Here is a 136,764-nt window from a genome sequence, read left to right on the forward strand (position 1 = left end):
TTGTAGCACTTCCTGGTGTCACACACGGAAGGCCACACCAGGCATGGCTGGTGAACCACCCCAGACACTCAGGTCTTGTTTGAGCTGCAGGGTGACTGTGCTTGTATTTGCTGTGGGGGCAACAGTGCACAAGCCAAGAACCAGGGACTGCCTGCTGCTGACCTATGAAAGAGGACCTGGAGCTGTGGCTAGATTTCCCTGGCCATTGATAGGCATTAGAAGATGCTGTCTTCTTTCCTGATCTCTTCATTAATATCTTTTAAACGAACCTGTGCAGCTCCTGAGGGAACAAGAAGTGTTTCTTGGGTTACATATACTGAGCAGTTGGACTCTGGTTAAAACTTACTCTTTATATTTCACCTTACTGTAGGATAATGAGTGCTTGTGTGCCTGCTTACTTTATCAGTGCATGGCCTTTAGGCATAAAAGAATAATAACTTATAAACATGGATATGCAAAGAAGCTATAATAAGAAATAAATTGTTTCGTTCATGTCAGAATTATAAGATCAAGTTGGAGTTCTTGTTTTATGTGTGTCTGCTGCTGCCTCACTGGAAACATTCTTGGTCTCTGAAGTTCAGACTAGTCTTGGTCACTGCGGTTCAGTGAGACAGATATTATTTTACCTCTACACACTTCTTCTCTAGCCCTTTGATTAATATTTCCAGTGTGTTTCTTAATTAGCACATTCTTGAGTTCAGTCTGTACATCTCTGGTAGTCTTTTGATATTCTTCTTTCAAAGTCCTATGTGGCAAATGATATCCGTGTGCGTTGTGAATTATTACATGTTCCTCACATGCATTTTGTTGGGTTTTTCTTCTTTCAGTTTTCTGTGAAGATCAGTGCTGCTGTTACAGAAATCTGAGAATATTGAGAAGTTTCTCACATAGTTTTGTTGTTGGCCTGATTCATGTTACAGTCAGACCCAGCTGAGTGGGAAGGGCCCCATCGTAGGACAGAAGGCTGGAACTGTATGGCAGGACTGGAGTTATCAGCAGTGATATCAGTCCTCTGTGGGGATTGGGTCCTGACAGCCCTTGAGCTTAAACCAGACCACCTGCCAAGGTTCAGAGCATCACTTCTTCCTTTGAGATACAAACCCTGTCTGCAGGCAGTGTCAGATCAACGTAATTCCTGTGGACATCATGAGACTAATCCATGGGATCCATGAGCTGTCTGTGTGAGAGGAAGGAATATGCAGGACCACTGTCTGCAAGGAGCTCCAGGCCACTGGGATTTGAGGATCCCAACCCTTATGGTGCTGCGGGCATTAACTCTTTGTGAGGCACAGTGGGGTCACAAAGTAAAATGCATTTGGTAGGAACCAGCTTTCCCATTGAGCCAGAAGATGGTCACTGAGGTTCCAGTAACAGAAGCTGGTGAAGGGTCTGGAGAGTCATTCCTGCGAGGAGCAGCTGAGGGAGCTGGGGTTGTTTAATCTGGAGAAAAGTAGGCTCAGAGGGAACTTTCTCACTCTCTACAGCTCCTTGACAGGAGGGTGCAGCCAGGAGGGTTCAGGCTCTGCTCCAGCGACAGGATGAGAGGAAATGGCCTCAAACTGCACAAGGGGAAGTTTAGGTTGGACATCAGCAGGAATTTCTTCATCGAAAGCATTGTCAGGCATTGGAAAGGGCAGTCCAGGGCAGTGGTGGAGTCTCTGGAGGTGTCCAAGGCCACCCTGGCTGTGACACTCAATGCTCTGGGCCGGGTGACCAGGTGGGGATTGAGCACAGCTTAGACTCGATGGCCTTGGAGTTCTTTTCCAACATTAATGATTCTGGGATTCTGTGGAATCTTCAGCCCTCCCCAAGAGGGGAAAGATAAGAAGCTTCATCTTGCCCTTGATGCGCCAACATTTCTTAAATGTTGCATTTGCTATAAAGTGAATATGATCCTAGGTCCTGTGCCACCACCCAAATACAGCCATGAACAGGGTAACTACATGTCAAACACTCAGTGTTTGGGTGCTGCAGGTGCTCAGGTGCCAGCTAGGAAGTTTTGTCAATGCCATACTCTTTGTTTACATGGAAAAAGAAAATAAATAAAGAAATATTTGCTTAATTTTCAAACTGAACTTCTGAAACAATTAAGTGGAGCTGAGCAAATTCATAAAACAAAGACTAATGACATGTCCCCCACACTGCTTGGCTGTGTGCCCCCATTGATTGACTTGCAGAAAGTTACAGGCGTTAAGTTGGTATTTTTCATTACTTGCGATGAAATATGAGCATTTCTTACCATTCCCTCTGCCTTATTCTTGTAACTAAAGCCACCCATTCATTACAAGAAATCATTATTTATTTGTGTGCAGGAAAGTATCCAGGCTACTTCACAAATTCTAGTGCTCCCATAGTAGCCTGATTCCTGTTACTGCTCACCTTTTCTGTGTGTATCCCTGAAGTTCGTCTTAACCAAGCAGGAAAGGCCAATCATGCAACAATGCAAGAGGAGGCAAGAGGAAAATACCGGCTTTGTTTGCAACAAGTGTTTCATGAATTCCTTCTCACCGTTTTTCTCCCCTGTGTGAACCAGCTGGGAATTGTGTTCATGCACCAGTTGGGTTTTAGCAAACCCTGTTCTAGTGTCCACCTTAAATTTTATTCAGAATAACATGAAACGATGTTGTGGGTATAACCCCGAAGGCAACTACATGTGAAGTCATTTATCACCAAAAAAAATGTGAGGAATGTTGAAAATAAAGTTAACGTTCATAGTCATATTTTCATTTTTTTAACCTGTAGTGCTAAAGGCACTTCTCTTTGTTCTTTAAGCATTTTCCTTTCTTTTTAGTCTTTATTTGTTTGATGCAAAACCTGATAATATATCAAAAAGCAACTTGAAACTATTCCTCTAAATGTGAGAAATGTGTAAACTGAAGAAAATAAAGAACCATCCATCTTCCTGTTTTCCCCTCACCTTCCCCCAGCCAGAGGTTTTGTTCCTGCCTTGTGCTACATCAAAAATAAGCTCCTGTGCCAAGGTCTAAATTGCCAGAGCCACTCTGCTTTACTTGCCATGGCATAAATGCACTTGATGTAGTCAAAAGCAGGGGTATGATGGGACAGTGGTGCAACTTCTGTTAGAATACCAGGATGGCAGCCTGGCACCCACAGCTGGCAGACAGCTCAGGAGTCTGGAGGGGTTCTTGTAGTTGTATTATTATTATTATTATTAACACCAATGATGGCAGAATCCCTGCAGGGCAAGGAGGGGTTTGGGGTGGTTTTTTCACGTGATCTTGCTCACAGGATTGCTGCTGTAAGAGGCTAATTGTTGGTGTGAGCTGTGTTCTCCAAGTGTGTGCATGTCTGGTGGTACATCCTCGCTTACTAATGCAGTAATTCTCTTCCTTCAGCCTCCCAAACCCTCTGAGCTGACTGGAGAAGAACTACCTTTGAGTGTTCTGTGTAGAGCTGCCAAGCATATTCTCAACTGTGTGTGCAGAGGTAGCAGGGATGCAATAAAATCCACACTGGGAGGTGGTGTGGGATCAAGCTGAGTGCAGCATGAAAGAGAAGGAGGGGGGAAAACCTGTGAAGCTGCAGTGAATTGGTGTGGAATAAGTGTGAGGAAGGCACAGAGCTGCTCTCCAGAAGCCATGGCTCTCCCAGCCAGGCATATGGTTTTAAAGTGAAGCTGCTGTCATGTGCAGCCCGGTGTGGAAAGATCCCACAGCCTGGGGCTGTGGCGGCGGCTGAAGAACAGAAAATTGGTTGTGCAGCCGTGAAGTTGGAATTACAAATCAGAAAGCCTCAGGATTAAGATTCCAAAGGAGTAGAGTTTAATTACAACAAGCTCTCTCAAGCATTACTACACCACTTGCAGCAATGTACACAATACTAATATATGCTAACAGCCTGCTCTACAAGTTGTTCTGCCATTTGGCAATTTGGGTTTGGAAATGTGTTCTGCTGCCTGAGCTGGGTCTTGAAGAGCCTGCAGAGACCCAGCTCTGGGCAGCCCTGAGGACCCAGCCTGTGGAGGGGGCTCAGCTTTTAATCATTATGGTAATGGAGCTCTCGAGCAGGAGACGCTGCAAAAGCGTTGGATTGTTTCTGCCCAGGATTACTCGGTGTGTCTGAAGTGTGCAAAAGCAGTAGCTGGAAAGCTGGTGGCTTAGAGAGAGCTTCAGCTGACTGTGTTCCAAGTCAAACACAATAAGCTGTAAACCCAATGGAATGTGAAAGAAATTCATACCTTAGTGAACCGTAAACAGAATCACGGATGATAAAATTTAATCAAAATGTAACATTGCCTTCGGGATTCAGATCCAGTGTCTTTTGATGATTAGCAGGATTATCAAATGTAGATGCTCTGTTGAATACCATAATGTTGTAATGTTGCACTCTATGGAACATCAATGCCAAAAATAATTTAACACCTGCACATAAATCATTTTGCAATTATCTTTTGGGAATTATTTTATCTTAATCTTTTTATTTTGTTCCAAATAAAATTAGAGAGGAACACTGAAAGATGACACTAGGTGAAACAGAGGAAGGATAGGAGCACTGTCAGGTTATATAAACTAAGCTAAATGTCTGTTTTCCATTATTCAGTTTTTAGATTGACATGCAGCTTTGGCTAAGGACCGTAAAACAGAATTGGTTTGTGTGTATGTACATATAGTTAATTAAATGCAACTTTAACACAGCAAGATTGAAAATATATGTACTGTGCTCTTTAGCTTTAACAACAGGGATATTAAGGCTGGAAAACCTTGAGCCTGTTGATCCTCCTTTCCCTAAAGCAAAACAGCCACCTAAGTTTGGGACTTATAAGATTATCAGTCAGAAGCTACAAAAACTATTCTCTGATCAGGGAACAGAAAAGAGACAAAGTTAATTCTTCCTCACCTTGGGAGGAGCTGGGGGTGCAAACCCCTGTGCAGTCAGAGAGGAAAACTGCCCCGGGTAACCTTCCAAAGTGGTGCTGGGTGAGTCACTGGTCTTAATGGAAACTGTGACTAAATCCCCATCAAGTCCTTTGAAAGCCTAACCCCCACTTTGGAAGGATGTAATGATGGGCTGTATCTGCAGAACAAAATAAGATAGAAATGAATTATTACATTTGGGTGCACTTCGTTTGTGTTTCAGTATCTGACCAGCTTTGTCTCAGCAGTGTTTTGAAAGGGAATTCTTGAAACCCTATTGCAAACAACTTTGCTTTCTGCTCTGAATCATCACTGGGTAGTAAAATCTACCAGTGTGTAATAGTCACAGTAATGATAAGCAAGCAAAGTGTAAAAGCAACAATGTAGATGTCACTTTATATTAGGCCAAAAGAATGACAAAATGCCTCCCTCACAAAGTGTCAATAACCAGTGGGCCAAGCTATGCCCCAACAGATTTTCACGTGAGCTCCTGCAAACACATTAAATACCAGCAACTGGCTTTTATTTTTATACAAATCCTTGTAATTTTCTGTACCTGTTTGTCATAGGAAAGTTTTCCCCGGGTGCAGGAGGGGCTGTAAGCAGGCTCTGCACAGGGAAGGGGACCAGCTCACCTTCCTATTTGCATATGGGAGCTAAAAACTGAGCCTTGGGGATTCTTTTTAAAAAGAAAATGAAAAAGTTCAATGGCATATTTACTAATTTTCAAATAGCGGAAGGGTGAAGTTAAACAAGTAACTTCAGAAGTACTCTGAGCTCTTTGCATGAGAGTTCCCTGTGGAGGTGACAAGGAATAGCCCTCAATGAATAGCACAGCCTTTATCCTCAGAATTATTAGTCAAATTTTGACCAAACCTAGAAATTCTTAAAGTGGAAATAGCTTTGCCATTGTAGTGTGATTCAAGGATTTATGATATTATTTTTTCTTCCTTGCGTATTTCAATACTTGTGTCCCAGCTCAAGGTATGCTATGATTCTATGATTCACGCAAATGCCTCAGTCTTGTCTAGGAAGAATTGAATATTTCTGCTCATGAGAAAATCTTAAATTGGGACATTTCAGTTGGTCTGAGCTTGGAAGAAGAGATTCTTGGAATTGAAAGGGAAGGAGACTTTTGGTGTAAACATTTGCCAGGCTGGACAATGTTGTGTTTAGGAAACATGCACTTTCCTTTCTCTAATGGGTTTGTACAGAAAGCTCTAGCAAAGAGACACACTAGGCAATAAAATTTTCAAAAATGCAGAATTCTCTGTTGTCGCTGTTGAGCAGCTAGCAGAGTAATGAAAGCACCAGTTCTCAGTGGCAAGAAGGAATGCCCTTTATGGTTTTGATTTCATCACATATATAGAGTTCTCAAAAGTCACCCAGATTGGTCAGTCCGAAGTCTTCCCCCAGGCCTGATTGGCCAGGCCTGCACTGCCCAAGTTCTGGGACACTGCTCCAATAACATCCAAACTTTATCTTTATTTATAAAACACAAGAAGAATTCTCGTGGGAAAAACCTGTGCTAGCCACACTCTGTTAAATGAAGATAAGCAATGCAATGGACTAAACAAAAAAGGTTTTGGCGCTTTGGTTTGGCTTCTTGGGTTTTTATGAATATTTCTTTTTTGTTAAAGTTGCAATTATACATGTGCACAGGAATGCTGTTATGAATTTTGGCATCCTTTATGTTAATTTCTGATTAATTTTCTAATCAATTAATTTTCTAATTAAGTAATATTCCCTTTATCAAAGTCTTTCAGCAATTGTTATGGAGTTTTCTCACAGTATTGAGCAGGTTTGAGCTGCTTGCCTTTGCAGAAATCACTTTCAACTTCTATTATTTCTACAAACATTGATGCTTCTACATCCTCAAATCTGGAGAAGGCTTTCTGTGCTTTACACCAGCTGAAAAAGTAAGTTTTAACAAAAATCCTTGTACCCCTTGTGTTCCTTGTTCTCTCCAATACGTGGTCCATGAATTATTGATGAAGGCTGGGAGAGCTGGGGGTGTTCATCTGGAGAAGAGAAGGCTCCAGGGAGACCTCAGACTCTCCCAGTGCCTAAAGGGGCTCCAGGAGAGCTGGAGAGGGACTTGGGGCAAGGGATGGAGGGACAGGAAACAGGGAATGGCTTCTCAGTGCCAGAGGGCAGCAAGAGAGATGGGTTATGGGGAAAGAATTGTTCCCTGTGAGGGTGGGGAGGCCCTGGCACAGGGTGCCCAGAGAAGCTGTGGCTGCCCCTGGATCCCTAGCAGTGTCCAAGGCCAGGCTGGACAGGGCTTGGAGCAGCCTGGGACAGTGGAAGATCTCCCTGCCCATGGCAGGGGTGGCATTGGATGAGCTTTAAGGTCCTTTCCAGTCCAAACCATTCTGGGATTCTGTGGTTATGTAATGAAACCTAAAAATTCAACCAAAATAGTCAAAAGCACAAAAAGAAAATTCTGGTGCCTTAAAGACCCTAGAAATGAAACAACACACTTCCGAGATAATGTTAGTATAGGAGGTAATATAAAAGCTGGTCTTTATTGGAGGCTTCCAGGGGCAAATATGGAAAAATGTCTGCCAAAGCCCACCCCCCACAGGGTGAACACAGTTTTGTAAGTTTAGCATATTAGCATATCTGACAAAAATGGCCAGTTAGAAGCACAGGTGATAATGTAATTCCCTCTTCTGCTTCAACCCTTTCCTGGAGCCCCACCTTGGTACTGGCTGAACTTTGTTTATAAAGATGTGTCTCCAAGAGCTGCTCTCAACCTTGGTAGCCAGGGAGAGCCAAGACAAGATAGGGGCCCCTGGAATGTGTTTGGTCTTTCTGCCTGGAGAAAGGGTTTGGAAAACTACTGGGACTAGCTACTAATATAAGAATAGGCTACAGGGCTACAAATATATGTGTAAAGAGTACAAAGAATACATAAAATATAAAAGGCAAAAATCAATCTTTTGATTGAGTATCTATCATCTTTAAAAAAAAAAAAAAAAGTAGGTTTTGTTTTGTTTTGGATTTCTTTGTAGTTTTTAGTGACGCGATAAAGATGTTGTAAAAGCCAGAGCAGACTGAACAAGTGATGCTCAGCCCATCCATTCCTTGGCCCCCTGGAAGCCTTTCCACACCCTTCACAGGAAGGGGAAGCTGTTGGTTGAGGCATCTCCTGAGCACTTTTCCTGAACTCTGGACAATTTCAAGGGTTGGATCCCTCACAGAAATATTGTACCACTGAGAAATAATAAAGATAGGGTGATTTTACATAGAAAATTGAATGTATCCCTTGTTTCCTTTAAAGTTTTTTGCCTTCACTGTATAACGCAATGTATGGGGCAGTAAAATTCAATGTAAAAAGGGGGTAGAGTGTTTTACTAAGGCTCACCATAGTGATTCTCTCTGATCAATTATAGATTTTAAGATAAAGAATGTAACATGAACCCAACTACTATTAACATAAGTTATGCAAACCTATGATCAGGGATGGAATCATTATGCCACACTCACTATAAAGTAAGAGCAGAGAAAAGCCTTTTTAATTTGAAATGGAAATTAAACCAAGAGGAAGATGCTCTATACCCATAGGATTTCTTCACAGCATTAGTGCATGAATTAAGAGGTTGCTTCAGTTTTTTCTTTGTTCCACTAGGACTTTGACAATGTCTCAGTATACTACCAAAATGCCTAAAATGAACTTATAGCATGGTCTTCACTGTCAAAATTTGGTTTCCCCACCATCATTTATATTCCCACTAAATTCTAGAAGAACTAAATTCTAATAGTATGGTAGTTAAATTCTAGTAGTTAAATTCTAGTAGTGTGGAAAAATGGTTGTGGAAGTTTGAAGGATCTGACTGGCTGCTGAAACATCTCTGAACAGTCCTTCAGGAAGGCAGGGAAGGGACTTAAGAATAGAACTGAAATTCCCTGAATTCCTCTCATTTGCCACTTTCTCAGGTCAGTCACCTTCAATGTACATTTTCCCCAAGTGTTTTCAGGACATCAGTTTTTGGTGCAGGATTTGGGGCTCTGGCAGAGGGGTTATGGTAATTCTTGCATTGCAACATGAGGCAATACCATCCCCAGAAATAAACAGAAGAGAAATCCCTCTTTGAAGCAAAGTGAGATCTTAAATTTAGAGCCAATTCTTAAAGTGTTGATGCTTGTTTAAAAGATGATCATAACACACAATTGATTCCTGAGACATTCTGTGTCTCCCAGGTAGCCATTGTATGAGTTTTTGGGGTTTTTTATTATCTTAGGATTTTTTCCTTTGGTCCGTTATTAGTACAAAATAAATTACCCAGAAAAATCATGTAAAATTTGGGCTATCCTGTTTCTGCTTTTATACAGTTCTTGAAAGAAGTTCTAGTCCAAAAATGTTTAAGTTAGTTGCCAGAACTCAGGACAAATTAGTAATTTTCCCTGTTTTGGGCTATTATGTGCCAGTTTTATTGCTTAATTATTTTCCAGTTAAATAGCAGACAAACTCATACTGAAATAATATCCTGAAACAATGCAGAAAGGTTTCAGCTGGTTAAGCTTGCAAGGTGTCAGCACCAGATAGACTCTGTTATCAGCTTAAGAGTGTCTGGATCAGAATCACAGGTCAGCTGTGGTAGCAACTTCTGAAAGTGTTCTGGGAAGTTTCAGGTGTTTTGAGGTTTGTTGGAAATTATAAGAAGTCACTCTAAAGCTTTCCATGGAGATGATGTTCCTGTAGCTGGTGGTCTTTTATTGAAATCAGCAGATAGAGATGCTGTGGGGCTGTTATTTGTGAGGCTGTTATTCAAGGATGGATACTGCAGTGTGTTTATAACTGCAGCGACACTTCTGACACACAAATCAATGTTCAGAGTTGGGGGAAGTTTCTCAGCACTTGTTTACACTTCATTGACTTTAACATGCCAATTATACTTATTTAATAGATGGAAATGGAGACCTAGGAAGATTACTGAGTATCATTCTTGGAAGCTGCTCTTGCTGAACTGGAAGGATCCTAGGAGAAGTCCCTATGAAATGAAAAGCAGAGCTCCCTGTGGCTGTGTTCAGGTGTGTGTGGCTGCTCCTGTGAGGCACTGGGGAGCAGTAGCTGTTGTGCTTCCAGCTCCTGTGTCCATGGAACACAACAGTTTGTTCTCCTGCAACATGCCAAAGGCAGCAGGGCTGCTCTTGAAATACCAGCCCTTCCAGAGATGTGCCTGGGCAGCCCTGGAGTGTGTTTGTACTGATTTAGCAACTATGTGAGGCAGCAGTGGAGAGCTCTACAGAGCTGAAGTGTTGTACAGAGAGGAGATGGGTGACCTGAACTTCACAGGTCACCTGTGCACCATCTTGAATGCAGAGTTGTCTTTTGAGACTTCCTAGAAAACCCATTGGGGCCCACCTGATGGGAGGGACATGTTCTGTAGCTGGTACTCTGCCCGCCTGGACAGCTGCCCAAATTCTTCCCTACTTTATTAAAAGACAGTGTCTTTTGTCAATTCATCCCACATCCTCCAGCCCAAGAATTTTGGTGGAAATATAGAAGGGAGAAGGGAAAAGATAATGTAAAACAATCACTGCATGAATTGAAAGCTTTAAAACTAATAATGATCCTGTCCCTGTGATATCTGGTACCTAAACAAGGTTCTGTCAGAGTGCACACAGGCCAGGAAGGGGAGCTATAAAATATCTCTCTCTGGGCTTTGGGTTTTCACGTGTGTTTGGTTTGAGGCAAGTGGGTACATGAGAAGAACCACAGAAAGTTGTAGTTAGTAGTCAGGATACGTTTGGTTCTTGAATCATTAACACTAAAGACATTTTGAAGTGTTAGCTTCCAACTTAAGGAAAGGTTTAAGTAAATTGCATGTAAAATATTCCCATGTTTATTCTACAGTGAAGTGTTGCCTCACTTGACTGTAAAAATGCACTTCCTGAAACAGAAAACTAAACTGAGCTGGTCTCATTTATCATATCTGTGAAAGTCAATGGCATTTCTTTCTCCCATTCTCTTTTCCTGGGAGAAAGCAGAAGGAAAAGCCTTGATTGCAGGTTAAATAGTGTGTATCCTCTAACTGCTGCACCAAATTGTTTCTCATGTGCTTAATGCATTTACTTTGAATCCAAAGCCTGGAGGTTTAACTCTGTGTGCCTTGAAATGAAAGTACACTTTGGTGATGAAGAAGGCATTTGCCTTCAGGTTGGGAAAAATTGAAGCTCACGTCATCTCGGCATGATTAGAGCTGGTGTGTACTGCTGACCTGGGGGCGTGCAGCAACAGGCAGGAGGCACAGAGACAATCAATTCATTCTCTGCCTTTGGAGAATGCGGCTGTAACAAGGTGAAAATCCCTCCAACAAGAATAATAAAGATTATAATTATTAAGAAACCAAAGGATAAAAATATTTGGGAGTGTCATTACAGTACTTACAGTGCTCAGAGTATGGAGTGTGTGCAATGGCACACAAATAAATTATTTTAAATCAATATAAAATTAAAGGTCAGTTGTAGGAGTGAGGCTCAGTTTAAGGGAATTATACCATGCTTATAGGCTTACAGAGTTTGCACTTCAATTAACCAGTGTAAGTCTGAAGAATCACGCTTTTAAACTGCAGAAACACCATCCTAGTACCATTTACTAAAGTCAGTCAGCAGTGTTAACACCTTGGCCTTCTACCTGGCTTGGCTAATTAACAAAGTGATAACACTGTGATATTTCCACAGTAAAACGGAATCCTTGCAATAATTTCTATATTCCATATTGATGTACTACTCATTCTTTTTCTGTTCCCTCCCCTTTCGTTCCTTCACAGTAGTTTCTAGAAGGACTCCCCATCCCTGGAATTGTTCAAGGCTAGGTTGGATGGGGCTTGGAGCAACCTGGTCTACTGGAAGGTGTCCCTGCTTATGGCAGGGATGGGAATGGGTGAGTTTTAAGGTGCTTTCCAACCCAAACCATTCTGGAATTCTGTGATTAGAGTCACAGAACAGAACCACAGAATCATTAAGATTGGAAAAGACCTCTAAGATCATCAAGTGCAACCATTAACCCAGCACTAAGCCACATCCATTAGAACAGCTGCAGGTGAATGAAAGCATCTCTTTCCTTTGTCCGGGTGAAGGCAATTCTTAAACCTTTCAGATATTGACTTTACCAGCTACACAGACTCTTGAGCTCCCACAGAAATCCTGCCCTTCAGAGTGAGCTTGGTCTGGTTTCCATGCCAGGTTTCTGTAGGTGTGTGTTGGGGTATTCCCATGTGTACAGGGTGTGTAGATCTGCTGTGAAAGCTGCAGTGAAATGCCATTGTGCACTCAGAGAAGCTCCTGGAGAGTGTCCCTGGCACAGGAGTGGCCTTTGGGGCTCAGAGGGGTGGAGTGAAGAGAGGAGCTGGTGCAGTCCAGGCTCCTGCAGACGCTGGGCTCTGCTCAGAGCCATCACAGAGCGTGAACAGCCCACAGCAGTGCTGAGCTCCCTCTGCCCTGGGGCTGCTGGCAGGTGGCAGTGGGGGCAGCAGGACCCTTTGTCTTTGTGACAAAGGCTGCTCTTGCTCTCCTGAGCTCAGTAGTCTCAGGCACCACGACTGCAGGGCCTGGGCTGTCTCTCCTGGCAGCGATGTCACCCATGTGGCTGGAAGGTGCTCCACCTCTCCTGCTGAGCTCCTCTCACCAGGGACTGTGGGACTCAGCCCCAGCAAACCGTGTGGGATCTCTTCAGGTGCTTTTAAAGGACACAGTGTGATACAAAGCCCTTAAGTCATTATATCAAACACTTTTAGAGTATGTTTTGGGATTGAGAAGTGCTATTCAGAAAGAATGTAATTCTCACAGTTGCAGCTAAGGAATGACTCCATGATTCCAGGTATGAAGACATTAAAAGATATGTATAGTGCCCTCAAGGCATGTAAGTTTTTATGCTCAGTAATTAGGAATTGGGCTTTTACTTTTGGGTGCCTCTATACATGCAAACATACGGTTTATAACTTCTAAATCTACCTCAAACTCAATTTAAAAATGTTTTATCAATACCTTTGCAGTTAAGAAAGCACATCACTTATTTTATCTACTCTTTAAAAACTCACAGGCTGGCCTTTCTACCCAAAGAATAATGAGGATACGTTATTTTCGTCAGAAATATGAGGAGACGTGGAGGTCATTTGGCTTGTTCAGCCTGGAGAAGAGGAATTTGGTGGGAGACCTCCTCGGGGTCTGCAGCTTCCTCGTGAGGGGAAGAGGAAGGGCAGGCACTGATCTCTTTCTATGGTGAGCAGTGAGAGGACCCAGGGAACAGCTGGAGCTGTGCTAGGGGAGGGTCAGGCTGGATGTCAGGGATGGGTTCATCCCCCAGAGGGTGCTGGGCACTGCCCAGGCTCCCCAGGGAATGGGCACAGCCCTGAGACTGCCAGAGCTCCAGGAGCATTTGTACAATGCTCTTGGGAACATGGAGGGATTGTTGGGTGTCTGTGCAGGGCCAGAAGCTGGACTGGATGACCCTTGTGGGTCCCTTCCAGCTCAGGAAGTTCCATGACTCTGTGAAGTCCATGCAATGGTATACATCCAGAGCCTTCAGCAAATTGGAATAGGTCAGCCTTCAAGTACGTTTGTGCAAAGCCAGCAAGATGATAGTTTAATGCTTTTTGTTGTAAAATAAATGCTTCCATAGTTTGTTCTTTGTGTGGGGAAAACTGACATTGGAACAATGACATTGGGAGCCTGGAGAGTGAAGGAATGGTGACTCAGCAGAAGGCTTCGCAAGATGCAACAAATGAGAACAATAATGCTGATCCTTTCTAATCCCGACTTAAAATTTCCATAAGAAGTGAACATTTGAGGCTTGAAAACCTTTTTAAACTATTGTACTTTTGCCCTAGTAATGTTGCCCTACTGAATGTTCAGTGAAAACATCTTGATGTACTTCCCTGTTGAGAGCCAAAGGGGCAGCTGGCCATCTGTCTATTCCTTCCTCAGCAGGCTCCTCATCCCCTGGCTCCAGAGGTGTGTTAGAACAGGGAGCAGAGGCATCTCAGCTCACAGAAACCACCCACAGGCCCCTGTGCCAAACACCGTGATGTGCTTTGCTGTGCTGGGCCAGTCCATGGGCCTGAGCATCTCCAGGGACCTCACACAGCTCCATGGCAGAGCCAGGGACAGAAATATCAGACACTCGAGAAATCCTGAGATGCTTCAAAAGCAGCGACGGCAGGTCAAGGAAGGGGATTCTCCTGCTCTGTTCCACTCTCCTGAGACTCCACTCTGGGGGCTCAGCATCAGAGGGATGTGGAGCTGCTGGAGCGAGTCCAGAGGAGACCATGAAGATACTCCAAAGACTGGAACCCCTCTGCTTTGGAGCCAGGCTGGAAGAGGTGGGGGTGTCCAGCCTGGAGAAGAGAAGGCTCCTGGAAGATCTTATTGGAGTCTTTCAGTACCTGAGGGTGGCTACAAAAAATCTGCAGAGGAATTGTTTACAAAGGCATGGAGTGACATGAAAAGGAGGAATAGCTTCCCACTGCCAGAGGGAAGGGTTAGATGGGATATGGGGAAGAAATCCTTCCCTGTGAGGGTAGTGAGGCCCTGGCACAGGGTGCCCAGAGAAGCTGTGGCTGCCCCTGGATCCCTGGAAGTGTCCAAGGCCAGGTTGGACAGGGCTTGGAGCAGCCTGGGACAGTGGAAGTTGTCCCTTCCCGCGGTGGGGGGGGCACTGGATGAGCTTTCAGGACTCTTCCAACCCAACCCACTCTGGAATTCCATAAATATTTGCACTTGTGGATTTCCTAGTTAGTATTTGCAAAGGCACAAGAGAACTGAGGTTAATTAGTAGCAATTTAGCATAAGCCTGAACTCAATCATAGTAATACATTTGAAGAGATGAAAAGGAAGGAATGAATCTTCTGTGGGGAATAATATCACAAACAAGGAGGATCATGAAGTTTGAGACTTAAAAAATTCCCTGTAGATGGAATCTTCATGGTAGCAAATTAGGCTTTATTTAGAGAAAAATGCAAGATTAGCTCTGTAGTGCCCTAGTAGTAACTGGGGGGGGGGCACCTAAATGGAGGTTTTGGGGTTCATTTCCATGGAAAATGCATTTATATATCACACTGTGGACTATTTTGTCATTAAAATCTGTCTCATCTGTCTTTGTCTTGTTTTCCAGTAGGCCTGCCAGTATGGTGTGTGGAGCTCCATTCTGCTGAGTGCTCCAGAGGAAAGTGTTGGGATTACACCTTTGGATCAGTGCTGGATGCAGCGAGCTGTGAGGGCATCTGCCAAGCTACAGAACTCCTCAGATGTCAGCTGGCTTCTTATCTGGCTGGGCTTCAGGCACTCATGCTTCCAGGGTGTATTAATTTATCAAGTCAGATTTTTGCCCTCTGTTTTGAGGTTCTATGCTTTAGAATTCTTGAACTCTTTCCAAAAATGTCAACCCCGCCCCAGACAGACCTATCTTTTAGGTGGGTCTGCCCGTTCTCCACAGAGGGTTGTGAAGCCCTGTTGTAATCCAGGAGTGGATTTTGTTTCCCCTGCATGTTGCTGTGAGGCTGTGAGGTTGTGGGGCTGCACTGTTGATATCCAGCTCTGTCAAGGCAGGGCTTTCCTGGGCTTTCTCACCAGCACAGTCAGAGCTGTTGTCACTGCAGGGACCTCATTTTGCAGAGACAGAAGACACTCATTGTTTTGCAGATGAAGTAGATTGTCTAAGTTTATATTAAATACTGTCTTTTAAAGATGCCTGACCTCTTCATTGTTAATAAGCCAGTGTATCTCCCCCAAATCCTGACCCTTCCTGGTGCTCAGCTCTCTGATGCTGACCCCACTGACCAGGGGTGCTGTGTCTGTTCTCTGGGTTTGTTTCAGTAGGATGTGCTCAGCTCTTGCTCTTACCAGCTGCAGGAAACCTTTGAGGAGAGCTGTGTACAATTAACTTTGGTTAGACATGTAAAAATAAAAAAGTGCTTCTGTTTTGCCTTCACTGGGACTGTACAATGAGTGATGTACATCAAAGGAACAGACCAGTACTTTTATTATGCTCCAATAAAGATATAAAATTAATGTTTTCTTCTGCTAATAAATACCTGATGCAGAGATTTCTTTTTCAGGCATTTCTTGCTTTTATAACTTATCCAAAAGTCTTAAAATGCTCCGTATTATTTTTTCTTCAGTTCAGCCTCACAGAGCTCCTTCACCCAGTAATTGTTCCTGGTCCTATGGGATGCAGCAACATCCTGTGGCCCAAACTCCCCTGCCGAAGGGCCACAGCTCTTGGTGCACATTTCCACTAGCACAGGGCATGGAAATAATGACAGCTGTCTGTAAAATTTGCATTGAAAATAAGTCCCATAAATGTGGAAGTTTTCTATTATCTTTGACTAGTAAAAGTACATCAGGAGGAACCTGAGGTATAAACCCTGTTTCTATAAAATAGTCTTGTGTATTTCTACAGAGTTTTTGTGCACTGTAAAGGTTAATGGTGTATCTCTGTCTGCTGGGTTAGAAACCATAACTAAAGAAGAAGAAGTTAGAAACCATAACTGAGCTGAAGAAATAAAGAGCAGTGGTGGTGAAAAGGTGGGTTTTGGTGGCCTCTCCCTGGTTCCACACAGATAACCCAATGTGCTCATGGGACTTGCAATGATTACTCTGCCAGCCTTTGACATAATAAGTGCTTTTTGTCGTGGAGAAAATGATGCTCTCCCCTCATTTTAGACAAATACAAAAAATTGCCAGCAGGTGGCATGCAAAGGGTACAATTTCCATGGGCTTTTTGTGTTGGTGGGTTTTTCCTTAAAAGTAAAATAAAATCGAAACAGGAATTTTAAAGATGGTGCAGTGAGAGACGCCGTGTTGTCTCAAAGGCTGGTGGTTGCTGCGGCACTGCGAAGAAGAGCCTTCCTTCCTGCTCCCTCCAGAAGGTTGTTACATGGGTGCTGGGGTTTGGGAAGGGATGGCTCTGGAGCCCGTGCTGCCCATGGCAGGATCAGAGCAGCTCCAGGCCCTGCCAGCTCTGGGCTCCAGTACCGACAGCACCTGGATCCCGTGTGGCACGGCGGGAATGACGGGCACGGGAAGGCACTTCCCTTTGTGGTGCCATTCCACATTCTCCTGTGACAACAGGTCAACGGGCTGGCCTAGTGCCATTGCGAACCTATGTGGGGATGAAAGAAATACTATTTTTTGTTTGTGGCCTTATTACAAATGTCTGGGTTTAAGAAACTCCTGCTTCTCCCACATTAGCGCTCTAGACAAATCTTGAGCCACCTTTGTGGCGAGGCCTAACAAACGCTGTCACTTTGACCTAATCCACTTTTCTGCACAGCTGTGCTAAAGTCACCTTTAGTTTTATCACATTTTAATGCAAACAAGGCCGGAAGGGTGCTTGTTTGGATTGAAGAAGCTGTGACAATTCATCTGAATGGGAACTTCAGTAACTGGGAAGAAAAATGTGACAGGGAGCTTTATCACGGCATTGTACACAACAATCTGAAAATTATTGCTTCTTTAGGGGCCTATTCTCTTCTTGAGGCCTAGCACAGTCTATGCTAAGCAGCCAGACAGCTCTGAATGGTTTGCCAGTCCTAAAGACAGATTTTAATTCTATTGTTTGTGGGTATCCCTGACTTTCCTAAGAGGATTCAAAGACAGGCTGCAGAACAAGGCAGCTGACACAAGACTTTGGCCAATCTTTAAAATTCAAATAGCAAAGGAGGTTTTCCCTGGTCCTCTTAAATTAGTCAACCTCCAGTGATGTTTGCTTTCAAAATTTGTCTAGTTCATTCAAAACTAAACGAACTTGCAAAACGTGCTTTGTTAAGCCTTTTTAAAAAAGTTTGCTTAACCACTAATTTCCTGTAACAGTGTGAATAAAGCAGGGAGGAAAGATCCTTTTTTTTCTTTTTAAAACCTGGAAATTGCCTTAGTAAGAGGCGCTTTTCAGAAATTACACATATAAACATTTACCAAATATGGGCAAATATTTATATAGGCACAGGTCATGTTTATACTGATTGCTTTTTAATACTTCAAGTAAATTCCAAGTGAAACTGAACAAGTACTGAAATGCTGAAAAGCTTTATCACAGCCTTTGATAAAACTACTGCAAACTGAATATTCAAAGTATTTGCAGGACAGCATTGAACGAATCCTTCTCGAGGCTGCAGAGTGAGGTACCCGGAAAATAGGGGATTCAATCTCCTAGGAAACAGCAAAGTGGGCTCAGTGTGAACAGGGGAGCTGGAGCTGCTTGCCTGCTGCCTCTGCTATCCCATAGCTGGGAGCTGAACTGGCAAAGTGAGGATCCTACTGCAGCAGCAAAAAGGACCTCTCCCAGAACTCCCAAACCTGTCTATCCTGCTGGAAAACATTACAGTGAATCTGTCCAGGAACTGCAAAACTTCAGCTCGTTGTGTGAAATGTTTTATAAAGATAATAAAATGCCATTCTGGTACAAATAGATGCGAGATAATTGTACTTACCTTGTACTGACTTCTCACAGATAGAAACACACTTTGGAGGTGCTTTGTAATAGTGGGCAGAAATACCAAGAGTGGAGTTGTACCTTCCTCCTAAGTGCAAGCACAGGCAGGGAGACAGGATGGCAAGGAGCAAAAAGCATAATCTCCCCATGACAGCTGGGCACTTGGTGTGATAAAACGATGGAATTATCCAATTTTTCAGTCTCTTCCCTCCTCCCTCCCACCTCCGGTTGCTGAGATTGCAAATCTTGGTGAACAGTGGTGGTACCAAAACCCAAAAGTAATTTGGGAAATTATGCTGTCAAACTGAAAAGGTGGCATCTGCCCAAGCTGGCTTTGGTGGCCACATCTGCTTGAAAACAAATACCCGTCAGATTCTGCCACTTTTCTTTAAAGAGAATCTTCAGATTATGTAGTGGCTGGCAAATATTTCACCTCGAAAAGGTGATTTTTTCATTTATTTTTAAGGGAAGATGTATTTTCAACTTTTATAGTCTTTAATAACAGAACAGTTGGCAGCAGTGTGATTATCCTGGTTGTTTCTGGAGCCACTTGGGGATGCTCAAGAAGCAGACCTTGGAGGGCAGCTACAGTTCTCACTGGGAGCTACCTAGTGAAACCCAGCAGTTCTTTTCTAATGCAACCTGTGGGGATTGTCATGGGGGCATGGGAAGCACGGGGGTGTTGCTGGAACAGGACCTTAGCCCTCAACTGCTGCCCTGGACAGCTCCTCTCCAGGCTCTGGCCATGTCTAACCTCCCAAAACTGCCCTGTGCACAAAGGCAGAGCCTCTCCTGCAGCAAGTGCTGCCTGTGGAGGGACCAGGACCCCTGAAGTGCCACCCTTGGTGTCAGTGTCACCCTGGCTGGAGTGTGGCAGATCAGGAGCACCAAGAGCACTGCGGCAGCACAGCTCTGCGTTAGGACTGTGCCCTTTCTGCCTGGGGCTGCTGAGTTTTGCCCAGGTGAACTTTGCTTAGGTTTTTGCCAAAGGAACCTAACACCCTGCAGGGAATTGCATGCATTTCAACCCCGCTTAATATGCATGTTGAACTGCAAGGCTGTTTTCAATATATTTGAAATGCAATTAGGATTCTCTCTAATTGTTATGACTTCTGTGCCAAGACTTGTCTGCAGTGTTGCAATTGCTGCTTCCAAAATACCTTTTAGCTCTTTCCATTGTATTCTTTGCATCTTCTGACCACTTTCCCTATTATTTGCTCATTGCCTTTCTGACACAACACATCCTTAACTTTCCACCTCTTGCAGAAAAGATTCTTGCTTAAATTGTTCACTAATTACTTGCAGGTTTGCTCAGGTATTTATTAAGTCACAAACATGAAGGAGAAATTGAAGACTGGGAACCTACAGAACCCTTTCTCCTTATACAGGAATTTCAGGTTGTTCACACCTTAGCGCTGCCATCCATTTATAACCAGGCACTTTGCAGGGAAGGCAAAAAAAATCCTTTTCTTCCTCCTTCCATACCTGCCTGTCTCATGCTGGCAGCAATTATGTCGAGTGAGTTGGTAAATTCTTCAGCTTGGGTCTGCTCCTGTCCTCAGTGAGGCTCTAATGGATCTGGTTGTGCCCACAAGAGCTCTACACTCCAACCACTGTCATGGACTCCGTGCAAGATAATTAACCACAAAGTGAGTTATATGTCCCAGGCTGAAAACGTAATGAAAATCAAGGTCAGATACCCTGTTGTAGGAGACTAGGAGGAGTCTTCTGTGTGGGAGTCCATATTAGGCTTCCCACTCTCTTTAAGACTGCAGTTTTTAGTGTTTAATACAATTATATCTTGGAAAAGAATGTTTAAAATTTGTTATCATGAAGTAATGAGTGGGCTTCATGCTAACTTTTAATCCACTAGTTTTTAAAAATTACTTTGAGCCCACCAAAGTAAGACTGCAGATAATGAAAGAAGAAAATCCTTCTAATTCCTTTTTCAACAGTTTTCCAGAAATTGGGACTTATTCACAGAATTCTAGGGATGTAGAGGGAATTTCTGGCAAATCTCATCATTTATGGCAATTGGCCTTGAGTTAGATCTTTGGGCAGTGCCAGAGCTGCTGTTCTAGAAGATCTTTATTTGATTCCTTGTAAGTAAGGCTGTGGGTTTTGGCCAAAAGCAGGATAATAAAAGTCATGTCCAATGATATTTGAGATTTGGGGTAGATCAGATAAGAGAAGTATCTGTATATGTTGTATCAACAAAAAAAAAATCCATTTAATTAGAGATCATAATCTTTTTTTTTTTTTTTTCCCCTAGGGATTATGTTTTAGATTTCCTTGATTTAATATTATCAAGGGGCAAAAAGTAGTCACTGTCTACAGAATTACAATCTAGTATATACAAATACATTTTTCAAATTGTTGGTCCTGTCTATAAGTCAAGTCATTATATTCATAAAGACAAGTGACAGGATCTAAAAGTCCCACTGGAATACCAGGAGCAATTATCTGGGCAAAATTAATTTTTTGTTTAGAGGCTGAAATACTCTCTTAGTGGAATCCCCTGTATAATTACAAATCCATGTCCCAGAAATAATTCTTCTGAGGGTGGAAGAAGACTGTGATTAGGTCCTGTTAGAAAAGACTGTGTCATTCATTTCTATTTTCACAGAAAAAAGTCCAAAAGTGGAAAATGGATGGGTTGGAAGACTTGAAGGACTGTGGCATCTTGAAACACCTCTGCAGTGCTGCCAACAAATTACCTCTCGGGACTGAGGTGTGTATTAGCTTCATTGGCCATGGCTGGAGAGGAGCACAAAACAAAATCTGTAATTTTTGGCCACCTCTCTCCAGAAGTTCTAAGGGAGTCCTCTCAGAAGAATTGCTGAGTTCTGTGCTGTTTGGGACCAGTCACCATCCCAAGAGACTTTTACCTGAAACACATGATTTAGAGCAGTTATTTCTTGCAGGAGTCCCTAAACCCCATGGTGACAGCCGTGTTTACTGGAGCTGCCTCGGTGAACACAGCCTCACTCCTAGTTCCCGATCCTTCCTGGGTCTGTCCATCACTCCTGCTGAGGAGCTCTGCCCCAGCTGTGCTCCTGCTGCTCCACTCTTCCCATCCTCTGCCCCTGTGTGAATGGAGGCAAAACCTGGATCTCCTGTCCAAGCCTGCAGAGCAATTTAGTTACTAAGTACAAGCCGGAAATAAAATCCCACTTGCTTTCTTCATTTTATGAGCTGCCTGCAGGGAAGTGCAGGGTTTTCAGTAAATGAGATGTGAGGTTTCTGTGCACTGGAATGTGTTGCTTTTCAATATAAACCTTGGTGTCTGCTATCATTTTCTCTGCTTACCTGTAGGTCCTTGAAGCTCTTGAAATCATTGGTGGAAACTGCTCTAGAGTGGAGATGGAGTATGTGTGAGTGGTGACAAAGCACCCAAAGTAACAGGCAGGACATGAAAAGGAATGAACATCCCTGGGGTTGTTCATCCTAGTGCCTACACTGGGAGAGCACTGTGGTGAGTGGCATCCATCACCTGAGGTAATACGTGCAGTCAGGATCTCTCATGTCACAGGTCTTGTATGCTTGCACCACTCTTAAAAATACCATGGAAAAAGTGAACATGATAAAGCAAGCTGAGGAATATAATAGAATTGTAAATTAGGGCAGGATAAGAGGGAAAGAAAAAGTTTAGTTTGTATTGCAGACCTCACTACTATGCCCATTACTTCATTTTCAATTTTCTTCCTTCCCAGACAATGGGGAAGGCAGGCAATGTCTTGGCTCATGGTTGTACTTCTCTTCCTGTTATGGAATTGTTCTGCTCTGGGTTCTATACCCTTGTCTTTTCCTCTCTCACAGCCTCTGTCACTGATCCTGCTTGATCTCCAGCATCTCCCTCCCTCACTGCTGCACTCACAAGGAGCGAGCAATGTGCTTTCCTCATTGCTTCTTTTCCTCTGTCCAAGGTAGGCAGGTTATCTTCCTCCTTCAACTTTCCCACTTGTCTGCTGAGACAGTCCCAGAATATTCTGACTGGGAAGGGAGCCACAGGGATCACTGAGTCCAGCTGTTAATGGCCCATGTGGGGGTTGAACCTGTGCTCTTGGTGTTACAACATGCTCTGACCACCTCAGCAAACACCAGGGTCCCAGCCCAGCCCTTCAGATCCCCTCCCTCACTCCCAAACCATTCTTACTTATTTTCCCCCACCAGGATCCCATATTACAACCTTTCTGGCTTACCTGTTAGCCCTCACTTTATACTGGCTGCACTTCCTTGACCATTTCATATTCTCTGTAACTCCAAATGTATCAGCTGATTCTGTCTCTTCCTGCCCACTCTTGCACTGTTTGTATTTTACATTTCCCCTGCTGCCTCCCTCCTTGTCACAGCAGGAATACACACTTTGCTCAGTCAGTGATCTACCTTTGGCTTCCTCTTGCTGTGAACAGCTTTCTCCAGTGCTTCATTTCAAGCTAGTCGTGAAAGAACTGAAGTGGTCAACAAAACTTTTCCTGGTGAAGCATCACTGTTGATTTCCAGCCACAGCCTGACAGTTTCTTCAGTAAGGCCCTGTGCACCTGCCTGCCCTTGATTTGGGGAACACATTCCATGCACAAGCAGCACACCTGGTCTTCTTCTGGGACCCCCTTTGAGGAATAAAATGCCAATTGGAGCTCAGTTGGTAAGGACATTGACACTGTTAATCATAAATGTGTCATAAACCAGTCTCTAGCTATTCAATTCACTCCTTCTGTGCACTTACACCCACTGTGAGGTTTTAAACTGTCCTGAGAGAAAACTATGACCATGTGTGATTAGAAAAATGGGGCTGATTCTAAAATACATAAAAGCCTGTTGGTTTATGCTGTGGAGTTTTATTGTGTGAAATATTTCACAGCATAGAAGCTGGCAGGATTAGATGCTTTAGTGCACTTTACCTTTAGCTTTAGTTCAGTTTGGGGCCACTGTGCAAGTTGTCAGCTGTAGGATCACTTACTAAATGAAACATTCTCTACATGTGCAATAATTGTGCCCAGAGAGTAATGAAATAAACCCAGTAGTTGTTGAACTGTGACATGTTCTTTGCTCATCTCCCACCTAACTGCAAAGTTCAGGGAAACAAGGGAATGAAACTGTGACTGTGCACAGTGCCTTTATACCACGCTGGGCTTCCAGATGAAAGTAGGAAGCTGGGGTGATCTGGATATTATTAGTGACAAATATTGCACTGGGACCAGTCCTGGCAGGTGTTAAATGTCAATCAAAGAGTATTTTGGAACTGTCTTTGCAAAAGTATTCGAGAAACTAAACATAAACTTTTTACTAAATTGGTCAGGGGTCCTTGTGCAAAACTTTCTTTTAATAATCTCTATTGTCTGTTGTTATTGTAGATCTCTGACACTTACATACTCACTTGCTTCTCCTCAGTCTGTTTGTGTTGGAAATAAGTAGCATGCTTTTCCCACAGGTTGGAAATTTAGGTTCATCTAGTACTCCTTACCCTCACATAATGGATTCTCGGCCTGGAATCCATGAGCAAAAAATTTTCCATTCAATAAATTAGGTAATTTAGTTATCACCAAAATAATATGTCAGTCACAAAAGATTGGCTCCCAGTCAGATGTGAAGCCTTTTGAGGAAAACTGAGGTGCAAGTTACAGAGAGATAAATGCAAACATTGACACTGTTTTGGGGGTTGGGGGGGGTGTTGGTTGTTGGTTTTGGGGTTTTTTGGTTTTTGGGGGGTTTTGGGGGTGTTTTTGTTTGTTTTGTGTCTGGTTTTTTGTTTGTTTGTTTGTTTATTTTTGTGGGGTTTTTTTTATATTTTTGGTGGTGATATTGATTCTGTTTTGTTTTGGTTGGTTTGGTTTCATTTCATTTGGTTTTGTTTCGTTTAGTTTTGGGCTATTTTGTTTTTTTCACTTGCTTAATACTTTTTGGCATGGTTAAACCTTCTCACCTTTGAGACCAGGCTGGACAGGGCTTGGAGTAACCTGGTCCAGTGGAAGGTATCCCTGCCCAGAGCAGGGGGTGGAACAAGATGGGCTTGAAGGTCCCTCAAACCCAAACTATTCTGGGATTTGGGATTCTGCCATTAGCTGGTCATAATTAAACCGTAGGTACCATGACCTCTCACACAGTGTGCTGACAGGGTTAGCTTTAAAACCCTGTGTTCACTGGTTTAACAGAAGTTTTAATAGACATACAGCAGTCCAGTCTTGGAACATTCCTATCTGTTCTTCAATTATCTATTAATGTTTTAGAGTACAGTTCCAACACATAGGCTTAATCTAACTTTTAAAAGATAAAGAATAGCATTCCTGTTACTTTTCTGAAGAAAAAATGATGGTTTGTGACCATTAAAATTATTTTAAAATTTCAGATAAATTCAGATGTTTCACTGTTTACATAGTTTCATTAAATATTTTCTCCATGAAAATATTTAATGAAATATTTCTTCATTTCTTAGAATTTCCAATTCTGAGAAATTGGAAGCAGTTTTGTTCAAGATGTTCTGTCTTAATAGGAGCTGTATTGTACCTGTCATATCCATTACAACAAGCAGTTAGATTTGCATTTCAAATGGAAGATTATTTTAGAATTATTTTTTCTATATCAAATACAGAAAACAAATGGAAAATGAGCCCGATAATGTCTAGCAAATGGGGCATGGAGAATGGGACAATGAGCCTCGTGGGGCTGAAATGTTTTAGCTCACTCTCCATGCCAAGAGAGCGAGTGGACCTTGCTGTATTCACCTGTTCTTGCTTTGGCTTGCTCTTTTTATCTGGGGCTTGGAGAGGCTGAGGGCAGAGCAGGAGCCGGGGATGGCTGCCCCGGGGCTGCTGGGGCTGCTGGGCTGTGTCCCTGGGGCTGTGTCCCTGGGGCTGCTGGGCTGTGTCCCCGGGGCTGTGTCCCTGGGGCTGCTGGGCTGTGTCCCTGGGGCTGTGGTGTCCCCGGGGCTGTGTCCCTGGGGCTGTGGTGTCCCCGGGGCTGTGTCCCCGGGGCTGCTGGGCTGTGTCCCCGGGGCTGTGTCCCTGGGGCTGTGGTGTCCCCGGGGCTGTGTCCCCGGGGCTGCTGGGCTGTGTCCCCGGGGCTGTGTCCCTGGGGCTGCTGGGCTGTGTCCCTGGGGCTGTTGGGCTGTGTCCCCGGGGCTGTGTCCCTGGGGCTGTGGTGTCCCCGGGGCTGTGTCCCTGGGGCTGTGGTGTCCCCGGGGCTGTGTCCCCGGGGCTGCTGGGCTGTGTCCCTGGGGCCCCGCGGTCCCTGCGCTGCTCGCTGGGGTAACCAGAGCTGCGCGGCGCGGAGCCCCCGCGCTGGGATCGCCGCGCTCGCACAAGTATCAGCTGACGCTCCCGTGTCACGTTTTATTTCAAAGAAGTAGCGGTAACAATGGCTCACAGTAATAACAGTGCTGCCGCTTCCCCCGGGGGAAGGCACAGAATGCTATCTCGCCACATGATCTCATTTCTTTTAAGCTCTGCACTAACCGCTGACATATCGCATAAATGCCTCCTTTATTACCTGCCAGTGATTGTCTTCTGTGCTGGGAATGGCCTCCGGAACCCACGTCCTCATGCCAGCCAAGTGCTTCGCTTACTGCCTGTGAATTTGTCTCTGTCTGGCGCTCCGGGAGGCCCCAGCATCCACCTGAGCATCCCGGCGCGCTCGGCAGCCTGGGTTACAGCGCTCTGAGACGCCTTTGTTCAGGTGCCTCGCCGGGGCTGGGCCGGGAGCTGGCACCGGCCGGGGCTCTGTTGCTCCATTTGCCAAGTCGGTAATTTGCCATTTTAGTCAGGGGTGGGTTTTTTAAGTGGTGTCCAGCGGGTAATGTAGCCTGGCCACACATCCCTGCAAGGATTCTGGTTCTTATCTTTGCGGCTGCTTTCAGACAAAAGCAACATTCAGTCACATCACTTCCCTTATCAACTTGCTAGCAGATAAAATAGTTATTTTTCAAATTGCCTCTCTCTTTCCAGTTTTAAGTAGGCCTGTATAGATACTTTTCAGTCATTTCAATCTGCAGATATTCATTTCACATAAACAAGAATACACATTCTGTTTTGTATGACCGTTCATTCAAACCCCATTTCCATTTGGACAAAGCATGTTCTCTTTATTTCACTATATTATGTTTTAATCTGTTCTGGCCAGCCCTGTTTAAATTAAATAAAGGACAGAAAGTAGCATACAAGTCAGAGTGACCATTTTTCCCCAGCAGTGAATTACAGTCTCCTACACACACATCTACTCAGGCTGGTGTTGAATTAATAAATGGTACCTTTTCCCTGCAAGTTTTTTCCTTTATTTTTCTGCAATGTCCTGTTTTGAAAAGGCTGGTAATTATTAGGTACTCAGAGTACAGCAAAGGACTGAGCTCTTCAATAAATCTGTGCTTTGCAGATAAATATTTTGATCGATGGTAATAAATGAAGCAACAGTAATGTAACAGCAAACTGCTGTGTCTGTGAGCTGTACTTGGGTGCTGAACCTCTCCAGCTTCCTCCCTAAGCCCATTCCTCCAGCTCTTTAAAGATCATTGAATCCCAGAATCCCAGAATAATTTGGGGTGGAAGGGACTTACAGCCCATCCATTCCCATCCCCTGCCATGGCAGGGACACTTTCCACTATCCCAGGTTGCTCCAAGCCCTGTCCAGCCTGGCCTTGGACACTGCCAGGGATCCAGGGGCAGCCACAGCTTCTCTGGGCACCTTGTGCCAGGGCCTGACCACCCTCACAGGGAACAATTTCTTCCCAATATCCAATCCAACCCAAGAAGTGTAAAACCTTTCCCCCTTGCCCTGGCACTAATCTGCCCATGTAAAAGGCCCCTCTTCCTCCTTTTTATAAGCCCCCCCTTGTCCCCCCACATTCCCCCTGGAATGCTGCAGAGAAATCTCCCCCAAGCTTTCTCTCCTCCACACTGAACAGTCCCAGCTCTACAGGTCGTTCTCCCAGTTCCTGCTCTTCCAGCCAAGCCTGGACTCAGTTTTGCCAGAGCCATAAGCTCAGCTTTCTAAACCCCTATAAGAAAAGTTGATCATTTACCACAGGGTCTTATTTTTTAACTCCTGGGAGTTCCTTCCAGCTTTGTCTCTGGCTTGTGTTCCACCTGGGAGGGACCACACTGATCCCTGCTGGAGGCTGGGTCCCAAGTCCCAGCGCTGTCCCTCAGGGCTGTGGATCATGCACAGACTCATTGCCTTGCCAAGAGCCCACACATTTCCAAATGTACCTATTTGCTCCTCCCATGCACACACACACTTCGCACGTATACTTTGTCATTAACAAATAGGCCCTTGGCAAGGTGGTTGCAAAATACTCTGTCAGCAGGGCTGGAGCTCCACTGTCTCTTCTCCAGGCTGCAGTTTTGTGGGAGTTGTTTGGGCTCCAGAGAGCAAACCATGCAACATGAACAGTGAGATACCACTAAGAGAACTCTCTCTTCAAATGCTACTTTTTAACATTTTGGGACAAAGCTTTCAAGGACTTATTTTCCTTCAACTTTATATCCGTCTTAACTCTCTCTCTCTCCATATAATCTCTTCCTGCTGAAATTAGGACCAAAGATGCACTTGTATGCTATAGTTTCAACTGCATAAATACCAACTGCACTTCTGTAGCCACTGCTCAAGCTGTCTAAACAACGGCTGTGAAGGATGGTAACAACTAACATGGAATAGCCCTGGGAAAGTATAATAATGCAAACTTGGAATGGGGGCGAGGGAAATTGTCTTATTTTCTTTTCTTCAGAAACATGAACTTACTTCCCACTTTTGTTTGCTTTAGTTTGCTGATTTGCCAGGTGCACGGATCCAGTAGGCCAGGGCGCACCCAAGACATTTGCTGGGATGGTTTTATTTCCTTTTACATTGCTCTTCAGATCCTGTTGCATAAATTAACACGTCATGTTCCCACATTTGGTCGTAGAGGGTTTGTGGTTCAACATGGATTCGTTCTCTCTTGCTCTTGTGTTGAATCAGCAGCAAATCTCAAGTAGGATGAGCTTCATCAGAGAGTAGCTGTGTCTTCAGGTTGTTGTGTGTGAAACCATCTCTGTGTCTTACCCTTTGCTTACAAATCTGATGGCAGAGAGTTCAAAAATCTGCAGTTTATACTCTTGTTTGATAGCTTCATAAACTTTTAAATAAACTGCTTTTGTAGTCTTAGGAAATCTCAGTTTTGCACTGAAAAACTAAAAGTTTTTATTTGCTCCAAGCTGTATGAAGAGTAAATACCACAAATTATCCCCACATTACAGGAATTTTTCTGTCCTTCAGTCTGTGCAGAAATAGAGGTGAGTATGAACCATTAAGAAAGGCATCCCCAAAACGAGCATTAGCAGGGCCAGTCTTAGCATGGAAGTTTTGGTTCAGTGATTAAAGAGAGGAGTCAAAAGTCAGGAGTTTGGACTGGTGCACTAAACCACAGTTTTATTTTTGGCAAAGAGACTGCAGCTCTCTTTGGTTTATCTAAAATTCTGTGGATTTACCCTCTGAAGTGCACATAAGGGGTAGCTGATTTTTATACAGCTGGCTTTAATTGTTTCAGTCCTTATTGGGACTTTGCATTTGTAAACACTGTTGAGTGATACAAGTACTGTCAGCAGAACCATTTAAAAGAAGGCAAAGCACCCCTCCCTTAGTTGAGGAACTCACTCCTTCCCTGAGCACTGCAAGTGCCTTTGGCTGGCTGGCAGTGGAGGATGAAGAGCTGTAAGATTAAGAGTGTCCCTTTTGCTTTCAAAATGAATTTTCATTCAGTAGTGGCTAAAGCTGGTGGACAGATGGCTTCAAAAAGCCCTTTAACTAATACGTTTTGCCAGCCCTACATCCCCTCTTCTGTTAAACATTTCATTCATTATGCAGTTTCAAGAAATGGTGAGAGCCAACTCTTTCTGCCAGTGTCACCCCTGCACGTAACTCCCCCTTCTTTCCAAAGAGCTGTCAAGAGGCATTTTTCTTCGAAAGGGGTAGAATCTAAGTCTTGCTACAATCAGTTTCTGAAGAGGAAGGGCCTTGCATTCACCCAAAGCTCTGGTGATTGCTGAGATGGAATTAAAAAGGAGAAGAAATAAGAGGAGGGAAAATCTCAAAGGGTGTCAGGGGGCTATTTGCCTCAAACAGCCTCGTAGGATGGAGTGTGGTGTACAGACTTTGTTTTACAGCTCCAGCTCAGTGTGTACAAAGACAGTGTCTTGGATGCTGTGTGGGTTTCCAACAAGGGAAAAGTGGAATGAAAATAACACTGCAGCTTTTCCATTCTACAAGAGCTTCTTAATGACTCTGAGTAATTAGAGACTGCAGAGCAAAAGTGGCTATTTTTCATTACAAGCCCCATTTTAATTCAGTCTAAAGTCACCTGTTAGTACAAGAGGAAAAACAACCAAGCATTGGTTCTGGTTCTGTGAAGTGTTGGAATTGTTTCCCTTAAAAATGCAAGGAATGAGAGCTCCTCTGGACACGGCAATCCTGGCCCCAGCAAGGAGCTCCCACTGGGAGCAAGGGCACTGCTGTGCCTGGGCAGAGCAAGCTGTGCTCCAGCTCCTGCTGGGCTGGGAGGCATTCTGGGTGCTCCAAAAACTCAGATATACCTGTGGGTTATGTGACTTGATAGAAAAGTATTCGAGAAACTGATTTGAACAGAAGTGCCAGAAGATTTTGTGGTCTATTTTCCTCTGAATGACCATGTGGTCAGGAAAAGAGAGGGCCAGGGGAAGGACCAGATCCATGGGAGACTCCATGTGTACACCAAAGCTGGCTCCTGTCACACTTAGGAAAGGGAAAATCCTCCCAGAACGAATGAGAACTGTGTTTCCTCTCATCTGTTCCTTCTCCTTTCCCATACACACACCTGTGAGGTTGGTGGGGTTTGGACTCAGTTCATTCCACAGTGACCCCATTTCTGCCATAATTGGCACAGAGGCAGCTCTGGGGAGGGCAGAAATAAATATACTCTGAGCTCTGAAATTTTTGTGTTTGTTCTGTTTGCTGTTCATTTTTCTGCTAAATATAAAACAGTTTTAGAGTAACTTCAGCCACCCACAGTAAATGGAAATTGGGGTAGGAAGAGGTAATACATTTGTCATTTCAAAGAACATCTCAAACTCCTTTAAATTGAAGGAATTTAAAACATCCTTGTTTTCTGACAGTCTTGCATGAGGAGAAAGGATAGGAATTTTCTCCAAACATAAGATTTCCTTAAGTTGCAAGAGTTTTTTCAAGTGTTTACAAATCCAAGTCAGTTAACAACTGCTCACATGAAGAGCTCTGAACAGTTTTCATATCACTGGTGCACAGATTGGGAATACATGTGAAAAGTGGCTCAGCAGATTAATTTTGACTCCAGACATGACTTGCAATTAACACCAACAAAATTTTGACATGTGGGGCTCTATAGACAGCACGAATGTATTTTCTGTAGGACTTTTGCTTTGCCTGGTGTGAATATTTCCCTTCTTCTAGTACATCAGCATTTCATCCTCAAGTGCTAAATTAATATTTCTGTAGGTGTCAGGAAAAGTAGAACTTAAAGCTAAGGCTTCCTACATCCCTCACTAGAGGAGATGTAGATATATATATATAGATATAGATATAGATATAGATATAGATATATATTCACTGACAAAATTAATTTATCCATCTTACATGGATGTTTTAATGGACATATACAAAATATGACCAACCAAACCCTTGTCCCAGACAGAATGAATTAGTGCTTCTATGCTCAACAAAATAAAACAGTCCAATTGTTCCAACAACCTGTTCATAGTGGAGAAACACAAGCCTGGTCAGAAGCGCTCTGATCAAGCACCTCTGAACTCCAATGACAGCATCAGCAAATTAACATACAGCAGTGTGAGTGGGTCAGTGTCCAAAGAGGTTTTGTCTGCCCAGTTCTCCAAGTAGAGAATTTGGGGAAGACTCTGCAGGCCAGAGATGCCAGAAGAGGAAGTTCAGAGGGAAGCCAAAAAGGAAGGAGAACCTGAGACACCCTGAAGTGACCCCAACATCTCAGCCTGTGATTTGGTGTGATCTTTCCAGCACTAGGAGAAGAGGGACAACTTGAGGTGACCCACAGCCCTGAATTGGGGATACTGTTACCACTTACTGACCTGGCTGATCCTTTTCCTGAACCCCATTTCCTCTCCCATGGGAAAAAGAAGAAGGATAATTCATAAAATTGTACATATTTGTGACTGGAGAGTTTTGGTATCCAAATCCATTTAGTCCTAAACAGTGACAAGACACAGCGACAAGCCAACAGAGTGATTCCGTGGAGAGTATAAGTAGCACCTTAGATATTCCTCAGCTGCTGTTTTGATTCCTGGTTAAAGATTTCAGCAAAAACCAGTGTGGATATGTTGGGGGAAATTGGGACACAACTAAGGAATTCAGACAAAAAAGTAACAACCTGTACAACCCATGAAATTTAGGAAAGACTGTTCTGTTTTGTCACAAACCCTACTTTTTTTTCTGTCTGCTGTAACTCAAAATTGTCAGTGTGATCTGTGAAGCTGGACTTTGTCCATTCCTCCTGAATCTTCCCAACACTCTTCTGAACTGCAAGCCAGCTCAAGCCTGGGTGTGGAATGGAATATGAGGAACAAGGAGAAGGAGGTCCCTGTTATTGACATGCCTGAGGCCACTGATATCAAAAGACGTTTTTAATGGGTTCACAAAGTGACAGAGTGAATGGGGACAGATGTGGCAAAGAAGCCATCAGAAGGGGCAGCTCCAAAGGACCCAGTCTTCCCCTGTTCCTGGATTAAATCACAGCAAAGGAAAGACAATGATATCCAAGAAAAGACTGAAAGTTGAAGTGTTGGAAGATAATCTGTTCTGAGCCAAATCCTGCATTTCAAAACACCCTGAATTTACTTTAGTTCACAACAGCATTAGTCAAGGACTTTATCTGTGTTTCAAAGCACAGCCTCAGAACTGGTGCTTAATGGCTCAAAAACTTCAGTTTCAGGACAAATGATGGCTGTGATCTGTGCCAATTGGGTTTGCAAAAATTGCGTTGGAAAATTCAAAGAGCTTCTTACATTTGAATATTTTGGCTGCTATACCCAAACTCACAAGCACAGAAGGGAGAGTTAATGACATTTTTTAGGTTTCAGTGTGGGGCAATCTCTAACACACGAGTGTACATCCGCCCAGAGCAGAGCTCAGATCACTATCCATTAACTAGGAAATGAGGCTGTGGCACATCTGTGGGACAGGACATCCCAGAATCAGGGGCTCTAGTACCAGTCTCTCACCAGTAATTACTAAGCCACGTTTAGTTGAACTCGAGGGTTTTCCAGAATCAAAGTCCCGCACGTGGTTCTGATGTAGCCAACGTTCTCTGCTGCTCTCCAGGCATCACCTCAGCCACTATGGAGAATATGAATAATTTTCCCATGCAGTCTTACATCAGAGCTCCATTTCACTGAGGAGCGTATTTTTGTTTGTTTTCAGGGACTTTCTACTAAAGAATTCTGCAGCCTGAAGAAGAAATTTGGTAGGAGTCAGCTGGTCATGGTTACACTGTACTTGCCACCTCTCTTTCCCTGTTTTTCATTTTACTTGCCACAGAGCAAAGTTTTCATTTGAAAACTCAAACATCCACCCGGCAAATCTTATTTGTAGCTCTTCATGTCTTGGTGAAGGAGACAACATATTCTAAAAATGAAATAATAGCCCCCCCCGCAAAATGCAAATTTAAGTAATAATATAATTATCATGTAATGAAATTTGGCTGTGTGAATTCAGCTGTCCTGAATAATACATGCCTTGAAATCTCATATTGTAATGTAATGTTTCACACCATGTGTTTTGTAGGGATTTGGAGTCTGGGGACTTATTTATTTGTTTGTTTTCCCTTTGTTGCATCATTAAATGTAGCAGAGCATCACTTGATCAAAGTTGTTCAAACTTGTGTGATTTCAATCCACTTAGCTGGGTTGAACTGCCAACTGCTTTAATAACCAGTTGTAAGAATGAACTACAGAGTTATCCCAAATAACCCACAGAAGAAAAGAATAAATGTTTTTTCTCTCTTCTGCTGATATGAATTCTATGCTTGAAGGAAGAAAATTATCTCATTACATTAAAATCTAATAGGAGGGAGTGCTCGATGTAATACATTAATGCACATTATAATAGTTTCTCTTGAGAGCTGAGGAATAATTTAAAGTACAACATACTTGTAAATATTCAGTCATTCAGTAAACCTACCAATCTTTGACTTTGTTAGTTAATGCTTTTTAATTACCAAAGCAATAACCGAGGAAGGAGAGCACCAATCTAATGCAATTACTTCAAAATACTGTGCTGTGAATATCAATCTAAGCAGGTAGCATTCCTGCTGAGACCATGGGAAGGAAATGGAGTTAGTCAGGAAGAGTTCAAGGTGCTTTGGTGGAGAAGGTGGAGAAGGGAAGCAATGTGTGCACAGTAAAGGAGCTGTTGGGATGTGCCAGGAATTCTGAATGCCAAGCAAGGGGCTGTGGCTCAAGGATTGCTTCAGAGCAGCAGCAGCTCTAACACTGCTTGGGGTTGGTGACATCACTCCATCAGAACTGAGCAGGGACATTGAGTGGGTCTGGCACTGTGTGGAATTCCTGGGAGCCAGCAGATATCCCTGTGTGCTGTAGGCTAGAAATGCAGCACTTGGCACTGAGCACTTGGGAAGACCCTCTGATTTTCTATTAACTGTAGGTTTTAAGACTTCCCTATCTCACTGATATCCTGCTCATCACCTTTAGCAACTGGGAGAAGAGGGAAAGTGAGTTGGAGAACTCATTCCCAGTGCATGGTCCCTGCATTCCTAAACTGCCTCAGTTCCACACTTGCCCTGTCCTGTGGCTGAGGAACAAAGACAGACTTTGCCTCTTCTGGGTCTCACTGGCCCCAAGTACCACCCCCCTTTACTGGAAGCATAACCTGACCCAGCAGGTTTAAAAGCAGGATCCTTTCCTTAACTATATTGAGTTGATGATAAATATTTCCAGGAACTACAAAAAGGAGAAAAATAATTTCTGGAAGGATCGCTTGTCTAAGAGTGCACATACTGCAGTTGTAGGTGCATTGCTGGGTGAGTTTAAGTGTTCTAGATGTGTCAGGTCCTGGCATCTCCATCATATGCTACTGCCTCATTTTAGTAATAAGGAGAAGATGATCATAAATCTCACTGAATGCTTTAAAAGATATTTGGATGCTCAGACATATTGTGACATAGTGAAGTTGTAGTATTTCCTTACCTGAGATGCATAGGAATAATTACACATGTTGTAGAACTTAATTAATTGTCTCATTTCATGCAGTATGAAATGCTAATATGTGAAATGACTCAGTCCTCATTCATCATTTCATACCATATAAATCCAGTTTATGATGTTCAACAAGATGCAAGTCAGACAACGGGACAGAATTCCAGTAGTCTTGTCCCTGGCAAACCAAAGGCAAATCTTGGTAAATAAAGCCAGCTTGTTAATAATAAGCTACTATTAATTAGCATTCTTGAACCAGCTATTGAGGAGTTAGATGAATGAGCAGATCTGGAGCCAAGTCAATAATGACTTTCTGTTTCTGTAACTACATCAGCTTTTAGAAGGTCTGAGACAGTTCTGGCACATAATTGGCCCAGCAGTGATAGATTGGCAGTAAGGAGCAGATCTGCCTTCCTGGATCGAATTGACCTGGTTCTGTATAATGAAGCATTAGACTCCTCTGTATGTCTTTACACAAAGGGAACAATCTAGAACCTGTTTATCTTGAGCAGCTGTTGGCACCTTCCTTCCTTCTGGAGGCAGCACCAGGGTGAAGAGCAGCTTTAATGTGGCATGTTGATTAAGCTGCACAAGAAAAACCTTAAAAAACTTGTTCAAGTGTGGAACTCCCTAGTTTTTCCAGTTCTAGACTCCTGTCACCACCACTTCATGCTCAAACAGGTTGGTGATATCCTGAAACATTGCTATAGCCTGATAGCTGTTTATGTGCATTTGATGGAAACTTTGTCACTGCACACTGCAGGTCCTGCTGGGCTGTTTCACAGAAAAGCAATAACTTCCTGAGATCCAGAGCCATGGATTCATCTCTGATGTGGAATAGGCTTCTGTGATGAAGATGATGCCATTCTTAATGTACAAGATAAAGGGTGTACAATAGAAAGGGCTAAATTTATGATGGCTGCATGCTCATAATAAGACAAAAATTGCATTTTCTGCTGAAACCCTGTGTAGATTTTTACATAGCTACAGGTAAAAGTAGCTTTAAATATGGTACAGCCATATGAAGTAAAATATAGGAGGTAATGAGTATTTTGTTCAAGTATTGGATGTTTTTCTGAGAAGCAGAAAAATCTGTATAACTATTTTGACTTTTTTTTTTTGTTGAAACCAGCCCTCCTCCAGAGATTACTAAAAGCCCATGCAATATAAAGCTCTGGTCAGTGGTTGCTACCAGTTTTGCTCTTGACAGTATCATTTTTGAGCAAATATCCATACAAAGAATTGACTGAAGTGTCAATGACAGCAGGAACTCACATGGCTTAACCCCTCCACCCAGATTCATATCAAACAGAAGCAGAAGCAGGACGTGACTCTGGTTACATGCCTTGCTCCATTAGTGAAAGTCACTGTGCTGTGGCTGGGAAGGAGAGGAGATAAAGAAATTATTACTTGTTTTTCCTTGAGAAAACAGTGTATTATAGACCTGCTTGGAATAATGGGAAATAGGCTTTTGGAAATAGTACTGAAGAATGGTGTGTTCTGTGTTTTTACATGGAAAACACTGCAAGTTTTGGGTTAGTCATCCATGTGTCCAATATCCAGAAGAAAGTGTGGTATGTTTGGTTCTGTAGCTTATTAAAATATACCAACAGAGCAGGGCTTTCTTTCTGGTAAGCCAAACTCTGCAGCCTCGTTGCTTTCTCATTATTTGATTAGAATAATATAAAAAGGTCAGGTTTAAATCAATAAGAAAGAAAATTACATTCCTCAGTGGAAGGAAGTTGGCTTTAAGAGTGAAAGAGCTACCAAAGGACCCTGTCCAACTGTTTCCAGAAAGGTTGGGAGTTTTACCTCCCTGTTGGCTGCACTGCTGCTTCTACACTCTGGAGCAGTTTGCAGCTTTGCCCAGGAGCTGAAATGCTGAGTGTCCCCTTGTGACAGTCTCAGGGAGGCTTTGCATGACTTGGCAGTCATTGTCCCCTTCAACCAGCACAGAAGTGATGCACACAGAACGAGCCTCCTGCCCCATAAGCAGTTCCTGCTCCAAGAGATGTTCCTGGGGTGTTATCCCACAGAGCTGCATGCTCTGCCACAGCAGCTCGGAGCAGCCAGCCTGTTTCTGCCAAAGATTTGGAGCAATCTGTTCTCAAGGGCTGTGGCAGAAGTTTCTTGGTGCCAGAATGCACCCAATGTTTCAATTTGCGTATCTGTGTGTGAGAAGATTGGACTCTGGCTATGAAATGCCACATGACTCAACTCCTCCAAAATATATGAGCAAGTGGAGGTGGGTTTCAGACCTTTCTTAGCGTGGGAGCTGTGACTCACATTCTTGAAGACAAAAATCATGCCCCCCAGTCCCATTTTGTTGGTAGTGCTCTTTATTCAATCAGCAGTGTCACCGGATGTGGTGAGCCAGGCGAGATTTTATGTGGTGATTCTGTCCCACAAGTCCTTTTGGAGGATTTGGAAATTATAACAGCAATAACAGTTAACACAGAGCACACGTTGTTTGGAAAGAGTTTTGCCACAACACCTGTCCTAATGCAGTGTCAGTGTCTTCATTGCTGCTGGTGTTTCAGAGCATTTGTAATGCACAGCCTGCCTAAAGCTGGAGCTCAGTGCAGAAAACTGCTCACAAGAAAGGGCTTGTTGGCCAGATTTCCCTGCGAGAAACTCCAAGGTGCCTTTGTAATGTAACCCTTTATTAATGACAGAAATGGAGTCAAAAGAACGTATTGCAAGCCACTGAGGTTAACCAATATGCCACTTAAATATAACTGTAGTTTGTGTTATCTGTTACTGAAGAAGGTCATGGGATCTATCGTTTGCAGTGGGAACTTGCAGTGCCAACAAATTAGCATCCAAAGCCCTGGCTCAGCATACAGAGCAGCTTCTGAGAACTGCCCAGGAGCTGCAAGTGAGAGGAACAGGCTCCCTCCAGCTTCTGGTCCTACTGTCATTTATTCAAACAGTCTCGCTCTTGTTGCCAGCCTTAATGTGCTTGAGAAAGTGTCAGTGGAGCCTGAGACAGGGAACAGGAGGGGTGGCAGTGCCAAGGGGCTGAGGCAGCCGAGCCCAGGGAAGGGACTGTGGTGCTGTGCTTGTGGGGCTGAGCAGATATCTCACCTCTTTCTGCTTCAAGGAAGGCAATGACAGGGTAAGCCTGAGAGAAAAAACTCTTCTGAGTGGGTAGAAAAGAAAACCAATTTACTTTGAGAGCAATGAATTTAAGTGCTTTTGCCCTTTCTTAGCAAGACTGGCTAAGAAGGAGAAAAAAGGGAGAAAGCAAAGTCTTCTTCTTTCCTCCTCCCCCTTGCAAAATCCTACATGCCCTTTTGGCAGAGATCCATCATTCACTTAATGTGTCCTGCTGAAATCAATTCATGTGTCAGGATTTGGAGAGCTAGAACAAAATTTGTTTGCTGATCCCATCCACAGATCACTCAAGAGGATTCATAAAGGTTAGCAAAAATACCCACAAACCCACATTCAATTTGCTGTGTAAAGTAATGCATTAGGGAATGACAGATTCCAGCAGGGAGGGGAAAAGCCTGATTGTACAAACCAGTTGGTCAAAGTCCACAAGCACCTTGAAGCGCATGCAATTACATGAAAGGGGATTTGCCTCCTTTGGCAATGGAAAAAAATGGCCTTTATATGAAAAGCGTGCCCTGCTGAGTGAGGAAGTGAGGGTATGAAGAGGTGCTTTGTGGCTTGGGCTGTGTGACACCAGAGCGTGGGATGTGTCACATGTGGGATGGGTCACACAGCTCAGGAGGGCAGCAGGTCCCTTGGCCACTGTTGCTCTGAGCCAAAGCCAGTGCTGTGTCCCTGCTGCCCATGGGGTTTGGTGGCACTCTGACCTCCACATTTAATCTGGGGCATGTGGGGAGCAACTTTGCCACTACATAACCCCTCCAGGCCACGTGGAGAATTTTCTCTTCCAACTCCTACTTTTCACAGACCTATGAGGTCACTCCTGGTTTGGGATTCCCTGGTCTGTCTGCACTGACATGGAATCATAGAATCAGGACCATCCTGAGTTGGAAGGGAGCCCCCAGGATCACTGAGCCCAACTCCTGTAATACACATCTTCAAAGTTCCTGTTCAACTCACCCAGCATAGAACTCAGCAATAAAGTGTCCAAATATCTGTAAGCACTGAGGAGGAGTTCTCAGGGCACAGCCTTGGCCACAGCCTGCTCTTCTGTCTGTGGGTGTACTGAGAGCATCACTTCATGCTCTTGCAATAGACCAAGTAGGACCTTGCCTTTTGAAATTATTCTTAATTAAAATGCAATTAACTGCATTAAGAAGAAAGCGGCTTTCTCTAATCTCACATTTGAACCGAAAGGATGGCTATGAATGTTGGTCAGCACTGCTCAGATGCTCACCTAACAACACCCTTCTTGCTTTCCTGGGCTCACAGAGTGCAGCTTCATATAGAACATGAGACTGGGAGGGCAGAATTACCCTGATTGTAGCTGAAGCTGGCACCAACTGCATTAACCTGCCCACAGACTGATGTGCAGTTCTACAGCCTCACTGTGTGTAGTTCCTCTGGTAAATAGTGTGGGGCATGATGTCACTCTTGCTTAAAGCAATTTCTTGAGTTGTAAATACCACTAATCAATTCCTGTGACTGAATCCTGTGACCTTGGGTGTAATCCATGACAATGCTGACTTTAATGTATTTTCTAGTCTTAGCAAAACTACTTTTAGCTGCCCTTTCCCATTAATTTCCCATCTCACTAATAAAATACTAAGAGAATCATATTCACCACTTCTGCCAATTTTAACCGGAAATAATTCTGACTAAGGAATATTAAATGTTGCACATTGACAAATCTGATCTCTGCTCATCGTTGCTGGGGTCAGCAGCCTCCTCCTCAGCCTTTTCTCAAACCCAGGCATACTTTGCAGTCCAGGGTCACTTGACCAGTTTCAAACTCAAATTTAAAGGGCTTTTTATTTATGCCCAAAGCAGGAGAGGGTAAGCAATCGCTGTCTGTGTGAGAGGTTTTGTTGTGATACTCCTCCAACTTGAAAACTTCCTTCTTTGAGCCCAGTGTCTCCTTCCTGCCTCTCCTTCCCTTGGCCAAACTTGCATGCAGACACTTTTGAAAATGATTGCTATTTGTTTCCACTTGGTTGTCTCCTACAGCAGGAAAATTACTGTACAGACTGGGAGGTTCTTAATAGGTTTTGGAAGGGTGGTTTGGGGAGGATGATTGAGGACAAGACACACAAACTGTCTGACAGGAAGGATATTTGCACTCAGAGGATTTTTTCCCTGACATCTGAGATGATTCCAGTGATACACATGCTATGAACTGAATTGCTGTCACACAGGTTAGGGGAGAAAGCTCTGTGGCAGCAGCTAACCTGGGCAGGTTTCTCTGTTTCAGGGCTTCTGATCTCTGACGCCACTGCAATGCCACAAATGAGCACCCTGTGTTTGAAGTGAGGGAGAGAGCTCAGAGGCTGAATGTGGTCTGCCAAAATCTCTCTTGCTCTCCTTCTGTGATGACATGAGGAATCTCTGCGTATTTGGCTTTTCTTCTAGACTTGTGACAGGAGCATAGGCACAGTCAGCAGCAGATGCAGCCTTGTGGGGCTCTAAATCTCTGTAGCCCCCGTGGAGATTTTACACTTGTAATTCTCAGCTCTGGCTTTAACAGTTTTGCTGGCTACAGCAGAAATCCTCATTGTTTCAACATATCAGGGTGACAACTTGGTGTTGCAAAGTTGTCTTTCATCTTTGCCTGTACTGCTACACCACTTCAGCATCTCCAGGCCCCCCAGCCATTTCATCTCGAGTGCCTTGGCACTGCAGGGCTCAGCAGATGCACCAGGCTGGTTCCTGTGTCGTGAATGTGGTGAGCAGAGCTGCAGCTGAGTGACGTGGGTTCGTGGGTGGCAAGGACCTGCAAGGCTGACAACACTGTTGGAAAGTTTGTTCCCTAGAATCTGAACTTCAGATAAATAGTACATGCTGGCTGTAATTTAAATTCGATCAATATTCAGTTAAAAAATAAATAGAAAGCTTTTTAGATCGGTGATGTAAGGGAATGTTGGTTCAAGGAAGTAATTACATATTATGTAGAAAAAGTCAATTTAAGTCCTCAATAATTTACTTAAGTGATTTACTTGACTGATGTGTTTTCTTGACCCAATAGGGCAGAGTAACAGACACTCAGTTATGGCAGAGTTCCAGCAAAACCAGCCGTTGTTACCGTCCGACATAAATCATTAGCTACTGTCTTGTTCCAGGTGTACACAGGTGCTATTTAAAACAAAAAAAAGTGATAAATTTTATGTTTGTAAACATAACTCTGCCAAAGGTAATCCTGTTTCTGGCAGATGAAGATGTTATCCATACCTCTTGCTAAGGCAATATCCATTTTCAGGAAATAAAGTTCCTAGTATGTAATTAGCTCAAATTGGCCGACATTAGGGCAGTAGGGATACGTGGTGGGTTTTAGCTGGATAGCTGTGAGAGAAGCTGCCCTCTGCCAGTGCCTGCTGCACAGACTTGTGGGGACAGCTGACAGGATGGCTGCTCGGGTGGCTGCTGCTGGCCTGCTGAGGCTCCTGGGCTCCAGGACCACATCCACCTCTCATTCTGGGCTGCCATCACATGGTAGTGGCTTTTTAAGGATTCTCTTTGGACTCTTCCCAGATTACATACCATACATGTGGAAGATAGAGATTGCAATTTGTAGCCATGACAATGATGCTGGCAAATGCTGCTGCTCTCTCCTTGCTGTACCTGTGATACAAGGGTCCTTTTAAAAATTACCTCTTGTGCCGTGCTCTTCCTTTAAAGTTGAGAGGAAACTTTGGCCCCTGACAGGATGAAACCGTGGCTGCATGGGGTGGGTGTGTGAGCTCTGAGCTTGGTCTTGAGCTGCACCAAGTCTCAAAGAACAGCACCGAGTCCCATATGCTTGTTCCAGATAGATCTGAGACCAACCGAAATCAGAGTTTAAGATTACACATAAATGGCTGCAGATATTCCTGGGTAAAGTTGTATGATCCAACATATTTAAAAACTTCAAGCAACCCATTAGTCCCCTGTTACACACCTGTTTCCCTGTTCCTTACTGCCTTGAGTGCTTGTAGCAGCAGTGCCAGAGGTTACGTTGCCTCTTTGCCTTCCAAGTGCCTTCCCTAGGCCATTGGGACAGGCTCTGCTTGTATGTGCCTCATGTGAACATAGAATCCCTGCATGGCCTCAAGACCCTAAAGGTCACCTCGTTCTACCCCCACTTCATGTGCACATGTGATGTTGTGTGCATCAGGTATGTCTTCCTGCAGCCATCGCTTTCTGAACACAGTTTTCCACTGGCAGTTCTGAAGCCCTGGTGGTACCATGAGCTACAACAAAGCAAAAAAAAAACCCTACTAAAAATGAAAAAAATCCCCCCATAACCACTCCTTATCTGTACTCCCTTGAAAATTATTGGAATATAATTCAACTACTGCTACTTCAGCATTAACTCTAGTATGTGTGACATCCCTTTAATTCCCATGCACTGAAGATCACCAGCTCTAGGAAGCATCTCTGGAAGATGCAAGAAGCTCAAGAGCAAGTGGGAAAACCAGACTTATGGTAGTTGGGCAGGATGATGGTGAGCAGCAAAATGGAGCTGAATTCTTCATAAAACTTATGTGGCTTTGCAATTATAACATGAAACTGGGGCAGACAGAACCCAATAAACCACTGTGGGGAAGGGATTCTAACACATGTTTAGAATGGAGCAAAAATGGCTACTGACAATTTTTCACATATATTCTTCTAGTAATAAGTAGCTTAACAATTCTTGAGCTTGGTTATGAAACGAGATCATTAGATCAGCATTTGAGACCTATTTACTGTGACAGGAAAACAATACACCTATGATCTATTGTGGGCTGGGCTGAAATATCCAACTTCAACAGTAAAAATGGCTGATAAATTAAATCAACATAATATCCCTGAAATAGTACCAGTAGTTTGTGTATTACAGCTACAACCAGGTGTTGAATTTTGTTCTCAAAGAATTAACCTGACCTTCAGCCCTCTCAGGTCTTCATTCTCTTCATAAAGCCTATAAATACCACAGACAAGGCTTATGTCATTAGCCTCTTAATGTTATAAACATTTAATGAAGTTAAATTTGAAGTACAACACATTGTAAAATCGATCTGATCTTGTTGGGGAGACAAAGGGAAGAAAATTGTTGGTGTCATTTGGAAAACAAATTAAGAATTACATTCACTTAACTTTGAAGTGGATGAAAAATTATGGCCAAGACGGATAGAGCCATTGTATTTCAAAGTTAAAGAGGGCTGGGAGCAGGGAAGCCTCTTGGTGCTGGATGCTGTCTGACATAGATTACCAGCACCCTCAGTGGCAGGCAGCCCCCCATGAATCACTTGGGGCATGACAGGCAGCACTTTCCTAGAAATTGGAGGAATTTCACTCTAAATATTGCAGCTCAGATGCCTCTCCCCCAAAGCAGCCCCTTTAGCAGCTGGAGATTGCTGTGCTTTTGGCCACGTCTGCACGGTTCCCCCCCAGGCACCTTGCTGGGGGATGCTCATTTGCTCCTGTCCCCCAGTACAGCCTTACTCTGCTCTCTGACACGGGGCTGTCTTATCTGGTTGTAGGACAAAGCCATTCCTCCTGCAAATGCTTCCCTGTAATAGGCTTTCTAAGGAATGTGTCGGAGCATGAGGTCTCTCACCTTATACTGCAGTGGGAGCACAGAGCTTTGAAGGCAGCCAGCTCAGTTTCCTGGTTTACCAGCACTCAGTGTCTCCTCCAAGTGCTAAGTGGGAAGAAAAGAAAGACATAAAAATAAATAAACCCCTATTAGTGAAGGTTTACTGTGTAGAAATCAGAGACAATGAACAGGAAAAAGTGAAGCGCAACGGACGTGTTAAAATGCTGCAGACAACAACCTGCTCAGAGGAAAGTGTATTTGTTCTTTCTTTTTAAAACTCATTATTTATTTTCTCTCTTCTTCAGACCTAATGTCTCACTAATGAATTCCAGGGGGATTTTTGAATCATGGTGATATCATGGGTTAAACCCCTTCTCTACTTTTTGAATGTAAATTCTTTTTGACATTCTTAGTTATTGCAGAGCATTGACTTCTTTCCTACAACAAAACCAAACGCTCTTTGGTTTTGCATAGTTAACATTTTGCTAATGGGTAGCCAAGATTCTCTCAGCAGCTCAACAACATTTTCTAAAGCACACTGGCGTTGTTGTAGCAACTGGTGGCTGATCTGTGAATAAAGCAGATGTCATTGTGGCAGGATAAAGGGAGAATAATCTATCACCCGGCCACTGCCACTCCTGCCCAAACAAGTCATCAAAATGACAACTTTGGTGTGCAGCCATTAATTCAGGTCTATGTATCCCCTTATCTCATCTCAATATTATATCAACCAAGTGTATGTTATAAACACCAAGAGTTTCCCAGCCCCTCTCTGTTGTCTCTCTGGAGGAAGTGCAGCCTAGATGTGCTGAGGCACTGACAGTTTGCCAGCTTCCTTTTAGGCTCTGATTGATTTTGCACTGTTGTCCAAGCTGTTCTGGCCTAAATAAACACAATATATATTCTGGGGTGCTTTTTTTCTTTACTGTTTAATCTGAATTCAGCTCATGTGGCTCGTAAGTAAAGATGGGCAAGCATCAAAATATTCTGACAGGTGCCTGAGCTGAGCACAAAAGGAGAGATAGAAGCAGATAAATTGCCTTTCTAACTTCTCAGAAAGGCTCTAATCCATTTATTATTGTTTTAGTTCTAATTCTCACAATTTGTACTTGGTACAGTTCACTGACCCCAGTGAGTCACCTCACATCCCCCTCTTTTGGTGGCAGCAAAAGTGGTTTAACAGTGTCCTGTTAAATGCTTTCCATTAGAATATTCCCTAACTTTTTTCTATGCTTCCAGGGCTGAGGCATCACAGCAATTTGCCCCTGCTTTGAGGAGACTCTGAGCTGAGTTTCAGCTTGCCAGAGGTTGGTTGTTCCCTCTGCTGTCCACATCCCCTCACTTTAAAAGCTTGCTCTGCTATCTTCTTTGCCTCACAGCTTTGCTAATCACTTGACTTAAGGAGACAAAACATGAGACCAGGTTTCTACCATTTCCCTGGTGCATGACTCATACTTAATGTGGAGGTTATATTAATTACTGTGTGCTCAGCATTTAATGAGCCTGGGAAGGAGACTCCTCTCTTCAGCTATACAGAACATGCAGGGAAATTACTGCATGCAGTGAATACATTTCCCAAACTCTCAAATCTGGATATGCCTTTTATAGAAGGAGGCAAATCAGTCATTGCTTGAGTTCCTTGACACAAGATGGCAGAAGCTGAGAAATCTGGGCCATAGTCCTAATTCTCTCACAGGCTGCCTTTGTGCCCACTGGCCAGCCCTCCTGGGCTCTGTGTCTCCTGATTTCCTGTCTGTTTGTAGGGATAATAGTGGCTGGCTGAGACCAGGCTCAGTGCAGAACATTTGTACAACTTGACATCACAGCATTAGAGAAGGCTGAGAGGAATTATCCTGATTTTTTTTATATGTGAAAAATACATTTTTTTTTCCTTTTTTTCCCCCTTTTAAAATAAATGACATACCTTCCAGTCCTGTGTGATGGCATTATGGTGTAACAGTACTGCCTGTACTGGATCTTCTCTGTCTTTCTACATGGACTTCTTTCTCAACGTGATGGGTATTTAACATCAACTGTAGGATTTAAATAGTTTCAAAAATATGCTGTATGTGATGTCCATCACATATATTTCTATGAGCCCACGTGCAAAAGAAAAGTTGCTAGGTAATCATTAAGTGTGAGAAACAGCTCACAAAACAGGTTTCTTGCTGATTCAAGGGAATAGATGCTTGGTTTGGCTTGATCCAAATGAAATTGCTCTATGGGCTGTGTAGCAATGGGGCAAGCTTAGCCTTGGCTAAAATCTGTCCATTTTGCCAAGCCCTTTCTGTTCCCTGGTGGGCTCAGTGGTGTGCCTTCCATCCATTGAGTTGTTCAGAGGTTTTCCTTCTTATGCTCTGTACTCCAAAGCATTTCTGGGTTGCACCCTGTCTGTTATTAGCCTTCAGTTTCTTTATCTTTCAAATTTCTGTATCAGTCTCCTACTTAGAATCTTGGAACATCCTGAATGGGAAGGAACCCACCATGATCATCCAGTCCATCTCCTGACCCTGCACAGACACCCCAACAATCCCACCTGTGCATCCCTGGCAGTGCTGTCCAAACACTCCTGGAGCTCTGGCAGCCTTGGGGCAGGGACCATTCCTGAGGAGCCTGGGCAGTGCCAGCACCCTCTGGGGGAAGAACCTTTCCTGATGTCCAGCCTAACCTGCCCTGGCACAGCTCCAACCCTTGCCTGTGTCCTGTCCCTGTCACAGGGAGCAGAGAACAGAGCTGTGCCTTGGGAGGAGCTGCAGCCCCCAGAAAGGTCTGACCTCAGTCTCCTGCTCTCCAGCAGAGCAAACCAAGTGCCCTCAGCCACTCCTCTTATGGCTCCTCCAGACCCTTCACCATCCTTGTGTCCCTCCTTTGGACACTCTCCAACAACTTTAGAGCTTTCTTATATAGCAGTGGCCACAACTACAAACAGTAGTTAAGGTGAGGCTGCCCCAGTGTAGATCAGAGCAGGACAATGCCATCCCTGGCCCAACAGGCCATGCTGGGCCTGGTATTCCCCAAGACACAGATGTTCCCCCCTGGCTGCCAGGGCAGTGCTGACTCATATCCAACTTTCCATCCTTGGGGATTCCCAGGTCCCTTTGCACAGTGCTGCTCTACAGCACCTCTTTCCCCAGCTTGTTCATACATCCAGGGTTGCTCCATCCAAGGTGCAGAATCGGGCAATTGCGCTTGTAGAATTTCATACAGTTGGTGATTGTCCAATCGTCCAATTTGTCGAGGTCTAGTCCAATGAACTGTTTTTCCCTGCCCACACTAAAATGGAGTCTGATGGAGTTGGGTAGAAATTATTTTTCTTTCAGACACTATTACCATCACTTGGAGAATCTCTGTGGTCCACAGCTGAGAATGAGTCAGAGTGTGTGAAAGTAAAATATAACCCTTGGGACAATACCAGAAACCTGACTAATGGATGTTGATTTCATCTACTTTGCTCTACCCGTGCTCTATGGGACCAAAAAATAAGTTGCTGGGTTTTTTCAACCAGAATGCTAAGAGTGTTATGGTATTTATTGCCTCTTATGGTGTAAATAATAAAAGGATTTCAGGATAAAAGGACAAATGGCACAAAGGATCCAGGAGGGAATCTGCCAAACTAATTTTAAAATATTAATAGTTAGAGCAGTGTTTGCTGACATCATGTGAGTGAAGAAAGCTCAACAGCATTGAGAGAATGAGAAAAAATAGCAACAGGAAAAGGGTTGTGGACAATAAGTAAATGTGATTAAGTGATAATCATAGAATTCCTGAATAGTTTAGGGTGAAAGGAATCTTAAAGCCCATCTATTCCAGGTTGCTCAGAGTTCTGCCCAACCTGGCCTTGGACACTCCCAGGGATCCAGGGGCTGCCACAGCTTCTCTGGGCACCCTGTGCCAGGGCCTCCTCACCCTCACAGCCAAGAATTTTTTCCATGAGTAAAAACTTTCTTCCAGTAATATTAAGCATGATCTGTGCTACCTGTAGGCCTGTCTATGGTATCTACGCTTCATAGGAAGTCGCATCTAAATTGATGAAGAACAAAACTCAGCACTGCCTCTTTACAGGCTTTTGCTACAATTTCCTTTGCAAGTTTATCTGAGTAGAGAACATCTCTTCCAGCCCAGTCTCTTCAACTTTGTTTTAAAAAACCACCAGTGCAGCTTTCTCAATAATGTTGGAAAGGTGAGTTCGGAGCATGTGGTGTATTAGGTGATGGAGTAATTCCATATTTCTTGTGTTGGTCTGAAAAATTAAAGGTACAGTGAGAGGACGAGTATTTATTCATGTTGAATGTCCTTCTTCTCTATTGTATCATAGCCCCTCTTGCAGACCAAAAGTCAAAACACACAAGCCCTCAGTGACTGGGAATGCATCAGAGAGCTTACAAATGCTCTAAAGAGAACTGAAATCCAGGAGCTTGGAGAAAATAGAGCAAGAAGCACATGGGAACTGCAGGCTGGTGACAAGGGGAGGCATCTTTCCTAACACCAGGAATGAATGCATAGTGCTACACTTCCAAGTGAGAGTTCTCTGGGACTTGTTTCAGAGCTCCCAGTTGCACATTACACATGTGCTATTGATGAATCTAACAACAACAAACTAGAAAATCAGCAATTTCATAAAAGACTGAAAAGATGCCTTTGGGGTTTTACAGCATCATCTCTGGACAGGAGAACTGCAAAGTTCTGTTATCCCACTTCAAACACCTGGAGTCCTTTTGATCGACATACATCTCCTCAGCATTTTGACTAAATCATATGTTGTTTCCAGAGGAAGAATTTCCTTAATTTTTGTTCAATACTAATCACTCACCTTTGAGAAATTATTGGTATGATTTTGAGCAGAAAAGAACATGAACAGGGTCAAAAAGTTAGGTGACTTGTCACAGTGACCACTTAGATAACTATGAATTAAGGGAGAATGCTTTAGAATCGATATGAGCCTCATCATCTAAAGTCCTGCTGAGTGGTGAAATGTCCATACTTTTATTTTTGGACAGTTTTTGAATATTCAAGCCTGACTCAGACGGTACGACTGCTGGCTGGCAGCAACAGCATGTGCCAGGTTTGGGCAGCCCTGACTGGATGTATCAGGGGCTGAGTCTGCAGTTCAGACTTGGAGACCTTCTTGCTCTATCGACTTCTTTGGGTTACAAGCTGGGGACAGGGGACTGTATTGGTTAATGTGCACATTTGGGACATTCACAGACCATATTTCCTCATGTCTGTGATAATGACAGATGTGAAAATACTGTCAGAAATACTTAGGCAGATCTTAATTTGCATTTGTGACCCCTGACTACAGCCTGCGACATTTCTCTGTTTAACAAATGAATTTTAAAGTATGGTCAGTTAAAAACAGTTTTGTAATCCACAGAAGAGTTCATTAAGAGCCTTGTGCAATATGGTGTGTAGCCATTATTTTCCCTTTCTAAGTTACTTTGTCCCCTTTCAATAACTTTACCAAATGAGCCACTTAAAGGTACATTTTGAGGATGTTTTCAGTTTAATTATCACTGTTGAAAGACATATCTCCATTAGCTTTGTGCATACATGGCAAAGAAAACTTAATCATTGACTGACTCATGTTTTATGTAAGTGCTTTTAGTATCAAGCTGATTGAATTTAGGCTAGTTGTCCTTTTAGAAAGGCTGAGAGGTAAAACTTTAAAACTTATTTAGGAATCCTGAGGCATAACAAATTGATTTCCATAAATTGAGGTTCCACCATGGGATGAGGAAGGGAGATTTCATCTTTAAGAGCTTCCCAACTTGCAGCCAGGCTTTTTCCCTTCTGCTTCCCACTCCTCTCTGCCCCTGTTCCTTGGCTGTGTTTCCCTTCCAGCCCCATCCAGGTTATCCCTGTGCCCAGCAGCTCAGTGCTTCCCTCTCAGCACAGATGAAAAGATGTATTTTCTTTTGAGGGCTGCATTGTTCTGCAGTTGTGTGCATTTCAGTGCCATTGTGTGGTTCTTCCCCAAGTCAAAACAGAGCTCTTCTATCCCCGAGCACAAAGACCAAACTGTTGTCGGGGGGAGGAATATCTACAAACCCGTAAATCTTCTCCTTTCTCCTGTTTATTCTTCGTGCTCTTCTAGCCCATTTAGTGAATGACCACTTAACTCCAGACTCATGGCACATTCTGATGGGCCAGATTTCTCCTATCTAAGATGACACAGCCAAATTTCCAAATACTTTCTAGTCAAATGCAGCATTTGGTTTTTCTTGCTTTTTAATTCATAGTTCCCAAACTGTTTTTCCAATTATTAAACAAATTGACATTTTTTAATTTTTTTCTCTCCATTTTCTCATCAGAAATATTGTAAAATATAGGGAGAATGTGTACCAAATTAAATTCATTGTGCATCCAGTTTTTTATTATTGTGAGTAAAACTGTTTGAAGATATTTGTCCTTCAATAATTAATCTGCTAGCTGTACATGGCACATCACCGCATACGGAAATTTACAGGAAGCAGGAGTTTTACACATTATTTTTCTATGGTAAAAACATGCTGCAAAAGTAATAGTTTGAAAAGTAACTCTAATCATTGAGGAAAACACAGTTTTAACTATGATATTATATCCACTAAATCGAAACCCAATACAAACCGGGGGGGGGGAGATTCCAATATTAAACATCAGATCTGAATTATTTAACCATAATACTGTGTTGTAATGAACATCCCGTACTGTATGTGGTTGCATTTTATACCTTGTGTGGAGTTTAGAAGGACTAAGAGCAGTGACCAACACAAATTTGCTTTTATATTGACAAGTCATAAGTTTGAAAGTAAATTATGTTAATAACTTTATTTTGATACCCCATTATGGTGTCTGAATTGAATAAAAGTTCTATTTTGAGTTAAGTGGCAGGTCCGCAAAGAAACTGTGTATTAACCCTTACTATACATTGCTAGGATTAGGTACTGCATGGGCTTGTGTTCTTAAATAATATATATACAAGGAGTGAGTTAAAACCCGAGTCCTAAAAGGTAGGTTGTCAAACTTTGCAGCATCTTTTGGGATGCTTCTGCTTCCCTTCTCAAAAATTCTCTGTTTTAGCAGTCTTAGATGGGAGTTTTGCCGGAGAAGGATCAGTGCACACAAGACAGACTTGTCTCATCTACTCCTTGTAGCACTTACTGCTATCCAGGAAGTCAGTGACACATTCCCTTTACTAATTCCTCATTGACTGGGGAGATCCTGCAGTCTGGAAGGAGGAAAGAATCTGATCTGTCCCAGACAATGTGCAATATCATCAGTAACATTGGGCCATGTTTCTTACTCAGTGAAAAACAACATCAGAATTAGGTTTTTTTTTTTTTAATCAGTCACAAATGAGTTAAGCAGAAGGAACAGAATGATTCTAAATGCAAAGAAATATTTACCACTCGAGTGTCTAAAGATATTAGCAGTGATGAAAAGGAAATACCACAAAGAGAATGCAAAATGGCTTAGTTGGGCTCTGAAAAACAAGTCAGTAGTCTTTAAATTTGCCTCTTTAAACCTGTCTGAATGCTTTTGTGGATTTTTGAGCTCTGGCATTTTGGGGGGAAAGAATAATGTAAATGCCAAAAAGAGTTGGACAAAAAGTAAGCTTTGTATCCTATCTATGAGAATCAGATGATGTGTGTCATGCTAGTTATTACAGTCACAGTCTACAGTCTTCCAGTGATGGAAACCAAATTTGACAGTAGCACAATGCAGAGGTTTAACTGACAGCACACACAGCACATTTGCGAGTCATAACGCCACAGTTTAATGACTGACGCATGTGGGAAGCTAATTCGGAATTTTTTTTCTTGAATGGGATAAATGAGCATCCAGTTAATACCAATCATGAATTCAAGCCGTGTGACAAAATTGATGCTACATACCCTGTTCTTGTTTTGCATATTCTGCAAATTGAGCCGCAGGAAAAGAGCCAGTTTGTACACACATCCGGAGAGAAAGTTCATTCTGCTTTCTGACACATCCACCAATTGCAGCTGAATGCATCCAGCTTGTTGCTGTTGTGTTCACAAACTAATTACCCTTTCTCTGTTAAATAGCCTAAGAATTACAAATTGTATGCCTGTTTTGAGAAAAAGTACAGGTTGAACAAGCAGACATAGTATAAATAAAATATTTATATAAAAATAGTCTCTTACAAAATATACTCTCTTATCCTATGGTTGATTTTTCCAAAAGATGGAATTTTGTCTGGATTTTCTTATTTTTAGACATATTCCAAACAGGATTTTATTAATGCTTCTTTCTTTAATCAAAGAAAAAAAAAAGAAACCACAAAAACTGGTAAAGATTTGTAACCCCTACCACTCGACTTTTGTTCCAGACAACTAGCAGCAAACAGGAGGAAACAAACAAAAACCCCAAAATACAGTGTGTTTGTGTATGTACATATATATAAAGATGCCAGCTTTTGTCCTTAAACATCCAGTACTGTAGAACATATCCTGCAAGTCGAACTAATAGAAATATCATAGTCAAGAATAATATATACAGCTCCAGTTTTTTCTTGCTGATCCTACAAAATTATTCCACAAAGAAAGCCAGCTATCTACATTAATTGCAGAATAGTTCTAAAAAGGTTGGTAAAGTTCTTTTTTAATTAAATAAATTAATATTAGTTTTATCTGAATAAATTGTTAAATATTGCTATTATTATGCCCAAGTGTCCCAAATCCCTGTGCTAAAATCTGCAGCACACACACACACACGAGAAAGGCAGATAAAGCAGTGTCTACAGAAACCTTCCACAGTTCTTCTTGCTGCAGCAAGTGCTGTGACGTGGAAAGCTGGGCAAGACCAGCAGAAGCTTTTCATGAGTGTAGAAGCCTAAATCTGTGTCATCCACACACTCACACGGGCGATGCATGGGGAGGCTCTGTCCATCCCATCCTGTGCAAAGCCCAATTTTAGGGATTCCTCCCATACCCCTTCCTGCTCCTTTTACATAGAAGTGTTTGACCATCTCTTTGCCAAACCAAGAGTTAGTTGCCACACCCAGAGATTTCCCCCTGACTGGTGTCTCTCCACAAGGCAGTCAATGCTTCTTGCTTTCGAGGCGCAGGTTCACTGAGATGATCCTTTTCTCTCTCTTTTGTGTGTCTGGTGGCCCGGGGTGGGGTTTGTTTGTTTTTGTTTCTTGGCTGACTTTATAAGAGTCTGAAATGTGTATCCACATAAGCAATGAAACGTGAGAAGAAAAGAGAGAGCTCCATTCATCAGCTTTTCTTCGGGGAGAGCAGGACTTCCTACAGTTCTGCTCAGGTACGTCGAGTGCATGTGCAAATGTATCCCATCGGGGAGGAGCCCCGGGCAGGTGCTTACTTACAGGTGTACACCTCTGTCCTCTCGCTGCACGTGTTGCACTTCACGTAACAGCACCAGTGGAACTTGCAGTTGCACTGCCACACCCTGGAGTACTGGTGGGTGTTGTAGCCGCGGCCGCAGCACATCAGGTCACAGCCGTTGGACTGCTGCGCTGTCTTGTTGCACATCCTGCCCTGCGTTCCCACGCTGCCCGTCACTGGGTCCTCTTCGCAGTAGTTGGGAGATTTCTCTATGTACACCAAGTCTGTATCCATGGGTTTGCGATAGGAAAGGGGCTTCTTGATTTTGAGGAAGGTTGGGCGCTTGTTGCGGCTGGCCCTGACAGGCTCCACTTGCACCGCCTCGTTGTACTTGTCCTTGAGGATGTAGCCCAGCTCCCGGAACTTGGGCAGCGTTGTCCAGCAGGTTTTAGTGGTGCAGGATCCCGACACCCCGTGGCACTTGCACTCTAACTTCATGTTTTCCTCCAGGATCTGTGGTTAGAAGAACAAAGAAGGATGCATTAACACAAGCAAGATTCTCCTCAAAATAGCAGGGCTGTTTGGTGGGCAGTGGGTGACACTCAGGGATGGGGTTGTTCTCCAGAAGGAGCTGCCACCAGACACAGGTCATGCTGTTGTCCCAGGCAGCAAATGCTCAGCAGAATGAACCAGTTCTGCCTGTGAAGCTGATTCCCCTTCTGCACAACGACTGCACAACAGTGAAGATAACTTTGCCTAACTTCACAGCCGAGGGACCAAAGGTAAAATTGGACCCTCCTCAGCCACAGCTTTTCTTCAACATGGTTGCCCAGTGCTTCGTATTTGTCTGGTCTTGCAATGTTTGGCACAGGGCAGTGAAATTAGGAACTGGCAGAGAATCACACCTTCACATTAAGTGGCCCATTCAGAATGGTTGCAGAGTTCAACAACAGGGGCCACAACTCTACTTTTGTAAACAGAAGTTCAAAGGTAAACTGCATCTCAGTCCTAACACCTGAAAATTACATGAGCTGGAGCAAGAGAGGAACAAGCAGATAAACTTTATCAATGGTTATCCCCCTGTAATCTCACATTAATCAGCAGCACAGAACATAGGATTATTTAGTCATACAGGCATCACCTGTTCTAAATGTTCCAAGTCAATGCTCCAGTTTGGAGATCTAAGCATTATTTTTGATATACCACAATCAAACACACTTCTGGAAGGCTTGAAGTAATTTGCCTCCTGTCACATGGAGCATACAAACACCATAGCTCCTTTGCAAAAAAAAAAAAACCTGGTCTGTCTTAGAGCATAAAGGATGAAAGAAAAGATAAGGAATCAGTTTCATGTTTTGTCATCAATCCTTGTTAAAAATTTTCTATCTCTTTAATACTATAAAGCATCTCAAACACCTCAACATCATGGCTTGCTCCAACCTGTCTTGTGTTCTCTTCTTTGTAGGGGTCTCATGCCTGAGTTGTCACTACTTTCCTTTTGAAGAGAACAAGCTTCACCTTCCCTTCCACCTTCACATCCCTTGGAACTCTGTCCCTGTATCTTCTTCTGCTGTTTACCAGGCCAGTCTTTGCCAAATAAAACTGGGGACCAGCTTAGTCCCTGCTCTGTGTCCTGAGCCCTACAACTGACCCCACTCAGCAGTGACATTGGGATAACGCAAGCAAACACACCTAATTCCAGCAATTAATTTCCCACTGGCCTTTACTTGAAAGAGACCATAATAATCTTGATGATGAAATTCTGCCTAACCTGGCAGAGACCAGCAGTGGAAAGCCCAGCCAGAGGGATTATCAGGGTTCAGGGAGTGGCCACATAATTTTTCCCCTGAGAAAACCCAGCTGATCCATGCAGCTCCAAACCTGGGCAGCTGGGAAGGCTGGAGGGAGGTCAGTGATATGGAAATTGGAATTAACCCTTTGTTACAGCCTCTCCCTAAGTTTTGGGTGTTTGGAAACAGCAGACACTCTCACTGGCCATTTTCAACACAAAACAGCAGCCTGCACTGAAGGAGCCAAGTCCAGCTCCAAGGCTGGACATATGTGTGGGAACCTCAAGCCTAAAACCTCACTGGGGTGGAAAGGAAAGAGCACATCTCAAGCCATGAGCAGGGCACTGGCACTGCCACATTCAGCTCCAGCCCTGCTTGGTGGCCTTAAACCCAGAAATTCAGAGACTCCACGGAGTAGCTGATTATTTGCACACCTCTTGGTCTTGAGGCTTTTCCACATCACCTTGGCACTGTAACTGCTATTGCCTGGCCTTAGGACAGTTTGGAGCTGCCTCTTTGCTCCTTGTCCTTCCTCTGCCTATTTTCCATGAAGACAGGGATTTCAAAGCATTAAAATGACAGGCTGGAAGAGCTGGGGCTGTTCAGTCTAGAGACGAGAAGGCTCCAGGGAGATCTCAAAGCAGCCTTCTAATACCCAAAAGGAGCCTAAAAGAAAGCTGGGAAGAGAATATTTATAGGGGCATGTCACTTAGGACAAAGAGGAATGGTTTTAAACTGAAAGAGAGTAGGTTTAGGTTCGATATTAGGAAGAAATCCTTCCCTGTGAGGGTGGGGAGGCCCTGGCACAGGGTGCCCAGAGAAGCTGTGGCTGCCCCTGGATCCCTGGAAGTGTCCAAGGCCAGGCTGGAAAGTGCAGGTCCAACACTTTGACACAAGTGAACTCAGCATGTTCTAGGTCACGTTTCGTGCTATCACCTTTAAATCAGTTTCTCATGCAAACTATTATGACTGCCCTAAAACTCAGATGTGAGAAACTTCCATATTCAGATCTACATCTTAACTTCTGCTCAAGCTTTGGCTTTATCTCGTTATCTTGAGTTTCTCTCTCAGCCACTACATACTTCTTTTATTGCTCACTCATTCATAAGGCAGGACACTTTGAAGATAGATGAGGAGATGGAAAAGGAGTTATAGCACAGAAACCGGAAAAATAACATAAATTCCTTTAGCCTCATTTGTACCTTTTAAAAAGCTCCCTCTTTTTAAATTGAAACTAGCCAGAGATACATTTCTCAGCCCTAATTCAATCACTGCTCTCGTAGAAGTGGCTGGCCCTACATCCTGGTACCATGTTCAAACTTGCAACAAAATATTTCCAACTCACCTGCCATGGGGATCCGCCAAATTGGCTTGAAACATTAACACGAAACACATCATGTGTCATCAATCCAGGCAGGGTTTTTTCCTGAAGTGTAGTTAAGTAGCCTAAATTACCTTTTGGTTTATTTCATTACCATCCCATTTACAGCCAGCAATCTCTGGAGATGAGCAGCTCCTTGGGAAGGAGCTGAGCCAGCGGCTGAGGTGGCGTGGTGTCATGGGCTGGGCTCCTGCTCGGGGCACACAGAGCCAAACACAACCAGCCCCTGCCTTGCAGGTCTCAGCTAAGGCTGGCCTGGGGCACTCAGGACACAAATGTCTGGTTTTGCCTGAACAGAAGTTTGAGCAATACCAGCTGAGTCCCAGTCCCAGTGGTCTTTCCTAGAGGTCCAAAAACACTTGGAGGAGGACAGGAAGGAGCAGCAGGATGAGAAAGTGCTACATTATTGCTCTGTTTGCCATTTATTGGTTTTGTATTTTCCTAAGATTTACTGGCTACCTCTCCTTTTCTCTCTGCACTTGTCAGAGGTCCCAGAGATTCCAATACTCTGTGCTGGAATCTCTCTGACACATCTGCCTTGTTCAGGTCCCCTGCACTCTGCAACTGAGCTTTCCCCTCCAGATCTGCCTCCTCTAACCCAGCCTCTCCACCTGTAGCTCACAACCCCTTTTTGTTGGTTCTGCTCCTGCACACATATCCAGTCCTCCTCACTGGGCTTTCAGGGCTGTGTTCTGCAAGTTCAGCAAGAGATAGAATTGACTGCACAGCCTTTGGAAAATAGGCTACGTGGAACTTGAACCGTCTGTCCTCAGCAAAAGCAAAAGCCTGCAATGGTGATTTGATAGTTCTATTGTACTCTGACAGCAGGTGCTTGGACTACTTGTTTTACATTAAAATATGTGGATGGTGGTATTTTAATCTATTATTCCAGTAGCCACTGATGAATCAGTGCCTGTATAAATTCAAGATGAATCTTGCAAAGAGAAGAAGAAAATAAAATAGGGGATTCTTTCAGTGGGGACAGTAGGCCACAGTCTTTTCCTTGATTGCCATAAGCCAAAAGCAGCACCCTCCCCTTAAAAACTTGCTCCGTTTTAAAAACAGAAAGTGTTTCTCACCTTTTATATCAGGATTTGTTTCTTTGAAGGAAATATCCAGCAGCTCAGACTTTTAACATTAGATTAAAACTTTAGGTATGTTACAGACTGATTTTTCCTATAATGTAAAAGCCTGAAGGGCACAAAATTTAAATGCCAGGTCCCGTTTCTTACCAAATGACCATATCCAGCTCCATCAACTATGGGAAGTAAATCTGTATGCACCAGTGAATGCTCTGAACTGGATTAAATGCAAACAAAGAGCTGGAGTTCGTTTAGCTTTGTCCATTTTTTCTTTGAGCTCCTACAGTACACTGTCAGTACTTGTTTCTCTCTCTCTCTCCCTCTCCACTTGCCTCTAGGAAATAGTTTGTGTGGAGAGAGCTCTCGCTGGCTCTCTCTGCTGATGTTATCTTCAGATGCAGCACCTTTGGGCACTGCCATTAGGAACAGAACGTGTTTTCTCTCCCGGTTTGGTTTTGCAGGGAATGTGTAGGGTTGGCCATGTGAGGGTGGCAGCTGCAGCTCTGCTAGCCCAGGAGCTGTGGGGTCTGGTTCCAGATCTGTGGTCCTGGAGCCTGCAACCTGGCTGGGGCTCAGACAGGGCTCCTGCCTTCAGCAGGAAGTGCTGGTGGCACTGGAGTGGCTTTGGCTCACAAGGGACACTACTGCTGCTCTGCAGCTGTGTGGCAATTGTGTCCTGCAGGAGGTGGGATGAGTGTCCTGCTCTCCTGGGGGAGTCTGACACACAGAGAGCTGGATCTGTGCCTGCAGTGCTCAGGAACCCTGCTGAACCCATGCAGGGATTTCCTCAGTTCAGTCTCTGTCACCTGAGTCACACGAGTGGTGTGTCTTGGGGTTCCAGCACCCAAAGCAGTTCCCAAAGGACCCCTGGTCCCTCTGTGGCACCAGGGACTGCCCAGCCCTGTTTCAGTCTCCAAAACTCTGCAGTCCTCAATGCCAAAGCCGTGCTGAAGGACCTACATCTCAAATCTGGAAATCATCCCACCTCCAACAGGATTCCCATGGAAACGGAATCAATCCACAGCCACCACCACAGTGCCTGAGGCCAGGGACCCTCCTGCTGCAGCCACAATAACTGCAGCTGCAGTCTGTACATGCAGCCCAGGGAATTAGTGAGACAACAGACACTGTCTCCTGTCCCACCAAGACCATGATCTTGCCTAATTTTGTCTGATATCTGATCACCTGGGTCAGGAAATTCCTGTCACCTGCAAATGTCTGCACACACACCTTTACTAAAGGTCAAGGAAAGCACAATTATTGGCAAAACGAGTGAGATTTTCACTCCACACTCCATTTGTGATCTGGGGAGGTCAGTGGACAGATGCCCCTTTCAGCTGGTGGAAGCTGAGGATTTGTGATTAATATTATTACAGAGACAATTGTAGCTCCTTAAATAAGAAAAAGCTCCTCAAACTTTGGAAATAATGTTGAGATACATTGGTCTTTTCTGCTGAAAAGGATTCATTGAATAAAAATAATGTTTTAAGATAATAGAATAAAGCCATGTCTTATTTAGTCTTTCAGCAAAATAACTTGAGAACGAAATCATATGTAGAGCAACTGGCAGTGAGGTGTAGAGTGAGACCAGGCATTGACAAGGGCACTGGGGGATGTGTATACTGACTGGACAGACAGCAAAAGGACTATGTCTCTTAAAGTTACTAGGAAATGTCTCTGCCACTTGTTTTATCCAAGTGTGAGATTAATCTCAAAAGGATGCTACTGTTTGAACAACTTGCAGGACAGTTCTAACACCAAACCTCTTAAATTTAAGGGCAGTACAAGTAATAGTTGGTGCTTCTTGATTGGAAAAAAAAAAACAGGAGAGAGCACAAAAAAAGGAAAGTCTGCTGTCAGAGGCAAATCCTGTGAAGGCTTTAAGAAATGTGAGAAACAGCATTATAAAAAACATTGAAATGCAAGTTTAAAATTAGCAAAGGCGCACTTAAACAAAAAAAGATGGAAAATATTCCCATCAGTGGATGGCCACTAACTATATTCACAGAGCTGCAGTCAAATGTGTTCTGTGGAAGCACATTTTGCACGGATATCCTCTGGCAAACTGACTGGGATGAGCTTGGAAAAGATTGTGTCCCACACAGTGACTCATTCCAGACAGTCTTTGATACCTCACTTGAACATATTATGAAGATCTTATTAAGCACAGCCAAAAGATTTTTTTCTCATGTTTATGATAAGTAAATCTGTGCAAAAGGATATCTGAAGTCAGTATCAAACAACTTTGCTACTGAACACCATGAGCTGTGACTATCCCAGAAATCCTGCTACCCCAGGCAGGCTGAACTATTTTTCTCATTTCAAGAATTTTTGTGTTTTAAATAAAAACTGAGTGGGAAATCACCACAGCATGTGACCCACATCAATCAAACCACCTTTGCACTTTCCTTGGAATAGGTGTCTCAGGAAAATCAGGCAACATGCTGCTCTGAGGACTGATAATGAAGAGAGCCAAGGGCATTCTGATAAATGACACCCTTCTGCAAACACCTCAGCTGCGTGGCATTTCCCAACACCACTGTCTACCTTCACTAAGGGATATCCTGCTTTAAAGAGCAGAAAAACTTTTTCCAGATATGAAGTCATGATAGCCTTAGAAGTGAAGACTTCAGAAATTTTATACTCTCATAAGTTCAATCTTTTGTGTCCTATTTCTGACCTTTCTCTAGGCCACCAAAAGCATGAGGTTCCTTTAATTTCTTATATGCCCTTTAGAGAGTTTCATATTTATTTTGTGCTTTCTGCCTAGAACATTAGTTGCCCTTTACTTCATCTTTGTAGAAAAATGATCATATGGAGCAATTATTTTTGAAATGCAACTTCTATTTCCACAGTATATATCAAACAAGAAAAAAAAATATTACTTAGACTTTCTGCATGGTCACAGTGCTCATGCACTGCTGCCAGTACATGCAAACAGAATGAGATGTTCTCCTCTTTCCCTGAGTAAGTTGTGTTGTTTAAATCACAGACCTGGTACCCTTCATTCACTGACTAACACTGTGCAGAATAGCAAATGAATGAGAGCAAGGCTAGTAAATGCTGAGAGGAATGCAGCAAAAAATATTTTCTCCTGCATATTTTTCTTATGCTTCTGATAACCCCCATGACTTGCCATATACTAAATCAATTTATCACCACTTCTGGGTCCAAAAGCAAAAGAGCAGTAGAAAATAAATTTCACAGAATGCTTTTATAATAGTTATTTTTGAAGAAGAGCTGAACTTAGGACAAAATGGACATAACTGGTTTCAAAAGGTGTGATTTAATGACACAGATTCTCACACAACCCAATTAATGCTCTTCTCAAACCATAAGGCATAGCCCTTGCCTTTTTTCAAGCACTGTGAAATAAAACAAGGTGTCATAATACCTCAGAACCACAGAAATATCTGGTTTGGAAAAGCCCTCCCAGACCATTGAGGCCAAGCTGTGCCTGATCCCCACCTTGTCTCCAGCTCAGAGCACTGAGTGCCACATCCAGGGGGTCCTTGGACACCTCCAGGGATGGGGACTGCAAATCTCCCTGGGCAGCCCCTGCCAGTGTTTAACAATCCCCTCCATAAAGGAATTCTTCCTGAGAATTCTAATTCTTCCTCAACTTTCTGTCACTGAGGGGTCTTTCTAGGAGAACACCTTATCTGCCACTGTAGCTGCTCTTGGGATAAACTTCTGCCCAAACTGTTTTAGTTTCACAAAAGCAACTGTGAAAGTGGATCCCATGCATGTGGCTCAGGCTCTGAGCTTGCCCAGTCCTCAACAGTTCTCTCTGATTGCTCTGCAAATCTAACCACACTTTATGAAAGTCAAATGAGGCTCTGAAGTTTTTATTTATCTCCATCAGGTTCCTGTTCGCAGAGATAGTGGGCATGATGTGGCAGCTCCTGCGGATGCTGTTGTTTGAGAGCAGTGACACCCCCGAAATGCCCTCTGCCCCATGGGGTCAGGAACACCTGCCACAGGTCCCTCCAGGTGTTCTCTCCTCTGCTCCCTCACCCTCTCCCTTTCCCACCACATCTGGTAGCAGCTGCAGGACCCTGGGGTTCCGTGCCTTCTTATCTCTCTCCTGAACACATTTCAGTTTTCCCCAGACAGAAAGGATCTGCACTCTTGTCTCTCCTCGGCCATCAAAATGCAAATTGAAACCATTAATTCCTGAGCTGGAGCTGCAGCCTCAGGTTGAGTTTCCCATACTTTAAAGGGATGTGGGTGTGACAAAGTTTCCTGTGACATATTCAGTGCAAAATCTCGTTACCCACCCTTTCACAGAAGTGATGTTAGAGAAGCTTTTCTCAACTACAAATTTCCAAACTAATGCTTAGGTAATTTTTACATCAGGAAAGAGACTGAGAGCAGCATTTTCCCGCTCTCTGTTGCAAGTAGCAGGGAAATGGAGTATCCTGGTGTGGGACTTCTTGTTTTCTCGGTTGCTGATGACAAAAGCTCACTATTTGAAAGGTGGCTTGGCAGTTTATTGAGGGGCTTACTGCTGTGATAGCATCTGGATACAGCTGCCTGCAACACTACTTGCCTTTTGGTTCTGTGGGTTTTTCTATTTAAAAGCAACGCAAATATTTTCGTGAAAAAAAATGGAAATAATTTGAAAACATAACTGTCAATGGGTTTGATAAACTACTTGTTTTTGAAAAATAACTCTTGTGAGACACATTATCACCTAGATTAGACTGGATCAATGCATTGCCAAGTAAGTGTCATCATGTAGGAAGTTTAAAGATCAGTCATAAAAAGGAACTTGGAAAAAATAGGTCTGAAAAAAATTCAGTTTCTTTTAATGTGCTTTCATTTGTTATTATTAGAATATGGCTGACCTGTCTTAAAGACATTCAACCTGTGACTTGGTATTCTATATTTAAATGAAAATGTGATTTCCTAGCCCCTTACTGAAATGCGATTGTGAGATTAAGGGAAAATTTATCTAGGATCGTTATTTGCTGCTGTCCAAGCAAAACTGACACTGTGGACATGATGGATTTTAGCTTATGAAATACTGAACAGTCTTGTTGTCTGGCCTACCTGGGCACTTTGTAGGATGAAGCTAAAATAGGCTGGGAATGGGGGTGGTGGTACAGAATTACAGATAGAGTTGTTGGTTATATTATCTAGCTTACCTTCCTATCACTACTTAAGTTTTCCACAGTACATATCTTCCTTTCCAAAAAGATACTGGATAGACTGTTCATGCCAGAAGTGAATAAAAGATGATGATGGAGGAGTTTTGGAAATGAAGAAACAGCATGGTGTTCACTGACACTAAGACAGTTTAGAAAGAAAATGAGACAGCAATTTTTCTGTCTTTTGACATGTTACCCACATAGCATTTCTTCTTAGATTATGTCTATCTTCCTTACATTCTGGTCACCAGTCAAAAATCACTCTAAAATACTGATACTTCCAATCAGGACTCTCTAAAATAGTGATCTGTGTTGTATTTTGCTACGTATTAAAAATGTCATGAATATCCACTGTTAAAAACATAATTTTCCCTAATCTCTGCCTCAACCTACAAGCTCATCCCTGCAATGTATGGATTAGAATAATGAAGTCAATGAAATCTAAACTGAGCAATGTCTGCTGGCCTTGACCTCTTCAAAATCAGTACAATTCTTCCAGCATCCTACGTCCAGAGTGTCTGGTTTAAGTTTAGATCTTGGGAGAGTGATCTTCATCCATTCTCTGGGCTTCTAAACGAAGATGTCATTAAAAAGATAATTGTGCTTATAGTTTTTATTTTAGCATGATATTTCTGAACAAACTGGAAACACTCCCAGATAAGAGGAACTGAATTTAATTATGCTCCTCAGATTTGGAACACAATGAGTTAAAATCTAGGGGTTATTCAGGCAGGGATGTCATTGCTGCCCCTCATTTTGGGCTTTGTCATGGAGCCTGAGTCATTCCTCGCATAAAAAAAAGATGCAGGGTAAACAAGAAATGACACAACTGGAATTTGTCCTCGTCACAGCGGATGCACACAGAGAGGAATGATCCAGGCCTGACTCATTCCCACTGAACTTCACCTTCCGTGTGACTTTCCCCACTGGTAGGGAAGTCCTCCAGTGAAGTGGTGCTGGCAGTAAAGAATTGTGTAGTAAAGAACAGAGAGCCACCAGGTAGAGCATTTTGACAAATGGTCAAGCTGTCGAGAGAAAAGTTTCCAGAGAGTGATGGAAAGCAAGAGAGCAGCCCCACTTGTTCCAGACAACTAATCAGGAAACACCTCTTGTGCTAAACTAATAAAGCCAGGTACTGGCAGGAGTATGAGCTGCAAAATATTATCTCTTCATATTGCTTCCAAACATTTCCAACCAATAGCCACACACAGTTAATTATAGGCTCATTTATTTGCATACCAAACTGTGAAAGTTAACCCTTAGGTACTCAGCAGATAATACTACACAGGACATTATTTCTGATGGTGAAAAGTGTCTATAAATTTTAGTTCTCCATGCCAGTAGCTTTAGTAAACAGAGGATGTTTTTCCTTTCTATCAAGCTTTTCAGGTAATTTCAAACTAATTCTACATCAATTTTCCAGTACTGCTTTTATAAAAACACAATATTTCTTAGCTTATCTTCTTCATTAACACCCATGGTCTAGAAAGAAGAATGAGGTATGTTCACATTTGATTCATAGAGAGACAAATACCTTCAGTCCTAACACTGGCCATAAGCAGCAAATGTCCTGGGAGAGGCACCCATGGCCTGTTTTGCCTACCTACCATTTTTTGAGCTGGCAAGAGTACCTGAGCTATCTCACACACACTCCCACTCCCTCCCCACTCCCAGTCCCATTATTTTCCAGGAATAACATGACATGAGCTGTGGCAGAGGCTCCAAGCCCATTGCTAAGGGTGGTTGTACCCTGGGTGGGATCTCACCAGGTTGGCACATCAAGCAACAGCTGCTCAGGGAAGTGAGAGCTATTCTTGCCAGTTTAAGAGAAATTTCTCATTACTCCTCCAGTTAATCACCATGCAATTATGTTAGTTATTGTAAGGCAGAAGCTGGATCACAATGACAGAGAGTGTATTGTGAACAGACTTCCACACATTTTGTGTTTACAATTCAAAATACTCATGTTATCATAAAGTAACATGATTTTGGTGTTAATTGTAATATTCTGGTGAGAATAATTACTCCACAAAGATGACTTCCCAATTAAGTTTAATACATAAGTGTTTTCCCCACCTCCAGTCGCAGCTGGGACAATAGGTCCACACTTGCATGTTTTCAAATAGCTCCCATTTATCAGAGATAAGATCCTACCAGCAGAGCCTCTCTCTGCAGCCCTGCAGCTGCCAAGAGCAGCATGCCCGGACTCAGGCCAAGAATTTTAACAAGGATCTTCTGGCCTGTTCTCAATGAAAATTTGCTCCTATGCAGAAGAAAGTGGAATTTCCTAAATTTGTGTAATGCCTAGTGCAGTCTAAGCACAGGGTGCCCAGAGAAGCCGTGGCTGCCCCTGGATCCCTGGAATCATTCAAGGCCAGGCTGGACAGGGCTTGGAGCAACCTGTGATGGTGGGAGGTGTCCCTGCCCATGGCAGGGGGTGGGAGAGGATGAGCTTTAAGGTCCCTTCCAACCTAAACCATTCTGTGATTCCGTGGTTCTGTAATTTTAGGCAATAGGTGAAGCTTTTATCTTACAAAGCAGTCACATATTAACAGAATTCACTTTTGAGGTTTACTGTGTTGCTGGATGTGGTTCCCCTGGGTCAGCTCACCCTCACACCACACAGTGCTCTTGCTTTTTCGTTACAGATCTACCTGTTCACTGCTTATACACAAGTTCAGCAACAGCAGCCAGCAATGCCATTCGTAGTTCTTCTTTATAAGCCATGCATAAGTGAGTCTTCATATCGACAAGGATGTTTTTAACAAAGGGTTAACCAATTGCTCCAGGTCTTCAGTTCAGAAGGCCACAGGATGCCTCTAACAGATCTAAACACCAGTTTCACCAGCACCTGAAACCATCAAATAAAGAAACCATGCATGGCTCTAGTGCACCTTTGGTGTATTAATCTGATGTCAATTTTATAAATCTCTCAATAAGGGGTACCTTAATATAAAGCAGAAGTCTGTTGGATCAAATTAAACAAATATCTTAATGCTAAGGTTTTGCCTAGCATAGTTATTTAAATCTACAATTTTCTAGAAAATATTTTAGGACTTTCACTACACCTTTCAGTCTAAACTTGCTCTAAGTATAGCAAGGCAGACTTCTCAGGTTGATTCCCTGGGAAAGCAAAATCTAAGCTTGATGTCTGGCTCCCTTCTGCCTTCTCATTTCCCACTGGAAATTTCAAAGTAATTTCAACTAAATATGACAAAGTGTAGACATTTTGAAGAACCTTCTGTGAAGTCTTAATCCGAGTTTTTTGGAGACATATTCTTGACTTGGTTTTGAGCTTCTTTCTTTACAGGCTATTGTGCCCTCTCAATAGTTAATTGTTCTTCGACTGCAGGATTTATGCACCCAAAGATAAGAGCATGTGCTGTGACTCAATTAACATCTCCTGTGGGAGCAGCCTTGCCAGAGGATGCGTGGCTGTCCCCCTAATTGTGTGTGGTCTCATATTTGGGACCAGATCTGGAATGCTTTAGGCAAGGCTCATTCCCTCAGTGCAGGCCACCAGCCCACTCCCAAGGGAAGCTGGGCTGGAGCACCAGGATGGATGTTGGCTCAGATCTGGGTTGGAATGCATGCCATGACATTCCTGCTGCCTGGCCCAGGGGACACCCATTAGGTGCAGCTCACTTTTAAGTACCAGAAGGCTCAGGCTGATTTCAATAACCAGTACTAATTCAAATTAATCCCAGTGCCTTCTGGTACTAATTGAGCATGAGAGCCAAGCATCCTCTCTGCAATTCCCTGAAAACTTTCTAGCCTTTCATAGCTCAGTCCTGCATCCTTCCAGTACCAACAGGCCTTGTCTGTGTCCTTGGACTAAAGGTTGCTCTTCATCCATTGATTTTTTAATTGTTTACTTCAAAATACCTGGAAACTCCTTCCATTAAAGCAAAAGTCTGCTCCATATGTACAGCACATGCCAGCAATTATTGCTCTTGGTGAGTGTTCAGGGCTTCATGACTTCAGAGTTTTCTGCCATCATGTGTTAATGAAGTGTTTGAACCAAACCTTGCTTTAACTTCCAACTTTACCAAAACCTCTGTTATGTTACAGGCTTAGCTCAGGTAACTGAGTTCATGTTTCTGACTCATCATTGCACAGCTTTTGGAAATGTTCCTGGAGATGCTTTCAGCTCAGGCTCAAGAGGTTTGGGCTGTAACTGCAGAAGATTCCAGTTTCTGCCCCTGTTGACACAGTATGGATCAGAGATTCTGCCCCACATCTGAGACTTAAGTTTAATTTGTCAGAGATGTAATGAATGAGGCTGCACAGTGCAAGGTCTCCACCATAATTTGGTGTAAACTTTATGTATAAACATGGCCTTTTTCTGCATTTAAGAAGTTCCCAGTGAACAGGCCTAACCATTAGTTTCCTGCTAACTTGGCCAATACCAGTCTTCTGTTGAGTTTTGCGAAAGAGTGGATATGGAAGTATCTAGTCATAGGAAGGGAATCAGTCTTGAGTTTGGAAACCTAAATTTGTAGTGGGACAAATGTCACCTGAAGAAGCAGAACAGTTCTCAACAGCTATTTCTGAAAATTTTTCAACAACTTAGGCCAAAATTTAGGTATGAAGCTCAAAAATCTTGGATTCTGATTAAATTTCTCAACAAATCATCAAAAAGCACAGGTTAACAAAAACAATACAAGGCAAGACAGCCAAGCTCATAGGTCACAGTTAAGGTTAACAGGTGCTGTGTTTTCTTTCTTGCAACTTTTCAGAGAGTCACAGAATGGTTGGAAGACACCCTAAAGTTCATCTCATTCCAACCCCTCAGGTTTCTTTTTTCCCATGACCAGGATAAATTTTATGACACCCATTCACAGCATGAATCTGCTGGGGGGTGATTGTGCTCTGTGAAAGCTGCAGTTGCTTCAAATCAGTTTAATAACTTTGTTCTGCAACAGGAGAGACACCAAAGATTCTTCCAAGGCTCCAAAGGTGCTGAAAACCCTGAAAGAGCTGAATAATCTACACAGCACCTATTTTTGTCCTGCTGATGCTCCCCTCTGAGCACTGAATGACAAGTGTGTGCCGACAGGAAGCGTTGCTAACTGTCCGAAGAGAAAGGCCAAATTAAACCAGAAATTGTCCAGAAACCTGTGACCCAGCCAGTGGCTTTGCTGAGCAAATTAATCATCAGAGCAAGCATCTGATTATTGCAGTTATAAAAGGTGCACAATATTAAATTTTGAATTTGAGATCTTTGTTATTTATGAAGAGAGCCTGGCCCTCAGTCTCAGCTATCTCTGTCAGCAGCATGACAGACTGTCAGCTCCAGTAATCACATACATGAAATGCATGTTTTGCTCATAGTGCCAGAATCCTCTAGAACTGCGACTGCAGGTAAGTGATAGCATTTATCATTCCCTAATCTCCAGCGTAAATCAGGAATTCAGTTTTCAACCACATGAGATATAGAAAGGAGTTGAAAGCCAAAATACAAGTAGGACCATGTATCACCATTTCTGATTAGCTGAAAGTGGAGGACAAGTGGAATGAAAATTCATTCTTGTGGATTACAGTTCCTGTGCAGTCCAATTCCCTCTCATAACTTAGACCAACATTAATGCTCCCTTTATCTTTACTGTGGGCTTTTGAGAAGATGCAGAGCTTGTCTGTCAAGCTTGGACTTGTTTTAAGACTATTATCTAAAAAAGTAGGAAAGCCATAAATAGTACTTTGATCCTTTCAAACACAAACAAAATGCTGCAAGAGTGAAAGGGATGTGAATTTCTTTTCACACCTAGGAAATTGCCCAGCAAAGTATTGGTTGTGTTCCTCAAACATGGAGTTGGATGGGATTTTTGGAAGCACTCATCTGTGTCCCATGGTCCCACCAGCCTCAATGGGAGCTTTCCCATTCAGTGAACTGGATTTACTCCAAACTCAGTGTTTGTCCTTTCTGGGAATCCTGCTCACCCCCAGCCAACGTAGTGATGGAGTTGCCAGGAAAGACTTTGTGGCATTTGAGGCTCCTTTTCTAATTGCCCTGAAGTACAGCTGGGGTGCCAAGCCTTGGCGCTGGAGTGCTCGGAGAGAAGGCAGGGGCTCAGCACTGGGTTTACCTTGGATAATTGTAACTGGATCCAGGTCTTTGGGTGGACACTCCTCTTTGCCTCTACAGCCACATCAGAGAGATTTGCCAGAAGGTACTTACACAGATTCTGTCTGTCTGTCAGGCAGGCACAAGCCCTGTGTGTAAACGTTCTCCTAAACTTTCTCTGCCTGCCTGGTTTTAGTCCAGGCAAAATATTGTACCAGGACAGCTCTTAGGACACTCTACATAGGCAGATCTCCTGCACCTAACACCAAATTTTCTAGGTGTTGTGTGGCATTTTAGCAGCTGAGCCAATCTTTTATCTATTAAAACCACTGCTCTGTGAGTGGAAGTGCTGTGCATTGTTTTGGCTGGGGGTGGTTTGCAGGATGTTTTGGGCATGGTTGTCTCCATCCCAGTGGTGCCACTACCAGGCTGCAGGTCAAGATCTCCCAACCTCACTTGTCAGAGCTCTGACAGTGACAGTGGGGTCTGTCAGAATTGTTACTGCCACTGTTGACAAGGGGCACCCAGCTGCCCTCAGACTGAGCCCCCATCTTCCCACAGGAATGGGCACAGAGGAGGCCTTTTCCTGGTCCCTTACCAGCTGGGTAAGAGACCTGGGCAAGGGCTCAGCCAGCTATGTTCCACAGGTGCCTGGTGCTCCTACACACTCAGCACATCTGTTGGGCATGGAGGCCCAGGGGAGGGAGAGAAAAGGGGAGTTGGATGTAAAATGAACAAGCTCTTGAGCAAGTGGGCATCACAACTAATCCTGTGCATGTTGATCACCTCAGGAACTTGTTGGAAAGCTCCTGAAAAAAGCTTTCCAACTTCTAGCTGCTCTAAATCAGGGATGTACCAGAGTTGTGTTCATTTCACATGAGGTTGTATCTACCAGTGAAGAGGGAAACCATTCATCAGCTGAGCATTTAAGGAGCATCCCTAACATTAAGAAGTTTCTAAATGGGAAAATCAGGAAGATATCTGTTTCCATGCCAGAAAAACCAAGCCAAACCAAATCAAATTAAAAAACAAAACAAAACTATTAAATCTCCAGAATTTCAGGCCTATATTCAGCAAATATAAATGTTATGCTTTTTGGCAGCCTCTTTTATGAGCCCTGGCTCTTTTCTAACATGATACTCACAACTTTTTAAGTGGGTCATGTGCAAGAGGTTGTGCTCTGTGCTGCTGTTGGTAGTCAGTGAATAGAGTAGTTAAAGGAAAAGGTATTTTGAGAGAGGTAGAAAGAGCTGTCTCCTCTAGAGATAGTTAATTCTTGCCATGGTGATTGCACACTATGCAAGAAGAGGAAGATGTTCAGGAAAGTCTTGTGGCAGCAATGTCCTCCTGAGGACAGAGCAGGAAAGAGTGCCACAAGTGTGGACTTTCCAGGATCTGAGCTTTCCAAACGCCAGTGTGTCACTTTAGCATTGTTGCAGATTTTTACAGGATAAAGCACTAAACACGTCAGTCTGTTATGCTCACTGCATGATCCATTTCAGAAACATCTCCTGGTACTCACAGCTTTGCTTGCTGTTTGCAGCAGCTCTGTCAGGCATGTCCTGCACATCCCCTGGGAGTTTCAGAGCTGAAGGCGAAATCTGAAATGCTACTGATTCAGAGGATGGAGAGACTTTGCAAAGTTAGTGCACCTACATATGCCTCTAAAGAGAAATGCTGAATAAAAATCCACCTTGATGTGCTCTTGAATTGCAAAAGCCTTCTAATGCAGGCTGTGCCCATGATTTATAACAATGACTCATAATATTGCATTATACTTAATATGATGTAACGCTGATGCAAGATGCCATTCGTGGAATTTCAATGTCACAGGAAAAAAGAGAGAGCAGTCTGGTCATGTACCTTGCCATGCGGTCAGAATGAAATGTCTACAGCCAAAATGTGTAGAGCCTTTCAGTATCTACTTTGCTATTTTTTAGCAGGATAACCTGGAGAATATAATTTTTATTTCCTGGAGCATAAATACATCTCAGACATACATTATTGTGTTACTTACAGTAATTTGATCAACTTTATATTTGAGAAGAAAAATTTGCTAACAGACAATTCAGCCTTGCAATTATACCCCCTCACATGGAAGTTTGCAGGGCAAATAAGGATTATGCCTTTAAATTAATTGAAGCTTTATCTCTCTTTTCTGCCCCAGCTGTTATGAATTCTCCTCCTGTTCTCACTGTACTGCTTGCTCCTTCCTGCAGTGAATCAGCATTTCAGGAAATACTAATTCAAAGAGGAAAGACACTCTAAACTCTGCTTCTGAAGGTCAGAAATCACTGCTGTCCAGTAGGTTTGACAAATGAGGTGAGGCTTCTTGACTCAGGCTGCTTGGGGCCAGTTTCATAGGGTGTATGTGACCCCTGCTCGGAACTCTGCCCCTTCCCTTCCAAGCAGCCTGAGGACTTGCAAGTTGTACTGCAGAAGTGAGTGCTGCTGCTTTGTCACTCAGACAGAGAGAGAAAGCATCAGAGCCCTGTCCTTTGTTGGTGAGGAAAGCTGCCTCTGTCTGCAGGACCCACTGGCACTCCTGGCTGGATTTGTGGTGTGGGAGCAGCTGGGAATGAGTTGTGTCCCCCATGCTGCTCTCAGGGGCTGCTGCTCACTGCATCCTGGGCATGCACACGAGTGTTTGTCAAGCACTGCACTACCAGAGATGTTAGAGAAAGGAACATGGATGTTCTCCACCTATGACCTTTGAAATCCTCCACATTTGACACTGGCAGTTGTCTCTTTTCCAGAAAGAGCTGACAGATTATAGAATCACAGAATATCCTGAGTTGGAAGGGACCCACAAGGATCATCCAATCCAACCCCTGGCCCTGCACAGACCCCCAACAATCCCACCCTGTGCCTGAGAGCCTCCAAAGGCTCCTGGAGCTCTGACAGCCTCAGGATCATGACCATTCCCTGGATAATTGTACCACTGCTCTGACAGAATTGCGTGTTCAGGATGTTCCGAGGCTGTTGCTGGCACCACAGGGAGCAAAGAGAGATTGGATAAAACAAAATTATGAGAGGGTGGAAAGTCTTGAACTGAGATCTCCAGAAATCCTAGATCAGGCTTTTCCTGGTGGTTCTCTGCTGGTTCATACCATGCAGTCCTCCGCATGCCAGCTTTCCCAGTAAGCCAAGCAGACCATTCTCACCCACCAAGATGGAATGGAAGGATCAGTGGTTCTTAAGAAGACAACTCGATAATGATGGATCTGTGCTTTTCTAGAGTGCATCCTGGACCACCTGGAGTGGGTGTTACTCTGAAGAAGGACCTTTTCACAAGTGAGCCCCAGGTGAGTGGCACAGCAGAGTTTCACATTGCCAGACCAAAGAAGTAGAGGGGACTGACTTTTGAACAAGTGTAGCAATGCCTACAGGTGATGGTAAGAAATCAATAAGAATTGAGTTATTTTTGGGAGCCTGGTAGGTGCCAGTCTGTCTCCTAAGTGCATACATATCATCAAAATCTAGCCATGGGCAAGTAAAACAAGACAAGAATTTGTAGCCCAGAGGAAAGCCACCATGAATAGATTGTGTGGAGGCTGATAAGATCCATACTGCTCCAAAATGGAGAGTTCCACCTCACAACAAGACTGTCTTTGTTGTGGAAGAGTCAGGTTGTGAGAGACCTGGCTTGCCAAATACCTGTAATGGCCTCCCCTGCCAATTGTCTTTAAATACTGTGATCTCTCACAGAGGAGCAAAGCCTGAAAGAAAAATCTCTAGCAAAAACATCATTTATTCATTCTCTACAGGACAGTGCAGTAACAAGCCTCTCCTCAGTCCTGTTACTCTTTCTCTCCCCTGAAGATTTCAAACAGAGATTTGTTCGAACAAAGATCAGTAATTTTGCTCTGTAAGGGATGCAGGAAGAAGCACAGAAATATCTCTAGATCAGAACAGTTCCTGAGCCTGCTGGAGAAATGGCAGATGTCCAGAGATAGCACAAACCGCTGCTCTCCCAGATAACAATGTGGAGAGCTGAACCTTCCAGGCACAAGCTTCCAGGACAGCAAATTGTGCAGGGAAAGGTGAGAAACACCAGGAGCCTCGCGGGGAGGCTGCCGAATGCTGGGAGGCTCCTGGGGCTGGTCTTCCCACAGCCAGCTCCAGTGCTAAATGGCCCTCCTCTACCCAAGGTCCACACCTGGGTGATAATGGAGACAAAAATTGGAACTTTTCTATTTGTCTGTATTTTTGAGCTTTGCATTGGGGAAGAATTTCTAGCCAGTAGGCAGCTCCATCTATGCTTGCAGTCTGGTGTAGGCTGGTGTGTAATTTCTTGGGAATCTTTTACTGCCAGCACCCATCAAATACAAGCAGACATTTCAAGGAAGTAGCTTTCCCACAAAGGTGAAACTCCTCTGCTATTTTCTGTTTCACTGGATCTGTGCTTGTATAGCAGAGCAGGCTGTGGGTGTTGGAGTTTTACCAGGCTTTGCAGTATGTGCCTTCATGCTACCAGAGGCTGAGTAATAAAGATCTCAGATCATTTGCAAATGATCATTAGCAAATGTTAATGCTCAGTCCTTGGGTTATTCTCAGAATTCCCGGGATTAACTCCAGGGTTAGTTTTGCTAGTGTTGAAGCACAAGTTTTTGCACCAGAGAGCCAGACAAAGGCATTTGGGATACTACATAGAGTAAAACCCATAATCTCACCTATAAAACTTCTACAGTAGCATTACATTAAAGAAGGGTTAGGCATTTGGGGTGGAAATCGCTTTTCTTCAATACAATCTGCCTGGCTCCAGCATAACTGGAGATGTCTCAGAGCCTACAGGTAATTACCACAAAAAAAAGTGTCCACAAATTAACTGCTCTTCCCAACTTCCCTCTCCCATCTGCTTCTAAGTCACACTCACATCATGCTGAAATCAGGACTATTGCACAGGAGGCCAGACGGGAGGGAGTGGGATGGAGAGCTTAGGAAGCCGGGGATTGACATTCCTTCTGTGAGATGGGATCAGCAGAACAGGAGAGCAGAGAGAGCTCTGCTGGACTGTGCCTGGCTGGATGGGGAGCACACAGACATGCCCTGGCTATTCCCAGCTTCTGGAAATCAGTGCTACAGCACCACTGGGATGGCCCTGGGAGCTCCTGACCTGCAGGGATCTGAGCAGCACAGGTCAGACCAGACTGGGTCTTGGCCCAGCAGCAGCTGCCATTGGTGACTGGAAACAGGGCCAATGCAGCAAATCCGGGCCATTCAGTGCCTGGGATCCCCAGGAAATCTGTGTGTGTAAGCTGCTGGATTCCTGCCTTCCCCAGAGCTGGTTCTGCAGCAGCTGCTCTCAGTCCCAAAGGATGGGATGAGGGCAGGAATCCTGCTGTGCTAAACCCAAATCCATGTCATGGTGTAACAGTGACTCAGCCCGAGGTCTTTCTGCTGAAGCCTTTTCCTCCTTGCAGGGGTAGCTCTCACACAAAGACTGAGGTCTGAACAGTGGGGTTGAAAATGATCCCTTTTCAACTGAGTGAGACGTTCATGTCTGAACCTGACAAGACTCCCGCTCACCCACACAGGAGCAGGCGGCTTTTTACCAGAAGCACCATTTGACTTCCCAGATAAAATGTTTGTTTGATTTTTTTTCTTTTTACAGCTGCAAAGAGTAACATTTAGACAAATATTTGACGAGCAGATGGTCCAACAACCCGCAGAGGTTCCTATTTTTCTACTGTGGATGATGTCAGCATGGAAGCCCCGTGGTTGTCCCGCCCTGCACAGGGCACCAAATTCCCCATCCCGGGATGGACACGGGGATGGCAGGGACACTCACCTTCCGCCCGGCCTCGTTGTTGTGCAGGTTCATGAGCGTCCTGGCGTTCTGCTTGATCTCCCGGGCGTCCACGAAGACCTTGGCAAAGCCGATGCCGTAGCGGATGTCGGCGGAGCAACCTCCCCATTTCCAGCCCTCCTCCTTGTGGTACTGGCCCTGCTTCTCCTTGTCGCAGCCGCAGTCGCTCAGGTTGCCCTGCGTGCAGGCGGCAGTGATGGCATGGGCAACCCCAGCAGCGATGATGGCATAGGTGAACGCTGCCTCCCTGCTCCCTGCAAGGCAAAACAAGCCATGAACACACAGCACACACACAGGGTGACACAGAAACACACAATTCCTGGGGGGCACACTGTGCCAGCTATTCTTAGAAGTGCGGTAAATCTGCGGCATAAGCAGTTCTCTGCTCTTCTGAGTATTGATTTGGGTGGATGTTCGTCTCTAAAGTCATAGCTCTCTTCGAGGTAGCAGGAGATAAAGCGTTGTTCTGGCAACTTCATGTCTGTATTTCCAGATGGTATTTATAGCAAAAGGGTGGCAAATGCTCGAGCTCAAAAAAAAAAAAGAAAAAAAAAAAAAAAGAGGAAAACAAAATAGGTGGGCTAGGGGGTTAAATTTTTGAAACAACCAGATTCAACTTTTTAAAAAATCAGCTCAGAAATAGGACTTTTTTTAGAAATTTCACTCAACACTGAAAGGTATTTTTACAAGATGACCACTTCTGTTGGACTCTTGTTCTGAAAACATTTTAACTGAACTGGGACTTTTTTTTCACTTTGTAGGTGTCAAAAAGTTTTGAAGACTGACGTCTTGTGCTGACTCAATGAAATATGTCTTGGGTTTAATTTCAAAATTTCTCACAGAATGAAGAAAATTTGTTGTAGACACCATGACCAGAGCAAGGTGAAGTAACAGCTTCACCAGAGGGCTGAGAGGCAGAGGTTAGGCCAATATTACTTTGTGCAATAAGGCCATAATGACAGGCTTCTGCTTCTTGAGGGAGGGTTTCTCACGTTAAATCTAAGATTTAGTTTCTCTCTTTGGAGTTTTGTTGCATTCTGGTGTGTAGATTTCCCATGCATGGACCCTATGGGATCTGTGAGACTTTTGGGACCAGCTCAGCTGAGAGAGGGCCCTTCAAAACCTAAGGAGGTTTGCAAAGGTTGCCCAGGTGTGTCAAACACCCCTTTAAAAAATTTTGAATCTCCCAGGCTAAGAACTTGCCCCTTCTCTTATTTCTCCAATGACCAAATGCACCCTTGCATCAAGAGGATCAGAATCAGGCTCTTAATTAGGAGAGTGCAGATGGGAAGATTCGCTTCCCTTCTCCAAATACCCACCAGTTGAGTCCTGGCAGACCTCACCTGCTGGCAAGTGGTTGTTATCCATGAAACAAGCCCATTTCTGCTGTTTATTGGATTTCACAAAAAAATAATCACTTGGGAAAGAAACCTCATAACTTCAGCCTTGGCTACATCCTTTTCACGTATTATGATCTGGATTCCTCTACTTGTCACTTTCAATGAAAAATCTTCACTTCCTTATGTCGAGGAAGTAAAATGGAAAGCAAGATGACATTATCACAATCTGTTAATAGTCACCTTTATGCCCTTTACTAGCATAGGCAATATTCCCTAATGCTGCTGAGTACTGCTTTTATTAAGGAACTTAGTAAATTATCAGACTTCTTCAAAGGATTCCTTGTTTCTCCTTATTTAAACAAAAGAAAAATCATAAAATGTTCAGTTGTTTTGACTGTGGAAATTGCAGTTGAAGCTTTCTATAACTCTTGGCTTTTTATGAAAAGCTGAATGTGGAAGGGAAATTCCAAGCTTTAGGTGTATTTGGAGTTGAGCTCTTGGAGCCTCTGCGGCCACGTGGGGAGACCAGAGAAGGCAGGGGAAGGTGAGGTCCCAGCCCAGGACCAACCACAGCAACTTTCTAATGCCTCCTCCAGTTTACACTCTTCAATACCCTCACTATTTTAAGCGCAACAGTATGAAAAATGCACTGACAAACACTGCACAATAAGAAGTCCCAGTTTCTTCTCTCAGGGGGGAGCAATGCATCACACCAGGTTTCTCTTACATGAAGCAGCAAATGGGACATTGTCAAAAAAGTTTTGAGTTGAATTTACATCTGGGTGTTTTTTTGGTTGGGGTTTTTTTGTTGTTGTTGTTTGTTTGTTTTGGGTTGGGGTTTTTTGTTTGGTTTTGGTTTGTTGGGTTTGTTTGGTTTTTTTTGTTTGGGGTTTTTTTGGTTTGTTGGTTTTGGTTTTTTGTTTTTTTTTTTGTTTGATTTTGATTGGATTATTTTTGTTCCAGCACAAATAGTTTTCAAGATCTAGAATAAAAACCATTGGGAGATCACTTTAATCTGACACACTCAATAATGTAAAGGCTGAGCAGCTCTTTTGCTTTTTGGACAGGAGAAAAATGCAGTGTAGAAAATATAAAACTAGTTAGTACAAGCAGAGTCAGAAGCCAGTGTCAAGTTTGATCATAAATTACATTACACAAATTATTTTCTACATTTACCTTATTTGAGGGAAAATCTTAGCTGCTTTTAAAAAACTAAAATTTAGGACATTACAAGGTAAACAAAGCAACTGCCTTGAAGAATTGACGCAGGTAGGAAGTGCCTTGGCACTTGTGCAGTGTCAATGAAGTGACACGGTTTTGTCACATCTGCATCAAACTGTTCCTGTTTTCCATAAGTGATTCACTTTCTCAAGTCTCATTACCTTGGTCTGGCTCACAGAAATGTCAGCCTGGGAGGGAAGCTCAGACCAGTTTGAGTCTCATCTGTGACAGTTCTTTAGGCCCCAGGGGTTTGTGACCAAACAGGATAACCTGAGCACAGGTGTGCTCCTGCCACACTTAAAAGGAAATACTACTCCTTTACTTCAAATTTCAGCAGAGAGTGAAATTCCTGGAGGATTTCAGGAGGAAACACAGCTTTACCAAGGTATGGCCAGGCAGCTGATCCTTGCAAGCAATGGTTTGTTTCCTCTGAGCTTCTCCTGATGCTCCAGAGGCTGCCCAAGGAGGAATTGCTCCACAGTCAGTCTAATTGCAAAACATGGGCATGTTGAAAAGCACAGCCTCATTGCTTTTGGATCCCCAAAATGAGCCATCTGGCAAATGACCTGATACAGTCTTGTTTTATTTTCTTTCTTGATTTATATTCCAGTGCATCTGATAGCCAACTGAGATATGTGCTTTACTTTCCTTCTGAAAATTTAGTAGCAAAAATTTAAGGATCTTAGTGTTAGAAGCAGATAAGACTTTGATACCAAAACCATACTGAAAGCCTCTAATATGAAGCTGTAGATGATGGTGAATGTAGCATCACAAAATACTTAATTGGTGGGTACAGCACTTCTGCCTCAGGGGGGATAAAAAGCTTCAGCAAAGCAGGAGATGTAGTACCAAACAGAGGATAAAGAAAGAACAAAAGTGGCAGCACTTCATGTGAGACACAGGGCCCATTCTGGCTAGCAAAGACAGTGAAACATGGATGGTTTTGCTCTTCTGGATAACTGAAAGAGAGGAAAAACCCCAATCTGCAGTCACTGCCTCCCCTGGATGGCTAGAAATAAACAGCTGGAAGAGTAAACTGTGTTTTAAGCACTGGGTTTAGAAAATTAAATTAAAAGCGTTAATTAAAAGGTACTAGTTGTCCCTAGTTACTTAAACTGCCTCTTGAACAATTTTCTGACCATTTGCTAGGTGTGTTGGGTGAAAACCCAGGACTTAAATCTTCTTGCAGGCAATTCCCACTGAATCCATCCCTGAAATGCAAAGTGCAATCTATGGTTTTTTAAAGTAAAAATTTAATTTGTAAATGCACATAATGAACAAATCAGTTGATCTTTATGGGAGGATTGGTGCAAATCATGATCATGAGCTGAGCAAACTTCAGAGCTTTTTGTGGAGGCTTTTCCAGGCAGTGATTGTGAAGGTGCACATAAAGATGATTGTGAAGAGTAAACTGGCACAGGAAGGAATGACAGCTACCTGAGACCTACAGAAGTTAGAGAAAGGTGGAGAGTCACCTGTCATAGAATCATGGAATCCAAAATGGTTTGGGTTGGAAGAGAGCTTAGAGCTCCTCTTGTTCCCCGCTCTGCCATGGGCAGGGACACTTCCACTACACCAGGGTGCTCTGAGCCCTGTCCAACCAGCCTGGAAGTGTACAAGAATTGCAAGCCATCCTTTCAGCTCCCAAATCATACATTCTTCTCCTTATCTCAAATAAACACTGGTTAACACACTCCAGAGCTCAACTCCAAGCACTGGAAACTCCAGAGAAGGATCTGGCAGCGGTCAGAGGTTGCTCTGGCCATTCACCAGGCTGGTGACCTGACGGGTTTCCAGCCAGGGCAGCAGCTCCAGGGCAATGCTGTGGCAGCACGGAGGATGTCCAGGCTCAGAGCAGCTATGCTGGGGCTGGAGGGCAGCAGGAGGCACCCCCTGAGCCCAGCCAGTGGCACCCACCAGCACTGGGCCTGCCAGAGGGCTGTGGGCACTGCCATCGGCCTGGCTCTGCTCCCTCAGCCACACCTGGGGCTCTCCCCAGCCTCAGCAAGTGCTTCAGTGCTGGGTGACCACGGGGGCTTCTCTTCAGGTGTGGGACAGAAACATCCTCCTGCTTTTCCTGTGTCCTTCTGCACTTCAGTAAGACGTGCAGCGCATTGCAGCTGCATTTGCTCTGATGGCAGAGAGCTTGGCATTGATGGCTCCCAAAATTTCTGCAGCTCCATCTGCTGATGCAAATCCTCCTCCAAAGCACTGGGTCCTGTGTGCAGACCCTGCACTGGGCAGTGCATCTTCCCAAGCTGGCTGTAACTTTGTCTCTGAGCTCTGCACAGTCAGCCATCACCACGGAGTGACAGATGTCACAAGGGGAGGCACTGAGAGTATCACAGGGGAGTGCAAACACAGATATTAGCAGGTCAGCTGCTCTCCTAACACTGAGCTTAATTATACACAACCCATGTACACCTTGGAGCCTTAATTCTGCAAACACTCATATGCATGCCTCTGATTTTAGATGTGAATGTTTACTACACTGGATTTTGGCTGATCAGCCTATCTATCAGCTGCACAAGTGGTCTGCATTCTGGTTTTAACTTAGCTTACCTAATTTGTTTTTAAGTTTAATCTTAAAATTTGAAAACTTTGTAAAAACTTCATTCACACAGATTAGAAATGGGAACTTAGTTTCTAAAAGATGTTGCTTGGGAAACAAAACCTAAGCCTGCAAAATACAGAGTGGATTTACTTGCAGGAAGTCAGTAGGTGCTCAGCAGTTTGGGATCTAAGGGTGTTTCTAAACAGCCTGGCCTGCCCTATCAAGTCCCCCTCATAAATTGACTAAGCTGTGAAATAAAAAAAGACAAATTTCTGTTTATCTCACTGGAAAACATGGGTTGTATTTTCTGCTATTTAAAGGCAAAGGGTCAGAGAGGGAGTTATCTGCAGTGACATGAGCTGAAATATGATTGGGAAAATAGAAAGATGGAAAACACAGCATATCTTGCCAATTATGTGCCACAGCAAACATTACTTCTCATCTCTCTATAGAGGCCATAACTCACAGCCTGAAAAAATGCAGACCAGAACTCATCCCCTGCCTGCTTTGTGCTTTGCCTCCTCCTTCTTTGGTAGACTATGTATGGTCTAACAGGTTTTTGTTATTTTCATCTTTCTTTTACCTAGCATGAATTATTAATAAAAGCAAATAGAAAAAAATCATTGAAGTATCATCTTCCTAATGTTTTCTTCCCCTTCTGTTGAAAGTTCGGGGGGTTGGTGCCTTAAAATATTGTATTCAGTTGAAATTAAAATTATGGTTTCCTATAAGTCAACAGTGTGGCTTTACAAAGATTATTACCAATAAATAAAATATAGATTGGCTTTAAGAGGCATTCAAGACTCTGGGAGGTTTATTCTCTGCCCATTTTCATGGGCTAAAGTTTCTTTCATCGTCACATTAAAGTCTTGCAGAGGAAACACTCCAAAACTGCGTGTTGAAAAGCGATGATTTCTGAAAATACACTTTAAATTTATAAAGTTACTACTCAAGGCATGTGCACTACAAAAATCAGAGCCATTATTTTGGAGTTCAAATAAGTCTCCCCTTTTCAGAGGGCTCTGAGCCCCCCATGCCCCAGCCTTGCTTGGGGAACGCCCTGCACTGCCCTTGCCATGGGAGATCTCCCACCTTCCTGATGAGACGCAATCTTTCTCTTTCTCTGGAACATGTACTCACAAGACACCTCTGAAGGCAGGTATGAAAACCTTGTGATGGGAATTCCAACTGCAGTGACCTTGGGGCAATGTTTTATCTTACAGTGACAGTCCCTGCTGAGAAAGATTGACTTTTTGGCATAAAGCAGCTTTGGATGATCAGGCCATATTTCAGCCTGGCCTCTGTTTTGCCTGCAAACAACTGTTCTCCTGCAAGACATTGACAGTAAAAAGTGGTCGTAAGGGCTGGAAACCTAGCACAGAAATTCATACTCTGACCTTACTTGACTAGATAGCAAGACTCCTGTTAATGACTTTTTTTTTTTCTGTGTATCTTGGGGGGTTCATAACAGCATTAGTTCAGAAAACAGAGTATTTATCAATCTTTCCTCTAAATATTGACCAAACCAAATGGTGCAGCAGTACTCAGAACCTAGTTTCCCCCAGACCTGTGCAGGTAATCTTCCATGCAATACAAAACAACAAGGATTTTCCTGCCAGAGCTCCAGAAGCATTTGGACAATGCTCTCAGGCACAGCAAGGGGTTGTTGGGGTGTCTGTGCAGGGCCAGGGTTTGGACTCCATGACACCTGAGGGTCTCTTCCAGCTCAGGAGATTCTGTGATTCTATGATTCCACCAGTGGCTGTTCACTTGGTCTGTTATTGTGAAGTTCAAAGAATCAGACTTTAAAACCTGACATAAGAGACCACAGCAGTGTTTAAAACCAAAATGCTCCATTAAATGATTGAAGATTAAATCTGTTCTTCAACACACCTGTACTGGAATGTTTTCAGAACTGTTTGTCTATAACAGAGTGACAATATGAAAATTTACTCAGAACTTTCCTGTTAATTTTTCTGTTAGATCTACCAGAGAGGAAAATGTCCTAGATCTTCTCTTTTCCCTACCAGCAGGAGAGCTATTCCTGACAGCTACTGAACAAGTTAGTTAAGGGTTTGTCTTGTAAGACAGTTGCCATTTGTTTCAATAGGCAGGAGTGTGAACATCCCTTTTCCTTTATGCTGTTTGAAGCCATAGAAGAAAAGTTGATTTTTATACTTGGAAAACAAATCATTGCTCAGTTTGGTCCAGTGTAGAGCCAACAGTGACGTGAATAAAGGAAAGCCAACAGCATCTCCTGGTTTAATGTGTGCATCAGGGCACACCTGGGATGATCCCTGAGCCAAAGGCATTGGGCACAAAGTACAGAGGTGCTGAGCTGGCCTGATGTGCTCAACAGCTTTGGGACCAGTTTGTCCATGTGGATTCTTGTTTTGGTTTCAGCTTTTCTTGTTCCCATGAGTAATGTCAGGTGGATGAAGGTATCAATGTGATTGTACTGAAGCATTTTCCAGGGTAGAAGAGAGCAAATAATTAATGCATTTTAGTAAGACCAAGATGAAGATTTGGCTGAAACCAGTTTTGCTGTCATGTTCTTTGCAGACCACCATTCAGAGCCCTCAGGACTCCCTCCATCCTCCCCCACACAGGGTCCTTTAGGCCTCTGCAGGGCTGTTGTGCCTCTCTTCTCTCAGATGTCACCAGAGGAGAGTCTCCACTTTGCTGTGTCCCTCTGCAGAAGTGCAGTCAAAGAGTTTGTACCATTTCACTGTCTCATTTAGCAGTGGCCATGCTGATCACTTGTGGCAAAAGGAGATGGGTTTTTATTTTCCTCTGTGATGCCAGTGTGCTGCTGTCCTCTAGACTCCATGAGATGTGGGCATATCCCAAGGCAGCTCTTTGAGATGACAGCAAAATTACTGTTGAACACCTGCCCACAAGGTTGCACCCTGCAAAAAGGGCCACTGAGGCACCTGATGAAAAGCCTTTGCCACAGCTCTCGCTCTTCCTGTGATCCAGGAGAGCCCAAATCTGATTTTCAGTTTCTATCAAAGGCACTTCTGATTGTTCAGATCCTTAGGCTTGAATCACATTTCACCTGAAGACAGATGAGCAGGGAGGTTTTGGCCTATCCTGCTTTAAAACCCTTGGTTTTGATTGTGGCCATCTTCAGGAACAGAACTGCTGACCACCATAGCAAATATATTTGTTTTTAAGTGTGTCCATAATTGCAGCGTTGCGTCATCTCCATGGTTATTTTAAAAATTCTCTCTGTGACTTTACATTATTAATAAGGTGTCTATGGAATCGTCTAGAAAAAACATCCTTGTGTTGATCCGGTTGTGACTTCATCACTCCCTGCCACAACCAGACCAGGTCCTCAGTGGGAGCAAACTGATGGCACTCTGTCCTTTCTCTTCATGCTGTTGGCACTCTCGTCACCAGCTGTCACGGCACGATATCCTCAGGGTGGCAGGAGGGCAGGGCCTCCCTTTGGAAGGACAAACCAGATAAAATGACCCAGGAAATGGAGACTATGTGCTGGGCACTGGTAGGAAACTCACTGTGATGAGCAGGAAGTTCAAGCCTGTGATCACAAATATGCTCTAGGATGAATTTAAATGTTTGCTTCCTCTAGCTCTACAATAAACTATCACTTCACTGGAAGATGGATTATATGTGAATTTTAAAAAATACACGCTACAGATTAGAACAGGAAAATGTTGTTTGATGCTTCCTTCTAGAGAGTTCCAAGTGTTTGAATAAGGTTAATATCCCTGCTGCCATTTTAAAGATAGGAAAAGAGAAACACAGAAGAGAGTGCCACGATCCCTAAGCAACACAACAGCAGGGCCAGGAGGAGAATCACCCTTAGCAGCAATAAGAGAATTCAAATAATTACAGTACATTTGCATAACATTCATAAAGTAGATTACCCAGCAAGGATAAAAGGAAAGAAACCTGGATTGGAAGAGATTTGGTTTGGTGTGCCATCCAAACTGTGGGTTGGGAAATAGATCACAAGAATCTCTGGTAACCAAGGGAACTTATTTGTATGGACTAACACACACAAACCCTATTTCCATAAGAGTTACTCAGGCACATCCTCCCAGATTGATATGAGCCTCTGCTGGCTGCACACACCCGGCAGGGCCATGGCCAGGACAGCCACATTAGTGTCACTCTGAAGTCATATCCTAATCACAGAGCCAGCCCATCAGTGCCACTCCAAAGGCAGAGTGAAGTCTTGCTCCGAGACAGGGGGATGAGGTCATGTGTGGCTCACTGACTTTATTGCAAGTGGCAAGACAAAGGTGCCCCTCACACTCCCCAGACAATGACTTTAAGGATGAAATTGCCTGAAAAATACAATCAGTTGTTAAATGCTAGAGAAGGGACTAGTGTATTAGTTGTTGTTGGAATGGTATTTTGTAACACACCATGCCAAAGGCTAATTAAAAAAGCAACAAGGGTACATTATCTTCACCTAATGGTAACCTGGACTGTTCTTGTGCTCTGTCACCTTGAAAAACTTCTTATGGGGGTATATGGTCCCTCACATCACACATCTCTCTCTTTGCTGTTTAAGGCAAGACCCTCAGGCTTGATGTCCTGTTTGTGGGCACCAAATCTGACTTACAGCTTTATGGCACGTAGGTTGCACCCTTTTTAAACAAAGCAAAATATTATTTCTCTGGATGGTAACCTGGAGCACACCCTGACAGAGATCCTTGGGAAAGAGCAAGAGATGCTTTTCCCTTTTAGCCACAGAAAGATGAGCTGTGTCAGATATTCAAGGTTGCTACACCTGCTGATAGGGAAGAAGCAGAAGAACAAGGAGACCACCTGAGCAGGAACAGTTACATTAAAATATTTCATGATGTTTGAGAGCCTGAGTGGTTTTATCCTTGAGACTGCAGGAACGTCTGTGCAAGAGAAAAATTCGCCATTGGATTTCAACCCTCTGTGATTTTTTTCAAAGTTTAGTTTAAAATTAAAATATATAACCTGTTTAAATTTGAAGGTTTTTTAATTCTTTAAATGAGTTTTATGGAGTTTTGTAATTTGGATGCCATTCAACTCTTGGCTGTGTTCTGAAACCAACAAAGAATTTGTCCTATCCATCTTTGCCTTGTAATGGATAGATAGAATATATTAAGAGTTATCACCTCAAAGACAGATCAAAGTCTACTTCCTTTAATATTGACTTTTTTTAAAAGGACCTAAATATAACCTGCTAGCTAAATAATTCAATTTTCAGAGGGAGGGAAGGAACTGAGAGCATGTTTGCACAACAGACCACAACAACTCCGCAATTTTCTGATTTCTTGGAGAAGTAAAAATCCTTCTCACATTTTCTGTTTAAGGAAATGTTGGTCTTAGGCTAAATGAGCCCAGATCTGTCAGCCATCCAAATGGACTCTTCACTGACATAAGTGGCAAACACTTGCATGCATCACTGACAGGAAGAGGTCAGCTCAAGGAAGAGAAACAATGAGCTAATCTGAAAAAATGGTCCATTTTCAGATGGTTTCCACTGTTGTGCAGGGGGCTTTTTACCTTCTCTACTTGAGCCACTCTGATTATCAAAGGTGTTGAAAGATGGGGCTTTCAAACAGAGTCATGTTGTTCTTTTCCTATTCTTTCCCTAAATATCTAAGTTTTGGAAAACACATATCAGAGTGCACATATCAGATGTGATAAAATACATGCACAGTGTTCTCAGGAGTTCCAGAGCAGAGTGGCAAGGCTGCATCTCTGCATTTCGTGGGAATGCCAGGAATGAGGTACTGGGAACATATCCTGCAAATACGACTGAGCAGTGCCTGGGGCCAATCCGTCCAGAGGGCTCCCCCACAGCTGCTCAGGGCTCTCCTAGCTCCTGTTCTCTGTGCTGTCTTCTGTCCTCATGAAATATCCATGTTTTCTACCATGCTAAACATTGTTTGATGTGGTTTCTGGTTTTTTGAGATTTCATTTTACATGGGGAAGAGACAGCGAGAACTCAAGACTGGAAACCACAGATCACAACTTCAACTTCTGAATGAGGAATGCAGTGCTGTGAGTGATTAGCTTTCAATGGTGGCTCTAAAAAAACCTACCCTTTATTTGGAAAACACATTCCTTGGTCTTTGCATTTTAAGTGCTGTGGAATCAAAAAACACCAAGTAAACTTCGCTTCGAGTGTTTTTCAGAATGGGGATATGAGAGCTTTAACCTCAACCCCATTTCTTTGGGTATTTATGTTTGTTATTATTAATGCTGCTTTAGTTAAGAATTTTGATATATTTTGTACTGCTGCAATAACTGAAAACATGGAAAAAGGAAGTGGAATCTTCTGTCAGTTGATTGGAACAGTATTTGTAAATGCCCTGACATCTCAAACCAGAACACACCCACTCTTTCTCGTGGCAGAGAGGGCACTGGATGCAGCTGCTATAGGAGAACTATTTTGTGTGGTGGGAATCTCTTACAGCAAGACTGATTGCCGTGCCTGAGTCCCACCAGGTACAAACAACAGGCCAGTATCCCTGTGGAGATGTCTGCACCCCAGAAATGTAATTCCAGCTCTTCTCAGCATTCTGTCTCTGACCGCTGCCTTCAACAGGAACCAAACTCCTTTTTTTCATCCCTAAGTACATGAATAACGCTGCTGTCCTGTGCACACAAATGGGAGACGTTTTGGAGAGGATTTCTGAGAGCAGGACAGTGAAATACTGTGGTGGAAGCTGACACACATGGAAGTGAACCACAGGCAGGTGCCCTGCCGGGATAGAGCACGTTGGCAACGACAGCAACAGCGTCGAGGTGCACACACTCACATCCTGTCCTGCCCCGGCTGGCACGAGCTGGGAGCTGCTCTTCCCCCAGCCCAGCAGCCGAGCCCATGGCCCTCCGTGTGTCCCCGCTGGTGCCATGGCGGGGCAGAGTGAGCCGAGAGCAACGTACCCACTTTGAGCTCCTTGCCGAAGACGGTCCTCTCGCCCAGGGCCGAGCAGTTCCAGCGCCCGTTGCGAAACTGGAACTGGCACTCGTTGATGCCCATCTGGGACCCTTCCCCGATGACAATGATCGCGTCGGGCCTGCTCTGGCAGATCGCCCGCTGCCGGGGGGCCAGCCCCGGGATTTTGTTACAGATGATGCTGGCTCCCAGGGCCACCACAGAGGAGAAACCCCTGCAACGACAAGACACCGGGGGTGGCTGAAGGGAGGCTCGTCCCAGAGGCAGACGCAGCATCCTCTGCCTTCCTGTGCTGCAGGGCCCGGCGTTGGCAGGTGCCCCCGGAAAACACCCGCCTTTCCCCCTGTCGCTTCCCTCTCCCTCTCTCCAAGCCAAGGCAGAGATAAGCAGCGCGTGGGCTCCTGCCAAAACAGGACCAAACTTCCTCGTTCGTGAATTAAAGCACATGCAGCGGCACTGCCTGCCCGGGCCACGCACAGGCAACGGGCTGGGAGGGTTTTCCCAAACCTGTCGAACAGTTAGAGGAGAGAGGGAGGGGGGGAGGGAGGGAGGTAGGAAGGGAGGGAAGGAAGGGGGACAAACCCACGCTCCCTGCCCCGGGGCAGCGCCGCCTCCTCCCGCACCCATCGCACCTGGAAGGGTCGTGCTGGGCCGGGGATGCTGCGGGACCGGAGCGCCGCCACCCTCCCTGCGCCCCACTCGGGGCGGGCGGCGTTGTCTTCTCGGGCGGCAGCCGCCGAGGGACGTCCCCGCGGGACGCGCGGGCAGGTACCGGCAGGGAGCGACGGGAGCGACCGGAGCAGCCCGCACCAGGGACCGCCGGCAGGGCTGGGGAAGGGGATCCCCCCGGGTGTCTCCTCCCGACAGGGACCGTTGCCCAGCCCCTCGCAACCCCGCACATCGCCGGGGCCGCCACCTCGCCCCGCTGGAGGGTCGCTCCGAGGTACGGGCAATTTACCTGTCTTCTGAGAAATAATCGTGATCCCCACCACCATCATTTTTTTTTTTTTTTAAGACTTCCCGAGTTAAATAATAACAGGTCTGGGCAGGTTGGGCTGAGCGCGCGCGAGAGCGCGGTTGTTATAAAAGAAAGACAAAAAAAAAAAAAAGTTACTTACCCGATCTTGATATACACAATCCCCAGGCTCAGGAAGATGTGGAAGATCCAGCGCCTTGTTTTCCTGTTCATATTCCTTGCTTGCCGTAGCTCAGACCAACACGCGAAACGATGCCCAGCGCGCTCGGGGCTGGGGCCGGTCCGTCCCTGGTGGCACTGCCGTGGTCACGGCCGCCCGGCCGAGCGGGGCAGCCCCCGCCGCGCCCCGCAGCGCCGGCCGCTCCGCGCCGAGCCCCCGCCGCTTCTCACCATGGCCCCGCCGGGGCTCCGCTCCACCCGCGCTCCCAGCCCCGCTCCGGCCGCGGGCGCTGTCACGGGGAGCGCGGGGCTGCGGGCTCTGGATGGGCTGCGGGGTCCCGCGAGCGCTGGCCGCGTCTCCACCTTCAGTATGAATTGTCTCTCTCTCTTCTTCTTTCCCCCCCCCTTTTTTTTTTTTTTCTCTCTTTCTCTCTTTTTCAGATATTTGGGCGTGTTCTCCAAAGGAGGGAGTTGTCCAGCCGGGGGGGGAAAGAAAGGCGGGGAGGTGGGAAGAAGGGGAACCAGGAACGGCAGACGGATCACCTGCCTGCAGGCAGGCTCAGGGCGATGCTCCTCCTGCGGGCACGGCCCTGGGGAACGCGGCGGGGACTCCGGGGGGTGTCACCGGGGGGCGCCCCCGGGGCTGGCCCCGGCCCGCCGGGCGGCATTGGGGCCGCCGCGCCCGGCTCGGCTCGGCTCGGCCCGCACCCGCGCTGCTCCGCGCCGGCAGCGGGGCCGAAGCTTTGACTCCGCGCTCGCCGCCCGCTCGCCGGGGCCGCCGAGCACCTGGGGCCGGTTTTATGCGTTTGTCCCGACGCTCCTCCCCCCGGTCTGCCTCCCGCGTGTCGCGGGCTGTCCCGCAGCCTCCCGGTCCCCGCGCCGAGGTGAGCCCCGGGCGGCCGCAGCATCCCCGGAGAGCCGCCCCGTCCTCACCGGCAGGTGCTGGGGACGGCCTCCTCCCCCGGCCCCCAGCGGCCAAGAGAGAGCCCCGTGTGCCCACAGTGACCTCCCCGCTGGTTTTGTGACCAGTTCTTCCAGAGACAGGGCAGGGCTCGGTCCCGCCGGCCCCGCGTGGCAGTGGGCTCAGGTCGGCTGTCCGCTGTCCGAGCCCAAGGCGAGGGCGGCCCGGGGGCTGCGGCAGCCGGGGCGCTCCGCGGAGCCGCCTGCCTGCCGCGGGGCGGGGGGGCGGCCCGGCCGGGAGGAGGATTCCGGCTCCTCGTTGCGGGAATTTACACGGATATGGTGACTATTTTATTATCCACTTAAAATATTTCAAACAGGGAGGTTACCTAAATGATAACAGGGGTGTGGTGCGGGAATTGTTCTGCTGATAATGTTTTTCTGAAAACAAAAACACGATGACAGGATCCCTCATGGTCCCTCCAAGGAGCCGGTCCTGAGCCCCCGGGAGTCCCTCTCGCGGGGCAGCGGGTGCGTTCGCACGGAACCCCCGCTCTCCCGAACCACTCCAGAGGGAGGACCAAGAGGGCTGCAGCCGGTCCTGGGGGGTGGGCGGCCAGGTCCGTCCCTGCCGTGCACCCGGGGCAGGGAAAGGGGTGTCCCAGTCCGCCTCTCCATCGCTCCGAGTTTCACGGAGCGGCCGATGATTCACATCACCTTAGCTCCCCGCAGCCTCTCCATGCGGCCGGGCCGCCCTTCCCACGGCGGCCGGAGCCAGCGGGCAGCCTGACCCAGACCAAGGGCGGAGGAGGGAGCGAAATGCGGGGGTGCGGGGACTGCCGAGTGTGCGGGGGTGCGGGGTGTGGGAGCGCAGGACTGCGGGGTGAGGAGGGTGCAGGGTTCGGGGGTGAAGGGTTCGGGGGTGCAGGGTGCGGGTGAGCAGGGTTTGGTGGTCTCGGGGCGGTGCAGGGGGAGCGGTGCGGGGCGGAGCGGGGGGAGCGCGGACGCCCCGAGCCCCGCGGACAGCGCCTGCCGCAACCTCTTTGTCGGAGCGACACCTGGCGGGCGCGGCCGGAACTGCAGCCCCGGGGAGCTGAGCGGAGCGGAGAGGGAAAAGTGGATGGAGAGGGGAGAGTGGATGGAGAAAAAAGAGAATGCAGAGGGAAGGGAGGATGGAGAGGAAAAAACGGATGGAGAGGGAAGAGAGGACAAAGAGGGAAGAGCGGGTAGAGGGGGAAGGATGGCTGTAGAAGGAAGAACAGCAGGCAGCAGTGGGCATCCCTCAGCCCTACAGGGAGGGCATTTGGGGTGGTGGCAGCAGCTGCCCCAAGGCTTTTGCAGCCTCCAGTGGAATAAAGCAGGCTCACAAATCTGGAGCACACCCAGCACCAGGGACAAAGGGATGGGCCAGAGCCGATGGGTGTGAATAGAGGGCAGCAGGTATTGATGAGAATAAATTCAAGGCTTAAGGCAGATCCTCTTTGGGTGGGAAACCTCCCAGCAGAGGGAAGCGCCATTAAGAGGCAGTAGAAGGGACATATTCCAGTCTGCAGTTGCCCATCACCTCCTTGACCAGCAAGGAAGATGCTGAGTTGGTGCTGACAGAGCCGTGCCCCACTGCAGTGCCACACGCAGGGAGTGGCAGGGACAGGTGTGCGACAACCCGAGGGTTTGGGAGAGCTGCCGTAGCCTGCACACCACAGGCTCCTCCAGCAAACATGGCTTTTTGCCTCACCCCAGGAGGGGACATGGCAGCGGTTTGGGCTGCACCTTGCCCAAACATCTGGCCTGTTGCCATCGTGTGGCATCAGTTTGATCAGTCAGCAAGGCAGTGTGGATGTGCCTGGCTCTCTGTGCACATGGAGCAGTTCCTGAGGGGCAGAGCAGACCCTGTCACTGCAGTCAGGCACCAAAGCATCTGCTTTGCCTGTGCGCATGTGTGAGTGAAGGGGTTCCAGTTTTGCTCCACATATAGCTCAGGACAACAATGTCCCAAACCATCACTGGAGCTCCTTAGGGCCAGGGCAGTCCCAAACAACCTCCAAAATCCTGCAGGTGAGCGACAGAGCTGCTGCTGAAGAGGCCTCAGGGACACACGATGGAGGTGGGGGTTGTTGCTTTTTTTGTTGCTCTTAGTACAACTGGTCACGTTGGTTCAATAGTCCTTGGGCAGAAATGGGCACAGAATGTCTCAGGAGTCTCATCCTGAAACTGAGCTTCCTTTCCAAAGAGCAAATCTACCCTTTGAACACTAAAACAACCAGGAGGTCATTTTAAATTTGCTTCTGAGTTTTGGTCAATATTCCCCACTGTGGTGATCTGGCACATAAAGGAGATCTTTATGCTTAATTTTTCTTATTTATTTATATATTTATTTATTTCTGATGCTGAAGCTAGTGATGATTAGTATAATTCAACCACATCTGTTTAACACAGCACACAGGTATGGGATAGGTCAAGGAAAATAAATTACTCTGAATTTCAATTCAGAAAATAAACTACTGGACTAATCAATTACTTTCTCTTACTCTGTTCTTTCCTAAAAAAGTTGTGACCTAGATGCATTTGAAGCATACATAAAATAACATTCCTGTGCAGATTACAGGAGATAGTTTGGCTTGTTTGCAGTTTCTTGGGCTTTTTAATAATTTTTTTAAATGCTGTAGACTTTAAATCATCCTTTCAACTATGATGTCTTTTGAGTGGTCTGAAGTAATTAATCCTTACCTACTGGTTCAGGGCATGCATATCCAGCTTCCTTTTTTACACTATGTCTTCATATTTATTACTTCTGATAAACAGATTCTAACATCTGCATAATAAAATCAATATGAGGCATTATGATAAATTATTTTACTTCTCTTTACAGAGTAGAGTAATAAGTTACAGGCAAATTGGTAAATTAACACAGAACTTAGAACAACAATCAGAGATTAATGACAGAACAGTAGGAATCAGGAAATTGCCTGTGGCAATAGAAATTAACTCAAAACCATGCTCTTAAAAGGATTTAAAAGAATCCCAGAGCTCCCGGTTCATGAGAAAATATCTGCAGGTACAAAAAGCAGGTCTCTGGATTCTTCTGGAAGAACCCTGAGGTCTCTCTGCAGGAACTTGGGAGGAAGCTTTTGCTGTCTGTGCTGTCAGGAAGTGGCAGGCCTGTTCCAAACATGTTCCTCTGACCTTACAAGGGAGGGAATCTAAGGCAGGCGAAGAGTGTGGCCCTCTGTGCCCCAGGGAGCAGAGCTGCTGTGTGGTCAGCAGCCCCTGAGCAGCTGGTGTGTGGACATGGCCGGAGTGGGATGCTGGCAGCCGGACTGGGGAACAGCTCCAGGGACTGGGGAGCCACAGGAAGCTCTGCAGGCCTGGAATCAGCTCCTGTGTGCCAGGCAGGGACAGAGCAGTGCCCTCAGCTCTGTGCCCAGCCTGCAGGCATGGAGAGGCTGAGCTGTGCCTGAGGGGGAACAGGAGACAGCCTGAGAGCCTGATTCATCCCAGGCTGTGGCAAGAGGAGGTTTGGTTCTGCTGGTCTTCTCAGTGCCTAAACTGGACAACAGGAAGGCTGGAAAGGGACTTTGCAAGGGTCTAGGTTGACAGGACAAGGAGGAATGGCCTTAAGCTGAAGGAGGCTAGCCTTCAATGGGATTTAGGGTAGAAACTCTTCCCTGTGAGGGTGCTGAGGCCCTCCACAGGGTGCCCAGAGAAGCTGTGGCTGCTTCTGGATCCCTGGAAGTGTCCAAGGCCAGGCTGGACAGGGCTCGGAGCAACCTGGGATAGTGGAAAGTGTCCCTGCCATGGCAAGGGGTGGAATGAGATGAGGGAGATGAGGTTTAAGGTCCCTTCCCACCCAAACCATTCCATGATTCCATGGTGCCTGGCAGTTTCTGACTCATGACCTGAGCCACAGAGCTCTCCTGCCTCTCCTGAGATGCTCAGTGCTGTAAGAAAACACCCCCCAAGCAGAGCAAATAGTTTTATTCCAGATATCATCTCTCTGCTCTCACCTTTTACTACCCATGTCTTTATTTAGCAGCAGCAACTTTCTTCTGAACAAAGCCTAGGCCCAAGCTACACCCTGGAGCCATCCATCACTTGTTGCCACAATGGTGTTTCTATTGTTAATTGTTTGTCAGAGCTGCTTTTTGGGGTTAGACAGTGCAATGATTTAGTACGCCAGCTAATCAGCTCTGAAAATGTATTCTCAAAATAAATTAGATCAAAAAAAAATGAAGCTTGAAAAGACTGTTGGTCTCGATACAATCCTTTGGGACTGTTGAGCTCCTTCACAAAACCACAGGATCCAGGAGCTCAAGAGGTTCAGTGCTGCTCCTGCTCTCGGCATGGGGCAGTGAAGCCGAGTAAGGAAGTTTGCACAGCACACATCTGCTCAGTGTGTGGTTCTGGTCAGGGTTATTAATGTCTCATTTTTCATAAGCATAAAGAAATACAAGGAAAATACCCACCTAAAATGAAAAAAAAAAAAAAGTTGTCTGTCTTTTTTTTTCCCCTTTTTTTTTTTTTTAAGATGGCCTCTGATAACAGGAATTCACAAGGGAAAATGTGGTTAAAAGCCCATTTTGTAACTAGATCCTAGATGCACATACCATCAATACTCCAGTTCTGGCTCCCTTTTATCAGGCTAATCATAGCTGCTGTGTTTTGTTGTCAAAACATCTCCTGTAGAAGTCAGACCAGAGAGTCCTTTCAGTAGCGGAAATGTAAGGTTAATATACCAATGCTCTCTGTATTAAGAATCTCCTGCCTCCTAAAAGCATGTGAAAAAAAAGATATAATAAATAAATAAATAACATTCACAAACCCAGGGCTCTTCTTGGCCCACTCCTGCAATATATCAAATCATCAGCAACCACAGTGACTTCTCAGTTTACAGATGTATTCGTGTTTCTGCAGAAGGAGCAATAAAAAGGCTACTGCAGAGTTGTTCCCTGTGAGCAGTGAATTCTGTGAGGAGCTGCAGCAGGTCAGAGCTCAGGGAGGGTGAGAGCCACCTGCCCTGCCTGGCAGGACTGACCACACCACCTTCCCAGGGCAAGCCCTGTCAGGTTTGGGACCCTTGTGGCAATAAGAATGTGGCATGTGCCCTGTTGTGATTAATCGCCTTCTGATCAATTGATTTGGTGACACAAACAGGTGTCTGGCTAGCTCAGGCCAATGGTCAGAGAAGCCCAAGGGAGACACCCCTTGGGAGGGAAGCTCTGATCCCCAATCCCACCCAGGTGAGCTCCAGGTGGAGTTCCCCCCAGGCCAGGCACATGGAGACCCCAGCAGTCAATGCAAGCCAGGAAGCAGAAGTAGTTTGGGCAAGCACAGTTGCCTGGAATCGAATTATCTGTAGTTCCATCTAATTAGTAACTGATGGGCTCAGAGGGCTGTGAGAGCTTGGTGAGGAGGGGGATGGATGATGAGAAGGCACTAGAAGATTTTGGATGAGGAAAGAGGTGCTCTGGTTGGACGATTTAGGATTTTACTGGCTGTTCAGTGACGTGGAAGACACAACTAGTTTGTGTCAGAGTGGTGCAGAGCTGTGCCTGTGTGTGAGCACCAGGCAGGCTCTCCTCTGCCATGGCCTCTAACACATCTCACGGCTTTTGGACATAGACACAGCCTGGGAAGCTCCTGGAAACATGGCCTGTGAGTCCAAGGTTTCTCTGGGCTAGGGTTTCCTCAGACTTTTAATCCAAATACGAATAGAGGAATAGTTTACATCCAAACCAAAGTAATGTGTTGTGAAGCTGCTCCAAGCCTGAACTCCTGAGTTCCATCCAGCCTTGTTTCTCAGGCAAAATCATATGATTGTGTCTGGGAGTTGAGGATGTCTCTCTGTATGAAGACATGACCATCAATTCTGAAAAAACACAGTGTTAAATGAACCCAAAGAATTTGGAGGCTGTTCAGGTGCTGTTTCGCAAATCCCTCAATCTTTTCCCTGTGCTGTCTCTGGGAGCACCTGTGGTTGCACCGAGTGGTTTCCCTGCCTCCTGTGGCACATCCAGGCACACACTGGACTGGTGCTGGGGCTGTACTCCAAACTGGGATTGGGATTAGCCCTGCTACAACTGCAGGCTGTGCCCCCCTCCCTTGGTACCACCTGGAGTGCTTGGAGTTTGGACCCTGCTCTTGCTGCACATACCAGAGAAGGAGCTAATCATTAATATACATGAAGAAAATTCTCTGTTCAGCAGTAATCCTTAACATCAGCAGCAGAATTGGAGAAACAAACCTCTTTTTGCCAGTCATTTTGAACTAAATACATGAGCCTCGCTGGTCTGCATTGTCTGTTCCCTCAAGCAACGTGCAAGTGTCACCAGGTGCCCATTGCACATCATGCAGTGACTTCCAGATCTATAATGGCCCATTTCTTTCTTTTTGTTTACCTTTTATTCCCTGACAGGCATAAACACAGCTATTTGTTCACAGGGATGCTGCTCATCCAGATTTATTTTAATTATTCATTTTCCTGCACAGCTTCTTTGGGAGACTTTCCTGATTCCACCCCACATGTTACTTGTTGCAAACACACTGGGGAATGTGTCATATTTGCAAAAAATAATATTCCTTCGTTATCACAACATCCACTTGGACAAATACTATTTTTGCTTTTTTTTTAAAAAAAAGACATGACATTTCCTTTACATATTTATTAATGGACACAGAGGTGAAAAGATGAACTGTCAAAGCAGATTATTCATTGCCAAAGAAAGGTCTTAAACACTGTGGATCTGATCCAGAAAACACAACACAGTCTTCCAGGCGGTGTAAGGACCAGAGAGCTGTGGATGCTGTTAAAAGAAGGTTCCAAAGCCATCAGATTCTCCAAAAGGCTACAGAGAGGTGGAGCAGCAATAGCACACGTGGAGGAAAGAGAGCTGGGCTGCCAAATTGGATGTGGAATGTGCATCTTTGCTGACTGTGGCCAGCTGGTGTAGAACCTGAAATCCTGCAGGTGCCTTTTGGTGACAAAAGCTGCTGGGAACCAGCAATTTACCATCGAAAATGCTGAGCTCTGGTAGCTACTCCAGCATGGGGGCATTGGTGAGGAGAAGGAGGAGGCAGAGCTGTGCTGAGCACTGGTCACTGCAAGAGCACTCTGAGCTGCAGAGCAGGACACTGGCCACTGCAGCAGCACTGGTCACTGCAGAGCTGTGCTGGACACTGGTCACTGCAGAGCTGTGCTGGACACTGGCCACTGCAGCAGCACCCTGAGCTGCTCTTGGCTGGCCAGGCTGGCTGGGTGATGTGCCCAGCACGTGTGGCTGGGTGGGGAACACTTTGGACAACAAGGGTGGTGTCCATTCCCTGGCCATGTGCAGGGCGGAGTCACACAATCCTGGATGGGAAGGGGTAACAAATAGCATGAGGAAATCATGTGGAGATGAGGGGAAGCAAACTCATGTTCATGGCAGGAAGGAGAGAAAGGGTGGAGAAAGTGGAATGATGGGGAGGAGGGCACAGAAAGACACAGGTCCACTTTCTGTTGTGACGAAGTCTGACCTTGGGCTAAACCATATTTACAAATCTGACAATCAGCAGATTGTTATAGTCATAGTCATTCTGAGGCTATGACTAGATTAATATCTCTATATAACTATAATTAAAATGACAGAACTCAAACCCTGTCTTTTTCCAAAATAAAACTTCCCTTTTCATCTATTCAAAGATTTGAGATGCACTTTTACAAGGCTGATGTCAAGATGTCACTAGAAATGCACGAGGCCACATGGTGATATCATGGTGCAAGACAGAGTCACAAGCAAGGCATGTAAACTTTATGAAATATTGTCATTTTTTTCCCTTCCGTTTTGGCCATTGCCTAAACTGGAACCATAAAACTCATCTTAAAATAGCACTACAGGTTAAAAAAAAAAAAAAAAAAGGAAAAGTACTGAACTGGATTTTGTTTTCCAGCCGAGTTTGTTCAAACAGCCTTTGCTAATAGTAGAGCTTTGGGGCAATTCTGTGGACCCTAAGAAAGTGAATTGTATTGCACATATCTGGGCTCTTAGCAATAATTTCCTATCTCCTTGCAAAGCTGGGAACATTTCCCTATCTACCTATGCACAGATATATTATATGTCAAGATGAAGGGTAAAATAGTCTTGTGTTCAATATTTAGTTTAAAGTTATGTAAACAGTATTAACTGATCTGTCAAAAATGTGTTCATGGAAAACGCTTGACTAAGCTGATCCCTGTTTTTGGAAAGGTTGCCTGTACAGACACTTACAGCACATCTGCTTACCACAGACCTGGTGTCTTCAGAGGCAGCCAAGCAGCCTCCTAGTTACACATTTCCAAACAGTAATTGTGGAGTAAATGCTTCAAAGGTATTAAACATATAACTGTAAACTGCTGGGGGTCCAGTGACACAGAAAACGTCGTGATCGAGTCCGAGCCTGTTCTTCGTGCAGCTGAGATGGAAATGGAGGCAAAGCAGTATCAGAGCCCAAGGGGTTGTGGGGGCCTGGTGGGGTTTGGTGGCCAGGGCTGGCTGGAGCAGACCTTGCTGGCTCAGGTCCCATGAAGAGATTTGGTGTCAGAAAACTCAAACCTTTGTGGTGCCTTAGAAGCTCTGTCCTGCCCTATTGCTGCAGCGCTGGTGTGGCCATTCAGGTGTCACCCAGGCTGGAGCCAGAACTGGGGCCATCTTTGATGGCCAGGTGAGGACACTCAGAAGCTTAATTACTGCTGTGTCAATCTGCCAAAATTGGTCCTTTTTCTAACAAGCTCCATATGTGGGTCCAACACTCTCATATAGTCACCAAGGATAAGCAAAGTATTTGGTGTCTGCTCTTGGAGCTAGGAGGGACTTCCAGATGTGACCTTGGCTCCTGCTTTGGGTTCAACCACCTTTCTATTCACATTTTTGCTGGCCTGGTTCCAGGGACTGATGATGTCTGTTTGCTGTGGAAGGGAAAGCCCAGAAAGACACCGAGAAATTCAGCCTTTACTAGAGAGTTCCTGGGAGCACTGGGGAGCCGTGGCCAGGGGTGGGTAGGTGCCCACACAAAGCCTTCAGACATTTCTGAAGCTTATTCTCTTGTGAAATTAATTTCTTATGAACTAGAGATAAAAGGAAGAGACTGACTGAAATCTTGGTGAGAAGAAGAAATGAGAGATCTCCACAGAAAATTTTCCATAAGATGTGAGGGGTGGAAACTGTTGGAGGAACACACCAGCATACTGCAAACAGCAGTGAGCTATGGGATGGAGCAGTGTCTGGAAGGACAGGAAGAAAATCAAGGACCTTTTGATACATTTGATACATCTTAAAGAAAGGAGATTGGAAAGTATCTCATGTTAGTGAAGGGGAAATTACAGAATTCAAGGTTAAATGAAAAGAGCTAAGCATAATTAGAATTAAAAGGGATGAAAGAAGGATGAAAGATGGTGAGATGACATGGACATGCTGTTGGAAGGGAGAACAGGCCAGTACCCTACCAGAGAAATGAGGAAAACCAGTCAGCTCATATTTCCTGGGAGAACTGGGGAGCCAGGACAGAGCCACGAGTGAGAAATTGCATCAGACATAGTTGCAGATGCATTTCTTTGGATTCAGCTGGATCTTACAGCAGCTTAATTGGAAAGGTAATGGTACAGAGGTAGAGAGAATGAATTTTCTGGTGTGTTAAAAGCTCCAGGGGGAAAAAAAGGAGTGAAATTCAGTCAGTAGGCCAGACTCTGGGAGAACAGGATAGACTGGACTGAAATGAAGCTTGAAAGCAAATGTGCAATTTTCAAATTGAGAAAAGGACAGGGAGGAGAGGTCTGCAAACAGAGGAGGAGAGGAAAACTAATTGAATTATCTGGATGATCAGTGAGCAGAACACACTGCACATCACAATTTGCACAGCAGAGAGGTGAGAAAGAGCAGTGCTAAGGGTAGAATATTGCAGATTAACCATTTCAGAGTGCCTGAGAGAGTCAAATAGGAGTTGCAGCCCAATTGAAGGAGCAAGGAGATGCCAGTGTGAGAAACTGGTTGGGTTCTCCCTCCAGAACCTGACAGCACCAAGAGTGTGTGTGGGAATCTGGGAGGAGAAGAAAGAGCCTTGGATCAAGCATGGAGGAGGATGGGGAGAGGCTGGGCAAGCAAAAGGGCTTGGAAGCAGCAGGAACAGGAGGGATCCCCAACTATTTGCACCATGTCTGCTCCTGATCAAGAAAGCTCAGAGAAAGGAAGATGCTTGGAAGAGGTAGAGAGCACAGGTGAGGTCCTGAGAGCTGGAGGAGCTGTGGGTGCCTTGGTGAGCACACAGGGTCCATAAAGAGCCAGGAGGGGAGAGAAAATCAGGAGTGGCAGCACTGGAGTGCTGGTGGAGGTGAGGGGTTGGTGTAGCTGGGTGGAGGGTGTGGTACCTCGGCAGGACAGGGACACGACCCAAAGCTGTCAGAGGAAAGGATGAGGAGCAAGGATGAGGAGCATGGTGGGAAGAGGATAGGCTTGGCATGGAAAATGGGAGGGCCTAAGGAAGATAACATTGCCAGATGCTGCAATGGACACAGGGTGAGATCAGAGCCACGGCAGACAGGAGCGTGTACAAAATCAAAAAACAAGAGGCAGCTCCTGCCTGTGGTTTCCAGGTACAGCACTTGGCTGCTGTACCAGAAGTGATTGATTACAGAATTAGGCTGGTGCTATTTTGGCCCTGTGACTTCAGATGCTGTAATCTAAGCCCGCTGTGTGCTTATCCTTGCTGCAAGGATAACTCTTGAGGCATAGGGATGCTTTTGGGGGAGACACGTCAGAAAGCTTTTCCCCAAACTGCGTTTGTAATCCTGCCACTCCTCTCATCAATCACCAGGCGAGTACAGAACTGGTGGTGTGCTTCCTGTTGGAGTGTTGTGAATTTTCAAAGGCAAAGTGCACTATTGTTTGATAGCCAATTATTCACTGGCATTGATAAACAGGCTCTGCCTGCGATTACTGCAGCAATTACTCACTCTCCTAATTTAGACACAGGGAAAAATTAATTCAAGCTTCCAGTTGATCATTTATATCTTTGGCTTTTGTAATACACATCACAGCACGCTGAAAACAACTCCACCGTAAAGGAAACTGATCTGTTCAAATTGATAAGGTGTTTTACTCTCGTTCTGTCACTGAGGGAGGCATGACCGAGTCCAAGCTGAAAAGCTGTGGCTGAAGGTGGGGGTTTTTATGTTTTGGGGATACAAAAATATGAAAATAATTTTGTTAAACCCTAAATTAAAAACAGAAGGGAGAGATGTCACTGCAGTCAGAAGGGAACTCCATGTACAGCTAAGCAAGCAAATAAAACAGTAGTAGATGTTAAAGTAGTTTGACCTCATCTTGCCCCCAGGCCACCCTTCAAGTGCTGATGGACCCAACTCCAGCCAGCAGACATCGAAGATGCTCAGGGGAGGCTGGTGGGGAGAAACTGGAGAATGTTGGCAGCCCAGTTCGGAATGAAGTGGAGGTGGCAGAGGCACTTAAAGCTGTTAACAGGTTTGTTAATGGCAAGTTGAACCATTACTTGCTCCTTCTAATAACTCAGGAGCTGCGAGATGGAAAGGTATCCACATACAACTGGAAGAGGGAAAAGCTTTTGTTCATTTTCTTGTTATTATTAAAGTTCCTCCACAGCTTGGAAAGGGCACAAGAGTGTTGTGGTAACTGTGAGACTGAGGGAAGAAGCAGCACCTGGGAAGTGCCTTCTCAAGGCTCCTCCATGTTCATGCTGTGGTTTCACTTTCCGTAGCTCTCCCTACACTTGCTGCTGGCAGAGGTTCAGCTGCCTCCGAGGAGCAGGAAGAGCCTTTCCTCGGAACACGTCTGGCAGTACATCCCTGCCCAGTTGAGAGCAAGGTGGAGCCTCTCTCGTGTCTGGTGAGCAACATGCACGGGCAGGCGATGCCTGGTGCTCTGAGTACAGCAAACTTTGCCTCTGGAGCAGAGCACAGATTGCTGCAGTTTCGTTTTCCAACTCCTGGTTTATTTGCCCCAAGTGCTGTCACTGCAGAGAACTTTCCTGCTCAGGTGCAGGGTAGAACCTGAGTGACCCCAGGCATTTTTTTTTTCACTCAGATCTTGTCCTGGGAAGCACCCATGCCAGGCAGTGTTCCCAGAAGGAATGCCAGCACTTTTTACAGTACTCGTTGCAGATGGGGTGAAACACAAACAAGGCCATGGCACCTCTGCTGCTCAAAGCAGATTTGAGGCAAATAATTGGGTGTAAAACTGAAAGGCAGCAAAATATTGTCGCCTCTCCAACATCTGTCCCAACTGACAATGTGGTAGCTCAGAGCATTCAGCCAAGGCAGGCTAGGCTGAGCCTAAGTTTGGCTCAATAACAAGAATTAGAAGATTGTTTCAACGGGGAGCCAGAGTCAGGCCTTCACTCATTGCTCCTTCAGCACAGTGATGTTTGATTAGCAGCAGGTCGTTATGGTTAATGGGCAGCCCGGGCAGGTGCACTGCCCACAGTGAGCTCTGCAGGGGCTGGAGATGCTTCTGCCTCTTCCCAGCTCTGGTGGGAGCCCATGTCCTGTCCCCCCTCACTGCCACCGTGGCTCTGCCCATCTTTGGGATGCCTGGAGCTCCTCTAATCTGTCTACATGCCAGGCAAGCAGAGCTCTCTCTGCCTCTTCAGGAGGCACTCACACTCCTGTGCCTGAGCCAAGCAGGGTGTGCTGGGGAGAAGAGGGACACTGCTCTGGGAATGTGCTGTGGCCACACGCCCTCCATCTAGGGGGTGGGAATGGACACAGCTCTGCAGCTGCTGCCCATGGGAGCTGCTGGCTGGGAACCCTACGCCTGCACATGGCACAGCCATGGGAAATACACATCAGAGGTGCAAGCAGAGACTGCAGCACCCTGAGATTCCCAGCCTTGGTGTTTGCTCCAGGTGTGCATGGTCACAAAGCCCTGACCGTGCTGTTATAACTGGGCTGATCAGAAAGAAAAGAGAAAACTATCAGAGCTCACCTTATCTGAGATAATCATGCACACTCAGGAACTGTGTAATTCAGTTGCCCTGCTTAGCCAAAAGTTGGAGTTTCTGAAGTTTATTTCCTGTCTTTATAGCAACTGTCTGGCCCTTTATTTATTTTCACTGAAAGCTGCTGGTGTGCTAAAAATAATTTTTGGAGCAATTCTTGTGGCAGATTGTATAACAATCACAGGCTGAAGCTGGAGCAGTTGGGAAGTGAAGGATGCTTCCTTGGGCAATCTCTTCTCATGAACTTCCATCATTTTTATTTTTAAGCTTTGTGCTACAGCATTTTGTGTCCCTCGCCACTGAGAAGAGCTGATGGCTCGCATTGTTGTTACCTTGAAAGGGCAGTTATCATGGCTAATCCACCCTCCAAGGTTTTTCCTCAGGATAATTATTGTTTTGGTGATTCATCTTGCAGACCCTGCCCTTCCTTATTCGCACTAAATATCCTACTCCCTGCAATATTTCTGGGTCAGGCTCGTGCCACACATGTGATTTCCGCTTGGGCATGCAAACAAGACAAGATGGATTTAAAGGTCAGCCAGCGCCGGGCTGGCCACCCTCAACACTGCCCCAGCAGCTCTGCATGTCACCTGTGGTGATGTTGTCACATGGGGAAGGTTTGGGGCTGGACGGGCACAGGGTGGTCAGGTAAAGGTCACTTGTGTAGGGTGGGGGGACAGTGTTGTTATGCCGGAAAATTTCACTGCTCCTGTCTTTAGTGGAAAACATTATCACCAGCACATCCTGGCATGTAATTTGGCCTCATTTATTATTGTCGAGTGTTGGCTTAATGCTTATGGTGCATTTCTAAGGTACTTAGAGAGGGTTGTGGTTTTTCAAGGAAACATAACTCATGGAGGATAGGGGAGGGGGAATCCTGGAAGGTTTTGGCACAAACTGACTCAAATTTTACTGAACATGAAAAATATAACCGGGGCAGGCTTTGACATGATCTCTTCATGGCCCAGAGGCCACAGGGAAGGGAATATGCCCAGCAGGCAGGATTACCACTCGGGAGACCTGGGCTCTGGTTTTCCTGCCAGTGTGCTTGTCCAGGTCTGTTCATACATCCTGTGCTCCCCAGCCTGGGTGCAAACCACCGTGGCTTGTAGCAGGCAGATGAGTTGTGTTCCATCTCAGGATACAGAAACTGGATGAAACCCAGAGATGGCACCAAAAATGTGGATCAGAAGCTTGGTTTGGGCTTGTTTGGAAATTTTTTTCCACACTTTTACTTTGATGTTTGTGCTAGAAAGGTGGGCTCAGCTCACACCTTGTTTGGTGGCCCTCCCTGATGGTGTCACAGAACAGGAGAGAGGGAGCACTGTCACAGGGAGTCAGGAAAAGCCCACCAGGTGGTTTCATCCTGCTGGCCTTTGTAAGGCACCCTGGCACCAGTGGGTTCCCCCCAGACCAGGGCCAGTGCTTGCCTTGCTGCTGAGCTGGAAAGTGCCATGACCCCCTCCAGTGCAGGACTGAACTTGGGCTGCCCCAGCCCCTCACCAGGCTGAAACAGCCTCCCCACAACACTGCTGGCTGCAAGATCACTGTGAAATGCAGCTACCACATCTCTCATCTGAGTAGAGCACCTGAATTGGAGAGATCAGTAAGGCAGCTTCAGGTCCAGAACTGCCAGGTGTGATAGCAAATGTGTATTGGTGGGCAAATTTCATGCAGTGCTGCTTTTAGGTAGGAGCAGGCAGTTTGGTGGCGAGCTGCTCCCACCAGGTGCACTTGATTTTACTTTAGGTACTTTGGGGGAAATCAAAGTAAAGCACCTTTAAGGACAGAGGAAATAAGGGAGTAAAACACAGGCTCCAACTTAATTCTTTGTACACCAAGTGTGTGAGGTAGAGGTGGTGCAAGTGATCCTGCAGCCCTCCCAGGGGGTGTGAGTGAGGTGTGATCAGTTCACAATAGTTATGTGCTTGCTAGTACAGAGAGGAACTGTGGTCTCACTACACCCCTCCCCCCTCCCCTTATGCCCTGGCTTTGCTCACATCTGAGAGCTCCTACCGACACTGAGCACCTGTGAAGTCCCTGCAGTGCTGGGCTGGGAGCTGGGGCTGCTCTGGGTGTCTCTGGCTGCCCCCAGCATGCACCTGCTCTGTCTCCTTTAGCCAAATCTCCTGTCGAATTGGATTGGATTCTACCACATTCACCCGGTGAACTGGCAGTGTGTTTTAACATCACCACAGCAGTGCAGCCACTGGGCAGCAGCCTCCTCCTGTGACCCTGTCACACACAGGTGGAGCACGACACCCATCTCCAAACACAGGTGTATCACTTTCGGTATCAAGGTATGACAGCCAGCACACCCAGTGCTGACGCACACAGAGGGGATACCTGCACAGGTACCAGCCAAAACAAGCAGGGAACACAGAGTCTGAGAGCTGTCCTGCAGCCACTACCTGCCAGCAATTATGGGAGGCAGGAACAACCCCAGCCTGCTGTGTGAGGTGCTGTTCTGGTGACCAGAAGGCAGTTCATGGGCTTTTCATGGGCTCTGGCCCAGTAGTTCCTGGTGATGTTCCTGACTGATGTTACTGTTTTTAAAACCAGATTAATTTTATACATGATTGTAGTCTCACAATCTCTCCCTGCATGGTACATAGTTATGACCTCTTTTGTGCAAAAAAACCCCACAAAATGGAAGATTACAGTGACTTTTACTCACATGTTTTAAGAAGTCAACATAAATCATGACCACACTGATTTGTTTTGAAAACACTCCCAGCAGCCTACACTTACATTTACAGTTTCTTTGAATATATAACACCAATGGCTCAAAGAACTGGGGCTGTGGTGGCAGAACAGAGATTCAATCTGCCATCTCTTCCCTGAGTGTTAAATGCTTTGAAATGTCTGAATTTTTATTTTTTCTTTCCCTGGCACAAGAGTTTTGGAGCAACACCTGCATGAGCAGCTACCTGGGCAGGTAAAGCTGCTTTCAATGCCTAAAATATCAAAATCACTTTTGTTTGGTTGTACAGTGCTTAAACACTGATGTTGTACAGGTACACCTCTTGGGTACCTAAAGATTTGCTTGGGATTTTATTATTGTACAAGGAAAATACCCACTCAAACTACCCAAGCAATAACAGATCCAGTAAATGTGTCCAGTAAAGAATCTAAAAATCTGAGGGAATGGTATATTCACCAGGGTTTAGGCAGTAATGAAAACAAAGTTCGGTTTGGTTACTTGCCTCATTTGTAGGTAAGTTTTCAAAATGCTTAGTTGGAATTGATTGAGTATTGCTGAAACTCCCAAAGATGCATGTTAGAACAAGCTACCTGTGTATTTTCTGTTAGGCATCAGAAGTAACACTTCCAAAGGTTTGTATGGAACTGTCACATGAATTTAGTGTGCAAATCCTTGTTAAAAGCTTTGCTGATCATAAGCAGAAATGTGGAAACTCAACGAATCACCTCTGGAAAAATGGCATTTGTGAGCTATATCCTCAGAGGACTAAAAATAGAGCTCCATCTGTTTGTTTTCCTTTATGAAGTGGCCAAGTGTAACACTCCCTTACCAGCCCTAAAAAGGAATTTACATAAAAGGTGGTGACGCAAACCCTTATCTTGTGACTGTCTCATTAGGTCATCGATGGTGGGCAAGAAATGGCTTAATTTTTGAAGGGTCTTTCCCATCTTCCCTGACCGTGAACCAACTCCAGAAAATGTTTTGGTGCATTATCTGCACAGCAACCTGTTCCCTTAACAGTGCAAATCTGTTTGAGGAGCCTGCAGTAAACTCAGTTGTTTATCACCTGTAACGTAACACTGAGAGGGAAACTCTCCCACATGCAGTCATTTAATTGTGCTCAGAAATGTGCGGCCAAAGGGCAGCAGGGGTGTTTTTCCAGATATACTGAGCTCCACATCTTTAAAACACTTTGCTGAACAGAGCTCATGGAGAACCAGACTTTTCAGCTCTATTTAATGATGTGTTGTTTTCTCTTATTTTATTGTAGGAAAAACACTTGTCATGGCTTATCTGTCCAACAATGAACATGTTGGTGCTGGAAAATGAACGTCCATTGCCTGTACTGCATCTCCTGATGGAACAGTTACAGCCTGGAACGGGCAAGAGGTGAGGAAATACATGAGTTAATGTATTTTTCTCTTCCCTTAAAAATGAAATTTAAGACCCAAATCTATCCTGCAATGCCTTCTATATTTTTGGCCCCTGCTTTGTTTATTACAGAATCCTTCTCCACTTAGGAAAGATCTATTGTGATCTGAGAACACTAAACTCTTTCCAATTCACATATAGACACCTCTAGAAACAGGGATGGCACAGGATAGTTGTATCCAAGAGTGAAAATGTGCCAGTTACTCAGGTTCCTAATGTCTCTACATCATGAAATAGTCTCTCTTGCACAGAAATCTCCAGATGTTTAGGTTTCTGATCACCTTTTTTTCTTTTCAAGGCATCATTTAAAACACTGTAGAAAAAACAGTGCATCAAGGATGTACAGGTATTTCACTGCTTCTTGATCTGTCTCAAAATAAAGACAGAAAGCAATACAGAAATGTGGCAGTTTGACAATTCACATTTTTCTTCTGCTGTTGAAGGCTCTTTGAATCATAGACTCACAGACTGGTTTGGGTTGGAAGAGGCCTTAAAATCCAACCCATTCCACCCCTGCCATGGGCAGGGACACCTTTCGTCATCCCAGGCTGCTCCAAGCCCTGTCCAGCCTGGCCTTGGACACTGCCAAGGATCCAGGGGCAGCCACAGCTTCTCTGGGCACCCTGTGCCAGGGCCTGACCACCCTCACAGGGAAGAATTCCCTCCCAGTATCCCATCTCTCCCTGCCCTCTGGCAGTGGGAAATCATTCCCTGTTTCCTGTCCCTCCATCCCTTGCCCCAAGTCCCTCTCCAGATCTCCTGGAGCCCCTTTAGGCACTGGGAAAGTCAGAGGTCTCCCTGGAGCCTTCTCTTCTCCAGGTGAACACCCCCAGCTCTCCCAGCCTGGCTCCAGAGCAGAGGTGCACAGTAGATGTTTCTTTTTCATCCAGTCACAGAATTTGTTCTAAGTCTAAAAGCAGCACTGGACTATTTTCTCTTGCCAGTTTTGATGGAGGGAGCTCTGTTTGGAGCGAGATTACACAGTGATTAACTCAGTGGTGTTGTCCACTGCCTAAAACACCCTGTTCAGTATTGGATTTACTCATGAGCACTTCAGACTTTTATTTTCGGAGATTAATTCCTGAGTGAGCACTCACACTCCCACCAGTCACCCTAAAACCAATACAGTTCCAGAGCTGCTCAGATTTGCCTACTGTCAGAGCTGCATCTCAGTGGAGTCTTCAAATACTTGGGCTATCCCTCTGTGAGCCAACAGTGACATGAACTGGCAGACTAGGTAGAAAACTTTGTATACAGCTGTGCTACATCTGGATCCAGAACATGGGCTCTGAGTTTCACAGGAGCACAGTGCTGCTCCTAAAACCAAAGGAAAGGGGATAGAGGGGAACTGGAGAGGGTAGGATTGTTGGGTGTCCTGTGCAGTGCCAGGAGTTGAACTCCATGATCCTTGTGGGTCCCTTCCCACTCAGGGTACTCTGTGATTTTTAGTTTCTGCATTTTAAGAGCAGTTGAAAGGAAAACTCCTTTGTTGGCCCTGCTTGAAATACAGCATTTTGTGGTAACTGAATGGGATTTGAAGGACAAGCAGTACAGTGGGTATTTTTTCTTTAAGAAGGTAATCTTGGAATTTCTTGGCCACGTTTCAGAACTTCTGCAACACAATGGAGTTCACTGAGTCACAGCAATTCAGTGAGAACACAGTTTTGCCAGGGTTGAAATGTGAAACAGAAAACAGGTATTTTACTAAGAGTAAAAACTTTATCACATGCCTCAAAAATATATTTTAAATGTTTTGGAGAATTTCATATAGTCTAATTCACTTCACTATGAATAAACAAACAACCTGGCCTAGTCGAGGGTTTCCCTGCCCATGGCAGGGGTGGTACAAGATGAGCTTTAAGGTCACTTATAACCCAAACATTTCTGGGATTCTGTGATATTGTAGTAATTAACTCCTGTATCTCTCAGTGTGCTAACAGCATTTATCTGTTCATGGTTGGGCTAAGCAGACATGGGCAAGCTCCTCAAAGCAAACACCACTTCTGAAAGCCACCAGTTCCCCAAAGAGGGCCAGAAGCCTCTGTCCCCTGAGCAGTCCAGGCCTGGCACAGGGACCCTGGAAAAGTGCACAGCACATTTCCCACATCACCACCTTCCTGCTGCTTGGCTATCCCCTCAGTCAACAAGCCTTTTCTAGCTGGGAGTAGATTAAAAAAAAAAAACGTAATAATCTATTAAAAGATAATACTCTAATAATTTTAACTTTAAATATTTAAATTTATCCTATTTTAATATAATTAAGAATACTTAATAATTAGTATCTTTGCTAAGACTTAATATGTTAATTCTGTAATAATGAGTCAATTGTTCACTTTATTTCAATCAAGCATTTGTACAACATCCTCAGGCACAGGGTGGAATTCTTGGGGCTATGGCTGTGCAGGGCCAAGAGTAGGACTCAATAATCCATATGGGTTCTTTCCAACTTGGGACATTAAAGATTCTGTGAAGCATTCAAAGTGAAATCCTGTCCTGAGATGAAGGGAAGGATTTCCCTTGACTCAGCTGAACCTGGGTTTAAACATGTCTGCTCCTGTCAAAGGACAGCTTTCCAGAGCTGGCAGTGTACCCATTTAAACTCTCTGCACAACAGTTTTACATATTTCATTGCACATTTTTGTGACAGTCAGCTGAAACTTTTTAACAGCCTTTAACAAGAATCCTATTTCCTGCCTTTGCATCTTTCAGACACCCATGTACTCTATTTCACACTCCTTAGTTATTCTCAGGCCTAATGCTCCACCTATTTCACTTACCTATAGGTTTTTTCCATTGTCTGATTAGGTTTGCCCCAAACTAAGGAAAATCTGCTGTGTTGTCTGTCTATCCCCTGGTTTGTGCAGCTGTGCATCACCTTCCCTTGCAGCACATAGGATAAGGCAATTGGGGCAGCGTTGGGCAGCTGATGAAGAACCCATCAGGTATTACATCAGGCTCTAAAAACAGCCTCAGCCTTAGTGCTCTGTAAAATAAACATCAAGAAAAGGCTTTGGCTGCTCTTTGGGGATAAGACACTTCAGTGTTATGTACCAGGACCTTAAAGCATCAGCCACAGCCTTCACCAGGCACAGTGTGAGTCAGGGACAAACTTACTGTTGTGGGAGTTGGGGAGTTCAAACTACACCTCTCATTTTCTTTTTTATCCCACTTCCCTTTAGGGAGCTACAGCAGGAGAAGCCACTTCAAGCTAAGAATCAAGGTCTAATGTGTGACAGCGTTTTGGGACACTGGGATTGATTTGCCACTCCTTGCTCCTTTCACCTAATTTACAGAGTTGCTGGGAGTGTATTAAAGGGTGTATAATATATAAGATGATGTACACAGGGAGTAGCAGACTCCCTCACAAAACTGGGACTTCCATGATTTCATCCTTCTCCCTGCTTTTATGCTGTGCTAGGTTTAACTAATCAGCTTGACATCATCTATATAGGAGAGTTTTAATGTCAAAGAAGTATTTTTTTCAGAAACATTCTCCTGTTTCAGAAAGGACCTTTTCAGTCTCCAAAAATACAGTCCTTAGTAGCATTATGTGGCTTGTAATAGCTTTATTTTGAAGATTGCTTTAATACAATAGGCTGGAAGAGAACAGTGTCTGATTTTCCAATGCCTCTTCACTGGAGTGGTTTTAAGTGTCTGAAACAAACCAGCCTAAAAATCCAATTCCACTATAACCAATGGAACAAATTAGAAAAAAATCTGATTTCTCGTGTTGCAACAACACACACACCGACATCTGATGCCTCCAGTAGCTCCTGCCAAGACTCATCTTTACAGAACTATGACATTAAATACACAGCTTCAGCTTCAGGGCTGAAGGCCACACCATGCTCATATCTCTTAGAATTGAAGGACTTCAGTTGTCTTTTGGGAGGCTCAGTTGAAAGCAATAATCTCATCTGAACTTGTTACACTGGTCTCTTGACCAGTGTATCTGAGACTTGTCTTCTTTTTTTTTTTCCCCCTTGCACATATCAGGTATTTTACCATTTGTCTTGTAAAGCAAAAACCTGTCTGCACCTATTCCAGAGTCCAGCTTGCTGTTTACCAAGGGACAGAGCAAGAACTTTTTGGCATAAATATGTCACAGATTCTTTCAGGTTGGAAAAGGTCCTTTATATAGAATCCATTAGCCTAGCACTGCCAGCATCTAATATCCCATCTAACCCTGCCCTCTGGCAGTGGGAAGCCATTCCCCCTCGTCCTGTCCCTCCACCCCTTGTTGCAAGTCCATCTCCAGCTCTCTTAGAGCCCCTTCAAGCACTGCAAGAGGCTCTAAGGTCTCCCTGGAGCCTTCTCTTCTCCAGACGAACCCCAGCTCTCCCAGCCTGCTCTCCCAGCTCTCCAGAGCAGAGAGGCTCCAGCACTCAGAGCATCTCCATGGCCTCTCTGAACTCAGTCCAGTAGCTCCACATCCTTCCTACACTGGACATCCCAGAGCAGGACACAGTAGAGGGAAATCTCATTAAGGTGGAGTCTCAAGAAGGGCAGAATTCCCCCCTATTGCTCCCTATGTAGTAGGATGAGCCCAGAACTCAGGGCCCAGTGCTACCCCTGAGGGCTGCTCTCCATCCATCCTCCAGCCTTTATCATGGCACCTCAGATGACCACAGGACTGATCCAGCAATCAAGGAATCTAAATGTAACATGAAACCTCTTTGTGGGTGTTGCTAACACGTCTCTACCTTTGACAAATGTACTTCCATGTGTCTGTTCTCATAGGCTGGAGGGAAGCTGGATACAGAAGCACAAAGAAAAACTATGGTTTAACTACAGGTTAAGAATGCAAATCTCCCCCAACCAACCTTGCATAGCCCAGCAGTGAACATCTCAAAAGAGGTAAGGTTGAAGTGCTGGCTCTACGTCTGGTGGCAGCTCTACTCCAGGGGCTCTTATCTCCCACACAGCACAAAGAACAGAAAATAACAGCAGCTCTTGGCTGCCATGACCCAAGTTCTCAGCACAAGGGAGAGAATTTTTAATGCATCAAGTTTGCCTACCATGACCATGGCACAAGCACCCAGAGCCCCCTGTGGAAGAAGAAGGATGTTCATTAGCAGTGGTTTCTCTGACGGAAAAAGCCAAACAGGTTTCAAGTTTCACACTACAGGGAGATTTCAGAGCACACCTTTCTGCATGGAAGTGCACAGCACACAAATAACTCTCCTGGGATGTGGATCTGCACTGAAGCTGTCTATTCTATTTTTGGAGCAACACTGGAATGTTTCCAAGACCACCATGACACAATCACTGCACTATGGGGGGTAAACAAGTCTCTACTGCTACTGAAAACCTTCCTGCACTGTTTGCTGTACATTCTTTAACCACTGTCATTATGACAAGGATTCTTGCCACATTGTCACCTCATCCCTGGACCTCTATGAATGCACACACGGAAAAGGAAAACCAACCCCATGCCTCACTGAGCAGATCCCATTTACTGGGTGGAATCCACAGGTAAGCCAAGGTGAGAAATTACCTGGCAAGACAAGACTGCTCACCAGGTAGGCAACTGCTCACTGCAGTGTAATTCCTTTCTGTTTGGGCTTATCACTTCATCAAGCTGCTTCCAATTACAAGGAAACTACAAGGAAACAAATGCATTTATTAATAAATGCAGGTAAAAGAATCAGTAGGAAAAAGATCATGGTCACAGGTCAGCATCCCTAGGTAAAAGAACTAATTGTTTTAAAAAATTACCTGGTATTACAATAGCTCTGCAGCATCTGCTTATCACAGCACACTGAAAGCATATGGAGACATTAACCCCAAAGTTCAGGTACTTTTGCCTAAGAAACACTTGGGACTTTATCAAGAGGGTTGCTGTTTTAAAAAACAGAAACTCCTGCTCTGAGACCATTGCGATGAATATAACTTCAGAAACCAAGAAATTGAAAGCTTCATTCACTCCTTGTTTTCTGAGAACACTGTTGAAGAAACCCAGCAGCCCTGAGAGCTAATATTGAGCATTATAACAAAAGGGCAAAAATAGGCAAATAAACCCTTAAACTTGTGTATTACTCCAAAACAGCTACTCATTTTCATCTAGAACCCAAGCTCTGTTTCTTTCTCTCACAAAAGGGGATTTACAAATGCATCTGGTACAATGGGAGGATCACAGCTGGAGTGGGTGGGTAGCACAAATTATTTAAACCTTTTTTAAGCATACCCCTTGTATTTATAAAATGTTAGGTATATTAAAGCTTTTAAGGCATTTGGTACTGCCAAAATTAAATTTACTGGTGTTTCTCTGCCTGAGTCTTACCTGTAGATACCTTACCAGCTGCATTTATGCTAAGACTGAAGTCTAGATTTTTGTGCAGTAATTTAAATCTTACCGTCAGAAGCCAGGTCTGGAGCAAGCAGAGTTCCTGCACATTCGGCAGCAAAAATAACTATTCTCCACCCCCCCAGTGAAGTCTTGTACAAAAGACCTTAAACAAAAGTTAATGCCAGAATAATTTCTAGTTAACACTATAATTAGAGTGTTAGAATTAGAGTGAAGACCAAACATGGCCTTGAGTTTATTTCAATGTGGGCACTGTTTTCCTTTAAAATTCACATCCCCATTTTGGAGTAAGTAAAGGCAATTCACCATCAGTTGGAAAAAATGCTGTATTTTATTACCTAAATCAAAAAAGTACAGTTAAATTCATACAAAATATTCAATAGAAGCAATACCTAATGTGTTTATAATCTATGACGGTGTCCAATTTCCAGGAGTTTAAACAGTGGCTGGTGTAAGCACAGCGTATTAATGCTATGAGGTGCTCAGCATTAAAGTCTGTATCCCACAAAAAAGGGTGTCCAGCTGGAGCCTTGCCAGAACTATTGCTGTGGTGCAGTGTCCTTACATCAAAAAACATGGACCCATTTTTAACAATTCCATGAGAAACCACACCACCATTTTTAACTGGAAACTTCCCTCCTGCAACACTGCAAATAATCCACCACTGAGAGCTTGTCTCACTTGGAATGCCCATGCCTGGTGAAAAAGCACTAGCTTTCAGGTGAGGTGGAATCTGATTCATTTGGTGCAGGAAAACTGAGCCAAAGGAACATGTATTTTAGCACCCTATGAGTACACAGTACCAGTACCTCAATGTTAAGTGTTCACTCCATCCTAACCTTAGGAACCTCTGGAAATAGCTGCCTTCCCAACACAAGAAGGCAGCTTACTTACTTACCATAACCCAAGGAGATCCCAGCCCAATGTCCTGTGCACGTACAGCCCCAAATGCACCATGTAACCATGCTGGATTCCAGCTGCCATTGCTACACTTCCATTGGGGACCAAATCTGCCAACACACAGCTTCTGTGAAGTCTCAACATGCCTAGAAATACCTTGTCCTTTCTCTCCACGTACCAAAGGTGCAAAGGTTTGTAGGCTGGAGCCAAAATGGTCCTGGTGTTTTAATAAAGCCCTAAGAAAGGCAGCAGGTTGTATAGTTACCTCCTTGTGAGCAAAATCCCTGCCCTAAAACTATGCAACCTACTACCTCTTCCTAGGAGCCCAATGCTTCCTGTATGCATTCTTCACTCAGCAGCTGCTCTGTGGAGGCCTTTAGCTCACCGCTGCTCTGGGTCTTCTGCTTTGCTGAGCACACAGTCCAAGGTGACACTGTTAGCATTTACAAGCAGTGGCTGATTACTTGTAACACTCATGAATGCCTCCATTTTCACTCTGACTAAGCTAAACTTGCTCCAAAAAAGCTTTTCCATGGGTTTTTTTTTTTTTGTTATTACAGCAAACCACTTGCTGGGCATGCCAGCACAGAACCAGTTACAGACTGGGTACCTAGGACTGCAGGAGGAAAGAACACAATAACCTTAGAAAGCCTTTTACAGAAACAATACCGCCTCAGAGAAAGTTCCAGCTCTTGGATAGCCAAACTCCATAGCTTCACACTCCCGCAAAAAGGTGAAAAGTCAGTTTTGGGCAAAATTGGCCAACACTTAAAATTTTGCATTAAACCTGGGAAAGCTGGAGAAACACATGCAGACTTCTTAGTAAAGGATTATTTAAAGTTTTCCCTCCAACTTTTACCAAGCAGTTGGGAGTCATGGAATTGTAATGCATTATGGAAACCAGGGTGTCAAAACGGTTTAAGTCACAACGTACAAGCTTGAGCTACCTGTATTTTATGTTCTTGTAAATGGAGAGAACAGTTCCACTCTCTACCTAGAATATGGGAATTCTCCATCTCCAGCCAGCACTATGCTACTCACCTTGGGAGAAAAGTCATGTTAAGTCAAATATATCCTGTAGCGGTTGCACCATTCACACTGATTGTCAGTCCTGTGCTTTCTGGCACTCATACTTTACAACCCTAAATTTATCTGTTTTCACTCAATGAGTATTTTTAGCTCATGACTGCCTGCAAGGGAGCGCAGTTTGTTTTACTCCTCAGGGAAGGCAATAGATTGTATAGTTATCTCCTGAACAGGGTAAAATAACTACCCTACAACTATACAATCTACTACCTCACTCTGACAGAGAAGCAGACTTCAGCAAAGAGCTTAGACAGCCAACCTAAGTTTCACTCTTAAGGATGTTTGATACTTCACTGAGCAAAGTTAAACACCCCTGTAACTGGAACATCAGTAATTTGTATTTGATTACCCCACCATACACATACAACAATAATGTTCTTAATTTTTTACTCATGAGAGCAGAAAAATTAATGCAGAATAACCTAGATTTTCCAAGAACTAGAAAAATCTAAAAACAATTCCCACAGCTATTACACAATTATTTTGTCCTATCATAAGCACTACAAGTCCAGAAGTTCAGCAGAATCTGACATTGAGCTTAAAACTGAGAAGCTTCCATTGTTGATTATCTGCTGCTTTAGGAAAGACAGTAGATTGTATAGTTATCTCCCAGTGGTGGGTATGACCCTAAAACTATACAACCTACTACCTCATCCCACAGTGCAGGCATCTTCAGAGCTGTAGTAGGATTGGTGCTTCAGCCAAGACAAGTCAGGCTAGTTGCAGACAGCATTTATAATACCATAGAAAAAGCATTCCCCCTCACTCCCCCAAGTCAGTTAAGAAAGTTATTTTAAAAATAAGGTTCCTTAATTTCAAAATTTTACCAATTGCTTGGGTCTTAAGTAAGCAAGTTGTAGTAGTCATAGCAACTACATTCATAAAACTTCTGTTAAATTACTAGTCATGTTCCACAGATGTAACTTCTCACCTGAAACCAGAAGGAAAGCATATCAGAAACACTGTAGGCAGACATGCATTTCTTCCTCTTTAGAACTTAAAAATAATGAAATCCAGGACCATTGCTATGTGAGTGACTTAACATGGATCAGGATGAGGCCCTAATATTTATAATTCTGATTAAACAAATATTACTACATACAGTGACCTTTTCACTTATTGTAACACTTAATAGCTAAAATAAAATAAATCGTGTACTGTCAAAAGTACTGCTTTGAGCTTTTTCTGTTCATCTTAAATTACACTGAGTCTTGTGTACAGGAATTCTTTAACTAGAAACAAAACTCAAGAAGATTATGGCATTTAATTGTTAAACTGCCTTACCAAAAGGCTACTGAAAATACACACTTTCCGATCAGAAAGAAGTTTGAGTTTCTCTTAACTGTTCCTGATATAATTTAAAGCAAATTTCTACATTAACACAGCTCAACATCACCTTGAAGTAAAAAACTCATAGCATACTGAAATGAAAACACTTGCCAGACAGATGTGTGACTCAGAATCCTCATCTTACCAAGGACAGCTTGAGAACAGGCCTAGAAACGAAAATGCTTGTTTTGCCCAGGTAGTTTATATGATAGTTGAAAATGTTTAGAGCAAAGCAGTTTTTAAAACATTAAATACACTTTACTAGTACTTGATCCCAAATGTACACTGATGTTTTCAGACCACTCTTCAAACAAAGCCTTGATAGAACAAGAGCACCCTGATGCACGTTCGTGTCCTTGCCAAGCACACAGCGCGTGATCCCGTGCATTCATACACAAAGGGATGACGTTATTCCTTGGACACAGAGAAAATCAAATTACTTTCCAACCCACTCAGTGCCTTACTACAGAATCCTTTATACAGTGATGACAAATCTGGGTGAATCAACCTTAACATCTTGCTTGTAAGTAGTATAAATACCATTATTTGCTTTTGCTAACTTAGATATCTTAACAGAAAATAAACTTCAGCATGAACACATGCACTTGATCCTGATGCCCAAGGCAGGAATAAATCACAACAGTAGCTCTGGGCCAGAGTCAAACCTTTACAGAGCACTGGCCCCCATGACATCCTTTTAAATCAGCTCAGGCAGAGCTGGCATTCAGCAGGGAAGCTGACATTCCCTTCCGTTCCCTGCTCCTGCATCCAAGCCTTCAATACCTGAGTAGAACCCCTGTAAATTCCCATTCCTCAGTGGGAGAGGCAGGTTGGCCAGGGAGCTGAGCTGCAGAGTACCTGCATCTCCAGTTTCACAGTGACTCCATAAAATTAATGAAGCCCCACATTTAGTTTCTGAAGGAACTTTAAAATAAAGGTGATGGTTCTGTGATGTACTAAAAGTGTCTGAAGAACTTTAAAAACCTGGATAGGTGTTACACGCCTACTTAAACTTTATAAAACATATAAGGCAATGCTTCTGAGTTTCTTTTTAAAATTAAGTCTGAAGGACACAAGGATTACAATAAACCTAGAAACTGATCTCTTATTTCTCCACCTTTAGACAAAGTTTAGTTGCAAACCCAACCAACCTGAGATACATCAGTTTTTATTTTTATTTCTATTGACAGCAGGACTGCTCAATCAAGTATTACTCTTGGAAATTCTAAATCATTTCATAGTCACCACTAGATTCTCCTGTTCAGTACCTGCAGCACCTCAATCCACAGGAACCTGCCTCCTTCCACCTTTCTGAGAGCCTTTCAGCTAACACAGGTCTGAAAATGTTGTTTCTTAAGGTTAAAAATGTCCTTGAAAAAACATTATTACTTAGCTTCCAACTTCCTGTTAGCCTGATTTGGGACCATGAAGTGCACTCAGGGCATGAGGAAAAGCCTCATTCTGTAACAAATACATTTTATAAAAGATGATCAGGTAACCTGTCCTCTATTGCAGAAGGGCAATTACATCTTATGTTACTCACGTACTATTTTTTGTTTTACTACTAGAGGGGTATGTAATTAAAAGAAATAAAATTCCAGTTGAAATGTTATTTTTGGAAGGAGTTCAGATTACCTTCTGCTTTTACTTCTGTTTCCTGTGTATTCCTGCAAAGTCCAGTCAATTAGCATTCTGCTTCATATTAATCCTGCAGTTTGGGGCATTTTTAACTTGTGGATTATTTCTAAGTCTTTCCAAGCTGTATCACCTACATTGCCACATTCTTTGACAGATGAGATCAGCCAGGTCCCCCTGGGGACCTGCTGTGTGCTGCTTCTTTCATACCATGCATCAGGGAGTTCTGGCACTCACAGAAGCAGGGAAGCCTGACAAATTATGCTCCTGGCACAGCCTTTACTGATCTGGTATGTTCTCATCTCCAGTGAATCCAGTGCTGCAAGAGCTCCCTGCTGCTGAAGTCACCATGCTGATGTCATACCCAGTGCAGCACAGGAGTTCAGGGCAATGCACCTGCACATTCACTCCTTCAGCACAAAATACACCGTGAGAGGCAAGCTTTAAACAGTATCAGGGTAATTTGCTTTTTCCTGTTAAAAAAATCCAGGTTCCTAAGGGCTGCTTTTCCTGTCACCATGTGTTTAAAATCCCCAAAGCAGTGAAAAGGGACAAACTGACTCCAACTGTGGAGGCTGCTGGACAATCTCACCAGCCCCAGCTCACAAACTGCTGTGCCGAGGCCACAGCTCAGGCTTGCACAGCTCCCACCACACAATGAAGCTCCGAGATTTACAGAAACAGCTCTAACACCAATTCCTCACAGTTTTACCCCTGGATTCCAGCAGCATTCCCTGCACTGAAGCCACGCTTCCTGAATCCCACGAGCGTCCGCTGAGTGAATGCCTGCCGCCTTCTCCAGCCTTGCCAAGCACCCCAAATGACTCCATGCAGACTCCTAACTCAAATTTGCTCATTCCATGGGTTTTTTGTTAGATTGGAGCAGACTACACGAAGAAAGGGAGCAGCATGATTGATATAAACTTAATTATTCCTGATACTGCTTCCCCTAACTCTATTCAACTACCCCTGCACTGCCTGTCATCACATGCTACAGGCACATCTCAGCCCCTCTTCCCAAAACAGGCTCAGTAAAATCAGACAGTGACTGACACAAAAATTTTAGCACAAACTAATTTTTTTTCCTTTTTCATATTCAGTTTTTATCTTAATAATATGCTGATCCTTCTAGAGCCTTGCTCCTAATTTGTGTCCAGAAGTGAAACAGCAGAATCTCAACGGGCTCTGAAGTACATTTGTCGTGGTTTATTTGAGCTACCTGGAAGTTTAAAACCTCTGAAATTATCCTAAACTGCATAGAAAAACAAAGTCTCAAGAATTTACATGGTTTTGTTTAGTAGCACAGAGTGTAACATCAGCAATCCTAAACTATCGTCCAACCTGTGAAAGAGAAAAAAAAATAACTCAAATGAGTTATTTTATTCATTACTCTGCTGAGGGAACAAAAGGTGTTATTTGCACAAATAACAGAAGTCCTGTTTCCTCTCAGTGTGACCCTACATGACAAACGTTTTATTCCCCCAGTTATTTTGTCCACTTTGCAGCACAGAAGAAAACAAGTAAAGCTGAAAGTGAGCTTGCAGGAGGAACAGTTCCTACACATGCTGGACTGCAGTGTGGAGACACACACACCCTGAGGGATACCAGACTGAGGACATCCTCCTGTGAAAATACCATTTGGTAATGCTGAATTTGCAAGCAATTTGTTATCTCAAAAGACTACTTCACTCTTGTGTTTAAATTGAGTTTCAGAAATGTTTTGTTTGGTTGGTTTTTTACGGTTTTGCCAAGCAAATTCACCTGCACTGAAAACAGGCACTGACCAAAAATCGAAAGCAAGAATTCTTGAAAGCAAGAATTCTGTGACCAGAAGGTAAGACCTCCCAGCTCAAGCCCAGGCACCTTTTTCAGAGTCCCCTGCTTACACCCAAAATTTAAAGATTTAGCACCTCTTTTTTGGACCTGCCAGTCCACCGAGCAGCAATACACTGGAGCAAGTGTAAATCACACCAGAACAGCTGTTTGAACTACGAAATTGTACAGAGGGGAAAAGGAGAACAAGCAGTTGCAACACCAACAAATGCACAGATGTGCTCTTGGGCATCACCACAGTCCACACAGCCAGACAGGGATACGTGTCCACAACGGTATTTTATGGAATTTCTTACACAACATTAAGATTAATAGCACTGATTAGCTGCTACCAATAATGCAGTTATCTACTGCCTGAATTGGAAATGCAATTTTTTTTCCCCAAAATCTATACCCCACTTACACTTAATTAACACAGCATTCTGGCTTTAAGTAATTATCATGAGATATTACTGTTGTGCTACATTTTTAATTACTATGTTTGGTTTTAATTTATTTTTACAACCAATTAGTTATAGATGGAATATAAATATCCAGAAACCATGGCCTGAAAGAAACGAGAAGTCACCACTTCCCACTCAAGCACTAAGTGAAGCCCATCTCCTGTGGAAAAGTAAAGTATGTGAGCACAATTAATGACTTAGGCAACAAACAGAGAACCAAAGGAACACAAATCCTGGGATCTTTCCCTACACACACTTGATTTTACACCGTTAGTATTGAACTTTCTGCATCTAAGTGGTGCATGTGCTACAGCACTGCACAGTGCTGCTGAAAACCTCAGGGAGGCTTGAGAATAACTACACCAAAATGGTCAGAGTTTTTACTACTCTTTGACTACACCTCTGTCACTACACAGAATAAAGGCAGATAAAAATAAATACATCCATGTACACTCCAGCATCAAATATTACAAAGGCCTCAGTGCCCTTCTCAAAGGAAACCATCTGGTTATCTGGTCCTGCTTCAAACATAAATTTGTATATATATATATATATACATGCAAATAATACACAACTGTGTATTTATTCACTAGATTTGTGTCTCTTAGGACATGCTAGGAGCAAGCAGACTCACTTTTTCTGCAAAAAGTTTACATATTATAACATTTACACAAATTCAGCAAAGGAGTTAGCGCACAAAAATATTTCAAGATTGCTGTATTATGACATTAATTGGCAACATAATCAAACATCTCTTGCCCTCTAGAAGTCCTGGGAGCCCTTCACTATTTGCAAATGAACTGACATTTTCCACTACTAAAATCAGAGGAAAATACAGAAGGCACTTATCAAAAGTAAAGTAAGGATACAGCTCACTGCAATAGAAAAACAAAACAAGTGCACTCATGTTTTATCTAAACTTCCTTTCAACTAAGGAAGTACTAAATCTCCAGCGTTAGTATGCAAAATAATTTCCTAGCATGACCTATGTGAATTGAGGTTGCATACATGCTATAGAAAGTACAACTTGGGAAAAAGTCAGTAAAAAAAAAATTTACAACCAGCAATTTTCTATTAAAAATATCACAATACAGCTATTTACTAAGTCTTTCTTCATGAAGCCATCATACAGCAAACCTCCTCCCCCCTAATTAGGCCATTATCACATGTTGACTGCAACAAGTTTGAAACATCACTGCAAAAAACTTCTTGGAAGTTCAGACTATTTAACACCTGAGTGCTGCTATGAAGAGAACTGTCAAATTTGAAAACAGAAGCTACACCAGCAAATAACTGTTTGGTGAGGCCTCTGGCAGCTGGGGATTTTTGAAGATGCCTTGTTTCTTAAATACTGTTTAAGTTATTGCTTTTGAAGGGACAATTGATTTTCTCAAAAACTCAGGATTCAATTTGTCCCACTGCTGCTATTGAGCATTGTTCCTGTGTACACTTCGAATGGGAGCAATTTTCCCCTGCCAGTTAAGGCTTGCACTACAGTCACAAAGCTGCTTGTGCAGTAATACAGATAGAGAGGAGCACCAGCAAGGCGGGAATGGCAAATCAGTAAACAAGGATTATCTCGATCATGACCATCAGGTTGAGTTTTCACTCCTGCCAGAAATAAATCACACAATTACAGAACTGTTAAGGTTGGAAGAGACCTCTGGATATCATCCAGTCCAACCCCCTGCCAAGACAGGGTCACCCAAAGCAGATGACACAGGAACGCATCCAGGTGGGTTTGGAATGTCTCTACGCCATCTCTGGGCAGCTTCTTTCAGTGCTCTGCCACCCTCATGAAAAGTTGTAATGTAAAATCACAAAAACACAGACTGGTGGGGTAACACCTTCATCTAAAACTAACTGAGCCATGCCACAATAAAGTCACCAGCAGCCAGGGTCGGACCCTGCTCCGTGCCAGCAACAGCCCTGCGGGGGAACCCACATGTGCCGAGCTGCCCATGCCAAGGGCAAGAGCCACTCCTGCAACGCCCAGAGGCCAGCCAGAGCTTTGGGTAAAAACTGCATGTACGTATTCTAGCAGGTCACATATGTTCCGCTCAAGTGCTGCTCCTCATGTGTCCAGCCATGCCCCGGCTGGGATGTGCCCATGTCACTGCTGCCACACGCTGCCTGGCAGAACCCCACTGCCACAGCTTCCGACCCATTTCCAGAACAAGCCGCTTGTGAGGAGCAAGACGGGAGCTGCCTGAGGACGATGGGCCAGGGAAAGGCACAGTCCCCACGCCAGGTAATGATGCTCACTATAATCGACATCCCTGAGCAGCCCCCGTGCTCCCCTGAGAGGGGCTGGGCCGCCAAAACACTTCCACCTACTTCCTAAGGGCTTTTCTTCACCTTTCAACCCCTCGGTTCGAGTTCAGCCCCCCGCTGCGGCCCTCTCGGTGCCCGGGCAGGGCTGAGCCCCTCAGCCCAGCCCCGGTACCGGGGGGGCTCCCCGGCCAAGGTCCCCCCGGCCCCGGCAGTGACGTACCTGGCGCTGGCGGCTCCCGGGGGCGGCACTTCCGGACCTTCCAGTGAGCCTGGAGGAGAGCGGGGGGAGAACGGGGGGAAAAGGCATCGATGAGGGGAATAAGGACAATGAACCGGGGCCGTGGCAGACGCGGCGGAGAGGCCCGGCCGAGACCCCTCGCCCGCCCGTACGGGCCCTTCGGCTCAGTCCCTCCACCTCCACCCTCCCCCCGCCGCGCCCCGACCCCGCGGCCGCTCCCGCATCCCCCCGGCCCCGCGGCCGCCGCCCGGTCCCGCCGTCCCGGTACTTGCAGGACCCGGATGGAGTCGCGGCCGCTGCGGCCGCCGCTCCCGCGGCACCACGGGAAGGGCGCCGCGCCCCGCCCGCCGCAGCCGCCGCCCGCCCGTCCATCACCCACCGCCTCCCGCACCCATTGGGTGTTGGACAGCGAAGTTCCGCCCCTGCACAAGAACGTCGCTTCTCATTGGTCAGCTGTGAAGACGGCTCTGCCCCCCTCCGCCATTTATTTCGGGCGCGTTCCACAGCGCTCCCGTAATGGCGCCCCCGGCGGCAGCCGCGTTGTGCCCGCCCCGGGCCGCGCCCGCTCTTCCCCGCCTCCACCTCAGGACGGCCCAGCTCGGCTCGGCGCGGCCCGGGCCGTCCCTGTCCTGCTGGGGGTGAGGCCCGGCCGGCGCCGCTCGAGCGTTGTGTGCAGCATTAGCACCATTACCGGGTTTAGGGGCCTTGGCCTCTCCGTGGCCCATCACATAGACTCGTAGAATCATCAGGGGTGAATGAGCCCTTTAATGTCAGGCAGCACCGATACTGTGACCCCTAAACCAGCCAGTGCCAGATTCAGACGCCTTTTGAAAACCTCCGGGGATGGTGATTGCACCACTGCCCTGACCACCTGAACAGTGAAAACAATTTTCTAATGCCTAATCTGAATCTCCCGTCTCAGTTCAAGGCCATTTCCTGGGATCTCTCAGCTGCGGGCACGGTGGAAGAAACCGGCCCCACCTCACTACAACCTTTCAGGGAGATACAGAGAGCAAAGAAGTCCCCCGAGCCTCCTCTTGTTGAGGTTAAACCCAGCTCCCTCAGCCGCTGCTCACAGGGCATGTTCTCTAGACCCTTCCTGAGCCTTGTGGCACTTCTCTGGGCACCCTCCACCCCCCTAAGTTTACTCAGGTTTTAAAGTGAGGAGCCCAGACTGCAGCACTCGAGGTGCAGCTGCTGCGTTGCTCCCTCCCAAGCAGCTTGTCCTGGCGATGTGTGGGAAGCCGTGGGTCTGGTGAAAGCACCGTCCTGCCGAGCGCTACTTCCAAAACTTTGCCAGAGTGGCTCCTCACCGAATAGACAGGTTTTGTTTTTATCCCGTTTCCTAATCTGTTTAGGTATCATTCAGTGACACAAGTTAGAATTTACTTGCTTTGCTGATCACATTCAGTGGTCCATTGTAATCTTGTTTGATTGCGGAGCAACCACTGAGAGTTTCTCTTCCTTCATCCCCGCTGCCACCTGATGAGCTGCTGAAGGAATGAACTGGCTGTTCTTTTCTGGGAAGGAACTTTTCTACCAGCTCTCACCTTGTTACTGATTCCTGTTTGCCAGTCACTGACTTTGCTGCTTATCACTGGAAATTGCAGAACATAAAACTCCAGCTTGCTGGTGAGACTCTGTTGTGAATTACATGTTTTTGACAAAGTTTGTCTTTGCTTTTCTCTCTGCCTCTGAATTTGGGGTTTATCCTCTTTTACTTCAGCAATCTGACTTGAAAGTGTTATGTTAATGTCTTGTTACCTGGTCAAAATAACCTTTTCTGGTATACTCCTGATGGGCTTTTTCTTAATGTTTTGGGGATGCACAGGGTCTGTAGGGAGCATCAGAGCCTTTCAGAGGAGGAGAAGCCCTTCAGCTCATTAGTGTGTCTGCAATATCACACTCATCACAACTAATACAAGCTCAGGGAGAGAAATGCTGTGTTTAAAATCAAACTTCAGATATAGCATTTTTTTCCATGTGTCCTAATTTTCACAAGATTTTTGGATAGATCTTGATTCTAATAAATAAAAATATTGGCTATTATACTCAATATAATATTTATAATTATATATAACCATGTAATTATATTCAATATCAAATATTTAAATAAATAAAACTGTGTGAATGCACAGTGTATTCTTGTCAGAATTTTTTCTTCTTTTGAGAAATTTTTTAAATAATAAAACTTGTCAGTCCTTAAGAATTTTTTGAAAATTTATAGAGTTGGAATGATGAAGTTTTTGTGTGTCTGGTGTCCTGTCTCACTTCAAAAGTAGTAATTTTTATCACAGATTGAGGAAGGAAATGTGTGCCTTGGGGGTGGTCATGAGAGCAATGAACAGATTAAACAATAACCCAGCTACTGACAGGGTAAGGCAGATGTTTTGTGTGTTGAGCAAACTAAATAAAGTGCAGGTTTTAATCTTGTGAAGGTAAAACTTTATCAAGTAAATTCACCTGGCTGCTGTATTTTGTGTTAATCTTTAGTGTTGGGTGTAATTTGTCTCTTTTTGTGATGAACGTAGATGCTACAGGGTGAGGAACTGTGAGGTGCCCACCGGGTACATGCAAGAAGTGCTTGGTGGTTGCTGCACTTCCCTCAGAGCTCACGAGATGGGGTTTGAGGACCCAGAAAGAAGCCAAGGACCACATGGAGCACTGCAGTACCACCTCACGGCATGTTTTGCTGAGGCACTGTTCAGAATTCTTGCTAGCACACAGGCAGAATCGACTAGGAGGAGTAGGTACAGGGTATTTGTGAGGAGTCCTGCTCAGAAAAGGGCAGATGTAAATCCAAGGGCAAGTTTTTGGCAATTTGCAGGTGGTGTTGTCTGTGGTGAGGATTGCCGGAGAGCTGGATTTGCCAGAGGAGCAGAGGGCTGCAGTAAGGAATGCAATCCTAGCTCTCAGAATAAATGAGGAGGAATGAAAAAATATTTTTTCAAAAATTAAGGATTCTATAGATGACACATTTCTTTGCAAAGCAGGAGTGACAGAGTTCTCTTGGGCCTGTGCTTTGCCAGGTGCATTGGTGGCTCTTGCTCATTATACCCCTAACTGGGAAGTGATGTTGGTTATGGCTTAGAGGACAATTCCACAGTATGTTCAGTCAGGCACCGGACGTTGGTGACATGACAGATCTTTCTTCAGAAAAAGTTAATGATAGGACAAGGGAGAATGGCTTCCCATTGCCAGAGGGCAGGGTTAGATGGGATATTAGGAAGAAATTCTTCTCAGCCAGGGTGGGGAGGCCCTGGCACAGGTTGCCCAGAGAAGCTGTAGCTGCCTGTGGATCCTTGGAAGTGTCCAAGGCCAGATCCAAAGTGCCTTCTTGCACACCTGCTTGCCCAGTGAAGGTACTGAAGGTCTCAGGGTGTTCCATGGAATGTCTGTGCTCTGCATGTATTTACTGCTAGTATTTGGGACAGCAGGTTGCATATACAGCACAGTCTTTGCAGAGAACAGCAGGTCAAATTTGCAAGTCCACATCCAGTAATGTATGTCAGAATGTTTCTTCATTTATTGATGAACTTTAACAAATTTTTAAGATGTGAGAAAAGATGTGAAGAAAACTCACAGTTAGGTGAACCAAAGACTGAGAACCAGCTTGCCAGGAGTGTGCTACAGAACAAGTAAGGATTGAAATACACTGTTTTTCTCTTCCTGCTAAGCCACTTCATCTTGTATATTCTAGGCCCCAATACAAACTGACTGCATACTATAGGAATCAAAATGCAGAATCCAATCTTTGTCAAACATCGTGTGATTTTATAAGTATCACCTCAAAAGAGTCACTTGCACCTTCACAGCTTCGTCAGATATCTCATGGAGTGTGATTTTTTTAATAAATGTTTCTTTCCTTCCACTATGAGTTTGTTGTATTTTTTGCAGGATTTTGGTCTTTGTGTTTCCCAAAGAGTTTACACATTGAACATACTGACTCACTGTCAGACACATTTGGGAGAGAAAAGAACACACAAGGAGAGTTAGTATCTGTCCAAGCATAGAAGCAATCCAAGGGACTTGGTCTGTCTGTTGTTAGATGCTGCTAGAAGTGTAAGACACAAGCATTGCCAGGGAGGCTGTGGTGTTCATTTTCCAAACTGAGATGGCTGCTGCACTGCATTTGTCCTGTTGGCATTTGCAGTACACAATACAAATATTGCCCAGCCACATGGCAAGTGTTTTAGTTGCTTACTGAAAAAAGTGTACTCCCTTTCTGTGTGTCATGTGAATTCTGATGTGATGTGAATATGATACAGGGAAGCTTCCCATTCAAAAATTGTGTTATTGGACCTTCCAGCACACATAGTGTCATCTATTTTTCTTCTTGGTGATACACAGTCCTGGACACCCCACTGGTGATGGGAGCAAGTGCAGATGAAGATACAGTCCTAACCTGGAAAATTTATGAAGCAGTGAGTTTTGCAGCTAATTTCATTGGTGAATTATTGGAGAATGGAGTATTCATTCAGAATAAGGGAAGGAAACTCTGGTCCTTTTTGTCATTTTAGCACGGTGCTTAGAAAAGGCAAAGAAGATACTTTCACAGCACTTGGTCAGGTTCAAGAATAGTTTTAGTTCTGCCAATACTCAGTCTATGAGGCTGTGTTTGACTTTTAAAAAGGTTATATTTCTTACATTTCTTTGGAAGCTTGTGAAGCTGCTTGCTACTGGCTGCAGAAAAATACCCCATTACTGGACTGGATAAAAATATTCTGGATAAGAAATCCTTAGCAATATTTAGTATTACCTCTTTTTGGTTATATTTTTGGAATAAGCTTCTGTCTATCTTAATACTGTTTATTTTTTAATACATAATAACTTTGTTATTATTAACTTTTATTACGTAATAATTTTGATATGTAAGGACTTTGTGAAGTATTGATCAACAGCTAGGATTTCTAATACATACATTATGGACTTAGTAGGGAGCTAGCACTTACAGGATAGAAAATGTGCAGATTGCTAAAATGAAAAGAGATAGATAAAAATTCATAGCAAGTTTATGTTTTCTCTTGTCGTCGGCTGAGTCAAAGTGCCCCTTTGCCAAAGGCACCGGCTAGCGGGCGGGCTACCGGGCAGGGTGTGCCTGGGTGAGTGGGTCTATCGCTCTTCTTGAGGGAGCACGGCCCCAGGAAAGGAGGTAGCAGGACGCGATGGCAAAAGCCGCAGTCAGTGAAGGAGACGAAGACGGAGGGTCCACTTTATTAACGGGGGGTCAGCAGCAAACGGTGGTCTCGAGGGAGAGCCTCGTAAGAACAGGGGTGGCAGGAGGTTTTAGGGCTGGAAAAAGGGGGAGTGGAAAAAGGCGGGACAAGCATAGGACCAACTGGGTACAGGGGAGAAGGTGAGGGACAAGCAGGGTTACAAATCAAATTTGAAGGGGGAGTGACATAAGACAGTAACCAACCATAAACCGGGGAGAACAGAACCTTCCAGAAACGGGGAGGCACAAGCAAACTTTTAACCAAGAATGACTTACAAAACTTCAGGGGAGGAGGGTGGAGGATCAGACTTCGGTATCATTATCTGAATCCCAGGAAGAGGAGGAAGAATTTCCCTCCTCTGGCAGGCTCTGTGGCTGGGCCACCGCCACCATTGGGGTTTGGACCTCCACATTCTCTATGTTCATTACAGATTTGGGATGACTGTCTTTTCTTGTGACTACAGATTTTATCAAGCTTGTATTTAAATCTCTCTAGTATACTTTCAATTAGACTATTTCATAGCAGGCCAACAGGTTCCTCCATCCCACAAATAAATGATTTACAAAGGAAAAAATAAGTAAATTAGTTTGAGTGATGCAGGAACACTTTATTTCTCTGATAATTCAATGTAATGTAGAAAAAATACATCATTTTTATTTAGTTGATACTTAATGTTGATAAGATTTGAACCATGGTAAAATATGGCAGAAGTGTCTTGTCGGGGGTTGAGCACATTTAGAATTTCTTCCCATTCCTGTTACTAAGCAACAAATAGTTGGATGTTTAGAGCCATCAAGGCTTTTGTAAAAGACACAAGGTGTGCTTGGGCAGGGCAGGGTAAGGGAAGAGCCGGCGGTTGGAATGCTCTCGTGGTTTGGACGCTGAGAGGAGAGGCTGCTCTCTTTGCTTTTCGGCTGCGACCAGAGGAAATCCAACTGTGCCCTGTTTTTCCTTCTCCTGGCTGGATGAGCTTTGATTCAACCTTTTTTCCCACTGGGAAGTGCACATTTACCTGGGCTGCATTTCCTCGCAGCAGCTGCCAGGAGAGTCCGGCTGCCTCTGCCGCCTGCCCCCGCCCTCTGCCGCACGAGACCGCGGCGTCTGCTGTGACTGCAGAAATCCTTGCTACCTCGCTAGCTAGCTGGGAGAGAGACAGCTCCTACCCCTGCCGCCCTGCTTTCTGCCGCTCCGAGCTGCTTTGCCTCCCTGCGTGCTTCTCAGCCTGCCCGCCATTACCAGCTGCCTGAGGCTGACCTGACCCTGCGCCACAGCGCCACCTGCAGCCGCTCGGGAGTCATCGCATCTGCCCTACCCGGCCGGGAGCTCAACAGCGCCCCTGCTGCTTGCAACCGTGATTACACCACACGGGAAAAGGCTCAGCAGCTCACAAGTCATCTACTATTGGTTTCTGATTCTAGTTGTGGTTGCTATTATTGTTATTGCTTGTTTATAGATACTAGTAAAGAACTGATATTCCTTTTTTTCCCATACCTTTGCCTGAAAGCCCTTGATTTTTCAAAATTAAATAATTCGTAGGGAGGGGAAAAATCACATTCTCTGTCCTAAGGGAGGGTTCAACCTCTCTTGGCAGACACCTGTCTTTAAAACCAAGACATGTCTATACAGACAGATTATTCAAATATCCATTTTGTCAGTTGGAGACTCAGGAGCATCACTTGCCCATGCTTTGCCTCTGAGTGAAGGGACTTTACCCTAAACCAATAGGGATTGCATTACTCAGACTGAAATACAGAATTTAGCTAATCACACATAAATCTTGTAATTTCTGTTAGCAGGTAAAAAGTAGGGGGTTGGTTGGGGTTTTTTTTTAATATTCAGAGGTGTGATAAACAGCTTTGTGTTTTGTTAATCAAAATCTTTAGTCAGTTAACTGTATTGTGTGCTGCCACCTCCAAAATGCAAGAAGCACGAGAAGGCCATCTAGAGCACCTTTGACCTCACAACAACCGAAGAAGCAAAGTAACGAACTGTGCAGACGCGAGACTTGAAGGACACGTATTTGAAAAATGCACGAGATTTGAAAGTCATGGAATCTAGAGAGTATATAAGTGAGACTGAGAGAGGCGGGAGGTATGCGTCATGGCAGAGCAAAAGGCTCCCGGCGTGTCCAGATCTTTTTTGTTTGCTGCTGCTTGCTAATAAATCTAATTAATCTAATCAACATGGCTCATAATTTATAACAAGAGGCATGTCCTAAAGCATTTTCCAGTCTGAGCCTTTTACTTCATAAGGCCAATAAATTTACTTGCATGCTAGACAGGGAATATAGATGTCTTCAGTTCTCACTGGATTTTTTGCCTCCATACAGACTACCAGAAAGTTTTGAAGTGTTCTGTATTAGCATTTGGTGGCATAATCATTCCCTAAGAAAAGCCTTCACAGTGGACTTGGCTCTTTCAGAAGTCTGTGAAATGTGGATGTTCTCCTGCTGAAACACCCTGGTGTCAATTTAAGTAGCTCGTCACTGTTTAATGCTTAGAGATGTTGAAGCAATCCAGCTGTTGTTACTCCAATTAGAAGAGTTTTGCTTCTGAACACAAGGGAGGTTCTTTGAGGTTGAAAATTATTACCTGTAATTTTTGATTTTGAATTATGTTCTTTCTTTATCTTGACACTCATTTCAATTCACAGTTTCCTTACCTTTTACTGAAAGCTTCTACAAAAGATCAACCTAAGGCTTGCAAGCAATACTGCTTTTGTTATCACTAACATCTTTAAAATGCATTTTTTAAATTCCATTTAAAACTGAAATAACTCAACAATATAAAAAGTTAAGATGGCATCTGCTTGAAGAACATGAAGTAACTGCCTTCTGCCAGATAATGAAGCAGATTAAAGGCTTATGTGTCTAGTGCTGAGAGTCTACAACAAGTGTAACGCTTTGTTGTGAGTAAGGCTTGAGTAGGTACCAAGACACTATGATTTGGTTGCTGCTTTTAGCCAGGGATATAGAAGCCACATGAAGTCGTTCCTCATCTACTGTTAAATACATCATGTGTTGTACAGCAACTAGGAAATTAGAGTTAATAGATTAGTGACTAAAAGAAAACCAGGTAACTGGACAAGTATAATCATGTACAGCTGGATAAGGCAGCCCGTGTGCACACAAACTGATTGAACATTGCCTTTGGGGATGATAAGACCTGGTTGTCATGTCAATTGTGCACCAAAACCCGGCACTACATGCACAGCACACATTCGGTGTCAGCATACCAGGGCTGGTGCTGACTGCAATAGTAGGAATTGCCAACATGAGCTGAATTTCAGATTTGACATTCATATTGCAGAACCATGAAATATCTTTCCAAAGTCATATAAATCAGTTCTTGTGAAAAAATTAAGACTGGATGGAGCTGCCTGGCGGGACATGGTCCCCTAACTGGGAGGGCAGATCTTGAGATCCAATCCCACAAAATCCTGTCCCAGCCATGAGGTCACAGCAGGGCTCTGAGGTCACAGCAGGGCTCTGAGGTCACAGAGGTCACAGAGCCCTGTGGTTGCACAGCACCACAAGGACCGACCAGTCAGTCCTTGACCACAACTGTTGCAGCAGCAGCGGCAGCAGCGGTGCTGACATTGGGACAGCGGTGTCAGGACAGTGGTGGCAGCAAGAGCTGTGGGACTGGCTGAGGGCAAGGCACCATGGCCCTTGCTCTGCGCCTTTTCCTCCTGCTCCTCCTGGCAGTGGCCCTGCATGCCAGGGCTGCCCAGGCTGCTCCGGTGGGAGCGTGGAGAGCAGGTGAGCCAGTGGCCTGCCTCCCCCTTTCCTGGGACAGCAGCCTCTTCTCCCTGGAACATGTTGGGAATGCTTTTCCCTAGGGGTTTACAGGGGGTTTCCTTTGTGGGAGTGAGAGAGCCCCGAGGGGGTCTGGGCTGGTCCAGTTTCCTCTCCAGGGATGTTGCACAGAGTCTGCAAAGAGGGTGGACAGTGGCCAGGAGCCATCCCAGAGCTCCCCAGGCCTTTCTGCAGCATTGCCTTGTCCACTGACATCTGGCTCCCACAGCCTTCCTGAAACCCCCTTGCAGTGCCCAGTTCCCTAAGGCAGAAAGGAATCCCAGCACACCACGGAAACAGTTCTGATCTATGCTCTCTTCTAGATTGGTATTGCAATGTGGATAATTTGGAAGTCCTGTTAAATGACGGACTGAAGTTTTTTGAGATAGCTGGAGGCAAGTACTCAACGGCCCTTTCCTGACAGAATAATAACCGTCGAGGTAGCAGGAGCTCACTCATGTGCACTTTCCCTTAAGATCATCACAAGATTGAAGGTTTCTGGAAATCTTGCTCTGATCACACAGGATTGCTATCAGTGCAAGGAAGGAGCATTTAGCTGTCAATCTTCTTCCCGTGTCAAATGCCAGTTGCTCCTTCCATGTGCTCTGTGCAGCCACAGAGAAGAGCAGAGAGGGAAGGTTCTGGGCCCAGGGATGTGCCCCGGGGCTCTGTGCCTTGCAAGACTCCTTTGATGGCCCCAGGGAGCCTGAGGTGTTCCTGCTGCTGCTGCCAAGCCCTGGCTCTGGCTGGGGCTGAGTTCAGAGCTGCTGGCAGCTCCCAGGAGTCCTTTGTGCCCTGCCTGCCCTGCAAGGGGCTCCTTCCATCCCAGTGTGGGGCCACTGCAGGCACGTCGTGCCTCTGCCTGTGCTCCTGAGTGGAAGACAGAGGTGAGGGAGTGCCAAGGAGGGATCCCATTGCTGAATTGAACTAACTGACACTCGGGCATAAAGGAGACTCTTGAGCAGTGTCATGGGAGCTGTTCTGTCATGCCTTTCTTTGCAGATGAGCCTGTTGGTGAAGGTGATCCAGCTGCCCAAGCCACATCCAGGACTGAGCCTCTGGGAGATGGTGAGGGTACGTCAAGGCCTTTCCCCCGGGAGAGCTGCCAGCTCAGAGCCCAAAGTTGGCCAGTGGGGCATCGCTGCAGGTGCCAGGACAGAGCCCTGCACGTGTGTGCCCTTGCCCTGTGGGATCCCCTCACTGTTCCTGTGGCTCAGTGCTGCCCATGCACATCAGCAGAGCTGACAGAAGCTTCTCTGCCTGTTGAGTTACAGGTGTGTCTGCAGGGAGGACTTTTCCAGCTCCTGGGCTGGATGCTGTGCGCAAGCCTGGCTCCCGTCGCAGGGGTGAGTAGTGTGTCCCTGCTGAGCCCACGGGCTGAGCACTGCTTTGGTGTGATCCATTCCTGTGACATGGAACTGCTTTGCTCTAAGGTCCTCCAACAGGAAAGAACAAAGACAAATCAGACAAGAAATCCCAGAAGCCATCCAAACTCATGAGGCAAATGCTGAAGGAAATGCAGCAGGCAGGACAAGGTGGGTCTATTTCCCTTCCCCTTCTCCTGACACTCAGCAGACAGGGCCTTTTGCTGCAGATCTGGACACTGTGCCTGGCACAGCAGGAAGGGATCCATTGCAGTGTTGCTGCTCCACTGCTTCTTTCACACTCTGCAGGGCTGTTTCCCAGCCTGGCCTGGCTGCAGCTTCTCCCCAGCCTCTGCAGGAGGGCATTTGGCACCAGCTGAAAAGGTGTCCTACCTGCATCATTGGCCAGGCAAACCATGAGATCCCCTGCAATTTTCCGGTCTCTGAGTGGAATAGGAGTAGAAGGAGTTGGGAGGAAGGAGGGCCCTGATCTCCCCCAAAAGCTTCTGTAATGTTGTGATCCTTATACATGACTGTGACAAGCATTGCCTTCTGATGATTTCTCCTCCCCAGCTGGAAGAGGTTCCTTCTGACCCAGCTGTAACTCTTCCTTTCTCCAGAGGTGGATGGAGAGGCTGTGCTGAAGGTGGTGTTTCCCGGAGGAAGCAGTGGCTCATTGGCAGCCTCTGCTGAAGGAAGGGAGGCAATGCCAGGCACAGCCACAGGAGGTAATTGCTGTGCTTCTGGGCCTGAGCCCTGCTGAGGCTTGAGCTGCCATCTCTGCTGCTTGGCAGTGCAGGCACAGCCCGGAGCAGACAGGCACAGCACAGATGAATTATCCCGAGAGGGCTCAGGGGACTCAGCTACTGAGCAGTCCTGCTGGGGTCCCTCTGTGGGAGACGCATCCTGAAATCTGGGAGTGACTGCAAGGGGTGCCCATGGTGGGGAAACGGTAGAGGGGGATAGCAGGGCTCCATGTGTCCTGAGAGGCCCTGACTCCATTCCCCTGAGCTCTGGGAGCTGTCCCAGGAGAAAGAAAGGGAGGGACGGAGGGAGGAATAGTTGTGGAACTGCCAGCTCCAATTTTCCACAGGGCTTTTTGTTGCTTAGTAGGGAAAAAGCCCTGAGGGGCCCTGGGCTGCTCCAGTTTCCTCTCCAGGGATGTTGCACATGGTCTGTAAAGAGGGTGGATAGTGGCCAGGAGCCATCCCAGAACTCCCCCGGCCCCTCTGCAGCTTCGGCCATGTCCATTGACATCTGGCTCCCACAGCCTTGCCCAACCCCCTTGGAAAACCAAGTTACCTAAGGCAGAAGGGAATCCCAGCACATCAAAGAAATTATTCTGATCTGTACTTTTTTCTAGATGAGATTACTGTGAGGGCTTCTCCATTACCTGGGCTACATAAAGTTTTGAAGCCCCTGGAGCCTCCTGCAGGTGTGTTCTCAATTTCCCACCAAAGAATAATTGTTGACAACCTGGCAAGAATCAGGTGCCAGAAGCTTCTCGGGCTGTTGAGTTACAGGTGTGTCTGCAGGGAGGACTTTTCCAGCTCCTGGGCTGGTTGCCACGCCCAAACCCGGCTCTGATCGCAGGGGTGAGTAGTGTGTCCCTGCTGAGCCCACAGGCTGAGCACTGCTTTGGTGTGATCCATTCCTGTGAAAATGGAAATACTTTGTTAAGGTCCTCCGAGAGTGAAGAACAAACCTAGAGGAGAGAGTGAATCACAGGAGTCAAATGATGTCCTGAAAGAAATCGTCAAGGAACTGCAGGGAGGGCGTGGTGGGTGCATTTCCCTCACCCTTGTCCTGACACTCAGCAGCCAGGGCCTTTTGCTACACATCTGGACACTCTGTGTCTAACCCTAACCCACTGAAGCCTCGCTGCCCTGCTGCTGCCTTCACACTCTGCAAGCTGTTTCCCAGCCTGATCTGGCTGCAGCTTCTCCTCAGGCTCTGCAGGAAAACATTTGGCACCAGCTGACAGGGTGTCCAAATTGCACCAAGGGCCATGCACAGCCTGAGATCCCCTGCAATTTCCCAGTCTCCAGGAATATCAGGAGGGGTGGTTTCTTAGAGAAGAGAGGGCCCTGGCCCAGCCCCAAGAGCCTGGCTGTTTCCCTGATCCTTATCCATATCTTTGACAAGTAATGCCTCCTGAAGAGGCAGGCTCCCCAGTGGGTAATGGTCCGTCTTGTCCACCTGTGCTTCTTTCTTTCTCAAGGATTTGACAGAGAGGCTCTGTGGAAGGCAGCATTTCCCAAAGGAAGGGAGGCAATGCCCAGCATGGGCACAGGAGGTAATTGCTTTCCCAGGCTCAGCTGGGCTCAGCCCTTGGTGGGGCTGTGTGGCAGCAGCTCTTCCCCCAGGGCCTGCCCATGCACATCTGGCAGCAGCCAAAGCTGGAGGTGTCTTGGCTTCGAGGTCTCTGGAGCACATTCTGCAGCCCATGGGAAACGGGACTTGTGCACCAACATCCCTCCTGCTGCAGCTGCCTCCCCGAGCTGCCCTGAGTGCCCAGAGGCCAAAGGGACAGGAGCAGTCCCAAGCAGGACCCCTGGGGTATGCCCAGGGCCAGAGCCATCGCTGGTTCCCACACTGGGAAGGGGCTTGGAGGGAACCTCCTACCCTTCTGCGTCCTCTGGGCCTGAGCCCTGCTGAGGCTTGAGCTGCCATCTCTGCTGCTGGGCAGTGCAGGCACAGCCCGGAGCAGACAGGCACAGCACAGATGAATTATCCTGAGAGGGCTCAGGGGACTCGGCTACTGAGCAGTCCTGCTGGGGTCCCTCTGTGGGAGACTCATCCTGAAACCTGGGTGTGACTGCAAGGGGTGCCCATGGTGGGGCAAAGGCAGAGGGAAACAGCAAGGTTCCAGTGTGCCCTGAGAAGGCCTGACTCCATTGCGTTGCACTCTAAAAGCTGTCCAAGAGGAGAGAGGGAGGGAGGGAGAGACGGAAGGACAGAGGGAGCGAAGGATAATAGTTCCACTGCCTGCTATGGTTTTCCCCAGGGCTTCAGTGAGGATTTCCTCTGTGTGAGTGAGGGAGCCCCGAGGGGCCCTGGGCTGCTCCAGTTTCCTCTGCAGGGATGTTGCTCAGGGCCTGCAAAGAAGGTGGACAGTGGACAGGAGGCAGCCCAGAGCTCCCCAGGCCCCTCTGTAGCTTTGGCCATGTCCATTGACATCTGGCTCCAATGTCATTACCTGACCCCCTTGCAGTTCCCAGTGCCCTAAGGTAAAAGGGATCCCAGCACACGATGGAAACGGTTCTGATCTGTGCTCCCTTCTAGACTGGGATCGTGACATGGAATTTGTGGAAAAGCTGCTGAATGGCAATTTGAAGTTCTTGGAGTTTGCTGGAGGCAAGTTCTGCCAGTTGCTTCTTCCATGTGCTCTCTGCAGCCGCAGAGAAGAGAAAGATGGTTCTGCCCCCAGGGATGTGCCCCGGGGCTCTGTGCCTGGAGTGGCATATTGATGGCCCCAGGGAACCTGAAGATCTCAAACAATGTCATGGGAGCTGTTCTGTCCTGCCATTCTTTGCAGATGAGCCTGTTGGTGAAGGTGATCCAGCTGCCCAAGCCACATCCAGGACTGACCCTCTGGGAGATGGAGAGGGTAGGTCAATGCCTTTCCCCCGGGGAGAGCTGCCAGCTCAGAGCCCAAAGTTAGCCCGTGGGGCATCGCTGCAGGTGCCAGGACAGAGCCCTGCACGTGTGTGCCCTCGCCCTGTGGGATCCTCTCACTGCTCCAGCGGCTCAGTGCTGCCCATGCATATCAGCAGAGCTGACAGAAGCTTCTCTGCCTGTTGAGTTACAGGTGTGTCTGCAGGGAGGACTTTTCCAGCTCCTGGGCTGGATGCTGTTTGCAAGCCTGGCTCTTGTCACAGGGGTGAGTAGTGTGTCCCTGCTGAGCCGACATGCCGAACACTGTTTTGGTGTGATCCATTATTGTGAAAATGGAACTACTTTCTGTTAAGGTACTCCAAAAGGCAATAGTACAGTTAAAGGAGAAAAGAAATCTCTGAAGCCCTCCAAACTCCTGGACCAGATGCTGACTGATCTGGAGAGACACCGCGGTGGGTGCATTTTCCTCACCCTTTTCCTGACACTCAGCAGCCAGGGCCTTTTGCTACACATCTGGACACACTGTGCATAACCCTAACCCAATGCAGCCTCGCTGCCCTGCTGCTGCTTTCACACCCTGCAGGGCTGTTTCCCAGCCTGGCCTGGCTGCAGCTTCTCCCCAGCCTCTGCAGGAAGGCATTTGGCACCAGCTGACAGGGTGTCCAGACTTCACCATGGGCCATGCACACCCCGAGATCCTCTGCAATTTCCCAGTCTCCAGGAAGATCAGGAGGGGTGGCTACTTGGAGAAGAAAAGGCCCTGGCCCAGCCCCAAGATACTGGACTTTTTCCTGACCCTTATCCATGTCTTTGACAAGTATTGGCTCTTGAAGACGCCATCTCCACGATGGGTAATGGTCCGTCTTGTCCACCTGTGCTTCTTTCTTTCTCAAGGATTTGACAGAGAAGCTATGTGGAAGGTAGCATTTCCCGAAGGAAGGGGGGCGATGCCAGGCATGGACACAGGAGGTAATTGCTTTGCTGGGCTCAGCTGGGCTCAGCCCTTGGTGGGGCTGTGTGGCAGCAGCTCTTCCTCCAGGGCCTGCCCATGCACATCTGGCAGCAGCCAAAGCTGGAGGTGCCTTGGCTTCGAGGTCTCTGGAGCGCATTTTGCAGCCCATGGGAAACGGGACTTGTGCACCAACATCCCTCCTGCTGCAGCTGCCTCCCCGAGCTGCCCTGAGTGCCCAGAGGCCCAAGGCACAGGAGCAGTCCCAAGCAGGACCACTGGGGCTAGCCCAGGGCCAGAGCCATCGCTGGTTCCCACACTGGGAAGGTGCTTGGAGGGAACCTCCCACCCTTCTGCGTCCTCTGGGCCTGAGCCCTGCTGAGGCCTGAGCTGCCATCTCTGCTCCTTTGCAGTATGGGCACAGCCCGGAGCAGAGCTGCACATCACGGATGAATTATCCCAAGAGGGCTCAGGGGACTCAGGTACTGGGCAGTCCTGCTGGCATCCCATCTTATGAGATGCATCCTGAAACCTGGGAGTGACTGCAAGGGGTGCCCATGGTGGGGAAAATGTAGAGGGGGAGAGCAGAGCTCCAGTGTGTCCTGAGAGGCCCTAACGCTATCCCCTTGGCCTCTGGGAGCTGTCCCAGCAGGGCAGGGAGGGTCGGGGCTGGCAGCAGCTGCTGCAGGGATGGCTTTGGCTCGTGTCCCTCGAAGGAGCGACTGCCCAAGCAGCTGTGCTCCCCGCAGGCTCTCCTCCCGGCCTTGTGGGCTTTGTTGGGTGCCACAGCCTGTGCCAAGGGGCGGCAAGGTGCCTGCA

General features: G+C 45.2%; 2 protein-coding genes and 2 long non-coding RNA genes across 4 annotated transcripts; 2 read left to right on the top strand and 2 right to left on the bottom strand.

Annotated features, from left to right (window-relative positions):
• Positions 1–50,932: 50,932 nt before the first annotated feature.
• Positions 50,933–87,721, bottom strand: WNT7A (Wnt family member 7A). The gene is made up of 4 exons (XM_085073136.1): positions 86,928–87,721; positions 85,797–86,023; positions 73,755–74,026; positions 50,933–53,006 (listed from the first exon to the last, which is right to left on the bottom strand). Exons 1-4 carry the CDS (start codon positions 86,996–86,998, stop codon positions 52,527–52,529), a joined length of 1,050 nt encoding a protein of 349 aa, XP_084929262.1. The 5' UTR covers positions 86,999–87,721; the 3' UTR covers positions 50,933–52,526.
• Positions 87,722–111,576: 23,855 nt separating this feature from the next.
• Positions 111,577–121,211, bottom strand: LOC146431921 (uncharacterized). The gene is made up of 3 exons (XR_014854807.1): positions 120,985–121,211; positions 114,691–114,746; positions 111,577–114,181 (listed from the first exon to the last, which is right to left on the bottom strand). It is a non-coding gene; the product is annotated as an uncharacterized LOC146431921 (long non-coding RNA).
• Positions 121,212–130,969: 9,758 nt separating this feature from the next.
• Positions 130,970–134,848, top strand: LOC146431922 (uncharacterized). Its single transcript, XM_085073198.1, has 9 exons — positions 130,970–131,082; positions 131,289–131,360; positions 131,448–131,549; positions 131,999–132,106; positions 132,742–132,813; positions 132,902–132,973; positions 133,060–133,158; positions 133,600–133,674; positions 134,664–134,848. The coding sequence occupies exons 1-9, from the start codon at positions 131,001–131,003 to the stop codon at positions 134,846–134,848; spliced, it is 867 nt and encodes a 288-aa protein (XP_084929324.1). The 5' UTR covers positions 130,970–131,000.
• Positions 134,849–134,911: 63 nt separating this feature from the next.
• On the top strand, positions 134,912–136,427 carry LOC146431923 (uncharacterized). The gene is made up of 5 exons (XR_014854652.1): positions 134,912–134,988; positions 135,190–135,261; positions 135,350–135,448; positions 135,891–135,965; positions 136,359–136,427. It is a non-coding gene; the product is annotated as an uncharacterized LOC146431923 (long non-coding RNA).
• Positions 136,428–136,764: the final 337 nt, after the last annotated feature.

This window comes from Lichenostomus cassidix, chromosome 12, assembly GCF_008360975.1.
Source record: "Lichenostomus cassidix isolate B80296 chromosome 12, HeHo_3.0, whole genome shotgun sequence".
NCBI classification, from domain to species: Eukaryota; Metazoa; Chordata; class Aves; order Passeriformes; family Meliphagidae; genus Lichenostomus; species Lichenostomus cassidix.

Coding starts and splice junctions, on each gene's coding strand:
- WNT7A (XM_085073136.1), bottom strand. CDS start 86,998: ATGAACAGGAAAACAAGGCGCTGGATCTTCCACATCTTCCTGAGCCTG. Junction 74,027..85,796: donor CGGCAAGGAGCTCAAAGTGG/GTACGTTGCTCT, acceptor TTTGCCTTGCAG/GGAGCAGGGAGGCAGCGTTC. Junction 53,007..73,754: donor ACAACGAGGCCGGGCGGAAG/GTGAGTGTCCCT, acceptor TTCTAACCACAG/ATCCTGGAGGAAAACATGAA.
- LOC146431922 (XM_085073198.1), top strand. CDS start 131,001: ATGCCTTTCTTTGCAGATGAGCCTGTTGGTGAAGGTGATCCAGCTGCC. Junction 132,974..133,059: donor ACCCGGCTCTGATCGCAGGG/GTGAGTAGTGTG, acceptor TACTTTGTTAAG/GTCCTCCGAGAGTGAAGAAC. Junction 133,675..134,663: donor GCCCAGCATGGGCACAGGAG/GTAATTGCTTTC, acceptor GCTCCCTTCTAG/ACTGGGATCGTGACATGGAA.